The following is a 144179-nucleotide window of genomic DNA, read 5'->3' as shown; positions in this document are numbered from 1 at the left end:
CCTTCTGCCTTATTAGGACTCGGACAGGAAGTCTTCTACCCCGGAATCCGGGCAAGGCCAGGGAGTATGTACTGTAGGCTGGTCCCAGATATGTGTGTGCCGCCTTGCCAACTGCTATGGTCTTTGAACTGACATTGATCATAGGAGTTGGCAGGACAGCACAAACAGACCGGGTACCAGGCTAGGGAGAGTGAGTGAGGTTCCTAGGAACGATCCTGATGTATAGACAGAGGGAGTTACCCATTGTTGCAAGGAATTTCCACAGAGGAAGACAATCAAAGGTATTGTATTCCGGAGCCATCGGTTTATTTTCTCTACTGAAGATATGGTTCATGAAAATATGGCAACAGAAAACCTCATGAAGAACGTTGTACTACACATTTATGCAACAAACGTATTTATTTGGCCTGGTAACACTTTACAATGATGAAGTTGCTCTCTTAGGCTACCTGTCTAAGAACACTGCATTTACACACTACACTTCAGTATTACAACCATCCTAAAACCACTCTGGCCATAGCGCTGAGCTGCTCACATGGACATTTGCATGGTAACTGCTTACAGAACAAAGCCAATCCATTGAATCGACTTGCAAATGAGCAGTAGTAAACCAGGCTGAACTCACTATACCAGATGTTCAGTGTCAACCATACCCCCCTGGACCTTCCATACCTCAACAGATTAAAGCTACATTTCATAGTCCATGTTTCTGCTTCTGGTCGCCCCAGACAACAGCTATCCCTAACCAGTTGATAGACAGTGATGATCTGCACCAAAACAGGGAAGTTAGAGGTTATTTGGTGGTAAAACAACAGCTATAACCAGTTCTCTGTGTGTGTCCATAGCCTGAGGTTATTCTGGTCAGTATGATCGCAGCAGGGTGAGAAGAGGTCAGAGTGTGATATGATTCCATATTCAGCATGTGACTAAGCAGGGAGCCTGACTGATATAGCACAATGCTCTCTCTCTCGCTCTCGCTCTCTCCTTCCCACCCACCCTCTCTCTCCTTCTTCCATGCTGTCAACACCTCAGTGTGTGAGTGTTCACACATTGCCTTGTCTCCTCCACTATAGCCTGTCACCTCACACTGGTCCTACTGTAGCATTCCAACAATGGAGACAGCTTTCCAGAGAACCTGTTACTCTCCTGTGAGTGTGAAGTCTGCATTCTGTCATTATTTTTTCTGTAGCCATTAATCTCATTTAGTATTTGTCTCCTTCTACCTTGCTGTATGTAGTTGTTTTGTTCAGAAAAACTTCAAACAAAACAGTCCTAAGGATTTTCTGAGAGAAAATGAAGATGTTCTGTTTCTGAGACTACTAAACCTTCCTCAATGAGAATACAGAGTGAGTGTATCACTACAGTAGCCCACTGTGTCCTGCCAGCCACAATGACTATAAAGGCAGAGGGTTCCAGTGCCTCAGATCAGTGGGTTCAAGTTCACGTCCGGGCCACTGTAATAAACTTGTCAGGCTGCTGACATTTGAATAGAGGAGGCTTCCATAATTAACTGCCTCTCCTGTTCATCTGGATTGTGACAACAAACCACTGCCTTGGGGGCAGCTAAAAGAGACTTTAAATAACCAGACTCTCTCAGTGAGTTGCAATCCCTCATGCAGACTAACTTCCATGAGCAAAGAGTCAATAGGCTATGTATCAGACACAGACAGAGCAATAAGTATTCTGTATACATTATGCCTAGTACAGTAGAGCTCGAATGGAAGTAGCCTAGGTAAGAAATATCGAATGGGAGCTGAAAATTGTTGGCTTAGCCCACCTTCCCAAATCACATTCACAAGGCATATGCCTATAATTTGACCCTGTTATAGCTTTAAACAGGTGGATATGAACTCAATGAGATAGCCATGTGGAAATCATTAGTAAATGCTCTCTCTATGCCAATGAATATAGCTGTAGGCTATCAATAGCCTACGCGACACAGTAACAGAGGAGTATCCTCAAGAGTGGCGTAACGCCCGTGATGACGAGGCTACATCAACTATTGACACATTGTATCAATGACAGGCAACATCCATTTGACAGGAGAGAGGATGGAACAGCGGCCCGGTCCTTCTTCCCCTGCCTCTTCGACATTGCCATCGGTTTGGCCGGGCAGGGATTTGATCTGTAGTTAAGCCTACCTTCACGAATAAATATTTTAGTTTAGCTGGCTGGCCTATGTCCTCAAATTGCTCCCCATCACATTCAGCGCACATCCCGACCAACCCCGCATAGTTCGGCAAAGGAATAGCCTAGCCTAGGAAATACCGGGGTCTTGTAGGATAGAAACCCCATAACCTTATCCATAATAAATGAGGTCATTTGATTCATTTTCGGTCATCGGTGAACACCTATGCGAGCAGGGGAATTAATTAATAAATGCACACTCAAAAACACAGGCGATGCAGTCTTGCTTTCTCACCCTCTGTCCCACCCGAGACTACTGTCTTTGCCGCTTATCCATTCCGAAGCGAAGCGGTGTTTATGGTGGTTGTATCCGAGTAGTTTGAGGTCACGTCTTCGGTATTTTGTTACGCGGTGTGCGTGTTTGTATCCGTGCGGTCTTTCTCTACCGCACGCCGAGCTGCTATCTTTCTCTAACCCAACCCCCAAATTCCTCTGCTTCCGGGATGGCAGACTGGATAAAGGCTGCTTCTGTGAAAGCACGGGCCAGTCAACTATTAGGATCACATTACATTTGGAAGTATTTTTGTTTTATTAGCAAAAGCAAATTATCCTCATCAACACATCAAAATGAGACATCTATGTAAGGCTAACCTTTTATCATAGTATGACGTTTTAGAGGTCAATGCCGAAAGCTTCACTGCAGTTGGCTGATCCCGAACTCACATGAGCATCATCAGGACCAGTGGAGCTGGAGTCGGAGCATCATGACGCGGATATGATATGTCCCGCTGGAACTCTTATTTATGGCAGGTTAAACCACTAGCAGCAAGGATAATGAGCAATCATTTAAACAATAAATAGCACATCTCAAAATGACTATTTCAAGACAAAGTATTTCGAGACCAATATTTTAAACAATAATTGATAACATAAGCTAGCATAACCCTACTACAGGTATGATATTTTGTGCAATTCATAATTGTTTACGATATGCAATTGTACACTTGTATTGAGCTTAACTGCACTGAGTTATAAGGCAGATGTTCACCAGATGGGAAGACTATGAAGTATATGAAGAAAGAGATAATTGACTGCACATTCAAACAGTGGTGACAGCTCACTAATAAGAGAACATGAGAAACAATGCTTAGCTTAGGAGAAACAAACCCAGAGCTATCTATTGCCTTTAATGGTAACAATATGGCAATATCACTAGAAGTAATTTGATAAGACTTAACACAGATCCTACCATCATACTGGAAGAGTACAGAATCGGCATATTCTGATCAATTTTAGATGTTAATTAATAAAAACATTTGTGTAGAGCCACTGCTAACTGTTATCATCAGGACAATCAATCAAACGCTATTTATAGAGAACATTTCTTACAGGGGATGCATTTCAAAAGTGCTTAACAAATAAAATAATAAAGGTTAGAAAGATTTACAATAAAACTTTTCTCAGAGAGACAAATTAAAATAGTAAAACAATAATACATTTCGGCCCAGTGTTCTAGAATGACCCCAATTCTCAATCTCTCACGACTGTCTCAGCATCTCACCTGAGACAATGTCATGTAATCACTCATCTGCAACAACAAAGAAATTGAGAAATATCTGATTGAGCTTTTGAAAAATGTATCATCGCCAATAACCCACACAGTTCACTCTGGTACTATTCACAGATTTTATTAAAAATACAGTTGAATATAAAAGCAATAAAAACCATGATTTCCAAAAATACTTCAGTGTAGTCCGTCCATTCATAAAACCCAGAAGTCTATTAGCGCAATTGCTTACACAGGGTAGCAGTGATGAAGGGGCAACTTTGGGTGGAGGTTCTTGTCAGAGATTTGCTAGGTCAGGAGTGCCAGAAGAACCTGAGAGGCTGTCTACTGGGTCACAGAGTCCATTGAGTCATTATGAGGTTCACTGAGTCACACGGTTCATAAGGCTCACTGGGTCATGAGGTCCACTGGACTTCAAACACCTCTGACATGGGCAGGGCCAGGCTGGTCACTGTCAGAACCTACAGACAGACAGACAGGATTATAAACAATATATATTATACTGTAGATTTCAATAGAATAAACAGGTAGGCAAGCAGAATTAGAATGTCTGTTCTACTATTTCTTAATTCTAAACTCTATAGAGGTAACTCAGCCAGCTACAGCTCACCTTGGTGTCAGTCCGATAAGAGAAATCCCTCACTTTCTTTCCGTTGGCCCATACATAGCGGGGTGGGGAGGGCACCCCGAACACCCGAACCCCTCCCAGCACCAGCCCGTCCAGGGCCCCGTTCTGATGCAGGGGGTCACTCACCACCTGGGACTGGATCAAATGAAAAACCGTATTGATCCCTACTGGCAAACACACACATGTACAGTGCATTCGGAAAGTATACAGACCCCTTGACTTTTTCCACATTTTGTTACGATACAGCCTTATTCAAAAATTGATTAAATTGTTTTTTTTTCCCTCCTCATCAATCTACACACAATACCCCTTAATGACAAAGCAAAAACAGTTTTCTTGAAACTTTTGCAAATTTATAAAAAAATCAAAAACAGAAATATCACATTTACATACGTTTTCAGACCCTTTACTCAGTACTTTGTTGAAGCACCTTTGGCCGCGATTACAGCCTCGAGTCTTCTTGGGTATGACGCTACAAGGTTGGTACACCTGTATTTGGGGAGTTTCTCCCATTCTTCTCTGCAGATCCTCTCAAGCTCTGTCAGGTTGGATGGGGAGCGTTGCTGCACAGCTATTTTCAGGTCTCTCCAGAGATGTTTGATCCGGTTCAAGCCCAGGCTCTGGCTGGGCCACTCAAGGACATTCAGAGACTTGTCCAGAAGCAACTCCAGCGTTGTCTTGGCTGTGTGCTTAGGGTCGTTGTCCTGTTGGAAGGTGAACCTTCGCCCCAGTCTGAGGTCCTGAGTGCTCTGGAGCAGGTTTTCAAATCAAATCACATTTTATTGGCCACATGCGCCGAATACAACAGGTGCAGACATTACAGTGAAATGCTTACTTACAGCCCTTAACCAACAGTGCATTTTTTTTTTTTAAGTTAAATAAAACAACAACAAAAAAGTGTTGAGAAAAAAAGAGCAGAAGTAAAATAAAATAACAGTAGGGAGGCTATATATACAGGGGGGTACCGGTGCAGAGTCAATGTGCGGGGGCACCGGCTAGTTGAGGTAGTTGAAGTAATATGTACATGTGGGTAGAGTTAAAGTGACTATGCATAAATAATTAACAGAGTAGCAGCAGCGTAAAAAGATGGGGTGTTAAATGACGTTAATGTGCCCTTGAGCAAGGCACTTAACCCTAATTGCTCCTGTAAGTCGCTCTGGATAAGAGCGTCTGCTAAATGACTAAAATGTAATGTAAAAATGGGTGGGGGGTGGGGGTGGGGGGGCAGTGCAAATAGTCCGGGTAGCCATGATTAGCTGTTCAGGAGTCTTATGGCTTGGGGGTAGAAGCTGTTGAGAAGTCTTTTGGACCTAGACTTGGCACTCCGGTACCACTTGCCGTGCGGTAGCAGAGAGAACAGTCTATGACTAGGGTGGCTGGAGTCTTTGACAATTTTGAGGGCCTTCCTCTGACACCGCCTGGTATAGAGGTCCTGGATGGCAGGAAGCTTGGCCCCAGTGATGTACTGGGCCATGCGCACTACCCTCTGTAGTGCCTTGCGGTCGGAGGCCAAGCAGTTGCCATACCAGGCGGTGATGCAACCAGTCAGAATGCTCTCGATGGTGCAGCTGTATAATTTTTTGAGGATCTGAGGACCCATGCCAAATATTTTCAGTCTCCTGAGGGGGAATAGGCTTTGTCGTGCCCTCTTCACGACTGTCTTGGTGTGTTTGGACCATGATAGTTCGTTGGTGATGTGGACACCAAGGAACTTGAAGCTCTCAACCTGTTCCACTACAGCCCCGTCGATGAGAATGGGGGCGTGCTCAGTCCTCTTTTTTTTCCTGTAGTCCACCATCATCTCCTTTGTCTTGGTCACGTTGAGGGAGAGGTTGTTATCCTGGCATCACACGGCCAGGTCTCTGACCTCCTCCCTATAGGCTGTCTCATCGTTGTCGGTGATCAGGCCTACCACTGTTGTGTCGTCGGCAAACTTAATGATGGTGTTGGGAGTCGTGCCTGGCCATGCAGTCATGGGTGAACAGGGAGTACAGGAGGGGAATGAGCACGCACCCCTGAGGGGCCCCTGTGTTGAGGATCAGTGTGGCAGATGTGTTGTTACCTACCCTTACCACCTGGGGGCGGCCCGTCAGGAAGTCCAGGATCCAGTTGCAGAGGGAGGTGCGCCCTGCGGCCTTGTGAATGTTGACCTGCTTAAAAGTCTTACTCACATCGGCTACGGAGAGCGTGATCACATAGTCATCCGGAACAACTGGTGCTCTCATGCATGCTTCAGTGTTGCTTGCCTCGAAGTGAGCATAGAAGTGGTTTAGCTCGTCTGGAAGTCTTGTGTCACTGGGCAGCTCGCGGCTGTGCTTCCCTTTGTAGTCTGTAATAGTTTTCAAGCCCTGCCACATCCGACGAGCGTCAGAGCCGGTGTAGTACGATTCAATCTTAGTCCTGTATTGACTCTTTGCCTGTTTGATGGTTCGTCGGAGGGCATAGCAAGATTTCTTATAAGCTTCCGGGTTAGAGTCCCGCTCCTTGAAAGCGGCAGCTCTACCCTTTAGCTCAGTGCGGATGTTTCCTGTAATCCATGGCTTCTGGTTGGGGTATGTACGTACGGTCACTGTGGGGACGACATCATCAATGCACTTATTGATGAAGCCAGTGACTGATGTGGTGTACTCCTCAATGCTATCTGAAGAATCCCGGAACATGTTCCAGTCTGTGCTAGCAAAACAGTCCTGTAGCTTAGCATCTGCGTCATCTGACCACTTCTTTTATTAACCGAGTCACTGGTGCTTCCCGCTTTAGTTTTTGCTTATAAGCAGGAATCAGGATGATAGAGTTATGGTCAGATTTGCCAAATGGAGGGCGAGGGAGAGCTTTGTATGCGTCTCTGTGTGTGGAGTAAAAGCGTTTTCCTGTTGACTTATGGCCTTATACAGCTCATTCAGTGCAATTTTAATGGCAGCATTGGTATGTGGTGGTAAATAGACAGCTATGAAAAATATAGATGAAAACTCTCTTGGTAAATAGTGTGGTCTACAGCTTATCATAAGATACTCTACCTCAGGCGAGCAAAACCTCGAGACTTCCTTAGTATTTGATTTTGTGCACCAGCTGTTGTTTACAAATATACACAGACCGCCACCCCTTGTTTTACCGGAGTCAGCCGTTCTATCCTGCCGAAGTAGCGTATAGCCCGCTAGCTGTATGTTGTCCATGTCGTCGTTCAGCCACAACTAGGTGAAACATAAGATATTACAGTTTTTAATGTCCCGTTGGTAGGATAACCATAATCTTAGGTCATCTCAAATGATTGAAGATTGGCTAATAGGATTGATGGGAGAGGCAGTTTACTCGCTCGCCGTCGGATCCTTACAAGGCACCCCGACCTACGTCCACGATATCTCCGTCTCTTCCTCATGCGAATGACGGGGATTTGGGCCTTGTCGGGTGTCTGTAGGATATCCTTCGCGGCTGCCTCGTTGTAGAAAAAATCTTTGTCCAATACGAGGTGAGTAATCGCTGTCCTGATATCCAGAAGCTCTTTTTGGTTATAAGAGACGATGGCAGAAACATTATGTACAAAATAAATTACAATTAACGCGGAAAAACACACATAATAGTACAATTGGTTAGAGGGCTGTAAAACGGCAGACATCTTCTCCGGCGCCATTTCATCAAGGATCTCTCTGTACTTTGCTCCGTTCATCTTTCCCTCGATCCCGACTAGTCTCCCAGTCCCTGCCGCTGAAAAACATCCCCACTGCATGATGCTGCCACCACCATGCTTCACCATAGGGATGGTGCCAGGTTTCCTCCAGACATGACACTTGGCATTCAGACCAAATAATTCAATCTTGGTTTCATCAGACCAGAGAATCTTGTTTCTCATGGTCTGAGAGTCGTTAGGTGCCTTTTGGCAAACTCCAACCGGGCTGTCATGTGCCTTTTACTGAGGAGTGGCTTCCGTCTGGCCACTCTACTATAAAGGCCTGATTTGTGGAGTGCTGCAGAGATGGTTGTCCTTCTGGAAGTTTCTCCCATCTCCACAGAGGAACTCTAGAGCTCTGGCAGAGTGACCATCGGGTTCTTGGTCACCTCCCTGACCAAGGCCCTTCTCCCCCGATTGCTCAGTTTGGCCGGGTGGCCAGCTCTAGGAAGAGTCTTGGTGGTTCCAAACTTCTTCTATTTAAGAATGATGGAGGCCACTGTATTCTTGGGGACCTTCAATGCTGCAGACATTTTTTGGTACCCTTCCCCAGATCTGTGCCTCGACACAATCCTGTCTTGGAGCTCTACGGACAATTCCTTCGACCTCATGGCTTGGTTTTTGCTCTGACATTCACTGTCAACTCTGGGACCTTATATAGACAGGTGTGTGCCTTTCCAAATCATGTCCAATCAATTGAATTTACCACAGGTGGACTCTAATTAAGTTGTAGAAACATCTCAAGGATGATCAATGGAAACAGGACGCACCTGAGCTCAACTTCGAGTCTCATAGCAAAGGGTCTGAATACTTATGTAAATAAGGTATTTCTGTTTTTTATTTTTAATAAATTAGCAGAAATATCTAAAAACCTGTTTTCGCTTCGTCATTATGGGGTATTGTGTGTAGATTGCTGCAGATGTTTTTTTATTTCATCCATTTTAGAATAAGGCTGTAATGTAACAAAATGTGGAAAAGGTCAAAGGGTTTGAATACTTTCCGAAGGCACTGTATAGTACCAGTATACATCAGACATTAACAGTTAGGCCTACTGTTCACAGGATGACAGGGGAAGAGTACATCTTCAATTTTGATTGGATTGGATCTGGATGTAAATCTTGCGAGCATTGCTAGAAACATACTGTACTGCAGAAACCAGAAGCCAAATCACCCTAGATAATTCCCTGATCTCCATTTAGGGCCCTACATTTTTCCTACCCAGATGGACCGAGAGAATGAAAAACAGCTTCTATCTCAAGGCCATCAGACTGTTAAATAGCCATCACTAGCACATTAGAGGCTGCTGCTGCCTATTGAAATCACTGGCCACTTTAAGAAGTGGAACACTAGTCACTTTAATAATGTTTACATATCTTGCACTACTCATCTCATATGTATATACTGCATTCTATTCTATAATATACTACTGTATCTTAGTCCATGCCGCTCTGTCATTGCTTGCCCATATATGTATATTTTCTTAAATTCCATTCCTTACTAGTTTTGTGTGTATTAGGTATATGTTGGGAAATTGTTAACATTTACATTTTAGTCATTTAGCAGACGCTCTTATTCAGAGCGACTTACAGTTCGATATTACTTGTTAGATATTACTGCACTGTCAGAGCTAGAAGCACAAGCATTTCGCTACACCCGCTATAACATCTGCTAAACACGTGTATGTGACAAATACAATTTGATTTGATGTCATGAAGTACCTTGAAGTAGGACACACAAAAGGTGTGATGGGTCCGCACTCAAAAAGATGTCGCATAAAGCTTACTTCATTTTTCTTATTTTCACTACATCAGGGTTGTGTGATCAGGAAAAACTCAGGACCCTATGCGACCTCTACATCTCCTACCTGTCCTGCGATGAAGATAACATAGGAGTAGTCTCCTCTCTGGAAGGTGTCCAGACTGTCCCCGTCGTCCCAGAACAGGTCACCCCAGGCCCAGCCCCCAGCAGACAGCGCCACCGTCAGGAGGAAAGGGTTACTGCGAGAAGCTGAGGTGGTCAGGGCTGGCTCCTGTATCTCAGTTAGAAGGTATTTTGAGGGTATTTTTCATTGAAATATATAATATAATTACTGATTAAGACAGGCAACAGGCTTTACACAGAAACCTGACACAAGCTCCAAAAGATCATAGTCAGATTAGTACGCAGAGAGTATTTCATTTTAGGTTTTATCACACAGTTTCACAAAGGAATTCTGTGTCTCTTGTTCTATGACAAATAACTTTAATTGATTTCATGATATGAGAGTTTGGCAGCTCATTCATCTCCTCCACCATCAGTGTGTAACAACAACAGTATGGGCCTAAGATGAAGCTTTGTCACACAATGAAACAACAGCCAACCAAACTCTATTGTGTACAGAGGACACACACACCTGCTGTGGGATGATGTGTCCCTCTCTCACATGGACGTTGATGGTGTCCAGAGGGGCTGGGAGGAGCAGGTACTGACCCTTACTGTAGAACGGCTGGCCCTAGGGAGGGAGGGATGAAAAGAGAGAGAGAGAGCGAGAGAGAGAGATGCCCATTGGAATATGGTTATAGTAGACACAGTACTACAGTATTACACATCTTTGCCTGGTCCTAACGTAAGCCTACAAGACTCTAAGAAAGGCTCACATATTTTTTTATCGGTTTATGTCTGTTAGCGACAGAAAATATGGGCTAGGTCTCCTAGGAATCCCTTTAAGCAGTTGTGAACGAATAGCAGTGACAGTATGAAAGGCCTATACAAATACACTGAGTGTACAAAACATTAGGAACACCTGCTCTTTCCATGCCATAGACTTAAATATTTAAGTGCCTTTGAACGGGGTATGGTAGTAGGTTCCAGGCGCACCAGGTTGTGTCAAGAACTGCAACGCTGCTGGGCTTTCAACAGTTTCCTGTGTGTATCAAGAATGGTCCACCACCCAAAGGACATCCAGCCAACTTGACATAACTGTGGGAAGCATTGGAGTCAACATGGGCAAGCATCCCTGTGGAACACTTTTGACACCTTGTAGGAGACGAATTGAGGCTGTTCTGAGGGCAAAAGGGTGAAGTGCAACTCAATATTAGGAAGTTGTTCGTAATGTTTTGTACACTTAGTGTATAACTGTATTGAATGGAGGAGCTGTTTACATTGTGCAGACTGTACCAAGTCCCCGGGGGTTGGTAGGCAGCCAGCTCCACTGCCCCCTGCTCTAACACCGGGCTGACGAGCAGAGAACTTACCCACAGGAACTGTCTGTCAATGGTGTGGCAGTTAGGGTCCGAGGGGAACCTGGGAGAGATGGACAGAGAGGGAGGGAGGGGCAGAAAACAGTTTCAACATAGTAAATAAGAGTGTAAATAAGAGTGTTACAATAGTGTCCAAATATTGGAGAGAGAGAGAGAGAGAGAGAGAGAGAGGAGAAGGGAAGATTGGAGTGGACAATGGCAATTGAGAGGAGAAGAGAGGAGGAGTAGAGGGACGTACTGGAGGAAGAGAGGCGTGGCCACAGTGTCTGCGGAGGTGTGTGCGTGGTAGAAGAGTGTGTAGAGGAACGGCAGGAGAGAGTAACGCAACGTCACCGCGCTACGCATAGCCGCCTGGGCCTCCTGCCCAAACACATAGGGCTCCTGGGGCTACACACACACAGAGCTAGAGATACCTCCATTCATAATACATGAGACCCATGGACTGTTACATAGAGACAGTGAAAAGACATTAGCAGTTCAGGAAAACATTGTGGTATATTCCTATCCAACTAAGTTAACTGTAAAGACCATACAACCTGGCTTGCGTGCCACCACCCACCCACACAATGATAGCACAACTCACAGCATTGGGCTTGTCGTTGTGGTTCCTCATGAAGGGGTAGAAGGCTCCAAGCTGGGTCCAGCGTACACACACCTCCTCTGTGGTGTCCCCCCCCGAACCCACACACATCCGCCCCCGCCAGGGGCACCCTGAACAGGCCAAACAGCAGCACCGCTGGGGGGGTGGAGGGACGGACGGATATTGGCCATATACATTCACTTTATTCATTATTTAACTTTGATGTCAGGCAGTCAGAGGCATCTCTCTGTACTTGCTAGCTACATCCAGTCAAATAAAAAGTAGGCGGTTCCATTACAAGTCTGAGAGAGAGAGAGTCTATTCAAACCCCTCATTCAAGTCCATAGTTAACTACCACTGAAAAGGCTCCAACTTTCAACTGAGGACAATAGAGGAGACAACAAACTGCTGAGTAAGAGCACACTGCAACGTGTACTGTCTGGATGGTGCATCGGTACCATTAGTCCTCTGATGGCTAAAACACACATTCAGGGCTTGTGAATGGCTTTGGGAATCTGGTTGAGAATGGAAATGGCTTGTAATGGAGATGGAAATGTTGGGATGTCTTTCCCCTCACCAGGGATGGAGTATCTGAGCTGCTCCCAGTCGCTCCTCACATCTCCCGTCCAGACTCCGGAGAAACGGCCGATGCCAGGGAAGGAGGAGCGGGACAGCATGAAGGGTCGCGACCCCCGGTCCTTCACCAGGGCACTGAGAGGGTCAAAGGCCAAAGATGGGAGGTCATGTCATACAGTCTTAACCCAAGGTACAACATAGTTTCAACATTGATTCGACACTTCTGCTATAATTGATCTTCCAACTACAGTTACAAAGGTGGCAAATTTGTAATCTAGACAAGGTAAATTAAATTAAAACAACCTGAAGTAAATGTGACAACATAGTTTTAGGATAAGTTGTGACACTGATCCCAGTAGTGCTGTGTCTGACCTGTGGGTGGCGCTAGCCTCCGTCAGCCCATAGAGGTTATGCAGGTTGTAGTGAGTGGACAGGTTCTGTTGAGCTGACATGCAGAGAGTACCAGTGTTCAGCTGTCCTCCAACCAACCCTGTATGTGTGTGTATGGAGACAGAATTCATGAAAATGAATGATTGAATTCACTAAATTCCTCAATTTATTTTATATTGACAGGAAACTATTCAGCTGCAGTATACTCACGTGGCACGTAAAGGGGGCTCTCCAAATCACTGTCAGGACACCCCTCCATAGAGCCCTGCACAAAACTGTCTGGTTCATTTATATCCTGAGAACAGAGCGACGAGAGAAAGAGTGTGCTGGATGCTGAGTAGCATTGACACAGCCTGGATGATGCAAGCTTGTTAGTGCAAATATAGAATAGAATAGGGGATGATTTCAGCCCTCTACAAGACATTTCTATCTGCGACACTCACAATCCACAGGCCATCCAGGGGGACTCTGGAGTGGAACTCCCGAATGCAGTCCTCCACAGGCCATTCAGGGGGACTCTGGAGTGGAACTCCCGGATGCAGTCCTCCCACCAGCTCTGTGTCTCTGGGTTGGTGAAGTCAGGGAACGCTGTCGGACCAGGCCACACCTGGACACAGAGGAAGAAGATTGAGGAACCGAACATGCACATCTTTCCACACAACACACACGCCTGCATGCACACACACACACACACAGCTTCAAGAGGAAGTTTTGTTTAGAGTAACCTTGCTTTTCAGCGGACACATTACTTGAATACACAATGGACATACACAATGTTTTCAAGCCGATCAAAAATATGTTATTTCCCAACTATTCAGAGTATATGTAGCCCAGTTTACACTGGGTCTCGAAATAGAGGAGAAGTGAGAGTTTTAGGTCTGACCTTCCCTATGAGTGTCTGTCCTGTAGAGTTCCTGATGAAGACCCCTCTCCGCTGACCCTCATCAAAGGGTGGGTAAGTACCAGGGGGGCTGGTGCTGCTGATCCCAGGGTCCTGGGAAAATACAATTACAGTAATGCTTTTGCTGCCATCTTGTGGATTGAGAAGGAAGGTTCCTTAACTGGCTCCCTTCTATCAGGGTTAGACATTTTAGATGTACCTTCCAATATTGCACTCATTCAACAATTTAATCACAATGCAGATTGTTATTTAGAATAAAAAATTACATTGAAGTACTATTTCAATCTAATATTAGTGTGCCTATGTGTCCCAAATGTTGTGAGGGTTGAGGCCTCTCTCTTACCAGGATGAGAATGTACTTCATGCCCTTCTGATGGAACTCCTTCACCATGTCTGGCAGGTCCACGAAGCGCTGGGGGTCAAAGGTGAACACCCGACGCTTGTCTGCGTAATCCAGGTCATTCCACTGCACGTCCTGACCAAAAACAAAAGCAGTTGAACTAAAGAATGCAGTGAATGTTCTCCAAGAATTGTGAACCCTCAGTGGTATGATAATACTGTACTTGAGAACGCAAACATCCAATTAGCATTAGAATGGAGAAAACCCATTGTAGCATGATAATGCTAACAATTCAATGTTAGCATTATCCAATAGCTGTCAACCCAAGTGATAATACTGTACTGCAATATAAGTGTTTCCACCAGCATCTTTACCAAGGGAAAGTTGGCATTGTGCATGCGTCGCACCACCTCTCGGGTTGCGTTGGTGGACCGGTATCCCCAGCGACACAGGTGGAACCCCAGTGACCAATAAGGAGGCATCATAGGGTACCCTGGGGGAAGACGACGGGGTAGACATTAGCTACAGTGGGGGGAAAAAGTATTTAGTCAGGCACCAATTGTGCAAGTTCTCCCACTTAAAAAGATGAGAGAGGCCTGTAATTTTCATCATAGGTACACGTCAACTATGACAGACAAATTGAGAAAAAAAAATCCAGAAAATCACATTATAGGATTTTTTTTGAATATATTTGTAAATGATGGTGGAAAATAACTATTTGGTCACCTACAAACAAGCAAGATTTCTGGCTCTCACAGACCTGTAACTTCTTCTTTAAGAGGCTCCTCTGTCCTCCACTCGTTACCTGTATAAATGGCACCTGTTTGAACTTGTTATCAGTATAAAAGACACCTGTCCACAACCTCAAACAGTCACACTCCAAACTCCACTATGGCCAAGACCAAAGAGCTGTCAAAGGACACCAGAAACAAAATTGTAGACCTGCACCAGGCTGGGAAGACTGAATCTGCAATAGGTAAGCAGCTTGGTTTGAAGAAATCAACTGTGGGAGCAATTACTAGGAAATGGAAGACATACAAGACCACTGATAATCTCCCGCGATCTGGGGCTCCACGCAAGATCTCACCCCGTGCAGATCTCCTCTAGAGCAGTGATGTTTTGGGGCTGTCGCTGGGCAACACGGACTTTCAACTCCCTCCAAAGATTTTCTATGGGGTTGAGATCTGGAGACTGGCTAGGCCACTACAGGACCTTGAAATGCTTCTTACGAAGCCACTCCTTCGTTGCCCGGGCGGTGTGTTTGGGATCATTGTCATGCTGAAAGACCCAGCCACGTTTCATCTTCAATGCCCTTGCTGATGGAAGGAGGTTTTCACTCAAAATCTCACGATACATGGCCCCATTCATTCTTTCCTTTACACGGATCAGTCGTCCTGGTCCCTTTGCAGAAAAACAGCCCCAAAGCATGATGTTTCCACCCCCATGCTTCACAGTAGGTATGGTGTTCTTTGGATGCAACTCAGCATTCTTTGTCCTCCAAACACGACGAGTTGAGTTTTTACCAAAAGGTTCTATTTTGGTTTCATCTGACCATATGACATTCTCCCAATCCTCTTCTGGATCATCCAAATGCACTCTAGCAAACTTCAGACGGGCCTGGACATGTACTGGCTTAAGCAGGGGGACACGTCTGGCACTGCAGGATTTGAGTCCCTGGCGGCGTAGTGTGTTACTGATGGTAGGCTTTGTTACTTTGGTCCCAGCTCTCTGCAGGTCATTCACTAGGTCCCCCCATGTGGTTCTGGGATTTTTGCTCACCGTTCTTGTGATCATTTTGACCCCACAGGGTGAGATCTTGCGTGGAGCCCCAGATCGAGGGAGATTATCAGTGGTCTTGTATGTCTTCCATTTCCTAATAATTGCTCCCACAATTGATTTCTTCAAACCAAGCTGCTTACCTATTGCAGATTTAGTCTTCCCAGCCTGGTGCAGGTCTACAATTTTGTTTCTGGTGTCCTTTGACAGCTCTTTGGTCTTGGCCATAGTGGAGTTTGGAGTGTGACTGTTTGAGGTTGTGGACAGGTGTCTTTTATACTGATAACAAGTTCAAACAGGTGCCATTAATACAGGTAACGAGTGGAGGACAGAGGAGCCTCTTAAAAAAGAAGTTACAGGTCTGTGAGAGCCAGAAATCTTGCTTGTTTGTAGGTGACCAAATACTTATTTTCCACCATAATTTGCAAATAAATTCATAAAAAATCCTACAATGTGATTTTCTGGATTTTTTTTTCTCAATTTGTCTGTCATATTTGATGACAGACAAATGGAATTTTCCCCCACTGTAAGTGAAAGGAGATGAAGGAAAGGAGATGAGGGAGCATGTTCAGACTACTAGGACACTAAGACACAGACAGACACTATCCTTTCCTTAGCTATTACCCAAAAGGAATTAGTTGTGACCCACCAGTGGCCCTTCCCACCATAGAAACACTGGGATAGGAGACAAGAAAAGGATATTCAGTGACAGGAAGTTACACCTAAAGGTCAAAGGTCATATACAACCATACCTATAACCTGGAGGTACTGTCTGACAACACTCTGAGGGTCAGGGCCCAGGAAGATGTACAGGTCCAGGATTCCTCCCACAGCCACCCAGGTCAGAGCAGGGCTAGGCTGCAGGACCACCTCTAGAGAGAGAAGGAGAGGTCAAACTCGGCTCAATCATTTACACCTGTATCCTGATACAGTAGAAGTACTGTGCCATGTAAACACAAAAAAAGACTGACTGCCGACATTCTGGGCAGAGCTGCTAAGTAGCATGGCCGACAGCCATGGTGGTCTGCTCGAGGCTAAATACCCATTATATTGTCAGATCGTCAAAAGAGCGATTACAAAATCTACTAGCTCAAACCAAAGCTTTCCTATTAGAACAAAACATTTCAGCTTTTGGATATGGTACATGGAGCAACATGCTTTTTTACCCATGGCATTGCTGTTGAGCAGGAAGACCCCATGAGCCTTTCCATCCCCCTCCTGCACCATGTAGAACGGATGGGAGCCATACAGGTTGGCATCGCCCTGCATGGTGAATAAAGAAGACACTTCTGACTTACCACTCCTGATCATGATTTAAAAAGGAAGCAAATTAATGATGACGACGAAGATGAAGATGATGATAATGACGTCAGACTCACATGGGGCGCCATGTCCCTGTTCCAGAGGGTGAGGGAGGTCCAATTGAGGTCCAGGCTGAGGGGGGTGTATTGTTCCCCCAGCCCAGACATCAGTGAGGAGGCCAGGGAGGTAGACAGCTGCAGGTACTGGTCAGCATACAGCAGCGGGGCCACCGTGGTGTTCACACTGACAGACAGAGGACAGCGGTGTCATGCTTATGACAGTTGTAAGTAGGGACAGGGACATCTTACGTCATGCTTATGACAGTTGTAAGTAGGGACAGGGACATCTTACGTCATGCTTATGACAGTTGTAAGTAGGGACAGGGACATCTTACGTCATGCTTATGACAGTTGTAAGTAGGGACAGATGCGTCCTATGTCATGCTTATGGGTGTTATACTGCAGGCCAATTTACCCTTTGGGGTCGATAAAAACAATCCTTATCTTATGGGTTAGGCCTATGACATGGTTACAACAGTTTTATGTCAGGTTTATGAGATCTGATCAATGAACCAGTGCCAGACATACAGTCCCAGTCAAACGTTTGGACACACCTACTCATTCAAGGGTTTTTATTTATTTTTACTATTTTCTACATTGTAGAATAATAGTGAAGACATCAAAATTATGAAATAACACATACGGAATCATGTAATAACCAAAAAAGTGTTAAACAAATCAAAATATATTTTATATTTAAGATTCTTCAAAGTAGCCACCCTTTGCCTTGATGACAGCTTTGCACACTCTTGGCATTCTCTCAAACAGCTTCATGAGGTAGTCACCTGGAATGCATTTCAATTAACAGGTGTGCCTTCTTAAAAGTTAATTTGTGGAATTTCTTTCCTTCTTAATGTGATTGAGCCAATCAGTTGTGCTGTGACAAGGTAGGGGTGGTATACAGAATATAGCCCTATTTGGTAAAAGACCAAGTCCATATTATGGCAGGAACAGCTCAAATAAGCAAAGCGAAACGACAGTCCATCATTACTTTAAGACATGAAGGTCAGTCAATCCGGAACATTTCAAGAACTTTGAAAGTTTCTTCAAGTGCAGTCGCAAAAAACATCAAGCGCAATGATTAAACTGGCTCTCATGAGAACCGCCACAGGAAAGGAAGACCCAGAGTTGCCTCTGCTGCAGAGGATAAGTTCATTAGAGTTAACTGCACCTCAGATTGCAGCCCAAATAAATGCTTCACAGAGTTCAAGTAACAGACACATCTCAACATCAACTGTTCAGAGGAGACTGCGTGAATCAGTCCTTCATGGTCGAATTGCTGCAAAAAAAACACTACTAAAGGACACCAATAAGAAGAAGAGACTTGCTTTGGCCAAGAAACACGAGCAATGGACATTAGACCGGTAGAAATCTGTCCTTTGGTCTGATGAGTCCAAATTGTTTTATGTCAGGTTTAGGAGATCTGATCAAAGGAGATCTGATCAATGAACCATCCCATCTGGTTTGCGCTTAGTGGGACTATCATTTGTTTTTCAACAGGACGATGACCCAAAACACACCTCCAGGCTGTGTAAGGGCTATTTGACCAAGGAGAGTGATGGAGTGCTACATCATATGACCTGGCCTCCACAATCACCCGACCTCAACCCAATTGAGATGGTTTGGGTAGAGTTAGACCGCAGAGTGAAGGAAAAGCAGCCAACAAGTGCTCTGCATATGTGGGAACTCCTTCAAGACTGTTGGAAAGCATTCCTCATGAAGCTGGTTGCCAAGAGTGTGCAAAGCTGTCATCAAGGCAAAGGGTGGCTACTTTGAAGAATCTCAAATATAAAATATATTTTGATTTGTTTACCACTTTTTTGGTTACTACATGATTCCATATGTGTTATTTCATAGTTTTGAGGTCTTCACTATTATTCTACAATGTAGAAAATAGTAAAAATTAAGAAAAACCCTTGAATGAATAGGTGTGTAAAACCTTTCGACTGGTACTGTATAAGCAGACATAAAGACCAACTGACAATGAATACTCACAGGACACGGCTGTTGGATTTCCGGCACACTATGAACCCAAAAGGGTCAGGTTGAAACTCAATGACATAGAGGTGGTCCTGGGTTTGAGCGTTACCTCTGGACGGGGAAGTGGATAGGGGAACTTCATATCGCTGGGACGATAGATCCTTCAACTGTAGGGAGAAGAAACATGTTGTTATGACTCTTACACAATAATATGGTCTGAGGAGAATTACTTCTCGGTGATGAGTGATTGGTTATAGTAAAATTGATGAAAAAGTAATGAGATAAAACATTTAGTAAATACTGTATGCCCTTTTCAGAGGCAACACTTTTAAAAGCAATGTTATAGACAAAGACAATGGAAACCAAACCCTTTATCTCGGCAGGAAATATACAAGTGGTTATACATCCACAGAGACGAACCATGAGGTGCAGTCGGCCTGTCTCATCCAGGACCTCCAACTGGAGTGTAGAGATATCCCGGGGCAGGTAGGAGGGAGTGGGCCTCGTGAGGGTGGCAGCCTGGCCCCTGGAAGTGGGGGTGAGGGGCCCGATCCTGTACCCGCTGTATGACGGGGGGTAGAAGCACCACGGGGGTCCTCCAGAGTGGCCTTGTGGTAGGGGGGCATAGCAGCACCCTCTCCCCTGACACTCTGTCTGGCTCAGAACTCGGTCCCGGGCACAGTCAAAGCGGCTCTCATGGGCTACCGTCCTACACTCAGCCTCTCTGGGACCACTGGAGCTGGCTGGGTGGGGGACTTCCCACAGCAATCTGTGGCTGGGGGCAAGATGGGAGCTAACCCTCTGGAGGTTCACTATATCCTCCCTCTCAATGGCCTGTCTTGTTGCTGGATCCTGCTCTAAACCATGTCTTACTGATAGGTGTATTGGTGTCTCATCTGGTTGTTGTTTGCTAGTTAACTTTATCAGTGAGACCTTTTGGTCAGACAGGTAGCTAAGGTGTAAACATGTTATCAAGGCCATGGTGAGCAGGGCAGAGAGAGACAGGGCAGACAGACAACTAGACAAACCCATGTCCTGTGTCGAGTTGGGAAATCTGGGAGGTGGTGGGGCAAAACTGTCTCCAAATGCTGACGAGCAAATGAAAATGATATGAAACGGTAGCCTAAGATAATTGGCAACTATGGACGCACTACAACAAATTGTGGACCTACCACTTCCGATAGATGTTATATGTCAGCTGACAGATGTACAAAGTCTAACGTTACACATATAAACAAGACAAGGAGTGTGCCAGCTAACGTTAGCTAGAACAGACTGTAGCTAGAATTGTCTGCATAGTGCATACATAGCTAAATGTTAGCAAGAGATATTAGAAAGCCGGTGAAAATTAGGAGATTAAATGTACGCATTTTCCCCAGTACTTACTCCAGGGCAGGCCACATAAAATTAATTGAATGTCGCTTCGCTTGCGCACGCACGTGAAAAGTTGTTGTTGAACTGGACTGAGCGATTTCGACGGCATGTCGCTAGGGACAAACTGGGCGCAGTTTACAGTGGATGTAGCCTATACTTCGATTCCTTGAGTGCATTTATCTAAAGTAGGGTGTTGTATGTTAACTAGTGAGCGGTACCGGAGCACCAAGTCTAGTTCCAAAAGGCTTCTTAACAGCTTCTACCCCCAAGCCATAAGACTCCTGAACAGCTTCTACCTCCAAGCCATAAAACTCCTGAACAGCTAATCATGGCTACCCGGACTATTTGTGCATAGTCACTTTAACTCTACCCACATGTACATACTACCTCAATTACCTCGACTAACCGGTGCCCCCGCACATTTACTCTGTACCGGTACCCCCTGTATATAACCTCCATACTGTTATGTTATTTTACTGCTGCTCTTTAATTATTTGCTTTTTTTATTTTTTTCTTAAACTGCATTGTTGGTGTGGTATCGCGTCGAATGCTGGTGGGTATTGCTGTCAATCAAAGAATCCACTTAAGCTGCACCGTGTTTTAGAGGCTTTTATTAATATCACGAGGTTACAGCATAAGTTACAGACACGCGAAGTCTGGAGAAGCAGTCCCAAATGAATCTCAATGCTTTCTGACCCTCCTTCGTTTTTCCCCCTACTTATAAACAATGCAAAAAGATGCTCCCTCTTCTGGCCAATCACCAGTCTCCCCTGCCTACAACACACTTCCTGTCTGTTGTATGTGGCGTTACACTAAAACATTCCCTCTTGATACTAAAATCAACATTCTTTCAGTTCCACTTAAAAAACATTTAACAAAGACATAATCCCAATACATGACATATCCCCCCTTCGAGACGAACAGTCTCGAAAACAAACAGAATAGGATTATGACAAGTAACAATTTATCTTATTGAGTATCTTTAACATTAAACCAAAAACATTCTCCTCTAGAGTGTAAATACCTTTCTATGAAATATGAACAACTGTTTATGAAGTGTGAATACATTACTATGACATATGAACAAATCTTTATGGAGTGTAAGAGCGAAAAACTGTCCGGCAGCCATCTTTTCAGATATCCATCCATCAATCAAGACAGTAAAATTCTCTCACGGTCCCTCTGCCCCAGGCAACCACCTCGGTACTCCTGATAAACTCATAAACCATGTAAATGCATTTGAAACTATGATGCAATTAAATACACATGTAAGCCCCTGCAAACAAAATCCTATCCAAAAAATATCCACTCTAAGGCTGGTCAACCCATTGGACCCTAAAGTGGAACTCTCCCTGCCTAAATTCCCTGTCCCTAATCATTCACGAAATAAACAAAAACATCTAAGATCCTCACATGTATTCAATAACATCAAACATCATTCTACAAAAATTAATACCTAAGAATATGACACAATTATGTATTACACATCAACTATGTCTATATTTCATTGCAGACACTGGAATGTAGTCCACTACACTTCATCTCCCCGTAGTCTCGACTTCCAATGGCTTTGTTGATGATGGAATCGGCCACACCCTCCTTGTTTCATCTCCTCCAGTCATACTGTCCCTTAGTATTTCAATCTCCATATGTTCCCCAAATGCTTCTGGAAGAAAAGGAAAAACCCAACAGTATCTTTTGCAAAACAACACTTTCAAATTAAACATCAATATCAACTAAGAATATAAAAATGATATATAAATGATATCAACTAAGAATATAAAAATGATATATAAATGATGTATGAATCACATTATCCTCTTCCCCCCCTTGATTCATAAAATCATACTAAAAATCACACTACTATTGAAAAAATTGAAACATAATCAAATAATCAAAAAGGATATTTATCCATCAGTAGTCCATCCAGACCCCCTTGTCCATCTTCATCCAGATCAGGAACAATCAACAACGGCATCTGAGTGTTGTCTCCAGGCATCACAACACCAACCCATCTTAATATCATAGCTTTTGCAAAGGTCAGTAACAAAGTACAAAAGCAAAACATGACACACAACGCTATCAGAGCTGCGATTAAAATCTGAACCATCACTGCTCCTATTGGGCCTAACTGATCTTGCAACCAAGACTTCGCTGACCATCCAGCTTTCTCAGATCTCCCAAATGCATCCCTTATATTCTTCAACGCATCTATAACACTCGTGATATTATCGGAACTATCTGGGATCAAAGTATAACAATCATCCCCCGTCAGATTCATAGCCAAACATAAGCCACCTTGTTTTGCCAAAATATAATCAAGAGCCATGTCATGTTTCAACAGCGTCAGTCTGTGACTTCTTTGAGTATTTGACAGAAGGTGAAACCCTCTTATTGTTTCATTCGCAAACCCCTGCAACGTATATGTAATATTATCAATATGATCTGCTAAAAATGTTACACCATACCATGGAAAAAGACCAAGTCCCCACTTCTCTCCCAGACTTATTCTCCAATGGTAGGCTTCAAGATTATTAAATTTAGCCATGTCTCTTTTCACCCTATTTTCAACAGTAGTTTCAGATTGATCTGTGTTCGGTGCTACCCCTCTTCTAATGGTAAAAACCTCATATGGAAGCTTCAACGTTGACATATAACAACATCCTTTCCATCCATAGGGTAAGAATATATATGCTTTATCACCACACACCCACCAAATATCTCTAAAATTCCCAATAGTTACATTGACAGGCAAAAGGTGATCTCTCACCATCAAAGTCCTGCCCTTCTTACTACCTGGTACATAAAAAGTTACATTATATTTATCCTCTCTAACCTTTTGTCCGTGCTTATCCAAAGTCATCATATAATCATCACAATCTGATATTCCCATGAACATACCATTTACATCATCTGTTTTATTAGAACAAAAACAATTTTTAGCCCTCACTGCTTTCACCTCAAATGCTTCAGGGATCGCTGTTACCTGACTTTCTTTACCATCCAACATATTCACATAGGGTAATTCATTTAACCAAGAACACTTATACCTAGGCTTAAACAAATGTTGTGACAACGACATTTCTTTATCTGTCAATGCTCGTTGATGATACAACAGCCATCTCAACGCATAGGCCTGACACCCACTTGATAACGGTTGAGCGACCGTTTCTAAAATCGAACCCCACGTTTCTGGTGCTGGAATTCTCAACAGACATGGACCCTCAAGATTCCTCACTGATCTTACAGAATGAGTTAACTGCTGGAACCAAAGATTTCTCCCTGCCCATTGATCTTTAATTTTCAAAACAGACGAATCAAATCCATATGCTTTCCATTTAGCGTCTCTTTTCCCTAACGAGCGGTATTGATCAGATGTATCTTCTGATGTTAGGTTGAACCCAAAGAACTCATCCTGTACTTCCATTATATTATCCTGTACTATTTCAGATGAACCTATATTGTTCTCTACCACTATTTGCTGAGTCATTTCTGTTACATCGTTTACTTTTAGAAAAGTTGTTGTCGGTGTTGGTATCATACCTCCTACATTTGTTATTGCCGTCGTACCATTAAATCCTTCCAAAGTTACCATTAAAGTAGTTGATTTAGTTGATGTATTAACCTTAATAACAGTCTTTTGTTCTAAAATTGGTGCTGGCACTATTGGTTCCCTTGTAATCGAATGCGATATATTTATGGCTTTAATAACTATCAATGTTGAAAGAGTTAAATTGCTTCCCACTGTTGTTATAACAGACTGAAGTGTTGGTGTTATCGCTGTAACTTTATCCCTAGTTTTCGTAACGTTTTGGTCTGACTTTTCTCCTAACTGGTCTAGGCCTACTTTGTCCAACTGAATCACTAGCTTCTCCTGTAACAGAATTGCCCTTGGTGGTCTTTGCTGCTTCACATCCCACTGAAATATTCCTTGTTGCTTCTGGGACGAATTGAAAATCAATTTCCCCAAATCCCCTTTCCTTTCCATCCCCTGCATAGTCATCTCTGGCATCACCAGAAGTGTCACCATTATCAACGTTAACCCCAACATTGACAATCTCTCCCTCTTCCTGTTCTCCCCTATCTCCATTCTCTCTCTCTGCGCGTGGCACCTCTTCTGTAGGTGCTTTAACACAATGTGACAAATGATACCACGTAGGAGATCCCTTAACCTGGACAGCTGTTCCAGTACTACGAACCACTTCAAATGGTCCTTCACGACGTTCGTTATACCACTTCCTTCTGAATACCTTTACGAATACTTTGTCTCCCGGTTGTACTGTATTCCTCTTATCCTCCTCAAGCGCCTTCTGCACCTCTTCTTGTCTTTGCCTGTCAGAAACATATGTTGACAACTTTTTATGAAAATTGGCCATATATGTAACGTACGCTCTCATTTCATCTTCCAACAGGGCCAAGCTTGGACCCTTTCCGCTTGTTCGCAAACAAGGCGTAGGCATCCTTCTTCCTGTTACCAACTCATGGGGCGTCATACGTAGATCACGTAACTCACTTGAGCGACACACCATTAGTGCTAAAGGAAGCGCCGCTATCCAGTTCAGACCTGTATGTTGACAAATTTTCACAATGCGATTTTTCAAGACACCGTTCATTCTTTCACACATCCCTTGACTTTGTGGGTGATAAACTGCTCCAAGACGTTGCTTAATTCCCAATTTTTGCAACATCAATTTAACTGATTTATCCACAAATTCCCTTCCATTGTCTGAGGATATTCGATCGGGTAATCCCCACCTGCTTATGACTTCTTTACACAAGAACTTGGCAACCGACTGAGCATCCTTACGCTTGGTTGGACAAGCTTCCGTCCATCGTGAAAATCTATCTACAACCACCAACATGTATCTTTTCCCATCAACTGGTTGTATCATATCAACAAAGTCAATGACCAACTCACGCATAGGACCCCTTGGTGTAGGAATGTAACCTGGATGAACCGGTATCCCTCTTCGAACATTATTTTTAAGACAGATAGTGCACCTTCCTATCAAATAATCAATTTGTTCAAACAAATATGGAGCCCAAAAACCATATTCCTTTGTGATCTTTTTGTTAACCTCCCCCCTCGCAACATGAGCTAACCCATGTGCTTCTTGAATCATCAGACCTAAGAGGTCTAGAGGCGCTACTATCAACCCCTCATGGTTTCTCCACAGACCAGTAGCATCTTTGACCGCTCCTCGGTCTAGCCATAGCTGTTTGTCGATCATAGAAGCGGCTTCTTGCATCAAAATTACATCCCGAAGCGTAATTTTGTCTTCCAAGTCCACTACATGAGTGACCAGCAAAACTTTTCCCAATTTATCCGCTCCTGCGACGGCTTTTGCAGCTTCATCAGCAGCTTTGTTCCCTTGTGTCACTCTTGACATATCTGTCTTGTGAGCTGCACACTTAGCTATCGCTATCTCTGTAGGCTTCATCATAGCATGCAACAGTTTTATTATTTGTGCATGATGTTGTATCGGAGAACCATCCGTTTTCTTAAACCCTCGACCTTTCCATACTGCCCCAAACAAATGACATACACTATGTGCATATGCTGAATCAGTGTATATGGTTACTCGCTTTCCTTCTGCTAACAAACATGCTTCTGTTAGCCCCACAAGTTCAGCAAGTTGTGCAGATGCAGGCTGTGGTATTACTTCAGCCTTTTCCACAACAAATCCCGTCCCTCTGCCTCTAACTACTGCATAACCAGCACATAATTTATCTCCCACCCGATAGCAAGACCCATCAGTCCAATACTCCAGGTCTGCCTCACGTAATGGAAAGGCTTGTAAATCTGATCTAAGCCTCGAATATCTCTCTGCTTCTTGGACACAATCATGTGGCTCACCATCCTCTGAAGTTGGTAAACTCTTGGCTGGATTTACTGTATCCCATCTCACTAGGGTGACATCCTCCTGCTCTAAGAGCCTATGATAGTCTCTGAGCCTAGGCATAGTCAATGTATATTTCCCATAGTTCAGAAGATTTCTGAGACTATGATGGGTAAGAATTGTTACTGGGTAGCCCATCGTGACCGATGATGCTTTGTCATACATTGAGTATACTCCCACCATTGCTCTGTAGCATAGTGGTAACCCTAGTTCTACCTCTGAATAAGCAGTAGAGTAGTAGGAAATAGGCTGAGGATTCGTCCCCGTGCCTGTCGGTTGACAAAGAACCGCACACGCATATCTACCTCCAGTAAAAGTAGACACATATAGCAAAAAGTTCTTCGAGTAATCTGGTAGTGCAAGTGCAGGTGCCTCCTGCAACCTCTGTTTGATCGTTTCAAATGCCACATGGCCTTCCTGTGTCCAGGAAAGATTGCTATGGAGTTGACCACTCTCAGTACCCCTAACCATAGCTCTCAACGGTGCCATCAAACTAGTATAATCCTCTACCCAAGCTGAGGAATAACCAGCAATACCCAGAAATGTCATCATTTCTCTGACTGTTCTAGGTTTTGGAGCCTTACGAATAGTTTCCACCTGCCTGTCCGAAATGTTTCTGTGGCCATGAGTTATGTTTTGACCTAAATATACAACTTTCTCCTGACAATATTGCAGCTTTTTCTGTGACACCTTATGCCCCTTTTCTGCCAATACCTGTAGTAATTTAATTGAGTCCCTATGACATGTTTCCTTATTTTGTGAGCAAACCATTATATCATCCACGTACTGAATGACAGTGCTCTGCAATATCTCATCTATCCCTACCAAATCTTCCTTCAGTACTTTATTGAAGATATGCGGCGAATGCCGGTACCCCTGTGGCATTCTACTGTACTCATAGAACTGTCCCTTATATGTGAACCCAAATAAATTCTGACTCTCTATACTAAGTGGAACACTGAAAAATGCTCCACATAAGTCTAGTACTGTAAAATGTGTCGCATCCGGAGGAACTTGGGCTAACAAGGTATGAGGGTCTGGCACTTCTGCTGGAAAGTCAGTCACTACCTCATTTACTGCTCTCAAATCATGAACTACACGATAAGTTCCATCTGGTTTTTCTACAGGCCACAAAGGCGTGTTACTCCGAGGGTTTTTTGTTGTCCTTAAAACACCTGCTTTCGAAAGTCCTTCAATTTGTGGTTCAATCCCTTGGATTGCTTCATCTTTCAATGGATACTGATTTTTCCATGGAGGTCTGGCTCCTGGTCGAAGTTCAACTTTCACAGGTTGGGCTGATTTCACAAGTCCAATATCAGTACTATGTTGAGACCACAACCCTTCTGGAACTTGTTGCAACATCTCCTCTTTCATAGGGTCTGAATCCATCTTCATATTGCAAATAGATTCATGTGTCATTCCTACAGCCTGTGGCTCTCCTTGTCCTTGAGCCGAAATCATTATTTTAAGAAATCGTTGATCTTCACTTTTCCAGATCGCCAAATTCTCTTTCATTGGTCTGAAACTAAGTTTCTCTGCTTCTGTCATCATTTCTCCTATTTGCTTTTGCTCATAGCCTTCCGAAACCAACAAGGTAACATGTGGCACACTCTTCTCAATATCAAATTCTCTATTCAGATAATCGTCTGTGTTTATCTTCATAGCTGCTCCTTGTGGTCCTAAAATAATGCAACTTGAGCTAAGTTGAACATTCTTCGGTTGATGACTCAACCATTCCTCTGAGTGTGGTTGGGCAGCCTTCTTGAAATACTTAAGCGTACAATGGAATGGATATTCCGGAAGCTTCGCATCCGGCATATTTGCAACAATAAATCTTTCCCATATCTTAGCCTGCTTCATAAAATCTTCACTGAGATTTCCAATCCAGAATACTGAAGACGAATCCATCTCCGTCATCATCGACAATTGGTAAACCTTTTCCTTTGGCATTTCTATCAGACAGCCGTCTGGTGTACATCTTATTGTACAGTTCAACTTACACAATGCATCTCTTCCCAATAATGCAACAGGTGTATGTTCTGATACCAGTATGGGTATTGTAATTTTCTGATCTTTATAGCAGAGCTCAATTGGTTCCGTAAGAGGAATCAGCTGTTTTACTCCCTCAAATCCGATTGTCCTAACGAGTTGATTGGACATAGGGAGATGTGTAGCATCTTCAGGTCGAACACAGGTGAACGCAGCTCCGCTATCCGCCATCACTTCCAATGGTCGGTTGTTTATTTTCACCTCAATTGTTGGATCTTTTTCCGGTCCTGATGCTACCAGCTGACACCCCCCTTTCGGATCATCTAGGCACCTCTAGAATCCTTGCTCCGGACCCCTGTAGGGGTTCACCGGTCCTCCAGATGATCTTGACTGGCCCCTGTATCTTCCTCTGAAATTCCCTCTGATGTTTCCTCCTGACCAATTGCAGTCCCTGACATAGTGACCACCCTGTCCACAATTATAACACACATCTTGCGATTGCTGGAGGTGTGGCTGAAACCTTCCTCTTCCTTCGAAGCCTTCTCGTCCTCTTCCTCTCCAATTCTGTGTCTGTCCAGGAATTGGCTGTGGATATGAACCAACTGGTGCCGCCATTGGTGGCTGGTACACTTGCGGTTGGAACTGTTCTGGTTGAAGCTGTGGCAGTGATTGTTGGTTTGGTGCACACCGACTCTGCATAACCAAAGCTGGTTTCTTATCCTTTTTATTCTCCCCCAGTTGTATTTGATTGAGTTTTCTGAGAGTTTCTTCGTCCTGCTCTTTCTGGTTGAGTTCCTTCTTCCTGTACAGATCCACTTGGTGAGCTATGTGATCTGTATAGACACCTTTTGTCATGCTTCCAAGTCCAACCACTTCTGCCAGTTTGCTCCTTACTGGTGAGGGCAGTCCCATTTGCAGTTTAGCTCTCAAAATTGACTGCTCAATTTGACTCACATCTGGATCATTTCCAGTAATATTTCTCCACACTTGATGAACTCTTGACACATAGGCTCTCGGATTTTCTTGTTGTCCTAGCGGGTCAATCAAAATATTATCAGGATGCACATTTGTTGGAAATGTATCTTTCAATGCTCTCCACAGACGATTCCTACTTGCAGCCAACAATTCAGGATCGTTCACTGCAGTCCCTACATATCTAATGAGTCCAGCTCTCTGAAAGACTTCTTCCATATCTGGAATCCCAATGAGATTAGCCAACAGTCTCTTGACGTCTCCTATGGCGGACTGTGTTCCCACCGTAATTTCTTCCAATTTCGAAATCCAAGGATAGGCCCCATTTTGAAGAATAGGCAACTTCTCAAGTATATTTGACATATCGGTATTTTGCAACGGCTTATATTCAAAGTTTTGACCTCGAATGATAACTGGTACCATTTTGCTCGTGGTATCTTTCCTTGACCTTAATGCATATTTTGTCTCACCTTTTTTGGATTCTTTTTTCAGCTGTTTCTCCTTCTGTATGGTCAGCGTCTGGAGTTCTTCCTCTAGCTCTCTTACCTCTCCTGCAGTCCTTGCATTCTCCAGTTCTGATAAGCATCGTTCTATATCTCCTTCTACTTCTTCTGTGTCAGTCTTTGCAGGATAAACTCCTTTCGAATACACAGCACCTTTAGTCTCGTCTTTATCGCTGTCTTCATCTTTGCTTTCCTCAGAACTCGAATATATTGTATCCTTCTTCTTCAAACCTTCCTCAGCCCTGGAATATCTTGTATCCTTCTTCTTCCAACCTTCCTCACCCCTTCTCTCCGTTCTGGCCAACCTCCGTTTGATGACAGGATCATATCCACCCATGATCCCCTCTAAATCACTCTGATCATCATCGTCCTCATCCAGTTCCATCCTACTTAACCTCATTCCACCCTTAGTTTTCAGACTTCTTGTTTTCTTTTTACCTTTGGAGCTTGGATGCATTTTTATGGTCGTTTCTGCTTGTCCTCTCTCTATTATTTGTTCATCTTCATCTCTGATGTAATAATCACCCTGCTGGAGGATCACTGGAAGCTGAGGATAAGCATCCCTAAGCTCTACTTCCTTCTCATAAGGTGGGGGTCTTTTCGCCGAATCCGTATGTGAGAAAGGTATACCGACTTCTACTCCTAGTTTCTCTGTCGACTTCTCTTCTTTTAGCCTTTTCTCCATACCTTTGCTTCCCTTGTCGTTGGTATCTTTCATCAGTTTTTGTCCTTCATCTTCAAACAGTTTAAGAACACCCAGCTCCCTTTGTCTCTTCTCTTTACGTCGTTCCTTTTGTTTTCCCTTCTTCTGATCTGCCTTGTAAATTGACAGAAGCACTTTCATGATGTTGATGACGTCAGGGTTAAGAGTCCCTTCCACAGGCCATGGTTGTTCAATGTCAGGCCAACGTTTGTTCCATTTGCCGGATAATCTCGCAATACCCTTAACTAAAGGATTACTATGTTCCACTATATCAACCGGTGTAATAACTTTCATAGCCTTGCTATCCTTTCTCCCCATTGTAACTACTCTTTTATATTCCTTTATTGTGACCTATTTTATTTTAGCCTATATAGCCTATGGCTTCCCCCCCTTTAATTATTAATATAACTTAAACAACCCGAATTTTTTTTTTTTTTGTTTAAATCAATAAAAATAGGAATATTAAAAATTTAATCAAAAAAAATGTATTCTAAAAATTTTTTTTTTTATTAAAAATCCATTCAAATTTTTTTTTTAATTAAAAACCAAATTAAATTTTAATTAAAAATAAAAACCCAACAAACAAAAAAAATTCTATTAAAAATTTTATTCAAAAATTATTTTTAATTAAAAAATTTAAAATATCAATTAAAAAATAAATTAAAAATAAATTAAAAATTATGAATACTTAAAACCAATCTTTTATTTCTACACCTACTTTACCAATTTATCAATTAGTGGCCCACTTACCTTAACCCCTCCGGAAAGTGAATACCAGTAGTCAACTTCACAGCAATCAAAACACAAGGACTTCCAATCTACAACACTACCACACCAATAAATTCCATTGTTTAATATGCACCCAAGTATTTTAATATCACAGAATAATGTCAGTACCTGCTTTCCAACCGAACCCCCAATCAAGCCCAGTAATGCACAGAGACACCAAAATGCAAATTTTATTCAAATGATCAGTCCGTTGCCAAGCGTCTGAGAGAGTGTCATTGCATCCAACATCCTATAGGGAAGATTTGTAGACAAAAAAGCACTAGCCTGATTTTGAATGATCCTCTGCCTGCGTCACACCTTGTCACGTCACGCACACGTTAGCCCCTCCTCTCTCTCCTTTGCTCTCGTTCTATAGCCTCATATGACAAGGGAACAAAACGGTACAGACAAGCATTTAAAGTTTATACACTTAACCAAGTTATCCACATTCAATATTCCCCCACTCATATTTGCTATAAGACTGAACCCAGGACTAAATAGATCGCTCAAAACATTTTTATTTTATTTTAATCCGTCATTTAATTCAATTCATTATACTCCGTCAACATATATTTAATTTATTAATTTACTACATCTCAACAAATAGTTTCATGTTCGAATAACAGTCACTTTAACGATTTAGAAGATTCGTGTCCAATTTCCCCTTATCTGTGGCTATTTCTCCCCTGCAGGGTAACCCCAGAGACCTATGACCCTTACCCACAATGCCGTTTTTGTAGTCTTAGCACATAACCGCATGTCGTAGTTTTAGCCCCGTAAAATCAAGCGCATGCGCACATCCACTTAACCCCATGCTTACCACACCATAGAACGCCAGCGTTCTACCTCAGTTCTTTATTTTACACTTATAGCCAGACAATTACACATAACAGACCTCACATTTGCGTAGAACTCTGAATTCCACCCAAATGCAAACAAGTTTAAGAGGCTTTAACCCATCGCAATGGACCTCTAAGGACACGTTAGCATGTAGCACGCAACACAATTAGCATTTAGCATTAGCATTTAGCATTAGCCGCTATGTACAATGTAGCATGACCCACACTCCAGCATTTAGCATTAACATTAGCCTTAGCCTTTAGCTAACTGCGGCCTACCACACAAATAAATATCCTGCACTGTCCTTATTCCTTTTAAGATATTTCTCTACCATTTTGTGCTACCGTGGATTAATGACCATTTCACCGAGAAATCAGACCCAATCAACCACCCCGTCGGACGAAAGTCGAACCATAATCACAATCAGATAAACCCCATCAAACCGAGTTTTCTTTAAATACCCACCGACTGCACATTCTATCGTGTAAGCGGATTTGCCGGCCCATTATCTAAAATGGCCCCCATTGGGGTCTTTAAGCGGTACAGTGCCCTAATAAATGCGCATATCTGTTTTAATTGTACACCTTCAATACTTAATTCCTACCGTTTTATGCTCTAAACTTCCAATTACCTGCCGTTACCAATGGAATATATTTTAGAATATTTTTAAAGACTCGTAATCGACCGCAACACCCCACATCAACAACAACGACCCAAATACTTTTAACTGTACACCTTCAATGCTCTCTCCCCAACCAGCGGAATAATTAATGCCCAAATTTTGTGAGTAATCTCACCTTTAAAGCCGGCTTGGGCAGTAGTCACCTCGCGCCTCAGGAAGGGAACAAAGAACGATGCAATCAGAATCTCGGTAGGACCTCCATTTGTGGTATCGCGTCGAATGCTGGTGGGTATTGCTGTCAATCAAAGAATCCACTTAAGCTGCACCGTGTTTTAGAGGCTTTTATTAATATCACGAGGTTACAGCATAAGTTACAGACACGCGAAGTCTGGAGAAGCAGTCCCAAATGAATCTCAATGCTTTCTGACCCTCCTTCGTTTTTCCCCCTACTTATAAACAATGCAAAAAGATGCTCCCTCTTCTGGCCAATCACCAGTCTCCCCTGCCTACAACACACTTCCTGTCTGTTGTATGTGGCGTTACACTAAAACATTCCCTCTTGATACTAAAATCAACATTCTTTCAGTTCCACTTAATTTTTTTTTAACAAAGACATAATCCCAATACACGACATTGGTTATGGGCTTGTAAGGAAGCATTTCACTGTAATGTCTACACCTGTTGTATTCGGCACATGTGGCAAATAAAATGTGATTTGATTTGATTTTGTCGTGTATCGCGTCGAATGCTGGTACTTATTGCTGTCAAACAAAGAGTCCGCTTAGGCTGCACTTTGATTATAAGTTTTATTTATATCACAAGATGTCAGCATAAGTTATAGACCTGCAGCGTCTGGAGAAACAGTGTCCCAAATTAATCTGTCTGTTCTAACCCCCTCTGCCTCCAGCATATACTTATAAACAATGCAAAAATATGGGTTGCTCCCTCTGCTGTCCAATCACCTGTCTCCCCTGGGGCGTCACCCTACAAATGGCTATTTTTGAACTAACATAAACATCTTTTCAGTTCCACATGAAAAACGTTAACAAAGACATAATCCTAATACACTACAATTTCAAGTGAACCCATTTCCAGTTACTGGGACTTACAGTATGTTGAGGATATTGAGGCACCATGTGAACCACTAGTTTTGAGTGATTCGATTTCGTGAAGCAGGCTCACATATTTCATATAGCTAGCACACAATAGGTAGCTACAGTACAAACATCTTGTTATCACATCAGTCTATATAGACTCTAATAGAATAGCAGTGATCAGAAGGACCAGGGTAGACTCTAATATACTAGCAGTGATCAGAAGGACCAGGGTAGACTCTAATAGACTAGCAGTGATCAGAAGGACCAGGGTAGACTCTAATATACTAGCAGTGATCAGAAGGACCAGGGTAGACTCTAATAGACTAGCAGTGATCAGAAGGACCAGGGTAGACTCTAATAGACTAGCAGTGATCAGAAGGACCAGGGTAGACTCTAATAGACTAGCAGTGATCAGAAGGACCAGGCAGCGTAACCTAGTTAGAAAAATGTATTTAAGTGTCAATCCACAATGATACAATAATAAAATAATACAGGGGGAAAAAAAGAACTAAAACACTGTGGACCACCCAAATTTAGTTGAGGCACTAAAAGCCATCATAGTCAAACATGGTACAGGCTTCATCTATAAAGCATTAAATCATCTATACACATACATAAACAAAACAAAGTACAGTGTCAGGGTCCACAGAGGATCAGGAATAAATAATAATATTTCATAAGCAATGTAATAGAAAAACAGATACACACAAAAAAAAACGAAGGTCACTTTTGTACACTGACAGTACAGTGAACTGACAGCCTCTATCTAGTTATGGAATTGTCATTGAAGGAATGTCTCTGGATTCAGTGCACTGCAGGTTCATGTTACGAAAACAACAATAAAAGCAAAGCCTAGAAAAATACACAATATTTGGCTGGTGGCTTGGTTGTCATCACTTCAAAGATTGGTGTAAAGGACCTTTTGGTCTTAGGCTGTCTGTGTGTCATAGACCATCCACGCCTCTCTCAACTTGGGGTAGTATTTCTTGAAGGCCACCTCCTCAGCCCAGGTGAGCATGGCCCGGTAGGTGTGCAGCAGCAGGTGGGGGAAGCGGGAGGTGAAGTAGGACACAAAGCCTTCTGGTAATGAGCCGAACGTCTTATGGAGATCAGGAATTTCATCGTAATGGTTACTCTATGGGAAACAGCATACAGTTTATAGAATGTCACTTGCACACATTTAATGAGGTTATCAATACTGAACAAAAATATAAATGCAACATGTAAAGTGTTGGTCTCATGTTTCATGAGCTGGAATAAAAGATCCCTGAAATGTTCCATATGCAAAAAAATGTCTCTTAACTTTTGTGCACAAATTTGTTTCCCTGTTAGTGAGCATTTCTCCTTTGCCAAGATAATCCTTCCACCTAACAGGTGTGGTATATCAAGAATTAAACAGCATGACCATTACGCAGGTGCACCTTGTGCTGGGGACAATAAAAGGCCACTCTAAAATGTGCAGTTTGTCACACAACACAAACCACAGATGTCTCAAGTTTTGAGGGAGCGTGCAATTGGCATGCTGACTGGAGGAATGTCCCCCTACTGAACAAAAATATAAATGCAACATGTAAAGTGTTGGTCTCATGTTTCATGAGCTGGAATAAAAGATCCCTGAAATGTTCCATATGCAAAAAAATGTCTCTTAACTTTTGTGCACAAATTTGTTTCCCTGTTAGTGAGCATTTCTCCTTTGCCAAGATAATCCTTCCACCTAACAGGTGTGGTATATCAAGAATTAAACAGCATGACCATTACGCAGGTGCACCTTGTGCTGGGGACAATAAAAGGCCACTCTAAAATGTGCAGTTTGTCACACAACACAAACCACAGATGTCTCAAGTTTTGAGGGAGCGTGCAATTGGCATGCTGACTGGAGGAATGTCCCCCAGAGCTGTTGCCATAGAATTCAATGTTCATTTCTCAACCATAAGCCGCCTCCAATGTCATTTTTAGAGAATTTGGTAATACGTCAACCGACCTCACAACCACAGACTACGTGTAACCACGCCAGTCCAGGACCTCCACACCCTGCTTTTTCACCTGCGGGATCATCTGAGACCAGCCACCCAGACAGCTAATGAAACTGAGGAGTATTTCTGTCTGTATTAAAGTCCTCTTGTGGGGAAAAACAAATTCTGATTGGCTGGGCCTGGCTCCTCAGTGGGTGGGCCTATGCCTTCCCAGGCCCACCCATGGCTGCGCTCCTGCCCAGTCATGTCAAATCCATAGATTAGGGCCAAATTAGTTTATTTAAATTGACTGATTTGCTTATATGACCTGTAACTCAGTAAAATCGTTGAAATTATTTCATGTTGCATTTATATTTTTGTTCAGTATATTAAAGGAGGTTGTAGTCACACAAAGAAATATGTCCATACCTTATGTATTTGATTAATTCTGATAACAATCTTTATTTTTTCAATAATGAAATAATTATTAATGTTACACAATGAACTACTTATACCAATATAGTGTTTAATTCGAGTAGCAGCACCTTAGAGACTGCTGCTGTCACGACTTCCTCCGAAGCTACCTCCTCTCCTCCTCTCCTTGTTCGGGCAGGCTTCGGCATTCGTCGTCACCGGCCTTCTAGCCACTGCCGCTCCTCATCTCATCATTCCATTTGTTTTGTCTTGTCTATTACACACACCTGGTTCATATCCCCTCATTAGTACTTGTATAAGTGTTCCCTCTGCCCCCTTGTCCTTGTGGGTGATTGTTTAATGTGAGGAGAGAGTAGCGCGGCTGAGCTACGTGTATTTTGTATTGCCAGGGTATACTTTCCCAGTGCGCCTGTTTTGCGCATTTGACTATTTGAGCTATATCTGCGTAACTCAGTATTCCGGAATAAACTCTGTATTCTGTGATTTACCCTCCTGCGCCTGAATCCTTCAAATCACCCATCACAGCTGCCCTATGTACATAGTCAATGAACACTGGTCACTTTAATGTTTGCATACTGTTTTACCAACTTCATATGTACAGTGCATTCAGACTTTTTCCACATTCTGTTACGTTACAGCCTTATTCTAAAATGGATTAAATTGTTTTCCCCCCCCCCCTCATCAATCTACACACAATACCCCATAATGACAAAGCAAAAACAGTTTTTTAGAAAGTTTAGAACGTTTATCAAAAATTAAAAAATTAAATATCACATTTACATAAGTATTCAGACCCTTTCAATTGATTCAATTGATTGGACATGATTTGGAAAGGCACACACCTGTCTATATAAGGTCCCAGAGTTGACAGTGCATGTCAGAGCAAAAACCAAGCCATGAGTTCGAAGGAATTGTCCGTAGAGCTCCGAGACAGGATTGTGTCAAGGCACAGATCTGGGGGAGGGTATAAGAAAAATTCTGCAGCATTGAAGGTCCCCAAGAACACAGTGGCCTCCATCATTCTTAAATGGAAGAAGTTTGGTACCACCAAGGCTCTTACTAGAGCTGGCCGCCTGGCCAAACTGGGCAATTGGGGTAGAATGGCCTTGGTCATGGAGGTGACCAAGAACCCGATGGCCAATCTGACAGAGCTTTAGAGTTCCTCTGTGGAGATAGGAGAAACTTCCAGAAGGACAACCATCTCTGCAGCACTCCACAAATCAGGCCTTTATAGTAGAGTGGCCAGACGGAAGCCACTCCTCAGTAAAAGGCACATGACAGCCCGCTTGGAGTTTGCCAAAAGGCACCTAACGACTCTCAGACCATGAGAAACAAGATTCTCTGGTCTGATGAAACCAAGATTGAATTCTTTGGTCTGAATGCCAAGTGTCATGTCTGGAGGAAACCTAGCACCTCCCTATGGTGAAGCATGGTGGTGGCAGCATCATGCTGTGGGGATGTTTTTCAGCGGCAGGGACTGGGAGACTAGTCAGGATCGAGGCAAAGATGAACGAAGCAAAGTACAGAGAGATCCTTGATGAAACCTGCTCCAGAGCGCTCAGAACCTCAGACTGGGGTGAAGGTTCACCTTCCAACAGGACAACGACCCTAAGCACACAGCCAAGACAATGCAGGAGTGGCTTCGGGACAATTCTCTGAATGTCCTTGAGTGGCCCAGCCAGAGCCCAGAAGAATGGGAGAAACTCCCCAAATACAGGTGTGCCAATCTTGTAGCGTCATTCCCAAGAAAACTCGATGATGTAATCGCTGCCAAAGGTGCTTCATCAAAGTACTGTACATAAAGTGTCTGATTACTTATGTAAATGTAATATTTCAGTTTTTATTTTTAATACATTTGCAAAGAATTCTTTAAAAGTTTTTGCTTTGTTGTTATGGGGTATTGTGTGTAGATTGATGAGGGGAAAAAAACCATTTAATCAATTTTAGAATAAGGCTGTAACGTAACAAAATTTGGAAAAAGTCAAGGGGTCTGAATACTTTTTGAATGCACTGTATATACTGTATTCTAGTCAAGGCTCATCCTATTTAACTACTGCTGTACACACCTTTTCTATCCATATACTGTCTATACCAGGGGTGTCAAACGTACGGCCCGCGGGCCGGATCAGGCCCGCAAACGGGTTTAATCCGGCCCGCGAGATGATTAAAAAAAAAAAAGTAAAATTTTTTTTTTGTTGCAATTTTTCTATAAAATAAACTGCTGTTCCAATTGCGTCCACTGGATGGCGCAATAGCAATTGTGTTAAGCAAGCAAACTGTATATACCGGGGCAGAGCAAGTAGGTCAAGCACGTGCAGCCAATGAGCTACTTTGTTTTGCCCGCGATATTTATTACGGCTTCTACTTTTAACATTATGTGCTTTGGCACCCTCATTGCCCCAATATGTCTCTGTCAAAAAAGAGAAAAGTGGACGCAGAGTGCAGAGTGTTCCAAGAAAAATGGTCATCCTATTTAATCACGGAATTGAATGGGAAAGCTGTATGTTTGGTGTGTTCAGAGCATGTTGCAGTGCTGAAAGAATATAACCTTCGTCGCCACTATGTGAGTCTTCATGCCGACAAATATGACAACTTTCAAGGACAGCGGAGATGAGAGAAGGTGAATGAACTGTTGGCGGGTCTGAAGAAACAGCAGTCTGTGTTTACTCACAGCCGAGACATCAGTGACGCTGCAGTGAAAGCTAGCTACCTCATTGCTAATGAAATCGCAGTGGCTTCAAAACCATTTAGTGAGGGTGAATTTGTAAAAACATGCATGATGAAGGCAGCGGAGATTGTGTGCCCTGAAAAGCGGCAGGCTTTTGCAAATATCAGCCTGACAAGAAACACAGTTGCAGACAGGATTTCCGATCTTTCAGTGGATTTGGACAGCCAGTTGAAGCAAAAAGTAAAGTCATTTATTGCGTTTTCGGTTGCAATTGATGAAAGCACGGACATTACAGATGTTGCACAACTGGCCATTTTTTCATCCGCGGAGTTGATGACACATTGACCGTCACCGAGGAGTTCGTGGAGTTGGTGCCGATGACAGATACAACGACAGCAGCTGATATTTTTACCGCACTCGTCGGCGCGCTGGACAGGGTCGGAGTGGACTGGTCCCGCGCTGTCAGCCTGGCTACAGATGGTGCGCCCTCAATGATCGGGAAAAAAGCAGGCGTTGTGACAAAGTTCAGAGAGAAAGTGCAATCTGCAAATGGAGGACGTGATTTTTTGACTTTTCACTGTATTTTGCACCAGGAGGCTTTGTGTTGCAAGTCATTAAAGATGGATAACGTCATGAAGGTGGTCATCCAAACTGTTAATTTCATCCGATCCAGAAGCCTGAATCACCGTCAGTTTGACAGCCTTCTCAGAGAGAAAGACCACATCTACGGCCTGCCATACCACACTGAGGTAAGATGGTTAAGCCGAGGTGCTGTGCTGAGGCGTTTCTTTGATTTACGAGAAGAAATTGAACAGTTCATGGAAGAAAAGGGCAAACCAGTGTTAGAATTTCATTCCGCAGAATGGATGCCGGACCTTGCATTTATGGTGGATGTTACAGAGCACCTGAATAACTCGAACAAACAGCTGCAAGGGCGCAACAAAGTTGTCACGCAGTATTATGACAGCATACGTTCTTTCAAGTTGAAGCTGTCATTGTGGGAGACGCAACTTGCCGGTGGTGATGCAGCTCACTTCCCCTGTCTGAAAAATGTGTGCGCGACCCAACATGTGGCAGACATGAAGCGGTTCAAAGATAAAATAACGGGACTGTTACGGGAGTTTGAGCAACGCTTTCAGATTTATGTTTATATGTTTTTATGTTGATGTGCTATTGTTTTTAATTGATTTTATTTTATTTGTATATTTAACCTATTCTTGACTCTGTGGTTCTTGCACTTGTTTGGGGAACAGGATTTCATTATTTTTATCTACATTTCTGCCTGAGAAATGACACCCTGATATAGTTCTGTGATCTGTGATATACTTCTGTGAATCACTGAGGCATTGTGTGTTTGTGTGTTCTTTGTCCTCAGAACTTTCAAATAACTTGAGGTGTTTTATGATTAATAGTGATGTTGTGCTTTTGGACACTGTCCTTAGGCTCCAGCTTTATGTTTATATGTTTTTATGTTGATGTGCTATTGTTTTTAATTGATTTTATTTTATTTAACCTATTCTTGACTCTGTGGTTCTTGCACTTGTTTGGGGAACAGGATTTCATTATTTTTATCTACATTTCTGCCTGAGAAATGACACCCTGATATAGTTCTGTGATCTGTGATATACTTCTGTGAATCACTGAGGCATTGTGTGTTTGTGTGTTCTTTGTCCTCAGAACTTTCAAATAACTTGAGGTGTTTTATGATTAATAGTGATGTTGTGCTTTTGGACACTGTCCTTAGGCTCCAGCTTTATGTTTATATGTTTTTATGTTGATGTGCTATTGTTTTTAATTGATTTTATTTTATTTGTATATTTAACCTATTCTTGACTCTGTGGTTCTTGCACTTGTTTGGGGAACAGGATTTCATTATTTTTATCTACATTTCTGCCTGAGAAATGACACCCTGATATAGTTCTGTGATCTATGATATACTTCTGTGAATCACTGAGGCATTGTGTGTTTGTGTGTTCTTTGTCCTCAGAACTTTCAAATAACTTGAGGTGTTTTATGATTAATAGTGATGTTGTGCTTTTGGACACTGTCCTCAGGCTCCAGCTTTATGTTTATATGTTTTTATGTTGATGTGCTATTGTTTTTAATTGTTTTTATTTTATTTGTATATTTAACCTATTCTTGACTCTGTGGTTCTTGCACTTGTTTGGGGAACAGGATTTCATTATTTTTATCTACATTTCTGCCTGAGAAATGACACCCTGATATAGTTCTGTGATCTGTGATATACTTCTGTGAATCACTGAGGCATTGTGTGTTTGTGTGTTCTTTGTCCTCAGAACTTTCAAATAACTTGAGGTGTTTTATGATTAATAGTGATGTTGTGCTTTTGGACACTGTCCTTAGGCTCCAGCTTTATGTTTATATGTTTTTATGTTGATGTGCTATTGTTTTTAATTGATTTTATTTTATTTGTATATTTAACCTATTCTTGACTCTGTGGTTCTTGCACTTGTTTGGGGAACAGGATTTCATTATTTTTATCTACATTTCTGCCTGAGAAATGACACCCTGATATAGTTCTGTGATCTGTGATATACTTCTGTGAATCACTGAGGCATTGTGTGTTTGTGTGTTCTTTGTCCTCAGAACTTTCAAATAACTTGAGGTGTTTTATGATTAATAGTGATGTTGTGCTTTTGGACACTGTCCTCAGGCTCCAGCTTTATGTTTATATGTTTTTATGTTGATGTGCTATTGTTTTTAATTGTTTTTATTTTATTTGTATATTTAACCTTTTCTTGACTCTGTGGTTCTTGCACTTGTTTGGGGAACAGGATTTCATTATTTGTATCTACATTTCTGCCTGAGAAATGACACCCTGATATAGTTCTGTGATCTGTGATATACTTCTGTGAATCACTGAGGCATTGTGTGTTTGTGTGTTCTTTGTCCTCAGAACTTTCAAATAACTTGAGGTGTTTTATGATTAATAGTGATGTTGTGCTTTTGGACACTGTCCTTAGGCTCCAGCTTTATGTTTATATGTTTTTATGTTGATGTGCTATTGTTTTTAATTGATTTTATTTTATTTGTATATTTAACCTATTCTTGACTCTGTGGTTCTTGCACTTGTTTGGGGAACAGGATTTCATTATTTTTATCTACATTTCTGCCTGAGAAATGACACCCTGATATAGTTCTGTGATCTGTGATATACTTCTGTGAATCACTGAGGCATTGTGTGTTTGTGTGTTCTTTGTCCTCAGAACTTTCAAATAACTTGAGGTGTTTTATGATTAATAGTGATGTTGTGCTTTTGGACACTGTCCTCAGGCTCCAGCTTTATGTTTATATGTTTTTATGTTGATGTGCTATTGTTTTTAATTGTTTTTATTTTATTTGTATATTTAACCTATTCTTGACTCTGTGGTTCTTGCACTTGTTTGGGGAACAGGATTTCATTATTTTTATCTACATTTCTGCCTGAGAAATGACACCCTGATATAGTTCTGTGATCTGTGATATACTTCTGTGAATCACTGAGGCATTGTGTGTTTGTGTGTTCTTTGTCCTCAGAACTTTCAAATAACTTGAGGTGTTTTATGATTAATAGTGATGTTGTGCTTTTGGACACTGTCCTTAGGCTCCAGCTTTATGTTTATATGTTTTTATGTTGATGTGCTATTGTTTTTAATTGATTTTATTTTATTTGTATATTTAACCTATTCTTGACTCTGTGGTTCTTGCACTTGTTTGGGGAACAGGATTTCATTATTTTTATCTACATTTCTGCCTGAGAAATGACACCCTGATATAGTTCTGTGATCTGTGAAACAGTTATGTTAATCACTGAGGCATTGTGTGTTTGTGTGTTCTTTGTCCTCAGAACTTTCAAATAACTTGAGGTGTTTTATGATTAATAGTGATGTTGTGCTTTTGGACACTGTCCTCAGGCTCCAGCTTTATGTTTATATGTTTTTATGTTGATGTGCTATTGTTTTTAATTGATTTTATTTTATTTGTATATTTAACCTATTCTTGACTCTGTGGTTCTTGCACTTGTTTGGGGAACAGGATTTCATTATTTTTATCTACATTTCTGCCTGAGAAATTACACCCTGATATAGTTCTGTGATCTGTGAAACAGTTCTGTTAATCACTGAGGCATTGTGTGTTTGTGTGTTCTTTTTCTTTAGAATTTTCAAATAAACTTGACGTGTTTTATGATTAATAGTGATGTTGTGCTTGTACTATTTTGGACACACTGTCCTCAGGCTCCAGCTTTATGTTGTATGTTGATCGTATTAAAACAAAGAAAACAATCTGAAGTTGTTGTTTTTAAGTTATATATATACCATGATTTTTCCGGTCCGGCCCACTTGGGAATAGATTTTCCTCCATGTGGCCCCTGAGCTAAAATGAGTTTGACACCCCTGGTCTATACACACCATTATATACACAGTGCACAAAACATTAAGAACACCTTCCTAATATTGAGTTTGTCTTGTTTGCAATGAAACTGTCTCTGTTTGTAAATAATTAAATCTGAGACGTCAGTAGGAATCTGAGCATGGTACTTTCAAAAGTTAGACCTACCATTCCACCCCAGGCCTACAGACGAAGAAAAATGTAAGCTTTAACTGCTGGCTACTCTTCTTCCTTGGCTTAACCCAACAAGAGAAGGTCACAAGTGCTTCCCTAAAAGCTGTCTGGGTTTTAAAATATTATATTGTACAGAAAGTGAATAGCTTAATCAATTGATAGTGACAGAATTAGATTACTTCCCAAGCAAAGTACATGTTTTGTCTCCTCGGCTATAGAAGGTTGTAGCTCAGCCTCTGAATGTCAAAGTGATATCCCCATATGCATCGGAGTCACGTCTTTCTCTGGTATTTTACAGCTTGTTTCTAGCATTTAAAAAATTGTGGACCAAAGCGCTGTTATAGATCACTTTATAAATCAGATCAGTTGTATTTTCTTCCAAATCTTAAACTAACAAGGGGTAGGCCTGTGCTTTTTGCCATTTTCTTTAATAAAAAGTAGGCCTATGGCATACCATCTCATACCCCCTCAATTTGAGTCTTGGTTTTAACTTAACAGCTCTTCACTGACACAGAAGTAGTCTATTTAAAGAGTGCATAGTGGATGGAGGAATTGACCGACAAATCTATGGATATAGCAGCCTATAGCCTAATTTTGTCTGTCAAACAGATAGACCTACCTCTTATTTCTTAAATAGGAAGACAAATAGGCTCCAACATAAAGCCCTCTTGTTGTTAGTAAAGTCGAATTAAAATGAAGACAGTTTAAATGAATGCCTACTCAGATTTGCCTATTTTCAGCACCATGAGCTGTCCATTTCCAATTGATTGTGCCCCTGCTTCAAGTTTCAGCACCACAATGTAAGTTACTCGAATCTGGCTTATTATGATGTCAATAAGTCTGATAAATTGGCCAACATCATGGGCAAGAAACATATTGTTTTGAATAAAATCAATTATAGTATTAGCAAGCTATCAAAGTTGACCTTCAGTCCTCCTTCTCATATTCGCTCTCTCCTTCTCAAACTGAACAGAACATAGGCTATAGGCTTGTCCACATACAATATTTTTTGGGACTAGGCCTAATCAACAGAAACTAATTCGGAAGAAGCCTTTGACTCCCCCTGAACTGCCACTGTAGGCCTACACAGCACAGCCATTGGTTAGGCAGCACATAAACACGTTTTTGATCAATAAGAGAAGAGCAGGCCGGGGCTCAGGGTTGGAATATCCATAGCAGTGTGTAATGCAGCCTAGTTTTATTTACACCATCCCAGCAGCTATCATAGAAATATAACTTTGCTCTGTGCTTCTCAGAGCATGCACTTTGTAGCCTATAGCCTGTGGATCATTTGATTGAGACCACACTAAATAGCCTATAGGCACACTTCATATTGCGCGTCCAGTGGAGAATCAGAGATGAGGGGCGCATCGGACACACAGCGATATATAGCCTAATAAGCAACTAATTCTAAAATTTCATCAATTACAAATTACATGACCCTCCCCTAGAGTTAAAACTAGACTAGAGTTAAAAAATACTAAACCCTCCCTTGAGGGTTTGAAATTGGAAAAGCATGACCCTCCTCCATTTTCCTTCAGGTACCCATTATGTAAATGTCGATCATTCCCTAAGCATTCCGATGCACCTGCGATAACATCTGCAAAATGTGTACGAGACCAGTAACATTTTATTTCATTTTGATAATATACAAATACTAGAATAATACAGTACATATCAATAGATATTATGTAATTCATTGCCAATGGACAGAACACACTTACCTTGTTTCTTATGGCCCGTAGAAGACATTTAACGGAGCCCTCTTCATATGCTCCTTTGCGTTTTTCTAGATCTGCAGAGGGAGGAGCGACAGCCAGTAAGCAAACAATGATAATTACATATACAGTATAGCAAGAATTGATCCAGAATTATGTAATCAAAAGAGGCCAAGAAAGGAGATGTTGCTGTAGCCTGGTCCAGATCTGTTTTAGCCAACACCTCTTTCAATCATTGTCATGCCAGTCATGACGCTCTTGATTTGGACCAGGCTAAAGTGGCTGTGATATACAATACGTAAATTATATTAAGGCCTCACAGTCTGTTGGTGTTCAAACACTGATCCTCAGACACTAACCTTTTCGCAAATCCTCAGTGATATGTTTCATCCAGTTCCCCTTGACCACTTTTTCTGCCTCTGACTCCAGCTGATCGATGATTGAATTTTTCAACTGCTTCAGCTGTGACTGTCCATCAATCCAGTCACTCACACCCTACAGGGGAAAACATGGCTTTAATTCCTCAAATATCTCCTTTATTACCTTCTAGCTTTGTAGCCAATAGAGTCCTCGATTACTAGCCTGAGTACCAGACTGTTTCTGCTCCACTGTATTCCAGTTTAATATGAAGAAACAATTTCAGCTTACCAGGAATAAACTGACTTAATGAACATCCTCTGATGAGCTGTGGGCTATTTTAACCAATGGTTTAAGATGATCCATTGTCTGACAAACTTGGTATCCATAATGTTCTCATTAATGACAAGGACAAACAGCTTCAATGGAGAATCCAGAAAGAAAGACAGCTAAAATGAGGGCTATAGTATTGCCACTTGTAGTTATATTTACTGTATCCCCATTGTAGTTATTCTGGTGAGCTTTCTTCAGGGAATAAAATTGCTTGATTTTATATTATATCTAAATGTGAACAATGAAACTTGATTCAGACCTGGAAAAACTGCAGTTGTTTCTCCAGGCTCCAGAAGAAGGGGTGTTCGAGCACGCTCTCAGCAGAAGGCCTCCACTTGGGCTCCTTAGTCACCATATATTTTATCAGGTGTTCGGCCATGATGTCCTCTGGGATAGACAAGACCAAACACACAGTCACCATGAGGGGGTTGAAAACCAAGATACTTTTTTCATTCAAAAGCATGGTGATAAAATGATTTCCTCTGAACCAATGTGATGATTTCAATGAAGAAAGACCCAGTAGTGTTGCTTACAACATCATTTCAGTTGACAAATATGATGAGAATATTTTTAAATGACAGAGCTTAATCAAACATTTTATCAGGCCTCTCTCAAAGACAACATTTGAGATCACTATTCAGTAGGATCAAATTCTGGCAATTTGTGCATGTAAAAACTGTCGCTCTGTCATTTTACATCGCTTGTGCCAGGTTCGGCAATTTACCGCTCTAACATCCGCTCGCTTGCACTGAGGTGGAAGGGGTGGCAATATTTGAGGTGTGTCTTTAAAAACAAGCGCAAAAGTGCCAATTTCATGAGGCGCTAATGGGAGATTTAAGACCTACCAGAAGCAGATTAGCAGTAACGCGGTTGATAACAGTCAGAACTTCTGATAACCCCAATAGTACGTGAACGCCACATTATGCTCATGAAACGAGAGATGCGGTTTATGATATCATGGTTCCGACCTCATCTTATTTATAAATATTGTTTTGTTTAAAAAACAACAGCAATACAAATAAAATAAAAACATGTACGTTTTTTGTTTAATTTAATTAAAAACCTAAATACGTTTGCATGATTGCCGTCCATGGCTTTATGGTGAGATCGTTCATGGCTCGCATGCAATGCAATTTGGAGCCGTCTACTATTTCTGGAGAAGTGCGAATATAATCTGTAAAATGGTTCCATTATGTTTATAAAATATTAAATTGTGGAGCAGTATAACGGTGAGTGGACAATCCCCCTTTCTGATTACATTGGAACCCTGCATGTCCAGCTCCTGTGAAAAGTTTGGATGTGCGTAAAACCCTCCATAATCTACGTTGCCTTAATATTAGATGCCCAGAGGGAGCAATTATGGTGCCTGTAACTGTAGACATTACCTATTTAAAACAAGTCCTTGTTAAGTTTTGATTCACATTTTCTTCAAGTTATTCACTGTCTTTTTAGGCCTTATCAATAGTGAATGTAATATTGCTTATTGACAATGTTTGGCATGTCCATGGCTCAGACATAATTTTATTTACAGTAGACCTAGCCCCTATATCAGTACATTGCTATGTTTAACAATGTACACTATATATACAAAAGTATGTGAACACCCCTTAAAATTAGTGGATTCTGCTATTTCAGCCACACCCATTGCTGACAGGTGTATAAAATCGAGCACACCGCCATGCAATCTCCATAGACAAACATTGGCAATAGAATGGCCTTACTCTGTGACTTTCAACGCGGCACCGTCATAGGATGCCACCTTTCCAAGAAGTCAGTTTGTCAAATTCCTGACCTGCTAGAGCTGCCCTGGTCAACTGTAAGTGCTGTTATTGTGAAGAGGAAATGTCTAGGAGCAACAACGGCCCAGCCGTGAAGTGGTAGGCCACACAAGCTCACAGAACGGGACTGCTGAGTGCTGAAGTGTGTTGCGCGTAAAAATCGTCTGGCCTCGGTTGCTACACTCATTGCCGAGTTCCAAACTGCCTCTGGAAGCAATGTCAGCACAAGAACTGTTCATCAGGAGCTTCATGAAATGGGTTTCCATGGCCGTGCAGCCGCACACAAGCCTAAGATCACCATGTGCAATGCCAAGCGTCTGCTGGAATGGTGTAAAGCTTGCCGCCATTGGATTCTGGAGCAGTGGAAACGCATTCTCTGGAGTGTTGAATCACGCTTCACCATCTGGCAGTCCAACGGACGAATCTGGGTTTGGCAGATGACAGGAGAATGCTTTGTGGCACAAGTTTGGGGAAGGCCCTTTCCTATTTCAGCATGACAATGCCCCCGTGCACAAAGCAGGGTCCTTACAGAAATGGTTTGTCGAGATCAGTGTGAAAGAACTTGACTGGCCTGCACAGAGCCCTGACCTCAACCCCATCGAACACCTTAGGGATGAATAGGAACGCCGACTGCAAGCCAGGCCTAATCACCCAACATCAGTGCCCGACCTCACTAATGCTCTTGTGGCTGAATGGAAGCAAGTCCCCGCAGCAAAGTTTCAACATCTAGTGGAAAGACTTCCCCGAAAGGTGGAGGCTGTTATAGCAGCAAAGGGGGGACCAACTCCATATTAATGCCCATGGTTTTGGAATGAGATGTTCGATGAGCAGGTGTCCACATCCTTTTGGTAATGTAGTGTATTTTCATATTGAAGCCATGCAATTACTTGGAACAATGTGGACTGCAAACATGTTCAACATAATGAGTAAAGATGGGATAAGTCTATATTTTGTTATTTTGTCTCTGTAGACTATTTAACAAATTAGGCTATAACGGAATAACAATTGAATTGGAGTTGATGACTACGCAATACATGAAAAACTGTAAATGCTCAACTTGAAGATACCACATATTTAGCCATGGAGCATGTTCTGATTGGCCAGTGAAGGGTCAAGCCTGGGAAACCTACAGTTGATGTATTCATCAAAAATCCCTTTTGCTACAGCACCCATAATTCCCCATGTGAAAATAGTACAAATATTTTAGACAACCCGGAACCTATAGCGCTGCACAATAGCGCTAAGATCTACCATTGTGTTAGGTTTGTTAAAATAGAGCCTCTAAACTCATATGAGACCAATAGCGTAATGGTTTTAGTTAATCATAAGCACAATGTTTCCAGTCATATATTTATCAATAATTACATTTCAAAAACCACAACCATCAAAAGTTACATGATGCCACTGCAAAAAAATGACTATTTGCCTTTAAATTAAGTAGTACTCTAATGATCATTTCAGAAACAACCTTTCAGTTGTACACTAGTTTTACCATGTTTGTCTTTCTGTAATCCGTCGAGGTTATATTTGCCATCCTCGATATTACCAGTCCTCCGATTGGGTTCCCCAAAGGGATGTTTGCCTCCTGTCAACACATAGTAAAACACACAGCCGGCAGAGAAGATGTCCACAGCACTGGTCTGTGGAGGAAGAGGAGTGTCTTTAATAATAGTTGTTTCAGTACAGTACCACCATCGTTACTAGTTCCAATCTACAGGCAACCTAACAGAATAGTTCACAAATTTGTAAGACATTTTTAGACCCCAAAACCAGAATAAGACCCTCAATGTTAATTGGAAAGGACCATCCAGCTCATCGCCATGCACTTTCACCACCCTGTGAAGTTCATTATAACTGATTTCATCTGTAGCCTAGTAAACGGCATGGTTTCCGAAGTCATAGTGGGTGGACCACACAACATATCATCGCCTCCAAGTTTAACTCCAAGTTTAATTCATTATGATGGTTATTATATCAATATTTGCGCATAAAGCCGCAATTTGTTTGTTCTGTCTGTAAAATTTATAATGTGAGAAATGGCATATATATTTTTTACTTTCCAAGGTTAGAATGCTTGTCACTGGTTTCAGTCCGCGAAGGTCAAAATGATTTTCTTTAGTAAAACACTGGAAGAGACACACAAGTATTAGTGAGCTGATGAACCCCAAGCATTCTAACCTTGGAAAGTAAAAAATATATATGCCATTTCTCACATTATTAATTTTACAGACAGAACAAACAAATTATCTATCGGCATTCATAAAATTGTACCGAAACTTCCTGATTCCATCACATTTTTAAAAATATGGTATGACTTTACTGGCATAAAAACTGTGGATGGAAAGTGGTAATTATTTTAGCCCTAAAAGTGGTCTAATGTCGAGCATAGTCCACATCCCACACCATGGTTGTGTAGATGGTGCCTATCTTTCTTATTTATGTATAATATACTGTAGCTTGATCTCCACAATAGATGATCAACTTTAATTTTAGGTTGAACTGTACCTTTGAGCAATGGGCCAAACCTTTAAATAAATTATTATTTACTTGAATAAGGAAATCCCAATTAGCCTATTGCACCGCATTTCTTTCTCAATTATCTCTGAATCTGTAATGACTTGAGCTGTTCTCTGGTCCAGTGTAAAGATCAGGGGTCACTCACAGGGTTTCCTTTCCTGCTCTCATCCAGGACCTCTGGGGCGTTCCAGCCGATGGTGCCAAGGGCTCCCGACCTCATGCTGTAGCTTTGTCTGTCGTCCGCCAACTGCTTACTCATCCCAAAGTCTGAGATCTTGACCATGAATGAGTCAGAGTCTTTTTTCAACAGGATGTTGTGGGGCTTCACATCACGGTGGACTGGGGAGAAAAGATCAGGATGGAGTTGAGGGAAGATCTGATCAATGATAATGTAAGGAAAAGTCATGAATACCGTAACTTCACTAGGATTATCTACAGTATACAGCATATCATTATAACCTATGTTGTGAGAGTGCAGGTGTTTCAGTCCTATCATGGTCTGTTCCAGCAGCGTCACTGGTTTCAGTCCGCGAAGGTCAAAAGGATTTTCTTTAGTAAAACACTGGAAGAGACACACAAGTATTAGTGAGCTGATGAACCCCAAGCATTCTAACCTTGGAAAGTAAAAAATATATATATATAAACGCAACATGTAAAGTGTTGGGCCCATGTTTCATGAGCTGAAATAAAAGATCCCAGACATTTTCCATATAAACAAAAAGCTTATTTCTCTAAAATGTTGTGCACAAATTTGTTTACATCCGTTAGTAAGCATTTCTCCTCTGCCAAGATAATCCATCCACCTGACAGGTGTGGCATATCAAGAAACTGATTAAACAGCATGATCATTACACAAGTGCACCTTGTGCTGGGGACAATAAAAGGCCAATCTAAAATGTGCAGTTTTGTTACACAACACAATGCCACAGATGTCTCAAGTTTTGAGGGAGCGTGCAATTGGCATGCTGACTGCAGGAATGTCCACCAGAGCTGTTGCCAGAGAATGTAATGTTCATTTCTCTGCCATAAACCACCTCCAACGTTGTTTCAGAGAATTTGGCAGTACGCCCAACTGGCCTGACAACCGAAGACCACGTGTATGGCGTCTTGTGGGCAAGCGGTTTGCTGATGTCAACGTTATGAGCAGAGTGCCCCATGGTGGCAGTCAGTTATGGTATGGGTAGGCATAAGCTACGGACAACGAACACAATTGCATTTCATCTATGGCAATTTGAATGCACAGAAATACTGTGACAAGATCCTGAGGCCCATTGTCGCGCCATTCATCCGCCGCCATCACCTCAAGTTTCAGCATGATAATGCATGGCCCCCAGTCTCAAGGATCTGTACACAATTCCTGGAAGCTGAAAATGTTACAGTTCTTCCATGACCTTTATACTCACCAGACATGCCACCCATTGAGCATGTTTAGTATGCTCTGGATCGGCGCGTACAACAGCGTGTTCCAGTTCCCGCCAATATCCAGAAACTTCGCACAGCCATTAAAGAGGAGTGGGACAACATTCCACAGGCCACAATCAACAGCCTGATCAATTCTATGCAAAGGAGATGTGTTGTGCTGAATGAGGCAAAGGGTGGTCACACCAGACACTGACTGGTTTTCTGATCCACGCACCTACCTTTTTTAAGGTATCTGTGACCAACAGATGCATATCTGTATTCCCAGTCATGTGAAATCCATAGATTAGAGCCTAATTAATGTATTGCAATTGACTGATTTTCTTATATGAACTGTAACTCAGTAAAATCTTCGAAATTGTTCATGTTGCGTTTATATTTTTGTTCAGTATATATTCTAACATAGATAATCATGATGTGAGACTTATATAATTAAGTTTGATCCCCTTGGATAAATCTGAGAATAAAATAGTGAGTCATTCAATTAGACCTTATCTAAAGAGGCGTCACACAGCTCGATGGCAATGTATAGGAATTGCCTGTCCTTCTCAGTGCAGAAGTAGCAGACGACATGGGGATTGGAGTCCAATTTAACAAGCAAAACGACCTCTCGATCAGCATAGCTTTGTTTTGCTTTTTCAATTCTCTTCACTGCAGCAGGACGCTTGTTGGCATCATCACAAAGGAAGAAACCCCTGGAGGACAGCGGTAGAGAAAGATAAACATCTAGTCAATGAAGCGATCATAAGGACATTTTTGCTACAAAGAGCAAAGAGGGGTTTAGGGTTACAAACACATTTACACAATAATGTTTAAGCTGGTTTACCTGAACACAATTCCATCGGCACCTTTTCCAAGTTCGTTATTGGGGTAGTATGTGATCTTTCCAACTGATTCCTCATCTGATGCTATATCAAAATTACAACACTGTGTTAAGACAGAAAATACCACCCTACAGAACCTTTATTGTCAAGACACAGAACCTGATCTGTTAAATCATAGACTTATGAGACTTATACAGATGTAGGATCTTAATTTGAGCAAGTTTGATACCACAGGAAAATAATCCTGAAGCAACAGGAAAGGTGAATTATTATGTGGATTATAATTAACGGACATTTGTGTAAGGGTATGGGAAAATCAAGTCTGACATGTTAAAGTGAAAATAACAAACTTCAGAAGCCTTTTCAAACCTCAAATACACTACAAGTTTTACATTTCCTGCATTTCAGGAAAGTTCTCCTTCAACAGGGTGATCAAATTAAGATCCTACATCTAAAGTAGGCCTAGCTACAGTTACACATTGTATTAGCATAGCACCTATGTCACACCCTGGCTCTGGGACTCATTATGTTGAGCCAGGGTGTGTTCATTCTATGTGTTTATTTCTATGTTGGGGGTTCTAGTTTGTTGATTTCTATGTTTTGCCTGAGTGACTCCCAATCAGAGGCAACGAGTGTCAGCTGTTGGCTGGTTGTCTCTGATTGGGAGCCATATTTAAACTGTCTGTTTTCCCTTTGTGTTTGTGGGTTTTTGTTCCGTGTTCGGTCATTGTCACCGTGGACTTCACGAGTCGTTTCTTGTTTTGTATTTTGTTTGACACTTTAACTAATTAAAGTATGTTCGTTCAACACGCTGCGCATTGGTCTACTTCTCTCCCTGACGATCGTGACAGAAAAACCCACCATGCAACGACCAAGCAGCGTGTCCAGGGGCAGCTCTTGGGCTGGACATGGGAGGAAGCGCCAGGAGAAGAGACGGTGGAGGCGCACCGTAGAGAGGAGCAACGGCGTGAACAGGGTCGTCGTCGGGCGGTCGAGAGGCAACCCCAGAAATGTTTTAGGGGGGGGCACACGGCATGGACGACGGGGCTGACGGAGGCAAAAGAGGGGCGGATTCTGGAGGCCACCAGGTTACGGATACACCGCCCTGTACGTCCTGTGCGGATGCCTCACACAGAGTGTGTGAGGGTAGGCATTCAGCCAGGACGGGTTGTGGCCGCTCTTCACTCCAGGGCTCCTATCCGTCTCCACAGCCCGGTTCGGCCTGTCCCTGCTCCACGCACCAAGCCTACGGTGTGCGTCCACAGCCCGGCTCGGCCTGTCCCTGCTCCACGCACCAAGCCTACGGTGTGCGTCGCCAGCCCAGTCCGGCCAGTCCCTGCTCCACGCACCAAGCCTACGGTGTGTGTCGCCAGCCCGGTCCGGCCAGTCCCTGCTCCACGCACCAAGCCTACGGTGTGCGTCGCCAGCCCAGTCCGGCCAGTCCCTGCTCCACGCACCAAGCCTACGGGGTGCGTCGCCAGCCCAGCCCGGCCTGTCCCTGCTCCACGCACCAAGCCTACGGGGTGCGTCGCCAGCCCGGCCCGGCCTGTTCCTGCCACTCGCACCAAGTCTACGGTGCGCGTCGCCAGCCCGGCCCGGCCTGTTCCTGCCACTCGCACCAAGTCTACGGTGCGCGTCGCCAGCCCGGCCCGGCCTGTTCCTGCCACTCGCACCAAGTATACGGTGCGCGTCGCCAGCCCGGCCCGGCCTGTTCCTGCCACTCGCACCAAGCCTACGGTGCGCGTCGCCAGCCCGGCCCGGCCTGTTCCTGCCACTCGCACCAAGCCAGGGGTGCGAGTCGCCAGCCCGGCCCGGCCTGTTCCTGCCACTCGCACCAAGCCAGGGGTGCGAGTCGTCAGCCTGGTCCAGAACGTTCCTGCTACTCGCACCAAGCCAGGGGTGCGAGTCGTCAGCCTGGTCCAGCCCGTTCCTACTACTCGCACCAAGCCAGGGGTGCGAGTCGTCAGCCTGGTCCAGCCCGTTCCTGCTACTCGCACCAAGCCAGGGGTGCGAGTCGTCAGTCCGGTGAGGCCCGTTCCTGCTACTCGCACCAAGCCAGGGGTGCGAGTCGTCAGTCCGGTGAGGCCCGTTCCTGCTACTCGCACCAAGCCAGGGGTGCGAGTCGTCAGTCCGGTGAGGCCCGTTCCGGCTCCACGCACCAAGCCGGGGGTGCGAGTCGTCAGTCCGGTGAGGCCCGTTCCGGCTCCACGCACCAAGCCAGGGGTGCGAGTCGTCAGTCCGGTGAGGCCCGTTCCGGCTCCACGCACCAAGCTAGGGGTGCGCATCGTCAGCCCGGTCCGGCCCGTTGCTGCTCCACGCACCAAGCCAGGGGTGCGCGTAGTCAGTCCGGCACAACCCGTGCTTGGGTCATCGGTGCCAAATCAGGTACCGCTCAACTGCTCCACAACGGAGCTGAAGCTAGCCGCTCCTGCTACGTCCAGGTCAGCTCCAGCCAGCGGGGCCAGACCGGACCAGGGGTGCTATGGGGGGATTATTGGAGGGTGGTGGGCAAGGCCGGAGCCAGAACCGCCGCCGAGGAGGTATGCCCACCCAGCCCTCCCCTGTTTTGCTCTTTTTGAGGCGCGGTCGCAGTCCGCGCCTTTAGGGGGGGGTACTGTCACACCCTGGCTCTGGGACTCATTATGTTGAGCCAGGGTGTGTTCATTCTATGTGTTTATTTCTATGTTGGGGGTTCTAGTTTGTTGATTTCTATGTTTTGCCTGAGTGACTCCCAATCAGAGGCAACGAGTGTCAGCTGTTGGCTGGTTGTCTCTGATTGGGAGCCATATTTAAACTGTCTGTTTTCCCTTTGTGTTTGTGGGTTTTTGTTCCGTGTTCGGTCATTGTCACCGTGGACTTCACGAGTCGTTTCTTGTTTTGTATTTTGTTTGACACTTTAACTAATTAAAGTATGTTCGTTCAACACGCTGCGCATTGGTCTACTTCTCTCCCTGACGATCGTGACAACCTATTGCTGTGTTGCATTTAACATAATCTGTAAGGAGTATTGAACTGCATACATGCAGTTGTAAATTCGGAACCAAAAAGGGGGAATACTCTTTGGTCAATTGGATCTTTAGGTGTGGTTCTTGGGTGGTTATAACAAGCATGTCAAAATGGTTGAAAGCTCACCACGTTCAACTGATTGTCTTCCAGTCCCAGGCAATATATTGGAGGCAGGAGGTAATGCAGGACCTAAGATTGGATAACATCATACATACAGTGAGGTCCATAATTATTGGATCCCATGATAGATATTAGCAAAAAATACAACAAAATAAATAATACAATACTGTAGCTTGCATAATATTGTATTAATTTTTACATTGTAGAATAATAGTAAAGACATCAAAACTATGAAATAACACATGGAATCATGTAGTGTTAAACAAATCGAAATGTATTTTATATTTGAGATTCTTCGAAGTAGCCACCCTTTGCCTTGATGACAGCTTTGCACACTCTTGGCATTCTCTCAACCAGCTTCATGAGGTAGTCACCTGGAATGCATTTCAATTAACAGGTGTGCCTTCTTAAAAGTTAATTTGTGGATTTTCTTTCCTTCTTAATGCGTTTGAGCCAATCAGTTGTGTTGTGAAAAGGTTGGGGGGTATACAGAAGATAGCCCTATTTGGTAAAAGACCAAGTCCATATTATGGCAAGAACAGCTCAAATAAGCAAAGAGAAACGACAGCCAATCATTACTTTAAGACATGAAGGTCAGTCAATACAGAACATTTCAAGAACTTTGGAAGTTTCTTCAAGTGCAGTCGCAAAAACCATCAAGCGCTATGATCAAACTGGATCTCATGAGGACCACCACAGGAATGGAAGACCCAGAGTTACCTCTGCTGCAGAGGATAAGTTCATTAGAGTTACCAGCCTCAGAAATTGCAGCCCAAATAAATGCTTCACAGAGTTCAAGTCACAGACACATCTCAACATCAACTGTTCAGAGGGGACTGTGTGAATCAGACCATCATGGTCGAATTGCTGCAAAGAACCCACTACTAAAGGACACCAATAAGAAGAAGAGACCAGCTTGGGCCAAGAAACACGAGCAATGGACATTAGACCGGTGGACATTTGTCCTTTGGTCTGGAGTCCAAATTGGAGATTTTTGGTTCCAACCGCAATGTCTTTTTGAGACACAGAGTGTGTGAACAGATGATCTCCGCATGTGTATTTCCCACCGTAAAGCATGGAGGAGGAGGTGTTATGGTGTGGGGGTGCTTTGCTGGTGACATTGTCTGTGATTTATTTAGAATTCAAGGCACACTTAACCAGCATGGCTACCATAGCATTCTGCAGCGATACGCCATCCCATCTGGTTTGGGCTTAGTGGGACTATCATTTGTTTTTTAACAGGACAATGACCCAAACCACCTCCAGGCTGTGTAAGGGCTATTTTACCAAGAAGGAGAGTGATGGAGTGCTGTATCAGATGACCTGGCCTCCACAATCCCCCGACCTCAACACAATTGAGATGGTTTTGGATGAGTCGGATGGCAGAGTTAAGGAAAAGCAGCCAACAAGTGCTCAGCATATGTGGGAACTCCTTCAAGACTGTTGGAAAAGCATTCCAGGTGAAGCTGCTTGAGAGAATGCCAAGAGTGTGCAAAGCTGTCATCAAGGCAAAGGGTGGCTATTTGAAGAATCTCAAATATAAAATATATTTTGATTTGTTTAACACTTTTTTGGTTACTACATGATTCCATATGTATTATTTCATAGTTTTGATGTCTTCACTATTATTCTAAAATGTAAAAACATTTTAAAATAAAGAAAAACCCTTGAATGAGTAGGTGTGTCCAAACTTTTGACTGGTACTGTATATACTAATACAATTGCTCAGATAAATATATTTGGATTAACATGTAATAAAAAAAATGTAAAAGAAATAGAGTTCAAACGACACGTAGCCTTTTTCTTTAATGTTTTATGAAATTGGAGAACACATTGGGAGGGATCTATCTTAGACCATTCCTCCATACAGAATCTTCTTTCCAGATCCTTGATATCCTTCTTTTTCTCTTACGGACGGCCCTCTTCAATTCAAACCACAGGTTTTCAATGGGGTTCAAGTCCGGAGACTGAGATGGCTATTTCAAAATGTGGATTTTGTAGTCAATTAACCATTTCTTTGTGGAGTTGGATTATTGCTTGGTTTAATTGTCTTGCTGGAAGATCCACTTGCGGCCAGGTGTCAGCCTCCTGGCAGAGGCAACCAAGTTTTTGGCCAAAATGGCCTGGTCCTTGGTAAAGTTCATTATGCCATTGACCTTAACCAGGGCCCCAGGACCAGTGGAAGCAAAATAGCCCCAGAACATCTAAGATCCCCACCATATTTTACCGTAGGTATAAGGTACTTTTCTGCATATGCTTCTATTTTTCAACGCCATACCCACACCAGTGTGTGTGGCCAAAGAGCTCTACTTTCACATGAATGGGAACTAGTTATATGGTTAGATAACATGAAAATAGAGCTCAACCACACCAGTGGGTGGTTTGGTGGTAAAATATGGTGGTGGATCTTTGATGTTATGGGGCTAATTTGCTTCCACTGGTCCTGGGGCCCTTAAGGTCAACGGCATCATGAACTTTACCAAGTACCAGGACATATTAGCCAAAAACCTGGTTGCCTCTGCCAGGAGGCTGACACTTCCAGTATGATAATAACCCCAAGCACTAATCAAAATCAATTGACCACAAAATCAACACTGTGCAATGGCCATCTCAGTCTCCTGTAGTTTGAATTGAAGAGGGTAGTCCATAAGAGCAGGCAAAGGATATCAAGGATCTGGAAAGATTCTGAATGGAGGAATGGTTTAAGATCTTTCACAACGTGTTCTCCAATCTCATAAAACATTTTAGTTAAAGGCTCAGTGTAATTATCTTCGCAAGGGGAGGGTGCTAGAGTATTGAAAACAGGGGTGCCAATCATTTTTACCCCTATCTTTTTTAGAAATGTTTTGTATTACTTGTTAAAAATATATGTAATACCTTGCTAAAACCAAGTATAGAGTTTATTTGTTATAATTCATTGGTATTAGATTTAAAAGGTGATCGAATAGCTTCTGATTTGTAATGTCATTAATGCATTTATTTTGAAGCAATGTTTTTAAAAAAATGTACAAGTGAATAGGTTGGTTTACTTTTAAGTTTAAGTTTCCCACGTATCTCGTTAAAGTTTTGACCAATGAGGTAACTTGTTAAGTTGTGGCCAATGGGAGAGTGGACTGGTTGCTGGGAAAGAAAAGAGAGGGAAAGGCTGAAAGAAGGGAGAGAAGTTAGTGGGGTTGGTGAAGGAAAAAACGACCAAAGGAAACGATAAAGAGAGAACAAAACCATACCTACAGAGTTTTTTTTAAAGAGAAATCCTGATTTTATTTCTATAAGAAAGTGTTTATTATTTCGTTAAGAAAGACCTAGTGGAGACTGAAGCTGCCGTCGCATTGTGGAGACATTCGACATTCTATCTAGAGGTTAGCCTAGCATCGTGCAAGACATGGAGAGAATTGCTTGTGACGATCAACGAGTTCGGGTTTCCAACGGATGTCTGTTGCTGCTACGGAGTACTGGCTGAATTGATAGCTGTGATCGCTGTGGATCTTGTGAGGACACCTGCACGGAACTACTATATTTTGCTGAGGCATTATCTACAAGTAGTGAGTAACTACAAATGTGGGGTGGACTTCGGGACTTTATGTATGTCGTCATTTTTTTATGAGCTCCAACGCGCGCCCAGGGTTTAAGCAAGCTTGCAAATAATTTGGACATGGGTTGTGGAAAAATCATTGGGGTTTATTATTTTTATTTCTTCTGATGTGATACATTGAAAATTTGATTAATATAGATCTTGAACCTTATGTCTGTTGTATTGGTGGAGTCATTTACTGTTTCAGTTTCATTTAATGCATGGGAAAGCATATCCTTATAATAATAACCAAGTCTATAATCATTCTATCTGAAGTTAATACCCTATTTGTCATTCACCCTAGCAAGTTTACAATAGGGATTCTTATTGGAGATGTCCTTCTCACCTAATATCCCATGCTGTTCAGATATTCTAAATAAGGTAATATTGTGAGAGTCAAATTCGAGCCTGGTGAGAGGGTTACACATATATATTTCTCTAAACAATTGTATTAGTATAAAATAATACAATTCCCTACTTTTTTTTTTTTTTTACTTACCATATAGCTCAGTATTTGTATTATTTATTTAATACAGTCTCAAGATTGCCAATAATGATGGATCTGACTGCATATAACGCACAAAATCATGTCATTGAGAACTACCATACCATATCCACAATGGTGGATATATACCATACATTTTATTATTGCCAATAAAGATAAGCCTAAAGAGGACCTGAGAGAGAAATTATAAGAGAGAAATTATAAAATACAACACCTGGCTGAAGATGTCCTCTAGATCTCTCTGAAGAAGAATATCCTTGAACTTCAAAAGGGCCCCATAGAGGGAGGGAGGGAGGGAAGGAAGGAGGGAAAGAGAAAAAGACAGATCTTTTGAGGAATTGTTATTTCATAAAGGGCAGGTGTCTGTATATTACAGACTGGGTGATGAAGTAATTAGAAATGAAAACAGACAAACATTGAGAGTATAATGGTCAGTTATGGTCTGCCTCTTTTGTCTGTCAAGACAACCACTTACAGAGACTGACAGATTTCACTTTAGTTGTGACTTGGTTAAATGTTTACTTTACCTTAATAAAACTAACATCAGAGAGTAGTTTATGTTCTTAAACACAGAATGGGGGAAAGTGTGACAAATGGTAAATGTGTAAAAAGTTAATATATTCTACATAACAGTAGTCTTGTAAATTGCACCACTATCAAGAGGAAGAGAGAGGAATGTACCCAGATCGTTGACTAGAAAACTGTTATGTTTCAGCAGACTCCTGTAGAAGGCTGATTTCACTTTTGGCCCTCCTGACTGTAAGAATGGGTACAACGTTCTCATCTTGTCCTGGCTGGTCTGGGAAGTGTGAATATTAGAGTACTCCTCATCACTGATCATGTCATTGCTGAGCAGATCATCTGCTATAGGCATCACCGTGTGGACCCTCTGGATGAGAATAGCCATGTGTCTATCCACAAAATCGGCACCTGATAGTCAGGTTAGAAAAGAGAGAGTTAAAATTATCAAGCCAATATTAGACAATCACACTTGATTCCCACAATCACGTAAATGTGGCCCTAAGTGGACAAGACTAAACAGGTACGAAGCTGGGAAGTTTTGTTTTCATTTATGTTCGAAACACACAACATAAAAACTACATTATAGTATGTGTCCATGTAATATCAATGGTGTAGTATTAATGCTCTCTAGCAGTATGATTCTTGCTACCTTTATGTCATTTATTATCATTACTCACAATGTGAATCTTTTCGGACCCTTTTGATTTCATAACTACAAAACATGGTAGACAAATTATATACAAATACAGCAATTTCACTACAGCAGTTGTAGAAAAAGTAAATGACAAACATTTTTTTGTTGATCCCAAAGCAAATATGTCACATTACCATCTGAAGACATGGCAGCAAACTAAGAATGGAGAGAAGCAGCTTGCCCTGAAGAGGGAGAGAGAGAAAGAGAAGGAGAGAGGGATAGAAAGAGAGAGGGAGACAAAGAGAGAAAGAGAGGGAGAGAAAGAGAGGGAGAGGGAGAGAGAGTGAAAGGGAGAGAGGGAGAGAAAGAGACGGAGAGAAAGAGGGAGAGAGGGAGAGAAAGAGAGCATTTCAAGTTACCTTTTGAAACTTTAGCAGCACAAAGAAAGAGGAAATGACTTGATGTTCCACTTTCATTCTTAACAGAGCTACATATATCCAAAATTAGTATACCATAAAAGTTATTTGTTGGCTCCCTATAAAGACACTGTTCATCTTCATTTCAATCATTTGTAAACAGTGTTTATTTTGAACATAAAACAATGCATTAAACATTTCTCAAGGGTAGAAAAAAGCTTATAGGCTATCCCCTACAACTGATAAGCTAGTTTTACACACTCTGGTACTGTATGTTCTTTACGTTCACTTCCTTTTTCATCTCACTAATCTTCCCTCAACAATGTTAACTTTTTGTCTCCAGATATCTGTCTCTGAGTCATGTTTTATGGTCTCATGAGGGTCTTCTACTCCAAGCTACTAACTTCCTGAGTACACCCAGAAATATCCAGTTTAATCCTGTCCTCATTTCACATATAACCATATCCTTGACCTTGACCCTTTTTAAAACTTTGATAAACCTTGTCAAAATCCAAATGCATACTGTATAAAGAGATCCTACTTACGGTGCCAGATAACTTCTTCTGCTCTCGCTAATGTTGCTAGCTTGTGACACGTACACCGAATGAGGATATATTTCCGCTGAAAATGGGATGGGTTAGAGGCATTTCCTAAAAGTTCAGGTCTACCAGTAACACTAACAATGCAGGAAGTTATTTAATGTACTAAGGGAATGGAGAATGTAGAGAAGTCATACGCCCTTAACCTAAACCAGGAAGTTAGAAACACAGTATGAGTGAGAAAACAGATGTACACTACAGATGTACAGCACGCTGTAGAGTAGCTACTATACATAAAACAGCAGGCCATAAGGCCGTATTCAGTGAAAAAACTATAACAAGAATAAGTCAACAAGTTTCTATGGACAATGAGAAAAGCATGTTTGAAATTATTATACATTCGAGTTTCTTTATTTCACTCAGTAGGCCTGATGTTTGTATTGTTGAGTGAATAACATAAGTCCAAATCTGCATTCCTGCAGGACCGGAAGATTGATGATGATTTTGACTTATCCCAGAAAACCGATATCTGGGTTTCATTGAGAAGAGGCCAACTGTCTCTAGTCCACTATTCTGCTGATGAATACTCATTTCAGCAACCCCTTCATGAAAGGTTATCTAAGGGTCCAGATAGTATTACAGTACTCACTCCAGTGCTACCCTGGATCATGCCTGTCCTGCATTGACATCTGCTGGCCTTAGGAGGACGATACTATACTACCAAGAGAAGAGTCCTACTTTGCTGTACATGGCCTTGAGGTCAGAGACGGAAGAGGAAGCGAGACATCACACTCCCTCCTTTGTTTCTGGTTCACATACAGTCAATGAACTAAGCAGACCAGACCCAGCTGCTAATACATTGTTGCCTGTGGGAGAGCCACCCCTTAAGTAGACTGGAACTGTAACAATTATTTTCAATGGTAAACGGCCTGAGTGGGAGATCTTCATTCATCCATCATCTTTGCTCGAGGCCTCTAGGGCTGCGCTCAGGAGAGTGGAATGATCTGAACGTTGTAGATATAAATTTTTTGTATAGAGCTGGCATCATTCCCCATTCTACACTGAACAGAAATATATAAACGCAACATGCAACAATTTCTAAGATTTTATTGAGTTACAGTTCATATAAGGAAATCAGTCAATAGAAATACATTAATTAGGCCCTAATCTATGGATTTCACATGACTGGGCAGGGGCGAACTCATGGGTGGGCCTGGGATGGCATAGGGCCTGGCTCACACTTGGGAGCCAGGCCCAGTCAAAATGAGTTTTTCCCCACAAAAGGGCTTTATTACAAATAGAAATACTCCTCAGTTTCAGCAGATGTCTGGGTGGCTGGTCTCAGACTATCCCGCAGGTGAAGAAGCCGGATGTGGAGGTCCTGGGCTGGCGTGGTTACACGTGGTCTGCGGTTGTGAGGCCAGTTGGACATTCTGCCAAATTCTCTTAAACAACGTTGGAGGCGGCTTATGGTAGAAAAATTTACATTCAATTCTCTGGCAACAGCTCTGGTGGGCATTCCTGCAGTCAGCATGCTCCCTCAAAACATGAGACATATGTGGCATTGTGTTGTGTGACAAAACTGCACATTTTACAGTGGCTTTTATTGCCCTCAGCACAAGGTGCACCTGTGTAATGATCATGCTGTTTAATCAGTTTCTTGATATGCCAGTCAGGTGGATGGATTATCTTGGCAAAGGAGAAATGCTCACTAACAGGGATGGAAACAAATTTGTGCACAACTTTTGAGAGAAATAAGCTATTAGTGCGTATGGAAAATGTATGTGATCTTTTATTTCAGCTCATGAAACATGGGACCAACACTTTACATGTTGCATTTATATTTTTGTTCAGTATACATCATTGGACAGGAAAAGTCGCAACGCTCGCTCACTATAAAAACATGGGTGTTTTATTAGACAAGTTTAAAAGATTGACGTTTCGGCCAAGGCATGGGGAAGACAATTAGGGAGAACTCTCTTCAGCTGGTGGTGCTAATGAGAGACAGTGTGGTAGACCATACAGGTTGTTACTCAGGGTGTGCTGTGGTCAATGTCTCCACCTAGTGATGAAAAACAGAAGTAAAACCAACAAACTGGAAAACTGGACAAGCTTTTTTCAACTACAGTAGGTGTAATTGATATGCAACCATTACTATATAATTTGTTGAATATGTTGGGCTTTGAAAAATAAACAACATGGCTAAGCAAAACTAGGGATGACAACAAAAAACATCAAAAGCTTAGGCAATGACAGAGAACCATGTCTTTTCTACATAATATACAATATTTCAGCACTGTATTTCCATCTGAACATTCTGTAAAGTCGAACTCGACCCAGATGGATTCCATAACAGCACAGTGCACACATTAATCATCTATGTAATTAGTTTGTATTCTGAACATAAATATATTAGATATTAATTATACCTTACGACAACAGATAGTCATAATTAATCATCCCTTAGTATTACAAGTTTGTGTCATAATAAAAACACATTTGATCCATAAACCTTACTGAGCCTTGTGATAAGACCTCTTACCAGGATGAGCAAGGTCTTCCACTTCCTCTGGTGGAATCATACACTTATAAGGGTTGGAAGCAGCTGTTAGAAGGCTTTCTCCATAACAAAGGTCCCCAAAATTCTGAAGGTCAAAGGTTAACACCGCTTCACTGTGTAGTGGTCTGTGACTGTGTTACTGCACATCCTGACAACAATGCAGTGGATTGTGAATGTTAGCGTTGGACTTATCAATTGTGAAATACAGTTCTCATGACAAAATGTAAATCGTTTGGAACTCGTGAGAGCATGTAAGCATGCCATTATCATGTGCAATTAGTCAAGTCATGTAGGACAAGAAAACGATCACACTTTTGAGCAGTGTGCATCTTATCTGAAGTGTGCTGAGGATGAAATTAACAAAGATACGCTGTTAATAATGTACCACAACAATGATTGGTCATAAGTCTACTATATTTTATCTGCATGCTTCATATTGAGGAATATACTTGAGTTTGCAACCACAGGGTAAAATATCCAGCTATGCCACTATGAGGAGATGCTCACTTATGTGTTGTTGAAATGTAGTGGACACACCTTGGCTTCATGCCATTTTGTTCTTCAGAGAAGGAATGGGACATCTAGCTGATGTTGACCACTGAAGTTATGTTGACAAATCAAGAGTTCAATTCAGTAGACTTTACACAATAGACACTGTCCATCGCAGTTCTAAGTATGTTAGAAGCATTGCACTTCAGCCTTTATACCTGCTTGTGGGTAGTTTGAACTCAACTGTTTTTATTATGTGGTCCTATGGATTCATGGTACTACCATTACATTTTCTATTTTGTAATTTTTCTATGCATGAATTTCATGTTACTATTTTAGCATTGTTCACACATTTGCTAAAAGAAAGTCACACAATAACCATTCAAAACAAACAAAGTTATAGCAACTTTAATAGAAATGAGTTTAAATTACTATAACTCAATTTTTGCATTAGTCATTCTTCATACAAAAAGACAATATTAAAAATGGTTACAAAAAAATACATATAATTAAAATCTGGAAATCCTATAGAGGGGGACATTTCCCTGGGGAATATATCAATAAATGAATGAGAAGTGCAAAGTTGTTTAGTCATCAAATGCCACATTTTGGGCACAATACATATAATATGACATAGGCTTGCTGCATAAGACAAGATATAATAAATATACAATATTCTTCAAGAATAAAACAAAAACAATAGATCTCATGACTGCATAACTTGACAACACATTCCTTCATATTTTCAGTCCACATAATGGTTGAAAATTTGGTCCAAATGGACCAACTACACTTGCAACAAAGTATTCAAACAGAAATAACTTTACACTTATGGTATGCAAAATATCCATACAATTGCCTTGTTAGCTACATTTTTTACAGGCAGCATTTAATTCTGTCTTTTGACAAACTGAAGGGGGAAAAAACAAACATACATATATATATACATACACACACACACACAAAATGTGACATCTTCCTCTGACAATGCGCTCTAAAACCTACTCATTCATTGGTATATTGGTCCAAAATGTTCAGGAGATATTCAATAACAGACTGCTTTGTCTGGCAGCATCTGTCTAATTGGCCTCTCAGCCTTCTATTACAACCCTACTTTTTCACAGTGATGTTGTACGCAACAGGTCCTCTAAATGTGAACACCAAGTAAAATGTGACGTTTTCATTGCCATAAAGCACCGAGGCTGCTTTCAGATGAGGAATAGTGAACTTCTTCTCTTTTGGGCCATCAAGGTAGACTATCCCAACTTCTGTCCACCCAGACACAGTCCTGAGCAGTTTTGCCATCTCTGGCATTTTCCACACCTCCCCACTGAACCACTTCATTCTCTTTTCTGAGATGGAGAGGACCTTTGTAATCGTTTCAACCTTGCTCTTGTGGACAATCTTGTCCCATCCAATCTTGTCCCATCCACTTCCATTACTCAGAAAAAAGTGGGTGTAAATCCTTGTCTTCCTTTGTGGTATATCCTTCATTTTGGTCCAGTAGCTTCTTTTGAGGTACTCAACAGGTGATAGAACAATGTTGTATTTGGTCTCCTTTTCAGGGTCAGTGTCATGATCTTCTGGCCAGAAGAGTAAGATGAGCAGGAACAGAGCACTGGACAGGCACTTCCGTTTCTCTGTTGGGAACTGCTGACTGAGTTTCTGAAGGTCTTTCAGAGCAGCCAATTTTGGAGATTGGGTTGTAAGGCAACTCAGAGCAATTTGAGCTGCTATGTAATTGACAAGATCCATTTGATCCAACCTGGCCACCAGAGGGTTGCTGGGGTAGAGAGATATGATATTCTCTAGGACTTTGACTTGGTCTCTTTCTTTCTGGTCAGTCAGAAGGGAGAAGATCGAAGTTATATTCCCCCCCACCAAGCCGGTAAATGATCATGCGTTTCATGAAAGGAGATAAACTGCCAGGGTTCGACTGGCACAGCTTTGGGGCAATACTGAGAGAGGCATCACTGAAATATTTACCATACTCAGAATATTTTCTTACCAACCATGTCATTGGATGGCTTATTTTCATCTCAGAGCTTTCAATCGTCTCCTCCTCATCTGCACTGATGTCTGTCTGGAAATAACTCAGGTCTTCCGAGATCCACTCCAGGGCTTAATGTAGTGTCATTTGAAGGCCTTTCAAATTGCTGTGAAAATTCTCCCAGGGCTTCTTCACTTCCTCAGGAATGTAATCGGTGAGCAGGTACTTCATACATTCTGAGTGGCCATACGTTTTTCTTGAGAAAACACGCAATGAGAATACGAGCTTCAACAGACTGCAGCCAACTTCACCTGCAGCAAAAAAGCCACTGTTGTTCATGTTCTCAAGTTTCAACAGCATCTGCTGTATTTTCTGCCGTTTTTGGTACTTTCTCAATTGCTTTACACTTGGCGTTGAACCATCTTCTGTACACCTGGCCTTTTGTGGCATTTGTTTTGCTGCAATCTCTACCCAATCTTTTGCCTCTTCAAACTTCTCATGGGAGTAATTCAGGCGAGCAAGTTGCTGAGCAAAGAATGCATCTTTGTTGAAGCGTTTGTATGCCTCCTTGAGGAGCTCGATTGCCTTGTCAGGGGTTTCCTTTTCACTCACATGTTCAATGAGAGGAGAGAAAAAGCTGTTTGATTCATCACCTTTACTTACTCTGCAACGTCTCATGAACAGGGTTCGCAAAAACTTTGCATAATCTTCTTTTCCAAATCTGTGCTCAAAAAGCACATCCTCGTGGAGAAGATCCATGGCCAACCCACTTTGCTGCTTTTGGTCACCGAGGAGCTGCTGAAGGATTTCCTTTGCAACAAGTGGATGAATGATTCGAATTGATTCAATGTGTGTCTTGTCATCTCTAAGATGTATAAAGACAAGTTTGGCCTGCTCACTCAGTGATCTCTCAAAAGCATGCTGGCGGAATCGATCCATATGAATGGTGAATACTAGCAGAGCTTCGCAATGGGACTGGGAAATTAATTAGTTCTGAACATAAGTGTTGAGCAATGCCACATACCGAATGAGCCGAGTGACGACTGCTTCATGATCGATGCCTTGGAGCAAATGTTTCACAAATTGCGCAACATACTCAACAATCTTCTGGTGTTCAAATTCTTCACTCATCAAGATGAATGTCAAAATGAATTCTGGCTGGTACTGTCCTTCAAGCTGCTGCCGTTTCCCAGCAAACTGTCTCTTCTCTTCTTTTGATAGTTTGTGAGTGACAGCTACATTCTGCAATGGCGAGACCTTGCACATCTTCTCTGGGTTATGTGATCGTCTGCAGCTCAACAGAATGAAACACGGTGTTCCTTGTTTGATTTTCTTAGTGTTGATGGAAAACTCCAATTAATTCCTCATCTCATCAAGGTATTCTTTGTCACAGTCCTCTATCAACAGGAGCACTGGGAGACATTTCTCAGGATCTGTTTCCTCATACTCTCGGAGTTGAACAGCATGTTCAGATACAATGGCTGCTGAGTATGACGGCTTCACAACAGCACATCTTAGGTCTTTCCTGTTGTTCCACAGCACCTGCCTTCCCACTGTGCTTCCACCGCTTCCTGGGTGATGGTAGATGTTGATACTGTTCACAGGTCTGTCTACACCCCATTTCATAGTGTCAGTGAGAAGTTCGGAGACCTACCTGTATGCATCCCTTTGAATCACTTCTCCAACAAACTTATTCTCTGCAAGCCAGAAATGCAACCAGGTCACTCTTTCCCTGTGGTAAAACTGTCTTTCAATGTTTTCTTTTTCTACTTTGATGTAATCGTCGCTTGTTTCATCACAATGATTGACACTCAGGATTTCCAAGGAATACATCCTTTTCTCCTCACGAGTTTCAAGAAGGCGCTGTCCTTTCAGGTAGATAGGCAAGTGTTTGGTGTCGCATCAACATGGCTCATTTCCATCCTCGACAACACTGGAACGGTTCACAGTTTCTGTTCCACATAAACCCTCTGCAAAACATTGCCATTTCTGATAGTTGTCCTCAGATTCTGAGATGCAAATGATGTCTTCATGACCTTCCATATCTGTGAAGAACTCATAGAAGGTGTGCAAAAGTGGTTTCTCAACTGGGGAGGTGAGAAGGAAGACCACAGTGAATGTTCCTTTTGGCAAGATCTGTTTGCAGATCAGTGACACGGATTCCCCGAGGAGTGTCATCTTCGTTTTAATCCATGTCATTTCATCAGAGGGGTTTTCATTCCCTTTGTAATCGCTTCGTCCATTGCAAAAGATCCAGCTAGTTTGCTCAAACAAATGCAAATGGCTCACAAAATCGGCAATGCTTATACCACTTGGTATTTTGTAGTTCTGCATGAAATGTATATTTGCAGCATGGTGCTGGATGTTTTTACTGCACAGTCCTGACAGCTTGGAATCTGGGTAGAAGTCGAACACACAGAAAATGTTCATGTTGAGCAAGAAGTCAATGTTGCTCAAGTCATCTGGTTTGAACTTGTTAGTGACAAGAATGTACCATTTCTCCTTTTCAATGAATTTCTTGCCACTGGTTATCAGCATGGTGAGTTTCCTTCCAAGGTCTTGGCAGATGTCTGGGGTGTTAACATATCGACAATGCTCAGCCTCTTCTCTTCGGCCATCTCTGTCACTGACTCGCTGGTAGAAGTAATTTTGATCACTCACTGGCTCGGTTTTAGATCCTACCCTGCGATAGATTGTTTCCTTTTCATGCTCAATCTTGTTAGAGGACTCTTTGAAGTTCGGCAGACGAACAGAGTACACTCGGTTCTTAACAATGCTTATGGAGGGAACAATATCAACCTCCACCACATATCTTTGTTCTGTGCTATACATGTCCATGACCTCTATAAACCGAGGTGGGCGAATGCACTGTCGCACATGCTCGCTGTCAGAGAGAGAGAAACTCCTCTCAATGTGATCCAATGCATCAACATATATATCTTTCTCAGAAACCGGAACACCGATTATCTCGCCATGCACATAGCCTGCATCATCCCTACTGTCCATCACACCAAAGTGTATTGTAACATTTTATCTGATATTCATGCAGCCAGCACCGAATTTGAGAACCTCTTTGGAAAATTTTGCCTGTAGTCTTGTGCGGTTCAATTTGGCAGCATTGTCAAGTGACTTGTACTCATGACAGGGATAGATCAGATCAAATACACCAGATTCAGGTTGCAGAACACTATGTTTGACATGTGAAATCAATGCCTTCTTTGTCAAATGGCCATGGCTTGCAGTCTCTCTTTGTGGTTAACACATTGTCCTCAGATTGTCCTTAATGAGTTTGTTTCTCTTCCTCTGAAATACCTTGATCTGTCTCTGGAATCTGGTGAGCTGATCCCTGCTTCTTCTTTTAACTTCCCTTTTCACTATTGTTGCTACTTTGAGGCTTTTCCTTGCCCTGAGTTCTCTGTTTTGTGTCTACAGGCTCATTTCTCTTTCTGATGATCAACAGAGCTGGTCCTGATTTCATTCCCATCTCTTTTCTCAGATAGTCCTCAGTCAGTACAAGGAGGATTCTCCCATCTACCTCTTCCTCATAAAGTTTTTTGATGTATTGCTCCTTCACTCCAATAGTTCTTAACCAGGAGCTCACGTGGGAGTCAGTCCATTTTTCAACAGGCAGTTCATCAAGTTCCTCTGCTGGGGGGGTATACAGAAGATAGCCCTATTTGGTAAAACAGCTCAAATAAGCAAAGAGAAACGACAGTCCATCAATACTTTAAGACATGAAGGTCAGTCAATACGGAAAATTAAGAACTTTGAAAGTTTCTTCAAGTGCAGTCGCAATATTTTGATTTGTTTAACACCTTTTCGGTTACTACATGATTCCATATGTGTTATTTCATAGTTTTGATGTCTTCACTATTATTCTACAATGTAAAATAAATAGTAAAAAATTAAGAAAAACCCTTGAATGAGCAGGTGTGTCCAAACTTTTGACTGGTACTCTATATTAATGATGATTTTATATTCTACTAATACTTATCATTACACCAATATCTCCAACAGTTTCTTACCCATTATTCCACTTCAGTCTACGAGCTCACTGCTGAGTAGGGTCTTGTATAATCAGTCTGAGGAAAATAGTAACTATTAATCATTTGTCATCTTTTATTTTGCAAATCAACCACATGATCTTAAAATAGCACTGCTTGTTTTTCTACTGTGTGTTGCTCAGTTAAACATATTTGACATTTAACATAAACTACAAAAGTAGTACAGCATTTAGTAGGCTGTGAATAGAAAACAAACCGTTCTTGTGCTGAGTGTTGCAACAGAGGACAGACGATTTTTATGCGCTACGTGCTTCAGCACTCTGCTGTCCCGTTTAGGGCTCTGGCAGTCATGACATTTCGTCAGCCGGTAATTGTCAATGCAACTAACTGCCGGTCTCACGGTAATTAACATAAACACATTTAGCATCTCCTGGCTTCCATGCGTCGCCTACAAGCCACTGACGCAGACCTTTGGAACATCTACATTTAAAAAAGTCTAATAAAACCATAGCCTACACCATCACAATAAATCCCTTATGTATTTTCGACAGGTCTAAAGAAACATGATATGAAGAAAATGTAGTCTATTTCAGATAAACATTATAGCATACCGAGTTGTGTTAGGCCCTGATCTGGCTATGTCGTATGGCTGTGGGCTACACTAGTTAATTTGGCAAACAAGATTTGCTTCGAATTCTGTGGCATTATTTTATATTATGACGAATACAATTGAACATATAAAATAATAAAATAGAAAGGATGTTTTGTGCGCACATGCGGCTATTCTGTTGAGCGCTTAACAAAGAAACAGGTCTTCCTATATGCTTAATTTAGAGTTATTTATGCAGCTTTAGTTGTGATCAAAACATATAGCCAAACGTTTATATTTGTCATATATTCTAAGGCTGCCTGATGCGACTAATTAATTAGAATTGTTTTGCATGAAAGGCATGAGCTCTGCTTTGTTATTTGCGCAGGCTGCACACATTTCATCAGTCTCTCATTCACAATTTGACAAGCACTTGATTATACCTCGAATTTCCCGGCGGCATCAACTTTGTGCGGCCTTAATGCCCCCTAAAAGAATCCATGCCTTTTGTGGCCATTGTGCCCTTGGGCTGAATATAATAATTATAATTCCCTTCTCCCGGCTGCATGCTCCGAAGCACCTCTCTCTCACATGGCTCTCTCAGATAGCTCAATTATTATTAGCCAATGCCTGTTATGTGATTGGGTCTTTCTCACAGGCTACAAGTGAAGACAGACACATCGGGGACACAACTGCGAGCGTCCTTATCCAATTCTGAGGCGCACATTGAAGATATTGGAAGAACTGTCCACATTTACTTTTCGTCAGCCAACAAGATGAATAGGCCTAATGAACAGCAAAAGCACTAGCCTATGTCAATCTACAATCCCACATAATAGAATAGGTCAACTTTTGTACTCTGTGCAATAAATAAATATTCCAGACATAGTCTGTGACAGTTGTGGGATGCGATAGATCCCAAATTAATACAACCACTGGCATAAAAAAATTTTTTTAAGCAATGAGGCTGACACAACAGATCAGAATGTTTAGCTTAAAATGCTAAATAAACCATTAGGCTATTTCTTCACATTATAAGCGCAGCATTGCGCACACGGCAGTAGGCTATAAGCGCAAATGTTCCAAAATGCAATCAATTAGCAGGAAAACATCACTCTCAGAAGTGACCGCAAATGCAATTATGCATGTTATGCTGTTATTATAAAGGTGTATCTTTATGGTGAAAATAATCTTCCCCAAACTTGAAACTCACACATTGCATATGTATGCCAGTTAGGCTCTACACCCGTTGTAAAGTGGATGAATGTGCTTAATTGTAAGAAGTTATTTGGCCACTTTAGTTGTGAAAACCTTATCAAAACATTTAGACCTATGGGCTAGGCTACATGAGGTGCGTGACTACGATTTGAAAAAGTTGCAAAAAGAAAAGTGCATGCGCTGTTTCTTGCCTTATTGCACACAAGCTAGGCATCATTCACAAGTGATAATATATACTACATGGCCAAAGGTATGTGGCCACCCCTTCAAATTAGTGGATTCAGCTATTTCAGCCACACCCGTTGCTGACAGGTGTATAAAATCGAGCACACAGCCATGCAATCTCCATAGACAAACATTGGCAGTAGAGTGGCCCGTACTGAAGAGCACAGTGACTTTCAACGTCATTGGATGCCACCGTTCCAACAAATCAGTTCGTCAAATGTCTGCCTTGCTAGAGCTGCCCCTGTCAACTGTAAGTGCTGTTATTGTGAAGTGGAAACATCTAGGAGCAACAACGGCTCAACCGCGAAGTGGTAAGCCACACAAGCTCACAGAACAGGACCGGCAAGTGCTGAAGCGCATAAAAATAGTCTGTCCTCGGTTGCAACACTCACTATCGAGTTCCAAACTGCTTCTGGAAGCAACGTCAGCACAACTACTGTTCATCGGGAGCTTCATGAAATGGGCCGAGCAGCTGCACATAACATCTAGTGGAAAGCTTTCCCAGAAGAGTGGAGGCTGTTATAGCAGCAAAGGGGGGACCAACTCCATATTAATGCCCATGATTTTGGAATGAGCTGTTCGACAAGCAGGTTTCCACATACTTTTGGCCATGTAGTGTATCCTTCACAATTGATAGGCTAATATTGTCACCCATCCGACTGTTCTTGATTTGATCTTGTCTTTACATATACTAAATAATATATGTGTGAAATTTGTTTTGATTTAGAATGGACCATTATCATGCACCTGTATTAAAACAGGGGCAGGGGATTTTTTTTTTGTCATCTATGCACTTAAATAGCGAATGGAGGATGGTTTTTGCCATGGTTAACTTTCATGCCAGCCTGGTAGGCTATACTCCTGTTGTAAATATAAGCAATGTGCTTAATATTAGGAAAGTTGAGAAATAAATATAGTAGGCCTAACCTATAGAAAGCTGATGGGATCCTACTCTTTTTAATAGAGGCCATCACTCTGTTTTCTTACGCAATTGCATAGCCTATAGAAATGTTGCGCAACATGAGCTCATGGGCTCTCATTGAGTGTTTGATTACATTTTCGATTACATTTGCATTGATGTCAGAGTAATTAAAGCGAAAATAGAGTGCTGAGTACCAGGCAGTCAGCAAGTTTGGTAGGCTACTAATGATCAAAAGCAGTATCAGAACTTGGAGAAGCCTAATTACAGTGACTAAACGGTCAAGTGGAATTTGACTGCTGTCATGACTCGTGACCGCCGGTGTGTCAGTAATACGGTCACCGTAACAGCCCAAGTCCCGTTCTGTGAGCTTGAGTGGCCTACCACTTCACGGCTGAGCCGTTGTTGCTCCTAGATGTTTCCACTTTACAATAACAGCACTTACAGTTGACCAGGGCAGCTCTAGCAGGGTAGAAATTTGACAAACTGACTTGTTGGAAAGGTGGCATCCTATGAATGTGCCACGTTGAAAGACACTGAACGCTTCAGTAAGGCCATTCTACAGCCAATGTTTGTCTATGGAGATTGTATGGCTGTGTGCTCGATTGTATACACCTATCAGCAACGGGTGTGGCTGAAATAGCCAAAACCACTGATTTTAAGGGGTGTCCACATACTTTTGTATATATAGTGTAACTAATGCCATTACCGCGATTCATTATTTTAATCGTTTGACAGCCATGAACCAACAAAAAAAAAATATCATTTTCAACATCCGTAAAAATACGTATTTTCAATGTCCAGCAGTTTTCTTTTTAACGTCCGTAAATTATGTCTTTTAAACTTGAACTGAAAATGAACGTGACTGCTATGTCAGACAGAGAATCCTTTTCAACATAATTTCTCTCATTGGGGTCGGTCAAAAAATTATAGTAAAAGACAAAAAGTATTCAGTAGGTCTATGCCTATGTTGGTGTGAATGGTGCAGATCTCTTGTAAAGGGACACCTTTGCACAGTGCCCAAGACGTCAGCCAAACCTCTGGTGGAATGAGCCCCTCAGACCGTCCGGGGGCTGTAAACCCTTGCTATTATAAGCATATAATAGCCTCCACTATACAATGGGATAGCCGTTGATGAGAGGGGCCCACCTTTGCAAGGGGGCGCCCAGGAAATTGTGGGGATTCATTATTCTCATAATTGATGGGATGACTAGCTTGGAAGGAATGCATTAATGATTAAGGCAAGGAGGGTCTGGACTGTGCTGATGTGGGTTGTTTCACCTGGCAAGCTGTGATTGATGTGAAGAGCTGTTTTAGGGGGTAAGATAAGATAAGAATTTGTGTCTCCAAATACTAGACTATACTGCTTCTTTGTGATCTGTGAACCGTCCTTGGACGTAGGAATGGTGTCTAGGGGAGCTGGCTCTTCTCACCATGATAGGTTGTTATGATAAAAACTTATGCCTGGCAACAGGGATGCGCCAAGGGTCTGGGACTAGCTTGTGCGCCAACGGATTGGCTGAGTAAGTCTAAACCACGCTCAGTCTCTACCCTGATAGGCCCAGCAGAGAGTGGGAACTATCTCTGTCAGAGTATTTGAAGAAGAACTCATAACAATGGATTAGTTCTCTGTCTGCCCTGCGTGGTATTTCAGGGAGCCCGTATATACGAACATCATATTTACCATTGAAGGTTTTGCATTAATTAAAATACTAGTATATCTTAGAAGTCGTGTTGACCTCTTTTGTTCCTAATACCAGATTTGAATTGACGCAACTTTGACAATTGGTGACTTCCGACGTGATCTGGTAAAGGGACTTCGCTGGGTATTGTCCGGCCCATTTGGTCATCTCTGTCATTGGACGGTGTGTTTCACAAAGAGTCCGGACTACTACAAAAAAAGGTAAGCAGACACCTATTGTTATATAACTAAAGTTCTGCACATTGGCTTTATCCAAATAAATTTTGTGAAACACCTGTTTGATGTAAGTTAACTAAATTATGAAACTATTATGAGTAGATAAGCACAATATTGTGACATGCAAACCTTTGGTGAATGTGATGTTAAACCATGGTACCAGAGAGTATTTGTGCTACCGGCAAGGTCCGTAACTGTGGGGTACGGCTAGGTTCAGGAGACAATACTGACATCTATCGGCAAGGTCCGTAACTGCGAGAATACGGCTAGGTTCGGAGATACAGGGAATAATTGACTTAAGTAATTGCTATCGGCAAGTTTCGTAACTACGTGGATACGGCTAGGTTCAAAGAATTACACCGGCAAGGTCCGTAACTACGAGGATACGGCTAGGTTCTGGAAATTTTAGATAAATACTAGCGACTTGCAAGGTCCGTAACTTCGAGGGTACGGCTAGGTTCAGCTGAGTATTTTGAAGATAGTAGAGGAGGCTGTGTGCCCAAATAGAAGAGGCTGTGTGCCCAAATAGATTGTGTGTGGAGTGTAAGTGTGTCATTTATGACTGTGTGACATATTTGACTGTGTGATAGGATTATGACTGTATATTGTGAGTGAGTGCGATAACTGTGTACTATTTTTGCTGTGTGATAACTGTATACTACGTTTAACTGTGTACCATTTTTGGCTGTGAATACAAATAATATTTTAAAACAGTAAATAATGAGAATTACAATTAGGAAATACAGTTTTAATTGTGCAAACGTTAACAAAAGACACCCATAGGAGGTACTATAAAAAGTTAGACAGTGCGAGTGTTGTCGTATGCATGAGAGTGTGAATGATAAACCTGTATACCTTGATAGAAAACTAATTGGGAATCAAAAGACGTCTGTGGCTGTCCAAATTGGATAATTTGTGAATAACTGTTGGATTTGTGGTTACTCAAACCGTATAACCCGTCAGTGACAATCGAAAACATAAAATGTAAAGTGATGAATGGCTAGTGTGACTGAACTGAAACGTTTGAGCTGATATGATTGAACTGTGATGTTTGACATAGTATATTACTGGTTTTGAATAGTTGTGTCGAAGCAATTCGGTTTATTATTTGATTTGATGTTTGATGTTTGACATAGCATAATGCTGGTTTTAGGTGCTTGGTTTGGGCTATTTGGTTTATTATTTGATTTGGCGTATGGTGTTTGACCCTGTAAAGTGCTGGTTGAATGATTGGACCGAGATGATTCGGTTTATCGTTGAGATATCGATATGCACCGACTTTGACTAATTAGGTGGGAATAATTTGATTTGGATGAATGGACTGGAGTACTTTGAATAACGGCAGAATATTGGAAACGCGCTAAAACGAGAAACAGCTCCTCACAAAGCCTGTTCCCCCTGGACAAGGAAGGTAGAGTTGCGAGGGGAGGGGCTGGAGACGTCGAAAGTGTGGCTTTTGGAGCCATGATAGACTGGGAGTTGGCTGGGAACACCACGGGGCGATTGTTTGAGAGGTACCTATAAATTTATAACGATATATACGTATGGGCTTGCTCACCCGAACGTAGACATACATCATGGGTGAGAAAGTAGAGAATATTCACATTTGCATTTTTGGTAATTTGGCAGACGCTCTTGTCCAGAGCGACTTGCAGGAGCGATTGGGGTTGAGTGACTTGCTCGAGGGCACATCGGCAGATTTTTCGCCTGGTCGGCTCGGGGATTGGAACCGGCGACCTCTCGGTTGTTGGCGCGGCGCTATTGGTCACTAAGCTGCCTGCTGCCCCATATGAGTTTAAGGTTGTGGCGTTGTTTGATCATGTGATAAGGTTTAATGGGTAATCGGACCATAACTAATGTGGTTATGGAAGTAATGTATCAAAAGTGGAGAGCCAATAGGAGGCTCCACTGAACTATTATGGTTTATTTGGCATTTCGGTGGCATGAGGCGAAGTCTTTGTGTATGAGTGTGGGTGGACCGGATGCTACTGAGTATTTAGTTTGGTAATGTTGAATGGACTATTTGTAGCGTGTTTTGGGGTTAAATAGAAAGACTCACTTATTCAATAGAGAATGGGTGAAGGGAGAGATAGCATTACTTTGTGTTGCTGAATGAGGTGAAAGCTAGTGCAACTTTCATTTGGTGACGTCACTTGCTCTATGAACTGGAAGTAGTTACTTTGAGAGCATTGCAGATGGTGTGGAGTGCCTGGCGATGTATGTAGAGGGTTCCTGGTTCGAAAACAGGTAGGGACAGTGAGTAAAGCTTTCGCAGTGGGGCTATATACCTAGATTACTATGTGGAATGAGAAATGTGAAAGGTTGAATTAGATAGTTTAAGTAGAAGTATTCTAGAAAGGTCTATGAAAATATGTTACAAGGTCCCCATGCGCTTTCCCCGAAGGAGCAAGGGGAGGGTGAGAGAGAGTTCAAATGTTAGGAACATTATTAAATGTATGCTTATCAACGATAGTAAGTATTTGTTTTATTAATTAGGGCCTAATCAGAGAGAACAGTTAAAGAAATTGAATAGCGAACTGAAATGGGTTAGCGGGAAAATATAAATTGTTGGTACATTTTAGAACGATAATTTATTTTGGTTACGGGGATGCAAGGGACATTGGCTGTTGTGCTGGGGGAATAGTGCCAGCCTGTGGTGGGTTCTGGATTGGTGAAGCAGGGGGGACAGGAACAATAGAAGGGGAGACAGATTTTCATAGGGGGTTGAACAAATAATTGATAATGGATCATTTGAGATGAGATCACATGTAGCAGAGTTAGGGTAATCAATTAAATAATCATTGTATACTCTAGGAATTTTGAGTGGTTTTATGGATTAGTTATGAGGAATTAGATTGATACAAACAATTATTGATGGGTTAAGACTGGGGATATCTGTATCATGTTTTGTGTGTACTACCATCTTTAGATTATAACCAGGAGAAAGATATTAGCTCATCTCATTGGAATGTTTCCTAGGGGGGAGCAGTAGTGAAGTTAGGCAGTATTTAGGTCATAAAAGTGAGCTACCAAATTAAGTGAGGCCTGGCTATTTGTGGTTGTTATTTTTCAAATTGGGTTTTTCAAACAAAAAACAACACACCTAGTATGATGTTTATAAAGCCTTGTTGTTTCAATTTTGGGGGGTTTTCAGCAGGTCAAGGGTGATATGTCTTAGAGGAGCACACAGTGAATTTTATGGAGTTTTTTAGGTTTGGGCTGAGTTTGGGGTATATATGATTTCTTATGAGAATGAATGTCATGAGGACTTAATGAACACTTGGGATTACTAACATTTATGAAATATTTAGAATAATGGTAATGTTTGGTATACTATGGGATGGAACAGTTCGTTGAATAATTTCAATTGCCTCTGAACTCTGTTTTAACCTTCTGGTGTTAATTAATCATCCACACTAGTAAATTCTAAAGGCATGAGAGGAGGACTTTAAGATAGTTTATTTTACTAAGTTGAGGGTAATTTATAGTACTGTGAAAAGTGTGAAGAAGATTATAATTTGGTAATAATATATATGATTTAAACCATAAAATAACAGAAGAGAGAGTGGAGGGATGGCAATTGGATAATGAATTACCTAAGTGATTGTTTAGGTAGGTGGTAATATTGACACATGGGCAAATCATGTGTCAAAAGGGGAGAGATAGGATTAAATAATAAATATATACGAAGGAGAGGACAAAATACTTTAAAAAAAAACAACAATAGAAATTGAGAGCTGAACATGTATGTGTGAAGATAGTTTATTAACCACACCCGTATGTCAGAGGTTTTGTGCCCCACAGGTGAACTAAAGGAGAAGGTGACCCACTCTATCTCACCAGGAGACTGGGTGAGCATCCAGTCCCTAAAAGAAGAAAAACTGGAAGCAGGCCTGTTGGGAAGGGCCCTACCAAGTCCTATTAGATCCACCTGGGTGCATGTCACACACTGCAAAAAGGTAAACCCAGTTACACCTGATGAACAAACACAGAGTTAGGAGAAAGAACCGATCACCACTAGGGCTCGGGGGTTGGCTCCTTAACAAAGATTCCCTTACCCTGTCTGATCATCCCTGTGTGAGTTCGATAGAAGGTAAAGCAATGGGTTGGCCTCTGGCGTCTGACATGTTCTCAGGGCGAGGGTGGGGATTCACAGGTCTCCCGACGGTAGGTAGCTGTCTGATTGTGGGGGCCATATTCCTAGCACACTCAAACCCTCCTGATCAGCCAGAAGTAGTAGTTAACCTAACACAAGTTGATAAAATAATACCTGAGCACAGTCTACGAAGGCATAGGAGACAGCTAGACGTAGGGAAAGGGGAAGTACTAGGGACTTTAGGGAAGGACATCACCATATGTATGTCACCATGTACATCCTGGGACTATGTAGTTGCTCATACCAAGCGGGGGGGATATGTCAATCTCCATACACAGTTTAGGGACAGGTGTAGTATTGTGAAAGTAGGGAATTACCAGAAATGGCAGTGCGACCCATATAAGGGTAGGTGCTGTCTGAAAGACTGAAATACGCTAAAACAGGTTACAGACCTGAACAAGTGAGATATCCTCTTCAACTGGGGCACCCTATAGAGTAAACCTCTCTGAGGGAGGTAGTGAGACCGGGGCTGTGGTAAAGATAGTGCAAACTATAGACCTGAAGAAAGTAGGACAGGTGGAGACGGGGTGTAGAAATCTTGACCTGTGGTTGGAATGGATTTAGTATACGGCAAGAACTATGTCTAAAGAGGACTGTTATGCCTGTGGGACAGCCAAACCTAGGTTAACAACTACTCCGTTCCCCTTGACAGGCTTTAACTCTCTGTCAGGTTTATCCTCCATGCAAGCCACCTGGGAATGTGGTGAAAGAGTCTTGTAGTAACTTGCACTATCTGTATCCCCCGATAACAAAGTCATCCCGACCTAGGTTGCCTCCGTTTGAAGTCTCAGGGGATTCTAATTGTTTTTCTAGGACTAGTAAGAAAGGATACAGGGTAGGGCATCTTAGCTCCTGCTCCCACACAGAGAATATCACAACTAAAGAGACCATGACTAATCTCTCCTCTTTGTTGCAGCCAGAGGATTTTAGGAACCAAAACCAGGCCCGTGCTGACATCTGATGGTTGTGTGGTGATAACTGATTGTGAACTCACCTACATACGCAAACAATCAAACGTGTCAGAGACTGGTGAGTTGTCACGTAGAAAGTGGGACCTCCTCCCGGGATCCTTTGATGAAAGGATATATATATTGATGGGATAGGAGTACCTCGAGGGGATCCAGAACAATTCAAAGCTAGGAATCAGATCGCAGCTGGGTTTGAATCAAGTCTTTTTTGGTGGTCAACAATTAATAAAAACGTAGATTGGATAAATTATATTTACTATAACCAGCAAAGATTTATAAACCACACTCGTGATGCAATAAAGGGATTAGCTGAGCAGACAGCGGCAACTAGCTTAATGACATGGCAGAATAGAATAGCTTTAGATATGCTTTTGGCTGAGCGGGGCGGAGTTTGTGTTCTGTTTGGATCTATGTGCTGTACTTTCATCTCCAACAACATAGCACCGGACGGGTCCGTGACCAAAGCGCTTCAGGGACTCACCACGCTGACGAACGAACTGGCTGAGAAATCTGGTATTGATAGCTCCTAAACGGTTGGTTTGATAACATATTTGGTAAATGGAAAACTATTGTTGTGACTATTCTGGGTGAAGTTATAGCTTCTATGGGTATACTTGTTCTTTGTGGATGTTGGCTTATTCTCTGTGTCTGAGGTATGGTGAGAAAGGAGATGGAGAAGGTGGTTTCCCAACAGATGGTGAGATACGGCCCAATCCCGGACTCCGACCTAAGGAATGAAGGATATGACCTACCAGGCTTGGTGGAGTGACACTCTAGAGGGTGTCTAAAGGGGGCCAAAATGTACTTCCCTGTTTGTTTTATTAATCAAGTTAACCATTGTGAATATTTGTCTTTCCTTATGTGATGGTTTGAAGTTCCTTGGTGACTGGTAACCAACAATTTGCAAGTTGGGTGTAGATGGACTGAGGGTTTTTATTTTTTAGTATCATTATGGCTTATTAATAAAAGTGTGATTCTTTTTGTTTGTAATGTATTTTAATGAATTACACCCTGTGTTTTCTTATTTTGGGTTCACACCCAGTGGGTGTGAAAAGGGGGATTGTGGGGATTTATTATTCTCATAATTGATGGGATGACTAGCTTGGAAGGAATGCATGAATGGTCTGGACTGTGCTGATGTGGGTTGTTTCACCTGGCAAGCTGTGATTGATGTGAAGAGCTGTTTTAGGGGGTAAGATAAGATAAGAATTTGTGTCTCCAAATACTAGACTATACTGCTTCTTTGTGATCTGTGAACCGTCCTTGGACGTAGGAATGGTGTCTAGGGGAGCTGGCTCTTCTCACCATGACAGGTTGTTATGATAAAAACTTATGCCTGGCAACAGGGATGCGCCAAGGGTCTGGGACTAGCCTGTTCGCCAACGGATTGGCTGAGTAAGTCTAAACCACGCTCAGTCTCTACCCTGATAGGCCCAGCAGAGAGTGGGAACTATCTCTGTCAGAGTATTTGAAGAAGAACTCATAACAATGGATTAGTTCTCTGTCTGCCCTGCGTGGTATTTCAGGGAGCCCGTTTATACGAACATCATATTTACCATTGAAGGTTTTGCATTAATTAAAATACTAGTATATCTTAGAAGTCGTGTTGACCTCTTTTGTTCCTAATACCAGATTTGAATTGACGCAACTTTGACAAAATGAAGAGTACGTCACTCTTTCGCCATGCACTCGTTCTATCCACGTAGTAGCGCAACACGTGTACTGGACACGTGTACCGCCCTTCTTCTGTAGAGTAGAAGGGCGGCGGGTGGAAATCAATAAGCTCTAAGGCGATACAATTGTAATTGCCGCTGACCTTGGGCATAAAGGCGTGCTTGGGTAAAAACGTTACTTGGCGGAACCCCGGGGTAACTGTAGGCATGAATGGTGGACTGGAGTACATGCAGCTCTCTCACTCGCTATGCGGAGGTAAGGGCAATCAGCAAAGCCATCTTGAAGGAGAGGCTTTGGGTAGTCTTGAAGACTCCGAGAGCCAAGTCGCATTCAGATTTTCCTCCTCACAGGCCATGCCCGACGGGCCACGGTTTCCTAGAGAGGGTGGAAAATCACTCTGCACGCCTGGGTCAAAAGATCCCTGCATAATGGTAGTTACCAGGGATCGTCTTGAAGTGGGAGAATGATCTCCACCAACCAGAGCATGCTTGATCATCAAGAGGCTCCAAGATTAAGGATGATCCTTGTTCTCCTACTCTGTTAAGAGTGGGGGGAAATCAAGTATAGGAGGAAAATACATCTCCAATCCCCGTACGGGGGATTCCCTCTGGACAACAGTCCGCTCCCACATTCAATGCGCATTGAAAATAGGTGTTTTCCTTGCGCCACAGAATAAACTTGATAGTTGGTCTGTGTGTCTTATTATTATTAGCGTCGTGTCTATTTTAATATCAAGGAATATTTCACTTCCTCTGGTCTTAGGAACAACATGAATTTGTGCATGAAGAAGATGCAATACTTATCGACTTTCTCTGGTCAGTCTCACCCGAGGAAAGGAAGGGAACAGGGACCGTGGGAGATCTGACTGGGAAAAATTGTTTTGAACAGTCATCCAACTCGGAATTCCAAGTCTAAATACCCACATGTAGGAATGCACCGAAATGCGGGCACACTATGCAGGAGAGGGGCTCGCCTCATTCGCCACTTGACCTGTGTCCAACAGACGCTGTGTGATTGGTTACTTTTAAAGACTTTTGCCATGCCCAGGCGTATCCCAATAGTGAGACATTGAAACTTCATAAATTCCATCTGTAGTCTCCAAGAAAAGTAAATATTGGTCTTACCAATGGGCGGGTGAAGATGAACCAAACGTTGGTGGGGATATTTTTCCTCTCTGGAAAAAAAATAGAGGTTTGAAACAAGGGTAGGTTTTCATGGATCGTTTTTTCCGACAGCAGATAAACTCCAACAAAAGTGTTTCACCTGACAGAAATAAAGGGATAGGAATATGTTTTGCACTGTTACAACACTTTCGACAAGCGTAGACTACGGTTGGTATAGTTCTCCTCACCTCGTGAGATTGTACCATTGCGTACAGAAATTATGTTTAGTTCTTAATACGCCTCACATCGTTTGTTTTAGAAGACTCGGTATGATAGAAAGGTAGCCTAGCGGCTAAGAGCGTTGTGCCAGTAACAAATCCACGAGCAAGGTTCTTAATTTAACCCTAATTGCTCCTGTAAATCGCACTAAAATCTATAGAAGCCTTCTCTTTCCAACTGGTAGATTTCTGCTGCTGTACTAGAGATGGGTGGTGTCGAATGCTAGAACGTTCCGTCCTTCCCGGTGGGTGCACCCGATAGCGGAACTGTCTCACATCATAGGAACGACGTCATGAAGGGGCGGCTTTTTATGGGTACGTTTTGTTTAGGAGAAAAGGAGAGTTATCGGTGCCAGCAAGGCAGCCACTGGCAAGGTGGCATGGACCCCCCTCTGGCTTGCAGTGGAAGTCAGTTACATAACAGGCAACACTTGAATTTATTATGTTTGCTTAGTCCCAAGAAGAACTGAAAAATGTAGAGTTCAAAGTCATTTTCACTCAAACAGGAATATTTTGTTGGCAATGCAAAAGGAGATAATTGTGAAACAGTGGCTCTCTATTCTTGCAAAATAAGGATGTTATGTTTAGTTTTTTAGACATTGAACAATGCAAATTAACCCATTAACCAAATAATAAATGTTTAGTTTAGCTTAAAACCCTAATTTCACAAAATGCACAAGTTAAGATTTTGGGAACGTATACTGAACAAAAATATAAAAGCAACATGCAACAATTTCAACGATTTTACTGAGTTACAGTTCATATATTACAGTTCATATAAGGAAATCAGTCAATTGAAATAAATTCAATCTGTGGTCCTCTGTAGCTCAATTGGTAGAGCATGGCGCTTGTAACGCCAGGGTAGTGGGTTTGATCCCTGGGACCACCCATACGTAAAAATGTATGCACACATGACTGTAAGTTGCTTTGGATAAAAGCGTCTGCTAAATGGTATATTATTATAAAATTCATTAGGCCCTAATCTATGGATTTCACATGACTGGGAATACAAATATGCATCTGTTGGTCACAGATACCTTCAAAAAAAGGTAGCGGTGTGGATCAGAAAACCAGTCAGTATCTGGTGTGACCACCATTTGCCTCATGCAGCACGACATCTCCTTCGCATAGAGTTGATCAGGCTGTTGATTGTGGCCTGTGGAATGTTGTCCCACTCCTCTTCAATGGCTGTGCGAAGTTGCTGGATATAGGCGGGAATTGGAACACATCGATCCAGAGCATCCCAAACATGCTCAATGGGTGACATGTCTGGTGAGTCTGCAGGCCATGGAAGACCTGGGACATTTTCAGCTTCCGGGAATTGTATACAGATCCTTGCGACATGGGGCCATGCATTATCATCCTGAAACATGAGGTGATGGCGGCGGATGAATGGCAAGACAATGGGCCTCAGGATCTCATCTCTGTGCATTCAAATTGCCATCGATAAAATGCAATTGTGTTCGTTGTCCGTAGGTTATGCCTGCCCATACCATAACCCCACCGCCACCAAGGGGCACCCTGTTCACAACGTTGACATCAGCAAACCGCTCGCCCACACAATACCATACAGGTGGTCTACGGTTGGACGTACTGCCAAATTCTCTAAAACAACATTGGAGGCGGCTTATGGTAGAGAAATTAACATTCAATTCTCTGGCAACAGCTCTGGTGGACATTCCTGCAGTCAGCATGCCAATTGCACGCTCCCTCAAAACTTGAGACATCTGTGGCATTGTGGTGTGTGACAACTGCACATTTTAGTGGCCTTTTATTATCCCCAGCACAAGGTATTTGATATGCCACACCTGTCAGGTGGATGGATTATCTTGGCAAAGGAGAAATGCTCACTAACAGGGGTGTAAACAAATTTGTGCACAAAATGTGAGAGAAATAATACTTTTGTGCATATGGAACATTTCTGGGACCTTTTATTTCAGCTCATGAAACATGGGACCAACACTTTACATGTTGTGTTTATATTTCTGATCAGTGTAGTATGGACAGTACAAAATATCCACCTTACAAAATAAATCAAATATTAACAAACTATTACAGTTAATAAATGTAATAAATGTAATACATTAAATACCTATTCATCTGTCATTCAACTGACAATGGATATGATTGAATAAAACATGTTGCGTTGGATCATCATTAAGGAATATGGGATGACAGAAAAATATATAATTCCTCCATCAAAGAATGGTCAAAAAAACTCAAGCCCATAACCCAGAATGTAAGGTGAATACTTTCTGTAATCATCCTATCATGACTTGAGGCAGAACAAGTTTTAAATGCCTAGTGTGTCAGAGATCAAGCAAACAAGACTTTGGGTGACGCCCTGCAATAAAAAAAATATATATATTTATTTGTGTCCGATGTACAGCACAACGCTAACAGAGACTAGATCAAAGTAGAAAAGATACACACATTATGCTTTTACCAGTGTTCAGTTCAAACACCTTTTAGACTATCTGCCCTCGCCTGCACAGGAAGACAGGCACTGAAATAGTATTGATTCAAGAGAGAAAGCAGCAGCAAGCAAAACTATTTCAGAGACATCTACCCTCAGAGCTCACATACATAGCACAGTGTTATTTAAAAAGGCACAATGGCCACATCACAATTATCAATGATCAAGTCATTATCAAGTCGTCACATATACAAAAATATACACCTCTTTACAGTGAAAAGGCTCACTGAGGGAACGTTGTACAGTGAAACTACCATTGTCGACTTAAATCTTCCAACAACGTCAACAGAAGAATTCCTCCCTTGCTTTGCCAAGTATTTTGTGCCCAACAATACTTAAATACCTCACAATACTTGACATTAGGAGGGACTCCATTGCAAATAAAACAGATTCTCTCTGCCCACACTAGTTCATTTCCACCCTGGCTTCTTGATGCATCGGGGGACCTTGGGACGGTTCCATTCGGAGCCATTTTGTCTCAGTCGAGTAGGAAAGGCACTTGGTTTGGGCTGCTGCTCCCCCAGTATGCATCCACTCGTAAGGCAATCAATCAAATGTATTTATAAAGCCCTTTTTACATCAGCACGTGTCACAAAGTGCTATACAGAAACCCAGCCTAAAACCCCAAGGCAACGCTCCTCTGTGCCGTACCCATCCACCACCCCTCACCTGGCTCTCAGGCAGGCTCTGTGTCCAGTGTGGCACTGGTGGTTCAGGTGGGACGGGATTTGTAGGGGGGATTTCTGAGGGCTGGGTGGGCAACACTGTCGGTGAGGGCAGGTCTGGCAGTGTGGACGAGGGTGGGGGTGATGTAGGTTGGACTGATAATGATGTGGATGATACTGGCTCTACTGGTAATGTGGTTGTGGGGGTGTTGTTATGATTGACACTGACTGTATGGGTGTAGAGTCTGATACGGTCACTGACTGTAGGGGTGCTGTGGATGGGATTGTTTGAGACACCATCACATGCTGTGAGGGTACTGTGTTTGACGTTGTGGGTTCCTCTGGCTGTGACATGTGTCTGCAGCAGCTCTATGGCCTTGGGCCCGGGGTGTGGGTAGGGAGTCCGTATCCAGGCGAGCTGCTCTGAGCTGGGGTAGTAGGGAAGGAAGGACCTGTCGTGGGCACAGGTGTGCATGGCCAGGTAGGTGTGGCGCAGCAGGTGGGGGAAGCGGGAGGTGAAGTAGGACACAAAGTCATCAGGGATGGAGCCCAGAGTCTCCTGGACCTCTGCTGGTAACTCCCTGTAATGGTGCTTCTATAGGAGGGACAAAAGAGAACGGATTCATATAAACGGATATCTAATCAGGTAAACACGCATAAGAGGGTGTTGCACAGAAAAGGGTCTGCATACACTGTTACACCAAATCATAATTATGTCAAACTAAAAGTACAGCTAATCATGCTTGTTAACAAATTAGTGTTAAAAGAACATTAAGATTGCTTTTTATAAATGTTTTGTCACATTTAACTGCTGAAAATGCTGTTATTGAGGTCACTTCCTTAGTAGATGATGTCAAAGGTCAGCATGTGGGAGAAGTCGGAGATCAGGCATGATAGACGAGTTTCCCACTAGTAATCACAAGTTCGAGGGGCGTTCAAGTGGATTTTTCCCAGTCATGTGGTAAATACCACCTTACCACATGCTTATGAACGCAGCATTAGTTCCACGAGCTCAAAATATTTGCAAACTTTTAACACGATAACAGATATTAATGCTGATTTATTTGGCATTTTCACTCCAACAACGGCAGACGTTGGCAGAAGGAGTCAATTGCAAAACTGAAAATGTAATATCATAAAACAAACTATTCTTGCATTCAGGATGGTATGTTAGAAATTAAATCTTAACAGTAAAAGGCATCTTCAGACGGGACTGCAAAATATTTACTGTTGACTTTTGCACAAAACACTCTTCACTTTATACAGCTTGCATTAGAGCAAATACAGTAAATTATTGGTATTTTTGATGTACCATGAACAGTACAAAATCAACCTGAAGTAAATGTATTCCACTTACAAAATAAAATATGAACACAAACTATAACAGTTAATTCATGTAATAAATGAAGACTTATTTAACTGCCATTCATTATAAAGACAATATGATTGAATAAAACATGTTGCATTGGATCATCATTCATCAAAGATGGGATGACTGAAAACACATGATTCCTCTGACAGCAAAAAACAGAATGTTAAGTGAATACTTTCTGTAATCATCCTATCATGACTTGTAGCCGAACTAGTTTTAGTAAAGGCCTAGTGTGTCAGAGATCAAGCAAACAAGACTTTGGGTGACGCCCTGCAATAAAAACACAATCAGATCACATATTGCCTTGTTTCCGATGTACAGCACAACGCTAACAGAGATAAAAGTAGAAAAGATACACACATTATGCTTTTACCAGTGTTCAGTTCAAACACCTTTTGGACTATCTGCCCTCGCCTGCACAGGAAGACAGGCACTGAAATGGTCTTGATTCAAGAGAGAAAAGCCGTCACTAGCAGCAGCAAGCAAAACTATTTCGGGGGCGTCTACCTTCAAAGCTCACATACATAGCACAGTGTTATTTAAAAAGGCACAATGGCCACATCACATGATTATCAATGATCAAGTCATTATCAAGTCATCTCCTATACAAAAATATACACCTCTTTACAGTGAAAAGGCTCATTAAGAGAAATAAGATTCCACAGTAAAACTACCATTGTCGACTTGTCTTCCAACAACATCAACAGAATAATTCCTCCCTTCCTTTGCCAAGTATTTTGTGCCCAACTATATTTAAATACCTCACAATACTTGACATTAGGAGGGACTCCATTGCAAATAAAACTGATTCTATCTGTACTACACAGTACGGCCCCTCAATAGTGCATTTCCACGCTGGCTTCTTGATGCTTGGAGGGACCTTGGGACTTGGGACGGTTCCATTCGGAGCCATTTTGTCTCAGTCGAGCAGGAAAGGCACTTGGTTTGGGCTGCTTCTCCCCCTGTCGGCAGCTCCCAGGCACTGCAGGCCTGGTCCTCACCAGCACAGGAAAGAGCAACAGAGCCCCAGTATATGTCCACTCATAAGGCAACGCTCCTCTTTGCCGCACCCATCCATCACCCCTCGTTGGCTCTCAGGCAGGCTCCGTGTCCTGTGTGGCTGGATGTGGCACTGGCAGTATGTGTGGTCCAGGTGGGACAGGATCTGTAAGGGGGGGTTTCTGACGGTGTGGGGGGTTCTGAGGTCTGGGTGGGCAATACTGTCTGTGGAGGCAGGTCTGGCAGTGTGGACGAGGGTGGGGGTGATATAGGCAGTACTGGTTGGACTGATAATGATGTGGGTGATACTGGCTCTACTGGTAATGTGATTGACACTGACTGTGTGGGTGTTGTTGTGATTGACACTGACTGTGGGGGTATTTTTATGATTGACACTGACTGTGGGGGTGTTGTTGTTGTTGTGATTGACACTGACTGTATGGGTGTAGAGTCTGATACGGTCACTGACTGTATGGGTTCTGTGGATGGGATTGTGTTTGACTGTGTGGGTTCCTCCAGCTGCAACGTGTGTGTCTGCAGCGGGGGTGTGGCCTTGGGCACGGGGTGTGTGTAGGGAGTCCGTATCCAGGCGAGCTGCTCTGAGCTGGGGTAGTAGGGAAGGAAGGACCTGTCGTGGGCACAGGTGTGCATGGCCAGGTAGGTGTGGCGCAGCAGGTGGGGGAAGCGGGAGGTGAAGTAGGACACAAAGTCATCAGGGATGGAGCCCAGAGTCTCCTGGACCTCTGCTGGTAACTCCCTGTAATGGTGCTTCTATAGGAGGGACAAAAGAGGACGGATTCATATAAACGTCCATCTAATCAGTTACACACGCATCATTTAGCTGGAAAGACACCCATACCTTGTTTCTCATGGCACGGAGAAGATCTCTGACGGACCCTCCTTTATACGACCGGAATTTGCGTAGATCTGCCAAAAGAGACAATACATGCAATGAGTAATCCACACAGTACATTCTAATCATTTATCCTAAAACCTGCAAGACACACCAATCCCCTATTCAAGTCTCATAATGCAACAAGATTGAAATACCTCACAATGTCATGGTTTAAAGTTAGATATCCTATAAATATAGGCTACCTGTCAGGAAATCTTCGGCCTACTAGTTCTCCACAAGGCATAAAAACTAAAACATACCACCAAGCTAAATAGTGAAATGACTGTATTATGCAAATTAAAAAAGTCATGAATGCAACAGTCACAGTGAATCTTCTCTCACCATTTATTTCACATACAGTAGCATATGAAGTTAGCAAATACATTTGGAGACACTCATTTGAACCCTATGAAACAGACCTATAAAGATTAACACTGTCAACAGGAAGCAAAGCAGCATTTCAGGTTGAGATGAGCTGATCTAAATGCTGCAGTCTGGATTGACAGGAAATGCTAACCACATCCACAGTCACTGCATTTTATATCAGTGACTAGACTCATATCTCTTCTGCACTCTAGAACATTAACCTTAACTGGGCAACTATTAATCAGGCTTCAGTACGAAACTGTAGTAGGTCATCATTTCCTAACTCATTAAATATATACCCTTTCATTTATTAAAAGGCACTAGCATAGTAGCAGTGTTAAAACTGAACTCAGACCAGTCTCTTTACCAGTCTACAATGGCACAGTGCACACTCATGACATGGACAAAGTCTTGTAAGAGCAGGTATGTGTCTGTAGCTATAACGGATCTCAGGCCAGTCTCTTACCGGTCTGTAGAGGCACTGTGATGTGTTCCCTCCAGTCCAGCTTCACCACGGCCCGCCCCCCTCGCTCCAGCTGCCTTACGATTGGTCCGTCCAGCGGCTCCTTCTCTATCCTGTCACTCACGTCCTACAAGGAAACACGATTCAATTTGGGTTTTTATTTTTAAAATAAAATGCCATTATTGGAACATGTTGCACATCTTCATCGATGTGAGTTCACAGTTGCATCTCTAGTGCTATATTGATTTATGTAGAACAGCTTTAATAGAAAAGTATTGGATTTGATTGTGACCTGGAAGAACTGTAGCTGTTTCTCCAGGCTCCAGAAGAAGGGGTGTTTGAGCACGCTCTCAGCAGAAGGCCTCCTCTGGGGCTCCATACTCAGCATCTGTTCTATCAGGTCTGTGGCCACGATGTCCTCTGGGAAAGACGAGACCAAACACTCAGTCACTATGGCGCGGTGCTGTGGCAGAATTGGGGTGAGCTGTTGTCACTTCTCAAGGGTTATGTTATTGTTCTGTGTTGGACTGTGATGTTCTGCATTTCATTGACTCCTGTTATGTCTGCACCCTAAAACAAGGCCATTGTGTTCCGGAACTGTTGCTTGTATAAATAACTGTTGTGTAACAATATGATTGTATTATTACCTTCCACTATATAAAGGGACATACTCTTGGAGCTCCTTCCCTGACTGCGATCAGAGGGATCTACCTTGCAGCTACTCGTCTATTTTAAAGATTCACTATTATAATTATAAATTAGTCTCTACCTAATCTTTGGATCGAGTTTTCCACAACAGCGGTCTCTGATGTGAAACAACTGATTGGCAATGTTTGGGTTTGCATTTACACCAAATTGCAATAGCATCAGGACCCTACCTATCTATCTATAATAACTCTAATACAGCCTTTACCAAAACTACCAAATGTAAACTTATCGCTCTCTTCTTTGTACTTTCAAAGGCTGAACTGATGCTCACTAGCAAGAAACCACTGTTTCTTAGGCAGTCAACATCCTGGTTTAAATCAAATCACTTCCAAACCAATCCTACACCAACTTCCCCTCACCGCCTTCCTGTGGGTCTGAGAACAGGAAGTGATGTCCTCACCATGTTTGTCAGGCTGTAGCTGGTCCAGGCTGTAGGCTCCCAGCAGGATGTTGGCTTGCCTCTGCAGAGACTTGCCAAAGGGATGACATCCCCGGGACACCACATAGTAGAACACACAGCCTGCAGAGAAGATGTCCACCGTGCACGTCTACAGAAGAAGAGAGAGAGGTTAGGTGTTCATATTTCAATGATGGCGTTCTGTTGATGGCTAGGAATTAATGTATTTGATAAAGGCAATATAAGTATGTAACAGTGAATTGCATTCACACCAATTGAAATTAGTATCAAGACAGTGTCAGTCACACAGGCCTGTCTTTCATGGCAGCTGCTATCTGTAAAATCAGGACCAGTCATGTCTCCAGTAGAGAGAGGGACCACTCACAGGGTTGTCCTTGCAGTCCTCACTGAGGACCTCTGGGGCGATCCACCCCTCGGTCCCGGGCACCCCGGACCTCCTGCTGAAGCTGTGTCGGCCCACCGCCAGCTTCTTACACAGGCCAAAGTCGGATATCATGGCCCGCACCCGGCTGTGGGCGTTGGGCATGGACACCAGGATGTTGTGGGGCTTCAGGTCTCTGTGCACTGGGGACGGGAAGAGTGGAGAAGATCAGATCAGGCTGGAAGAAGAATCTGTAACCTAAGGATCTTAGATGTTTACTGTACCTAGTCCAGGTGCAGTAGTCTTGTGATTCTTATTGAAAATATGACTGTATGGGTTTGACTGTAACTGATATTGAAAAATGGGAGGTTAACCTTTGTTTTCTTCATGAAAACCTATATTAAAACCTAGTGGAGGTGCACATCTTGTGATTATTACCTATATTAAGGGAGTGCAGGTGTGCCAGTCCTGACATGGTCTGCTGCAGCAACATCACAGGCTCCAGTCCATGGCGGTCAAAATCCTGTCTCTCCACATACTGAAAAGGGAAACACAGAGTCCGCAACCAGTGAGTGAGTAAAAGTAACAAAAAAAGTTTAAGAGGATGAATGAATGAATTAATTAATTAATAGAGAGCGTAAGCTGATAGGTCAGGAAGAGAGAGGCTGTTGTAGGACATAAGACAACTTTGGAGGGCAAGATACATTTGGCTTGTGGGCCGCATTTGGCTCATGGGCCGGGTGTTGCAGACCCCTGTGTTTGGTGGTCAGTGAGGCTGCAGTACCTCTTGCAGTGAGGCGGCACACAGCTCTATGGCGATGTACTGGAACTGCCGGTCCCTCTCGGTGCAGAAGTAGCGGATGACGTTGGGGTGCTCGTCTGACTCGCGTAGCAGATCCACCTCACGGTCAGCAAAGCTGAAGCATTCTGGGAGGATCCTCTTGACCGCCACGGCACGGTTGTCAAACTGACCCCTGGGGGACAGAGCAGGGGAAGGTTAGTAGAACACTCCTAAACAGACACTTTACAAAGAAAGGTTGACTTATTGTCTGTATGTTTGTAAAACATAACTTTTTTTAAAGGGTCCCAGTTCTCTAGCCCTCTGCTGAAGTGTGCACTTACACAGAAATAAATGGGGATGCGGCCAAAGAGTCTCTAGAGAGTCTTTATGACCAGTAGAGGTGATTGAACGACTGACTGAGCAGACCTAAAAAAGACACTTCATTTTGTTACAAATGTAGAAACATTAGATTGGGTTGAGACTTACTTATACACGATGGTTCCCTCTGCACCGTGGCCCAAAACATTTTTGGGCCGGAACGTTATCTTTCAAAATGTTTTGGCACGGTGCAGAGGGAACCATCGTGTATAAGTAAGTCTCAACCAATCTACCATGTCTTCATTCTGATTAACCAAAATGAAGTGTCTTTTTTGTCGTCATATAGAGCGTTGCTAGACCTGATGTAAGTTGAGTGTCAGTGTATGAATCAATTGTGATCAATGCGTGTGTCCTTTATCATGTGTGTGTATCCACTTGTGTCCTCCATACCTCCGTCCTCATGCTCATTGGCGGAGCTGCCCAGCTCGGACACAGACAGGTTGGAGTGGTTGGATGCGCGGGGGGTGATGTTGGGGGTGCCGTTGGGGCTGCTGTGGTCTGAGTCAGCGTCCGGGGCCAGCAGTGGAAGGTCGGTCCCTGGGGGAGGGAACGGCTGTCTCCTCAGGAGATCCAGCCTCTCATCCAACTGCCTCTGGAACTGTTCATGCTGCAGCTGCTGCTGCTTGTGAACACTCTGGGAGAGGAGAGATGGAGAGGAGAGGGTATGAGTGTGTGTGTGTTTGTGTTAATATAAACCAGAAAACAGGGTACATGTATAAGTGAGTTATAGAGTGTTCATGTCATATCAGGTATGTGTTATATCTATAACTCAACATTTCAACTAAACTGTGGCCTTACTTCCTACATTGAACACAGAGCCTACCATCATACTGGAACTAAACTGTGGCCTTACTTCCTACATTGAACACAGAGCCTACTATCATACTGGAACTAAACTGTGGCCTTACTTCCTACATTGAACACAGAGCCTACCATCATACTGGAACTAAACTGTGGCCTTACTTCCTACATTGAACACAGAGCCTACCATCATACTGGAACTAAACTGTGGCCTTACTTCCTACATTGAACACAGAGCCTACCATCATACTGGAACTAAACTGTGGCCTTACTTCCTACATTTAACACAGAGCCTACCATCATACTGGAACTAAACTGTGGCCTTACTTCCTACATTGAACACAGAGCCTACCATCATACTGGAACTAAACTGTGGCCTTACTTCCTACATTTAACACAGAGCCTACCATCATACTGGAACTAAACTGTGGCCTTACTTCCTACATTTAACACAGAGCCTACCATCATACTGGAACTAAACTGTGGCCTTACTTCCTACATTGAACACAGAGCCTACCATCATACTGGAACTAAACTGTGGCCTTACTTCCTACATTGAACACAGAGCCTACCATCATACTGGAACTAAACTGTGGCCTTACTTCCTACATTGAACACAGAGCCTACCATCATACTGGAACTAAACTGTGGACTACATTTTCCTCACTCTCATTTTCAGCTTGTTGACTGACAAGTCTGTCCAGCCAGGTAGTAACAGCCACAACCATACACCAGATCACTCACCTTGGGGTAGATGATGATGAAGGCTACCCAGCCGGCCAGGAGGAAGGTGCTGAAGATGATGGTTGCCATGTCTTTAAGCATGGAGTCCACAGGAGCCTCTACTCTCACCGGTGTGGTCAGCCCCGGCTGCTCCTGGATGGAGGTGACCACCGGGGGGCTGGGGCCCACAGTGGGGCCGTCTCCCATGTCACTCTCATTCACCTTCTAGGGGAGGAAGAGGGAGAATATATTTTTTGTACCCCAACAAAATCAAATCAAAGAGGAGAGGTTAGTTGGCATGCTGAAGGACTGACACACACCTCCTCTATGGTCTTCTCTGTGGTGGGGGGGATGACATTGCCCTGCTGGCGTGGGATACTGTCAGGGAACTTCTCCAGGATCTTGTTATGGGCATCAGGAGGCATCTCATGATGACCTGGGAGAGAAACGCATCCAACCATCATCACTATGATGATATTCCACATTGTGTGTAATAACATCTATATAACATCTATGTATCTATATAACATCAATAACATATTCTGAATCCTTTAATCATCATCATACTGACATCACTCTCAAAACCACCTTCCATCCTTATTCTCCTGCCACAACTGCATTGAAGTGTATGGACAGTGTTTGTGTTCCACATTTGACAACTGACTTTGAGCATCTAGCAGAGGGCTCTATAATTACACAATGTAGACACCGGAGGGCGCTAGACACCGGAGGGCGCTAGACACTGGGCAATGCATGAGAGGAGTGTTTTCTACCTATGAGGAGCAGGTGGTTCCTCATGAAGTTGATGCGGTTGCGTTCCCTCAGGGCAGCGTTTAATTTGACGCTGGTCCTGTGAGTGATCACACACTCCTCCTCCACGGTCACCTCCTGGCTGTTAGGGCCCTCCAGCATGGGGAAGGTGCTGCCGCGGGGCTACAGGAGACACACAAACCACTAGATTATTATGGATCCTTTATTTAACCGGGGAAGTCACCTTGTGATTGACAATGCTAATATAGTTTAATGTTGTTAAATGTTGACAGACATGACTACCTCCTTTACTACTTAGAAGGAAACTGAAATAAGTGGGATGTCAAGATCAAATTAATCTCAACATTTTATTGTAAATAGATACAAAATTCCTAGGTCCATTTATAAGGGGTCTTGCTGATACTATCCCATGTTCCTCTGTGCTGCAGTGAGCCAGGCCTGAGAGGGGCATTGTGACCTGGGTTGTGGCCAGGTAAACACCCAAACCAACACTAGTGCAGGGTCCCTGGGACTCTTAACACACATCTTTGATTTTGGGCTGTGATCACCTCCCAGAAGCTTCCAGTTGTTTGGTGATGTTCTAGATTCTAGATGGAATGTCACGTTTTGTTCTAACACAGAAGTGCCTAGTGTCACTCACCACGACCGTGACCCCATCATGCACCAGGGAGGGCGATGCGTACAGGCTGGTGGAGTGCTTTCCTACGTAGAGTGTGGCCCTGTGAAGACAACAGAACAGGATAGTCTTAATCTTAGCCTTAAACATAGTCGGGTTAAGAGAAGCCTAATCGTCTACCTTAACCAGGACTTTTATAATAGGGAGATTCTATATTATACTGTAGACAGCTTTGATTTGAGTCAGAAAACTACACTCTTGGTTACAAACAGACAATTTCACACACACACTACAAGATCACCCACTGAAACTGTTATTTCTCGTTTCTTCTGAAAGCTGGTTTAAATAGAAGTACAGAACTGTATTGTGAAACCACGACTGAAAGAGGCCATCTGTGTTGGTTGGATGTGCATCATTTGTTCATAAAGGGATAAATCTCTGCAAGTCCTGACTACACCACCACTGGCTCGTGCAATCATCAAACCTAGATATAAAACGGATCTTCAATACCCCATCAATGATTCAGAGCCCTGGAATGCATATCAAAGCTCTAACACGACTGGTAGAGTTGGGGCCAACCCCTGTTCTCAGGATGGGGAGATCAAATACCATAACATGTGCTGCTTGCAACATCAACATCAACTTACTCAACCCATCTTACATTACTTGTCAGACTTCAAGAGTTTAGCAGAAGCATTTTCAAAGGGGCCGTTTACAAAAGAAATGCCTTGAAGGAAAACAATCAAACAGATTCAGAGTAAATTATTTAATTAATCATCAAAGAGAATGGAAGTGGCTAAATAAGCGTGACAAACTACTTCAATAGGAGTCAAAGGAGAATGGTCTTGGCTGAAATGCTGTGGCAAATGCTCAAGGGGAGAGGCTCTGCTTGGAGTCTTGCTGAGCATAGACTGGAGCTGATAGAAACCAATCAACATTGTATAGAAAAGGGCGGGGTTTCTGTTCCTAACCAATCAGGACGGAATCCTCAGCCAGATATGCAAATGTCATACAAATATACACATAAATAATGGGATGAAACTTTTTCATTGTCACTTTTTGACAGGGAAGATTCTCTATTTTATCCTCATGTCATTGTTTTTCTAGAGTAAATACCCCAGGGGATGGGTATTTTAAAGTGTAGAGCTGACTACTGTTTTAGTTTGAACTTTCATGCAAATCTTCCCATAGCCATGGGCATTGAATGTGCATACACACACACACACAGTGGGGAGAACAAGTATTTGATACACTGGCGATTTTGCAGGTTTTCCTACTTACAAAGCATGTAGAGGTCTGTAATTTTTATCATAGGTACACTTCAACTGTGAGAGACGGAATCTAAAACAAAAATCCAGAAAATCACATTGTATCATTTTTAAGTAATTAATTTGCATTTTATTGCATGACATAAGTATTTGATCACCTACCAACCAGTAAGAATTCCAGCTCTCACAGACCTGTTAGTTTTCCTTTAAGAAGCCCTCCTGTTCTCCACTCATTACCTGTATTAACTGCACCTGTTTGAACTCGTTACCTGTATAAAAGACACCTGTCCACACACTCAATCAAACAGACTCCAACCTCTCCACAATGGTCCTCTGTAGCTCAGCTGGTAGAGCACGGCGCTTGTAACGCCAAGGTAGTGGGTTCGATCCCCGGGACCACCCATACACAAAAATGTATGCACGCATGACTGTAAGTCGCTTTGGATAAAAGCGTCTGCTAAATGGCATATTATTATTATATTAATGGCCAAGACCAGAGAGCTGTGTAAGGACATCAGGGATATAATTGTAGACCTGCAAAAGGCTGGGATGGGCTACAGGACAATAGGCAAGCAGCTTGGTGAGAAGGCAACAACTGTTGGCACAATTATTAGAAAATGGAAGAAGTTCAAGATGACGGTCAATCACCCTTGGTCTGGGGCTAAAATAGAGACTCTTCCCTGTCAAAAAGTGACAATGAAAAAGTTTCATCCCATTGTCTGTGTTTTTCTATGAAAGCATAAGCCACATACAAAGTAATATCTTAAGTCAGGATTTTGCAGCCTCCATAGCTGAGTAACTAAAGGGGAGCCACTGTCGTTCACACGGTCTACTTACATGAGCTTGTTCTTGGGCTTCTTCTCCTTGGGGAAGGGATACTTCCACTGCGTGATGCGGCCCACCTCGCCTGACATGAAGGTGAGGTAGCGCAACGTTTCCACAGCGACGTTGGTGAGCGGCACCTTGCGCAGGCCCTCGCGCTGCCAGATGTACATGGCCACCACGGGGGAGTTGTAATTCTGGATCCACTGGACGTCACCCGACTCACTGTCCACTGTCACCACCAGCCCGTCACCGTTGGAGACAAAGTGGGCCATCTCTATAAGGAGAGGGGGAGAGGAGGAGGGGGGGGGGGGGTTATGTAAACTGGGTGTACGTATTGCATCAGTACAACTATGTGAAAGATGACGTGAGGTGGATAATATATACACATATATAGAAAGAGGGAGAGAGGGAAAGAGAGATGGAGATGTGAGGAGAGAGAGAGAGACGTGAGGAGAATCATATTTAATATTGGTTTCCTTAATATTGGATGATGTTCTATAGTAATATGTTGAGGATTATGACAGTATAAAATCATCTCCCTGGATCTATGTAGTATGAGAAATGCCTTCAACCAGAGAACAGGGCCGGGACGATATCAGTACCACAATTGTCATTAGTATCATGGCAAGAAAACGTATTTAGGAAAACAGCCCGATTGTTGGAAACCACCATCATTATGTTGTCATCCAGAGTCACATTAATTTATTTTCCAAGCTATTATAGCACACAATATTTTACATACAGCAGGTTTTTAAAAGGACCAAAGAGTGATCTGCTTTGTGTTTTCATTTTTGCCATAGAAAATATATTGTGATACTGGTATCATCACAGCCCTACCAGACAGCATATCTCAAACAACGCAGTCTCTCTCACACACACTGCCTGCATTCACTGTCGCTATAGAGAAGTAGTATAAAAGCATGTCTTACTGTATTTGGTGTCATCGTCAGGCAGCGTGGAGGCGTAGTCGAAGTAGGTGGCATTCCAGCGGAGCTCTCTACTCTTGGTGTCGTACATGGTGATGGTGTACTCTGGGGAAGACAAAGGGACAACGTGATATACTGTAGCCTATAACATGTAGGATATGCCAGAGTAGTGAACCTAAACTCCACAGGACTCAACCCACGGTGATGTTGGGCTTTGGGAAGAAATGGTGAGACCGCTTATTACAACTATACAGCCATGCTAGCTATGGTGACAACACTGGCCAACTTAGAAAAACACAGGATAACGTGACAGAAGTCCAAATTCATGTTCCCCCGACAGAGTCTCCATGCCTCAAAGCATTTACAGGCTACTTCTTGGACTGCTGCCCTGGCAGCCTGACCCTTACAACTGCCATAAATATCTACAACAAGCCACAGACAAGTCATCTAAAGTGACACATAAAAATAAAGCGGATGCCATAGGACACAGGGTATGACAGATCACCACAGTAATAAGTGGGAGTACAAACGGGCATGGGAATGGAAGTAGCGTAGCTCTTCCGAGGCAGTAAAGTTGCCCCCAATCGCTGATCTTGGGTCAGATTCACATTTCATTGTTAAGGTTAGGATTGGGGGAGCTGATCCGAGATCTGTAAAGGGGATGTGAATGAGGATGTGGAAAATGAAACCCAGTACAACAGGATCCTGGTTAACATGTCAGAGGGAGAGAGAAGAGAGGCTTTGCATCGACGCTTGACTTTTACATAAGTGCCATTAGCAGGGAGATCTCTCACACTGAGGGCAGGGTCCCCCTCACGTGTCTGATTACCATCTCACACACCCCCAGGTGTCGGGACGGGGGAGGAGGAGTGGGGAAAGAGGGCCCATGGGAACGAATAGACAGAACACATCTCTATGAGCCTGGGCCTAACTGAACCTCATAGGTATTACACAGTGGCTAAAGGGAGAGAAGTGAATAATATGGCATGGAGATGTTTAGACCCCCATGCCAGCCAGCCAGCCAGCCAGCCAGGTGGGTGTGGTGTGGTGTGAGCTACAGGGGCCTACCGGTGCGTCCCAGGTAGAGCAGGGAGGAGGAGGGACACAGCATCTCAGCAAAGGAGGACGTGAGGGTCTGCTGCTTCTCCCCTGTCAACAGGTCCACCACGTACCACAGGTCCTGCTTCTTACCTACACACGCACGCACACAAAGTGATAAAAAACAGACATAAGGACATCATGAGGACACAAACACATGGACACAATAGGGCTGGGTGTTTTGATGGGCGTTGATGTCCGCTTCTCATGTTGTCTTTTTGGTCTGGTCTCCTTCTCTCCTGCTGTGACCGTGCACCTTCCCACTGACACACACACCAAGCCCCTCCCCCTTCCACTCACAACTACAAAGATGAGAGATCACTTCTTCCTCTAAGACAAGCGTTTTCAACTCGCTATTTGTATTTTGAGGTCTGGTCCAACAGATTCGATCATATGGACACCGAAAGACATTGATACAGTAAAATGATGTGATAGATGAGTTAACCTTTCTAACAATGCCCTTTTTATGTCTCACCTCCCCAAATTGCACACAGAGCAGACACTACTAAAACAGGAGTATCAACGAACATTGATTCTGGAAAATTCATGCTCCGTTTCTGTCGCGCGCAGCATTGCGTACCGCTAGGAGCATTTTAGCCAAAGACTATTATACAAGGTCTAGTCTGTGTTTTTATAAATATGCAATAAGCATAAAACACAAATATATCCGGAATTGGCAACTCATTCTCATTCTGAGAAATTTGGTAGGCCACTTTATTTCAACATCTGAACAAATTGGACAGGTTAACATGCTGTTCAAACTGTTATGGGATGGACAGAAGGGTGTATTCATAACAATTCAACTGTTCTACCTTGTTAACTAGCAAATAGATCCAAGTTGGCTACTCACTAGCACGTGGGCTTGGGCTTCAGAGATTTTGTATGAGACCGGTGTTCATTTTCTATAATGCCTGCTACAAGAAGTTACTTATTATTAATAAATGTGTATTATGCATGGCTCTTTTTAGGCCACATCGCCCAGCCCTAGGAAACACAGAGCAGTCAGCCTAATAACATTGGAAAAACCTACTGGTCTCTGGTCTGAAAGCAGAGCCAAACATGCAGTTGAACCGCATTCAATCAGAGTTGTTTATTATCCTTATTATACTTTGAGTGAATGGGTGGGACAGTTAAGTAAAAACACAAGTGGGCTAGACATGCACCCAGCATTCTCCCAGATGGTATTGGGTGTTTACCTACCTATAGTATGTTATTAAAAACACCCCCATGCCCTAGTAGTGCACTGTCTCCCTATTGCGTTGTTGAAGGGAGTGACACTAATAGTTATTCTGGCAGGACTATAATAACTACGCCTGATGGATTACGAAACAGTGGCCTATCTGCAGTGCTGGTGGCCCCACCCCGTGAGTAGGATGTTGTTGGCTGAGCTGTTCCTCAAACTGACTCTGCAGGGCGACTTTAGACTGAAGATTACAGTTGTTTGTCTAGCACAGTGTGAGGTGAAAATTGCCATTGGCCAACAGGTTTGACAATTAACACAGAACATTCTCCCTTTGTGCTCGCAGTGGCTTCAGTGAATGGGTGTGAACACTTCTACAGGACTGAGAAGAAACGTGACATCCATTTTCTCCGCTGAACAATGGCACGGCAGATAGGTTAGATTACGTTAACGCCTTCGGACCGCAGTATATTCAAAGGAGCAGGGGTTATGATGACCGTGAGGTGAAATGAATGCTAATGTAGTGTAACGTCTTGTAGTTCTAACAAGATTAGATTCATTCATTAGAGGTCAGCCTGATCGGGACTTGAACGGTTGCCACGCTTGGTAGAGCAGGTATCCATGACAACGTAGTCCAACCTGTTCCTGGTCTGTTCTAAATGTCTACATGTTATGTCAGTGTGTGTCATATACTCTAGGTCTGAGAGCTGGAAGACTTACCCATGTAGAGGATCCCGTCAGAGCTGCGGCAGGGCGACGCCTGGACCAGCTCAGGTATGGTGAAAGGCAGTTTCTGTGGAAAACAGGGAAACGTTAGTTGGCCCACTCATAAGCATGTTTACTGTGAATGTATCAATATCAAGGGGTCAATGTTGAGCAATGCTATTTCATAATAAACCACATACACCATGCCCACACTCACAATCTCACACAGACTCTGCTACTACGCCAAAAACAGAAACATGATGCGCGCACACACACACACACTGATGTGCACTACATGTTTTGCGTGACTTGCTTATCACCTGTGGTGGGCAGATATGCAGTGGCCTTCTAGAGAAAAAGGAAACTGTCAGTTCCTCTCTAGTGATGGGTGACCCTACTAGTCTAATAAAGGGGTTCAGTGGTTCCTCTCTAGTGATGGGTGACCCTGCTTGTCTAATAAGGGGGTTCAGTGGTTCCTCTCTAAGTGATGGGTGACCCTGCTAGTCTAATAAGGGGGTTCAGTGGTTCCTCTCTAGTGAGGGGTGACCCTGCTAGTCTAATAAGGGGGTTCAGTGGTTCCTCTCTAGTGAGGGGTGACCCTGCTAGTCTAATAAAGGGGTTCAGTGGTTCCTCTCTAGTGATGGGTGACCCTGCTAGTCTAATAAAGGGGTTCAGTGGTTCCTCTCTAGTGATGGGTGACCCTGCTAGTCTAATAAAGGGGTTCAGTGGTTCCTCTCTAGTGATGGGTGACCCTGCTAGTCTAATAAAGGGGTTCAGTGGTTCCTCTCTAGTGATGGGTGACCCTGCTAGTCTAATAAAGGGGTTCAGTGGTTCCTCTCTAGTGATGGGTGACCCTGCTTGTCTAATAAGGGGGTTCAGTGGTTCCTCTAGTGATGGGTGACCCTGCTAGTCTAATAAGGGGGTTCAGTGGTTCCTCTCTAGTGATGGGTGACCCTGCTAGTCTAATAAGGGGGTTTAGTGGTTCCTCTCTAGTGAGGGGTGACCCTGCTAGTCTAATAAGGGGGTTCAGTGGTCCTCTCTCTTACCGTCAGTCCCTCGTTGTTCTTCCCTCCTAGAGAGTACAGGCTGCCATCGTTAGGGTCAGGCAGAAAAGCTGGTCTACGGCGAGAGAGGGGGATGGGGGAGATGAAGAGAGAGAGATGAGATGAGGGAGAGAATGTTAACACTCCGACAGATCATACATAATTCAAGGTGAAGTGTGTTGTGACACCTGTACGCTATAGGCCTAAATAAAGTTGGATTTTATTGTTGGATAGGGCTTACACATTGTCAGATAAGTCATCAATGAACCCTGTTGTATTTTGAATAGAGTACAGTCTTATTGCTCAAGCAGAACAGGACAAACACAGCTACAGTGGGGGGAAAAAGTATTTAGTCAGCCACCAATTGTGCAAGTTCTCCCACTTAAAAAGATGAGAGAGGCCTGTAATTTTCATCATAGGTACACGTCAACTATGACAGACAAATTGAGAAAAATAAATCCAGAAAATCACATTGTAGGATTTTTAATGAATTTATTTGCAAATTATGGTGGAAAATAAGTATTTGGTCACCTACAAACAAGCAAGATTTCTGGCTCTCACAGACCTGTAACTTCTTTAAGAGGCTCCACTGTCCTCCACTCGTTACCTGTATTAATGGCACCTGTTTGAACTTGTTATCAGTATAAAAGACACCTGTCCACAACCTCAAACAGTCACACTCCAAACTCCACTATGGCCAAGACCAAAGAGCTGTCAAAGGACACCAGAAACAAAATTGTAGACCTGCACCAGGCTGGGAAGACTGAATCTGCAATAGGTAAGCCGCTTGGTTTGAAGAAATCAACTGTGGGAGCAATTATTAGGAAATGGAAGACATACAAGACCACTGATAATCTCCCTCGATCTGGGGCTCCACGCAAGATCTCACCCCGTGGGGTCAAAATGATCACAAGAACGGTGAGCAAAAATCCCAGAACCACATGTGAATGACCTGCAGAGAGCTGGGACCAAAGTAACAAAGCCTACCATCAGTAGCACACTACGCCGCCAGGGACTCAAATCCTGCAGTGCCAGACTTGTCCCCCTGCTTAAGCCAGTACATGTCCAGGCCCGTCTGAAGTTTGCTAGAGTGCATTTGGATGATCCAGAAGAGGATTGGGAGAATGTCATATGGTCAGATGAAACCAAAATATAACTTTTTGGTAACAACTCAACTCGTCGTGTTCGGAGGACAAAGAATGCTGAGTTGCATCCAAAGAACACCATACCTACTGTGAAGCATGGGGGTGGAAACATCATGCTTTGGGGCTGTTTTTCTGCAAAGGGACCAGGACGACTGATCCGTGTAAAGGAAAGAATGAATGGGGCCATGTATCGTGAGATTTTGAGTGAAAACCTCCTTCCATCAGCAAGGGCATTGAAGATGAAACGTGGCTGGGTCTTTCAGCATGACAATGATCCCAAACACACCGCCCGGGCAACGAAGGAGTGGCTTCGTAAGAAGCATTTCAAGGTCCTGGAGTGGCCTAGCCAGTCTCCAGATCTCAACCCCATAGAAAATCTTTGGAGGGAGTTGAAAGTCCGTGTTGCCCAGCGACAGCCCCAAAACATCACTGCTCTAGAGGAGATCTGCATGGAGGAATGGGCCAAAATACCAGCAACAGTGTGTGAAAACCTTACAGAAAACGTTTGACCTGTGTCATTGCCAACAAAGGGTATATAACAAAGTATTGAGAAACTTTTGTTATTGACCAAATACTTATTTTCCACCATAATTTGCAAATAAAGTCATTAAAAATCCTACAATGTGATTTTCTGGATTTTTTTTCTCTTTTTGTCTGTCATAGTTGACGTGTACCTATGATGAAAATTACAGGCCTCTCTCATCTTTTTAAGTGTGAGAACTTGCACAATTGGTGGCTGAATAAATACTTTTTTTCCCCACTGTATGCATGCTCAGCAGATAGTGTATTGAGAGCAACAGGAAACTGACACACGTACACAAACTGATACACACACAAACTGACACACACGCACACACAAACTGACACACACGCACACACACAAACTGATACACACACAAACTGATACACACATGCACAAACTGATACACACACAAACTGTCACACACACAAACTGTCACACACACAAACTGACACACAAACTGACACACACACAAACTGACACACACACAAACTGACACACACGCACACACATGCTTGATGATACTTACTCTGCCACATGCGTTGGGACCTGAAGAACAGGATCTGTCCACAGAAGAAAAAGGAAGAAAATGTGCCTTTCAGTCATCAGTGACATGAACAGTACACTACAATACAAATGATGCACAGTACCGGTTGATCAAGAGTCAGCAACATGTTTACAGTACACAATATGAACCACTACACTGCTGTCTCTCCTGTCTGAATATAAACCCCATAGTTATTCAGTTCATAAAAGATTACTCCCACACACAGAATTAACTCAGAAGGTTTACTGAAAACTTTTCAGTCAGGGACCTTTCACTCTCTGGTCTTGAGAAAGGGTGGTCTTGAGAAAGGGCACCAACCGAGACATTGACAGTAATCATGCAGATGTTGTGAATGGAGAGTAATATAATAATATTTTACAACGAAGGCTACAGTACACAATCTTTCTCAAAAAAGGGATCCATTGAGACAAAAATGCTATCACAGAGGCACTTTACAGTCTCCTTGTCTCTTGACCAACAATACACCTATTCCTGGGAAAGCCATTGCAGGGATCTACAGTGAGACCATTTTACTTGCATATGCGACTAAATATTTTGTTGTGCGACCTGGAATTTAAATTTAGGAGCACCCGTGTGCCTAGAAAAATTAAGAAATCTAAGGATTCATTGTGCTCCTCAATTTCTTTGCGTGCACCTACATTTTTCAACTTACGCGCACACGTGCTCCTTGTAAAAATGGTCAGCATAGACCACTGCAGTATTGGTCTCAGGTTAAAAAGCTCCTTAAACCACACTTGCCCTAACTCCTAACTGATAAGACGCCAACGCCCCTTATTTGCCTAATGATGTCAGTATAGCCTAAATAAACAGTGGCCAGTAGCCCACAGGGGACATATTAATACTCACTGTAAAGACCCAGGTTGTATTCTGAACTTCGCAGATAGAAATGCATTGTATAGAGCGGACATGATTCCCTATCCTACATGATAGACAGAAGCAGGTCTGATCTACATCATATATTTCTATCTGAATGTCCTGTAATGTTGCAACACGTTGAATGCGACCCAGCACCCAGGCCACCCTGCCAAACAGGCACACACACAGGGCCAGTGCGTGATGACACATTACTACTACTACTACTACTACTACTACTACTAGACAAACGCACACAGCGGCAGTGCGAGTACACAAGGTCAGCCAGATGGAACCTCTGCTCTGACTGGAAGGGGTCTGGCTGGGTGGATTACCTGGAACTGCGTTTACACAGGTAGCCCAATTGTGATATTTTTTCTACTAATTGGTATTTTGACCAGTCAGATCAGCTTTGAAAAATATCTGATGTGAGTAGATCTGAATGGTCAAAACAAAAATTTGTGGGGGAAAATAAATCTGAATTGGGCTGCCTGTGTAAACGCAGCCTGTGTCACAGATTGCTGTATTACCAAGGAACATTCAGTAGGGCACAACACTCAGAACATAGTAGGTGGAACAACAAAGCCCACCCATGAAAATACTAGCGTATACAATGATTACAATCCTGACTGGTGGTGATGACATATTTTACGGACGACCATGCTGGAGATTTATATATTTTTTAGTAGAACGTTTTCTCCATTTGTCATGATAGAGAGCCGTGTTCTGTGATCTGACCTCAATGTTCTTTCCCTTCACTGAATATGCGCCTCACCTGATAGTATAACTGTTTGGGAGGACACACTGAATATTAATGTGTGTGTGTTGTCGTATGAAAGAGTATATTTGGGCCGGTGTGTCCATAAATGTCACTGGTAGGTGCATTAGGGTCAGGACAGTGACATAGTCCGCGTCGTTTTTATCCACGCCAAACTTGGTGCAAAACCACACCGACAAGAAACCTAGCAACATTCAAAGCCGCGCTGATTGGTTCGGTTGTTCCTGCGTTTTAAAAGAACGAACGCTACAGACGGAATCCCCACCAAAACATTGCCATCCATACCCTGCATTTCCCCTAATTTGGATATGAAGTTGCATTAAACAATGTAGCTTTTTAGTGAGTGATTGCAGCCAGCCTGATTGACCAGATGGATAGCATCGACATCATGGATAGTTGCATTGTTTTTGGCGGTAAGTAAACTGTGAATTATATCAAGTGTTATCGCTAGTTTACAACGCCGATTGGGCTGAAGCTGTCTAGTAGTGTGTTAACCACACTAAGCTATCTAAGTGTTTACGAAAGGCCTATTAAGATACTTCGCTACATGACATTTGTGCTAGTTGGCAACTAAAATAGATGCTGCATAGTTAGCTCTAGCTGAATGGGCAAAGCTAGCTCCAATAGTTCACCATTACTGACAATCATGTAATGTTAGCTATCTTCAGTCACTTGTTGCTTGCCTTTCCTTTAGCTCATTTCAAAACGAGGCCGCAAAACTGCGCATCTCCGGCGGTTCGTGGCATGGCAGGCACGCGCAAACTCCGAACTCTTCCTCTCTCGCGCGCATTTACGTCGTCACAGAGTACGTCCGAACTCTGACCAATCAGCGCGGATTTGAATGTTGCTAGGTTACTCGTGTGCGTGGTTTTGCACCAAGTTTGGCGTGGATAAAAAGGACGGGACAGGACCAGGGATGGGACTCACTCCATCATGCCAACCCTGGGTTGGGCCCGACTGACAGGTTCCTACCTCCCTCCTGGCTCCTTCTGTGGGAGTTAGTCAGTTAGGCCTCAGGGAAGACCTGCCTACCTCCTGGCTGTGGGCTTTAGTTAGTTAGGCCTCAGGGAAGACAGCAGGTGTGTGTGAAAGGTGACCTGGTGCTGTCCCTGTCCATGTTCATATTAAAAGGGCATTTCGAGAACATCGGGCACACAGGGCTCAGACGTGACTGATTCCATATTCTGATGTTTATTAATGATGTTGTATGGTATCAGGTGTGACTCACTGGTTTCACTTTTGACATGAAAGGTCATCCATTTGTGATCCACCATTTCCCTGTTATTCAGCTCATCTGATACGGTTTGCATTCTTTGTTCAGCTTGAATCTGAAATGGTGTTTCAGTAACGTTACTAGTCTAGCTTCATGATTTCTAGTAAAGGGACCCTGCATTAGTATGCTAATCATACCAATGGTCATTCTAATCATGTAACCTCAGACAGGATGTTTAGATATTTAAGTGTGTTTTTCTTGTCACGTGCGCAAAATAAGTACACCGAAATACCTTTCTTGCAAGCGCTTTTCCAACAATGCAGTAATCAATATCAGCAGTACTATAAAATAAATTATAAACTGGGTGGTTCGAGCTCTGAATGTCTTGTCTCCCGAGTGGCACAGTGGTCTAAGGCACTGCATCACAGTGCTAGCTGTGCCACTAGAGATCCTGGTTCGAATCCAGGCTCTGTTGTAGCCGGCCGTGACCGGGAGACCCATGGGGCGGCGCACAATTGGCCCAGGGTAGGGGAGGGAATGGCCGGCAGGGATGTAGCTCAGTTGGTAGAGCATGGCGTTTGCAATGCCAGGGTTGTGGGTTTGATTCCCACGGGGGGCCAGTAAAAAAAAAATAATGTATGGACTCACTAACTGTAAGTCGCTCTGGATAAGAGCGTCTGCTAAATGACTAAAATGTAAAAAAAATGTAAAAAATGAATGCTGATTGGCTGAAAGCCGTTGTACAGTGGGGAAAAAAGTATTTATTCAGCCACCAATTGTGCAAGTTCTCCCACTTAAAAAGATGAGAGGCCTGTAATTTTCATCATAGGTACACGTCAACTATGACAGACAAAATGAGAAAAAAAATCCAGAAAATCACATTGTAGGATTTTTAATGAATTTATTTGCAAATTATGGTGGAAAATAAGTATTTGGTCAATAACAAAAGTTTCTCAATACTTTGTTATATACCATTTGTTGGCAATGACACAGGTCAAACGTTTTCTGTAAGTCTTCACAAGGTTTTCACACACTGTTGCTGGTATTTTGGCCCATTCCTCCATGCAGATCTCCTCTAGAGCAGTGATGTTTTGGGGCTGTCGCTGGGCAACACGGACTTTCAACTCCCTCCAAAGATTTTCTATGGGGTTGAGATCTGGAGACTGGCTAGGCCACTCCAGGACCTTAATGCTTCTTACGAAGCCACTCCTTCGTTGCCCGGGCGGTGTGTTTGGGATCATTGTCATGCTGAAAGACCCAGCCACGTTCCATCTTCAATGCCCTTGCTGATGGAAGGAGGTTTTCACTCAAAATCTCACGATACATGGCCCCATTCATTCTTTCCTTTACATGGATCAGTCGTCCTGGTCCCTTTGCAGAAAAACAGCCCCAAAGCATGATGTTTCCACCCCCATGCTTCACAGTAGGTATGGTGTTCTTTGGATGCAACTCAGCATTCTTTGTCCTCCAAACACGACGAGTTGAGTTGTTACCAAAAAGTTATATTTTGGTTTCATCTGACCATATGACATTCTCCCAATCCTCTTCTGGATCATCCAAATGCACTCTAGCAAACTTCAGACGGGCCTGGACATGTACTGGCTTAAGCAGGGGGACATGTCTGGCACTGCAGGATTTGAGTCCCTGGCGGCGTAGTGTGTTACTGATGGTAGGCTTTGTTACTTTGGTCCCAGCTCTCTGCAGGTCATTCACTAGGTCCCCCCGTGTGGTTCTGGGATTTTTGCTCACCGTTCTTGTGATCATTTTGACCCCACGGGGTGAGATCTTGCGTGGAGCCCCAGATCGAGGGAGATTATCAGTGGTCTTGTATGTCTTCCATTTCCTAATAATTGCTCCCACAGTTGATTTCTTCAAACCAAGCTGCTTACCTATTGCAGATTCAGTCTTCCCAGCCTGGTGCAGGTCTACAATTTTGTTTCTGGTGTCCTTTGACAGCTCTTTGGTCTTGGCCATAGTGGAGTTTGGAGTGTGACTGTTTGAGGTTGTGGACAGGTGTCTTTTATACTGATAACAAGTTCAAACAGGTGCCATTAATACAGGTAACGAGTGGAGGACAGAGGAGCCTCTTAAAGAAGAAGTTACAGGTCTGTGAGAGCCAGAAATCTTGCTTGTTTGTAGGTGACCAAATACTTATTTTCCACCATAATTTGCAAATAAATTCATTAAAAATCCTACAATGTGATTTTCTGGATTTGTTTTCTCTCAATTTGTCTGTCATAGTTGACGTGTACCTATGATAAATTACAGGCCTCTCTCATCTTTTTAAGTGGGAGAACTTGCACAATTGGTGTCTGACTAAATACTTTTTTCCCCCACTGTATATCAGACCGTATACCACGTATGATAAAACATGTATTTTTATTGCTCTAATTACGTTGGTAACCAGTTTATAATAGCAGTAAGGCACATCGGGTGTTTGTGGTATATTACCAATATACCACGTATATTACTAATATACCACAGCTAAGGGCTGTATCCAGGCACTCCGCGGTGCATCGTGCATAAGAACAGCCCTTAGCCGTGGTATATTGGCCATATACCATACTCCCTCGGGCCTTATTACTTAAGTAAAGTTGAACAAAAACACACGAGAAATACAAATACAGCAGAGCAGTTCACCCCTGCCTACAATGGCTGACCATGATTAAAGACTATATCTGTCCCACTCTCTCCCGGTTAATGATTACCAGGTTAGCATGCGTGAGCAAAGCGTTCACTGCATTTACTCATGTGCCGGGAGAGCAGAAAATAGAGTGAAAACACCCACCATTATCTAAAAACCCAGAAATGCTTCAGAAATGCCATTAGTCAGTGAAAAATGATCTGTCAATACATCCCTTTATGAAAGGTAGCCCTGAGAATGATAACACACCTACCGTAGTTTATGACAGACAGTCTACTCCCACGGTTACCAGAACGGAACTAGAACAGTGTTGATTTCTCTAACCATTCAGTGCCTCAATAGCTGTATTACAGTATTAGTACATGCAATGATACGCAACTGAGGTAAAAAAGTAGGCTGACACGTGCACTCCTCCCCACTGCCTCGTACACTTTGTGTGATTAGTTACATCTCAAAATAATGTTTCTGCTCTGAATCTGGTTTTCACCATTCAACAAAATACAAAACACAGAACTGGTCTTCACTTTCACAAACTAAATGTATGATTCTTGTGGAACACCACAATGGCGCTTTGTTTCGCAGGTGTAACCCGAACACCTAACAGCGCCTCCAGATTGATAGAGACAAACAAACAAAGGTGCTAGTGAATTACTCAGGACTCTCCTCTTCTTCCTTACCTTCTTTCAGCGTCCATTTGATAGAGCCTGACTTCTTGCTGACGGCGTGTAGGTTTCCATCCAGGGTGGATACAAAGAGCAGGCTTTCAGGGAGGGAGACGGTGCTGGCTCGGCAGAAACTCTGCAAGACAGAACACAAAAGACTTAAAGCATATCTATAGGGGAACAGAAGAACGTCTTCTTTAGTGGTATTCCTCCCCACTGCCTCCTGTAGCTCAGTTGGTAGAGCATGGCGCTTGCAACGCCAGGGTTGTGGGTTCAATTCCCACGGGGGGCCAGTATGAAAAATGTATGCACTCACTAACTGTAAGTCGCTCTGGATAAGAGCGTCTGCTAAATGACTAAAATGTAAATGTATTCAACATGAGCCAAGGACCTACTCTTAGTATTCACCTCTTTCAAAAATAGTTTAATCTACAGCCAATGCAATAACATTCTGTCGACCAAAGAGTTCTGGCCATATCAGCCCTGATATGGCCTCTATTGCTAGACACAAAAAATTATGGAAACTATAGCCATATCAGAGACAAGGCCGCATGTGTGCTGTTGCATTGTAAATGTGAACGATGAACAGTTGCTACTAATTAAAATGTGGTATTATTGAACACAGATTCAAATCAGTTTGATCATACATAACTAACTTATGTATTCATAATCACAAAATAGTCTACTCTACATAGGAATACAGGCAAAGTGCTGCCATAACAGAGAACCATAGTACGGTAAGAGCATGTGATCCTCTCTCCTGCAGTTTATATGGCCCCAGAGGAATGCCTATCCTGAGAAAGAGGACTGTTTCCCTCATTAATTGAATGCATATCCTGAATACTACTACTAGACTGGGACACCGGGGTAGGGAGGATGAACTGAATGGACTGCCAGAGGGTTAACTGCTCCCCCATATCGCCAAACATTACCCCCTCTCCAAAATGGCTGTGTAAAACACTTAGAGGCAGATGAGGAGTTTGGTCTCGCTAGCTACCTGCCTGAGGGGGAGTTAAGGGGGACTTAAGGCTTCGGTTCATCTGCTCGCATAGTCCCTTAAAAGACATTCGCTTGAAAAAGAAGAAAAAAGCGTCAATAGTACTGTTTGTCCACCTTGAGACACCTCAAAAGTCCGAATTAATCTACGATAACTCCAGAAATCTGTCATTAATTTTGACATTTTTGCCAAGGTGATATTCTTTGCACCTAACTAAGATGTTAGGTGCAGTATTTCAAGGGGAAAAAATTGCATAAATGATTTGTCTCATTGAATGACAAACACCTCATTGAAGAATCCCTACTGTTGACCAATCACAGACGAAGGGGCGTAGACTTCGGCTACAGACTTCAGCTTGCCCCTGAGAATTTATTTTCTTCATGTGCACAGCTGACATACTGTTCCGAACTGTTTTGGATGGGAAGCACGCAGACACCTTTAGCCTAAAAGCCCATTTATGCTTGATCTGAAAATGTGCTCAGAGGCTTCGTATGGAGGGTGTGACACAATTGCGGATCCTCCGGAGGGATGCACAGGCCAAATCAAGCTCCGCATCGCTGTGCACCTCACAAATGCGGAGGGCTCCGTATAGCTCCGCTTTGACATGATTGGTTGATGGTAGGTGGGGGCGGCATGTCCTGTATAAACACAAACTCACTTCCTTCACAATAGCGCTTCTCTGCTCCACTAAGCACAAAAAGTATGAAAGCCCTGAAGTCTGTGGAGGCTGCATCGCAGTAAATGCTGTATGGCCACTTCAGACATCAGATTGACCATGCAGAGCCTTTAACTGAACACATTTGTTTAAAAAAAGGAGTCTGTGATAAGAGTGGGAAGGAAGGCTAGATAAGGGGTTGGGACTGGGAGACTTAAGAGTGCAGCTAGTGCACAAATGGTATGAGGAGGTTCTAAAGGAGGAGGCCAAGATTCTAGAAGTTCTGCAACAGAGCCACGCTGCCATCTGCCCAGCCACCATATCAGGCTGATAAAGCAAGCATGGTCGGCGTGCTTTAATGTGAAACTCAGGGACAGAGTGGACTGAGGTAGACATGTGAATGTGTTTCTCTCCAGTCCTTCTCATATCACTCTCTCTGGGAGAGGACGCAAGCCCACATGGGCAGACAGACTGGGTTCAGTAGCCCAACATGTGGTGGAATGGACAGCAATTTTGGAGAGAGAGAATGAAACAACCAGAGAAAGAGGGTGAGGAAATAAATATGTATGCATGCGTAAGTGGGCATATGCGGCGCTTGAATCACTGACCACACTTTTTTAAGCAGAAGCCGGGTCAAGCGAAGGGGGTGGTTCTTTCCTTGGAAGTCTCTTTGGTCAGGGAGTGCAAAGGAGAATTTAAAAAAACATCACACTGATAGGCGATCCGTAGTCTTCATTTTGTTTTTGGCACAAGAAGAGGCCGGGTGGGGGTGTCTGTACTGTAGAGTGCACTTGCTGCTCAAGGGTTTTGACAAGATGGGATTAAGCTTTTGTCAGATTTGACTTTTCCCTAGCAGGTTAAGAGAATTGGGTTAAGGTTAGGAAAAGGGTGAACTAAAATGCACCCATTTTTTAACCTTTTGACGTTAATTTCACCAAAGATATATCCCTTATAGACATGACTCAGCTAAAGGAGGCAGCTAGGGCCAGAGTTAATCTTTTATTATATATTTGTTGTATTTTACCCCCTTTTTCTCCCCAATTTCGTGGTATCCAATTGGTAGTTATAGTCTTGTCCCATCACCGTACGGACACGGGAGAGGCGAAGGTCGAGAGTCGTGTGTCCTCCGAAACACAACCCAACTGAGCCGCACTGCTTCTTGACACAGTGCCCGCTTAACCCGGAAGCCAGTCGCACCAATATGCCGTACACCTGGCGACCAAGTCATCGTGCACTGCGCCCGGCCCGCGATGGGACAAGAACATCCCTGCCGGCCAAACTCTCCCCTACCCTGGAGGGCGCTGGGCCAATTGTGTGCCGCCCCATAGGTGCCCGGTCGCGGCCTGCTGCGACAGAGCCTGGACTCGAACCAGGATCTCTAGTGGCACAGCTAGCACTGCCTTAGACCACTGCACCACTCTGGAGGCCCCGGGCCAGAGTAATTATAGTACCGTGGCTGACCTCTGTGTATCAACCTACCCCACTAACCCCATCCCCACTCCTCCAGCCGAACCCAAGTTAGGACAGTAGAACATAGAATTGAATGTCTTAAACTACTTGAGACACGGATTTCATTTCTAACTCTATGGGATGAAACATCCCCTCCAAGGGGCCATCAGGATAGTGTAACTAGCCCATGCTGTTTCTGTTAGAGGCAGATCACTGATCTATAATTACTAGAGGCCCTACCCAGCACTCAGCCACTTATGAGGGAGAACAGCCTTGTTATGTTGTCTTCCTCCCAGCTGTCTACAGTCTACCAAATGGACCAGACCAAACACACTCAGCCTCCTGGAGTAACGAAAGAAAACCAAGGTTACTGTATGAAGCTAGGCCTATCTGATGAGCTCAAAGCAATAATAACCTAACCACTTCACTTAGGTGCTGTTTGCTAGCTACAGCTCATTTATTTAGCAGTATATCTTAAAATGTCTTTGGTAAAAAAAGGAAACGTGTGTGTTCCTGGGTTTGTTTGCTCAGTTAACCCTGCTGTAATCTTAGTCTACACACCGGAGAGAGCTTGTGTCAATACTGGACACCTGTGGCTGTTCCCACTGGCTTGTCACCTCATAAGAACTGTACCAGGAACAGTAAAACAATAACCATCAATGTCAGTTTATTATTATTCATCCCCACAAACCTCCTGCCTGCTCTGTTTCAAAATCATCAACATCTCTGGAACATCTGCTGGACGGTTGGAGTTTGTGAGAATCAGCACTCTGTTCGAAACAACGTTTAACACCTTAAGGCCTAAAAGTACATCCTTGGGACATCTGTACGCGGTTGTTAGGTATGATTGATAGTATAGGGGAGGGGAGTTCAGTTCTATACTGGTCTGTATCTGGCAGAGGGAGTAGAGAGAGAGGGTCATTGGAGCGGGGCCCCGTTTGGTTTACATCTTCTAATGCTTTTTACAGGGGAAAGAAGTCAGACATTGCGTAACACTGCTAGGGTTACATAATGTACCAAAACTTGGCGAAACAAAATTATTGGCAGGTTCTGAGCTTTCACTCTGCCTCTCTCCCTCTGCAATGAGGCCATTTTCTGTTAAAGAGATAGGGAATGAATGTGCCTAAGAGTTCTCGTGCAGTGATATTTTCATTGTGCTCAACACCATGTCATACACCCCATGACTCGAGTTGTCCTCAGGTACATGTTATTGGCAGGTTTCCCACCATTAGTCAATGGGAATCAAAGCCTTCCAGGGAAGAGGGAACACAAAGGAGGGGAAAACAAGTACTTTTTCAGTGTAATGTGATGCTACTGATGCTTAGAGCTAAAGTTCTCACTGGTAGAGACTGGTGAGAAGTTTATTTTTTACATAGCATCTAGGCTTAGACCTAAATGTGTTCAAATGTGATACAAAGTAGGGACCAGATGTATGCTAGTTCTCAACCACTGTAATCACTAAGTGAGACACTAGCCTACGAAATTCATAGGCCCAATCAAAAAGATAGTGGAAAAACATTGACGCTAGATGCACCCTCCAGAAGGGGACATAGGAGAACAGAAACCGGACACAGTACAAGCTGCTTCGGAAATCTTTAGTGGAACTGAATGTAGAAATGTGCTTCTGACCCTTCATCACCACATCTGCAGGTTCCCTGTTAATTTACCTACTATATACCATTGCCTAGAAGGGGTGTTATTGACAGCAACTTTTACAATGTGAGTTTTTTTTGTCATCGAGAATAAATCCTCAGTACAAGAAATGTACTGCTTCACTCTGTCAAGTGCTTTATCAACCTTGCCTCCATTAATTCACTTTCAATGGAAAGTTTCCAAAACGGTCTGAATGTTTCCTCCCTACTTGCTGTAGTGCTCACAGTTTGCGTGCAGGCATGAATTAACACAGGAACTGATGACGATCATTATCATCTCACTTCTGGTGACCACAGATCAAAATCAAAGAGGAAAATGTTTTGGGGAAGGTGAAGAAATTAAACTGACATGGTGTACAATTGGCCATGCATGACCAGGTTATGTATATTTTGTGTTGAACAACCTGTGTCCTATCTTGAGCATATTGCCCTCATCACCACCTTGCATTAAATTTCACGGTGGTTTTCTTTTAACTGTCTACTTATTTTGCCCACATGCAATGCACAAGTAGGCAGGTCGGATGGAGAGATATTAGTGTGTGCAGAGACCCCAGGGAGACTTAAAACATCAAGCATGTTTGTGTTGTGATTTTTCTGTGCACAGGTATTTGAGCTTCCTTCCATTCGTCAACATTCACAGTGGCACTGTCTCTGCCGCACATGTAGACCCTAATACAGCCGCACAAAGTGCCTGCAAAGCCATTGGCCTTGTGCTAAGATAGGGCGCACACACACAGTCAAACACAGAGTATACACAGACTGAACTCTGTCTATACGCACATGGTTAGCACTGCCTACAAGTATAATATAATAATATATAATAATATAATAATATAATATAATATAATATAATATAATTGGTCATTTAGCAGACGCTCTTATCCAGAGCGACTTACAAGAGCAATTAGGGTTAAGTGCCTTGCTCAAGGGCACATCGACAGATTTTTCACCTAGTCGGCTCGGGGAAATAGCTGGGCCGATAAACAGAAAATGATCAACACCGATCAAACCGACCACTTATCGTGGACATTTTGCTGATATCATATCATTACGATAAATAACATATAGGGCCCTACTAGAGAAATGCAAAGTTTTACATTTAAATAAGTTTGCTAATATGGGTGATTTTTGATGGGACAACTGATAGCTACATTAAAAGTAGTAGAAGTATTAAGGATAATATAAAAATATAACTGTGGTGCACATTAATGTTATAAACTTATCATTCAATTTATCGTTATGATAATTCAGTCAATTTATCGGTATATAGATTTGTGTTCATATCGCCCAGCTCTACCTACAAGACTGACAGTAAGAGTGTGAGCACAACCAGAACAAGCATGCTGAATTACTAGCGCGCCGAGTGTGTTAAACAAACATCTGTGCACTGCTATTCATAAAGCTGCATGTTGGATAGAATCCATCTTCCATGGTAAAAAGACACCATGTCCTTCTGTAATAAGTTGGATATTTTTGCATGGTCTGTATTAGCCATCCATTGGGTATAAAATCATAGGTGAAAGTTACATAGATAAGTATACAGGCTATGTATGCCTAGCCTATATACTGTGGTGTGGCTAATAACTATAAACCTATAATTGCAAATGCTGAACCAGCAAGCTATGGCTTTAATCTCCAGCAGCTCTTCCTCACACCTCTGTCTTGGGTGGGAGTCAACGACTGTAGCTAGGCAGATCGAGACAGTGCAGTATTTCACTGGATTGATAACTAGGGAAAAGGCAAGAGGCCAACATGGAATGGACACACCTTTTCTAGTTAATTTTGAAAGCACTATACACTATTTTCTTTGATGGTTTTTCCCAATTTAGAAAGATAAACATTTTACACAGAGCAATGGGCTTGCTCCAGCAACCAGTTAGCCGATGGAACTTCAACTGATTGGTCTTTACAGACAGACTCTTTACATGGGGGTCTAAAGTCTAATCTTATCAATTTTGCTAGGGTCCCTAGCCTGGCTCTAATGCCTTGGCTTCATCTATCTTATGGCATGATTTGATTAGCCAACTAGTGTGACTTAATGGCTAGCTAGCTTGTTGGATAAATGTTGTACAAGACATTATCTGTCAACCTTTTATAAAAAGTAACCAATGTGCCCTACTACAAAAACAGGAGACTAGCTAATACTACAGTATCTACTTCAAGCAATTTAGTAACAACATACAATATTGGCCTTAGCTTAGTTGGAGTTGACACTAGTTAGCTAGGCATAAAATACATTACTGGTTGTTAGCTAGCTAAGTTAGCTAGCTAACCAGCATTTAGCCCAACATATCAGCTAGCTAACTAGTTCTAAATATTAGCTAGGTGGTGTCATTCCCGTCTTTTCTCTTGTTAGTTAACCCCTAAACCCATTAGCTAACTAGCTAGCTAATAGGCCAATTACTCCCACTAAGGTTCAGTATCGTAAGTTAGGTTAGCTATCTACTTACCATTTGAAGTGGGTCAATACTACACAGTAACGTGAAAATGCACCATACTAGGGCCCGACTGCTAACCGTCCAGTCCATCATACAGTCCAACCGGGGTAGTACGAGTTACATAGAATACAATGCGTCGATACAACCAAGTTTTAAAGAGGCTTTCCCAAAGCGTTAAGGTATCAAAACATTTCAGTTTGTCTGTGGCGTTGCTATTCTTCTTGCTTCGGTTCTCAAGTGTGTCTGGCTCTGTGCCTAGCCAACTTGCATCTTCCTGAAATGAATATGTGGGGGTTGGACTTAGATTGCGATGTCCGAAACAGTGGAGGAGGGGGAAATTCTAGGATGTCTCTCAACCAATAAGTACACAGTTAGCTACCGGATATGCTTTGCAAGAAAGTATAAATTATTCGGGGGGTCTTCCGGTCACATTACATTTCATTAAGCAAGAGGGACATGAAGTATGCGGCTTATTGCAGATGCATGGATCAAACAGTGCAGACTAAACTCAAATTTTGTTTACCCGTATTGTTTGATGGACGCTAAAAGATTATGCGTTAAACTGTAGTGTAGTGTCAACTAATCTTTATATGCCATTTGGCAAGGAAGTTAGTAAAAAGGCCAGGAGCTAGTGGCTAACTAGCTACTTACGACTTAGTTCGAGGTAGGGTTCATTTATAGACATCTGGATTGACTTTAAACATATCCTTGATGCCAAATCATTTTTCGTTAACGTTTTGATTCTATTCCTCAGGAAATCGGAGGCCATTACAGCACAACAATCATGTGCGGAGACTGCGCACGTGGCCAGCAGCATGGCCCTCTTGAGTCCACGTTGTACCATGGAACCCCTGGTGTTCTCTTGAGGTAGTTGCATGCAATCCAATATCCTATGAAAATATCCATGGTTGTATGAATGATGTTTTAACGCGTTAGACTTCTGATTGACAGTGAAGTTAACTTTTGTTGTTCTGACTCATAACCCAGGCATTGAGATTAATGTGGTGGTCTCCTGCCTTGGTGAAATTAACTGACTTCTTGCCTATGTTTCTTTGCCACTTCAGGGAATCTTCAAGTTAATGTGGCGCAAGTCTTGGATCAGGTGACTGTAAGCCATTAATAGTGTGACTCCTTTCCACGAAGGAACCCTGCATCATTCGGTGTTCCCTCAAAGATTTGGAGGTGAATACTTTGAACTTGACTTCTGTAATGTGCAATGGGGGTTGTGAATGATGTTTTACGCGTTAGACTTCTGATTGACGGTGAAGTTACCTTTTTGTATTCTGACTTAACCTATTCTCAGATCAAACTGACTGTCTGCGTTTGAAATAGTAGGCTTATGTGTGCATCTATTCATTGCTCTAGATGCAGTGATGGAACAAGTCCAGTGTCCAACGTGGCATGTGATGGAAAACAAAATGGATACCATGGAGAGACTTCAACTACTACAACTCAATTTATTGAACATGATTAAATTGTCGAATAAAGTCACATTTGTAGTGGAATATTTTATTGTCTTAATTTCTATGGTAACTGTATGCACTGTCTTTGAACCTGCGGAGCCCTCTCCATGGCTCCATAGGCCAAGCTACAGCTGCAAGAGCAAATCAAAGGCTTGTTATAACTGGGGTTACTTGGCATTTCATCCCAAGTTTCTCTTTTAAATGCAACTCACATCTAATCATGGATATTTGTCACGGCGTGTGCTATTTCTGTTGCTGATTAATGTGAATATACTTCCTAAGGCTTTAGGTGACTTGAGGTATCCCTCCCCCTCCCGTTCTTGAGCTAGAAGGAATAAACCAGTATACATGTTGTTTATAGGCAGATTTGATCACCAATTTTTATTTAGTTCTACCTACTACTCACGGGTATGTTTTACCCTGTAGGGCGAATGTCACTAAGTCAAAAGCACAAAGTCCTTATGCCCTGAACTACTACACATGTAGTTTGAAAGAGCTTATCCTGGCCTAGGGTGCTCAACTACCATTGTCAAAGTATGATTAGTTACACAAAAGCAAGCAAAATGTTTTATTGATCAGAGCTGTCATAACATTATCACTGAAAACTGCAATGCCTGATTTTTCTTCACCACTGCAAATGTGACAACACAGTAGCGCGTGAGAAAAGATCAAGGACATGGCCTCGCGCACACATGGTATAACAGCTTCAAACATATTTGATAACCAACAACTTGAGGGGAATGTCTGGTTATTCAAACTGCACTTCTGCCTCATACACACAGCTTTCCAACATACACAAACATTTGAACAAAGTTGTGGCAAACAAAACCCAAATGTCACCTGTAAACAAAGTAGTTATTCTTGGCAAATTTCATGAATCTGAAATGTCAACATCTACGCCAGTCATTGCAACTTGATATTTGAATTTGTTTTATATTTTTCATATGTACATAGACATACAGTGAAGTATTTCAAGACAGGAAATTAATAAATAAGAAAAGCGGTCATTGTATTTACTGAATGGCTCACGTTTCCATTGGCTCAGCGGTATGGCTGACATTAGTTATGGCCATTTGAATCACCAGCTACAGGCATCTAAACAACATGTTCAGAATCTGAGTGTGTGAAATATGTAATGTGTCGTAGCTGGCAAACGTGGACCTCCGGTCCCTTGGATGTTGCTGATCAGTCCCTTGGATGGATGTCTGACAATTAAGTAATATAGCGCAGTGGTGCTCCAAGGAGGAAAAACATAGCTTTGCCAGTAACTAAGCAAGCCTTGTCCAAACTAGAATGGACCACAGGGCAGGAGCCTATCTCTTGTTTCTGTATCGTGAGACTTACTGTACAAGTTCACCCCCTGAATAGGACACCAGATTTGCCAGTTGCTGGTACAAAAAAGGTTGAGAAGCAGTTTTAAAAAGAGGTGTGTGAAAGTGCTTCTTGGCCTAGAAGACCACAAGAGACAAATGCATTTGACCTCTGCATTTTAAAACAGTTGATAGAAAATTAACTCAGGAAATATCTCCTACCACTGCCAAAGTAATGACTAGATTCAATCAGATCAAGCGTTAACCAGCGATGGACTACACCAGGAAAAGCTGATGTTTTGGCGGTGTCTGAGGTGTAACTGCGTTGGAGCTGTCAAATCGGTGAGCAGCTGCTCTTGTGATCATTGTCACAAAGCCATGTCGTCCCACCCATTAGAAGTTTAGAAAGAGTAAAGTCTATAGAGATAATGACGCTCAAATTCAACATCATTAAATGAAATTATGAAGATTTCTATCAGCCTAATCAAGGTGTAGAAAATATCTCCCATTCCAGTGTTCAAACTTGTAAACGAGGCTGCATGAGATTTCTCTTAATGCGACCAATGGCAATGTCTGCTTTAGGTATAATTCCAGAAGCCGCTTTTGGATTTGACATCTCTAACACAGTTCCACTTCCGACACCGCCAAAACAACCGTTATGCGGATGTCGGCTAAAGCGGACCTAATTGAATCAAGCCCTAAGTCAGCAGTCTATTAGGCTCCTTTATATTTTAACCAGTTAGGGAACTGCCTGCTTTACATGTACAGGTACATTCATTAGTCCTTGTGTCTCCAGTCTACACACATCTATTTTGACATCATAGCTCTAAGACCATTGTGAATATACATAGATTTATGGTTGGTATTTGCACACCTTGTCAACAATGTGGTTTGACTTTGAGTCAGAATGGCTGAGGCAATGGTGGACAGAAGACACTGAAGGCCTTATGCGTTTGATGAAAGCTCCCAAGCTATACAGTCAGTAACTACCATATTTAGCCTACATCTGTGACCTACCCGGGCTAGAACCCCGGTTTCATACCCATGCCACAAGAGTGCGTGAGCATGCTGAGCTAAAGCTTAGACATTATCTTCAGGATCCAACACACATTTTCAGGCAAGGGTATTCATCCCAGGCTATTTAGTAACTACCACATGAGCCTGCCTTCTGCGGTATGAGTTCTTTTGGGGGTAGGATGGTGAGGGGTTTCAGCTGGTATTGTTGATCGATGCACAGTGGCATTGACCTGTTTGCATAAGGAATGCCACGCGATGGATGACACAGGCAGCAAAATGGAGGGAGAGGGGGCGGAGAGAGGGATATACTGTGTCTCACAATGCCCATACAGTGGGGGAAAAAAGTATTTAGTCAGGCCACCAATTGTGCAAGTTCTCCCACTTAAAAAGATGAGAGAGGCCTGTAATTTTCATCATAGGTACACGTCAACTATGACAGACAAATTGAGAATTTCTTTCTCCAGAAAATCACATTGTAGGATTTTTAATGAATTTATTTGCAAAATATGGTGGAAAATAAGTATTTGGTCACCTACAAACAAGCAAGATTTCTGGCTCTCACAGACCTGTAACTTCTTCTTTAAGAGGCTCCTCTGGCCTCCACTCGTTACCTGTATTAATGGCACCTGTTTGAACTTGTTATCAGTATAAAAGACACCTGTCCACAACCTCAAACAGTCACACTCCAAACTCCACTATGGCCAAGACCAAAGAGCTGTCAAAGGACACCAGAAACAAAATTGTAGACCTGCACCAGGCTGGGAAGACTGAATCTGCAATAGGTAAGCAGCTTGGTTTGAAGAAATCAACTGTGGGAGCAATTATTAGGAAATGGAAGACATACAAGACCACTGATAATCTCCCTCGATCTGGGGCTCCACGCAAGATCTCACCCCGTGGGGTCAAAATGATCACAAGAACGGTGAGCAAAAATCCCAGAACCACACGGGGGGACCTAGTGAATGACCTGCAGAGAGCTGGGACCAAAGTAACAAAGCCTACCATCAGTAACACACTATGCCGCCAGGGACTCAAATCCTGCAGTGCAAGACGTGTCCCCCTGCTTAAGCCAGTACAGACGTGTCCCCCTGCTTAAGCCAGTACATGTTCAGGCCCGTCTGAAGTTTGCTAGAGTGCATTTGGATGATCCAGAAGAGGATTGGGAGAATGTCATATGGTCAGATGAAACCAAAATAGAACTTTTTGGTAACAACTCAACTCGTCGTGTTTGGAGGACAAAGAATGCTGAGTTGCATCCAAAGAACACCATACCTACTGTGAAGCATGGGGGTGGAAACATCATGCTTTGGGGCTGTTTTTCTGCAAAGGGACCAGGACGACTGATCCGTGTAAAGGAAAGAATGAATGGGGCCATGTATCGTGAGATTTTGAGTGAAAACCTCCTTCCATCAGCAAGGGCATTGAAGATGAAACGTGGCTGGGTCTTTCAGCATGACAATGATCCCAAACACACCGCACGGGCAACGAAGGAGTGGCTTCGTAAGAAGCATTTCAAGGTCCTGGAGTGGCCTAGCCAGTCTCCAGATCTCAACCCCATAGAAAGTCTTTGGAGGGAGTTGAAAGTCTGTGTTGCCCAGCGACAGCCCCAAAACATCACTGCTCTAGAGGAGATCTGCATGGAGGAATGGGCCAAAATACCAGCAACAGTGTGTGAAAACCTTGTGAAGACTTACAGAAAACGTTTGAACTTTGACCTGTGTCATTGCCAACAAAGGGTATATAACAAAGTATTGAGAAACTTTTGTTATTGACCAAATACTTATTTTCCACCATAATTTGCAAATAAATTCAATGTGATTTTCTGGAATTTTTTTTCTCATTTTGTCTGTCATAGTTGATGTGTACCTATGATGAAAATTACAGGCCTCTCTCATCTTTTTAAGTGGGAGAACTTGCACAATTGGTGGCTGACTAAATACTTTTTTTCCCCCACTGTAAGTGTATTAGATGATGAAGCATATGACAAATCACACACACACAGCATTCTCTCTATGAGCATCTACACCCATCCTTTTTTCATGGGTTTTGGGTCCGAAACTCAATTGAAAAAGAAATGCAGGGCATATCAATGACTCAGATTACTACACACACATTTCATGTTCGTCTATGATGTTTGGTGCAGCTGCTGTACATCACAGGTAGTGTGGTTCTTCAGTTTACACTGCACTGCAATTTGTCTGACCACACACACTTATAATCCAAATGGTCTGTCTGTCTCCAGGTGAATCCATGTCCATGACCTGTCTGATTGACACCATCTTCGGATTAATATTCCCTCAAACCAATGATGCAGTATGTCCCAACCAAGTGAGAAGTAAGCAGGTTGTCTCTCTCTCCATCTCGCTCTGTCTCTTTTCACTTCCTGGTAGAGTAGCCACAGTCTGGAGTGGCTGTGGCATTGGCCCACTGTCCTGAGGGGAGGACAGTAAACCCCGCCCACCGCGGCGTTGGCACCAGTGGTTACAGGGATGGCCAATGACTTATCCTTAGCAACACCCTGGAAACGGAGAGTCTTGTTGTCTTCACATGTCGAAGAGCTCAGGCTCCGAGAGGTCTGGGTCCCTCAAGGCATCGGTTGTAGTTGTCACAGTAACCAGGTTGGTGTTGGAACGGGTGTCCATGGCAGAGTGCATGATGGGTAGCCAGAGGTCGTCCATGTTTGGCATCACAAATATTTTCTGTGAGAACAAAAACGAGAACTTGAGTAACTAAGGTGTAAAACGGAAAACACTTAAAGCTAAAGGGGTGCTAAGAATATTTTATTGCATTTATGATAAGCCTTTTGTCTGTGCACGTTTGAGTTGTAGGAGCAGCCTGATCATTAGATTAAGACAGAGAGCCACATCACACTGTCTTTGAAGTACAGCTTGGTGGGCTGCTGTAAATACATAACGCACCACTTTTCTGTTGTCCCATTCCCATCATTGTCTAACACTGGGAAGACATTCACTTTGTTGACAAGGGAAGAGATGCAAAGCTAAGAGAAATGCAAAGCTTTCGACACATACTGAACTAAAAAGTTACATTAATGTGATGATATGATTAATCAAATTGTATTAACAAATAGTTAGGGGGGGCTTAGATCTTTCTGACCAGGAAAGACTATAGAGCCCAGAGATGTTCCCAGGCAGATCCCGTGTTCAGGAAAAACTCAGTGAAATCTCCTGGATTTCAGATCACACACTACAATTATTACATAATCCAAGTAGAGAGACGTTATTGCTCTACTCTCCCTGGTCTCAGTTTACCTGAAACTCCTGATCCAGTTTCTTCTCGATCCAGTCGGTGACGTGGGCCAGCGTGACCTCCCTCTCACCCAGCTTGGGCCGGGCTTTCAGCTCCAAGTGGGGGGGACTCCTGAAGCCATACCTGGAGGGGGAAGGTTTACTCTGTTACACCCATTGGCTTACTGTATACTAATATCCTGGGGAAGGTTTCTCTTACACCCATTGAACTAGTAAGCTACTAGTCTAGTCTTCCTGAAAGTAAGTCAAAGTAAGTAAAAACAGCTCACTTAAAATAAAATGTTTGAAATCTTGAATATATTTTTCATAATTAAAAGTTAAATAAATATAAAATACATTTTGGTGGCAAATAATGCTTTGACTCCTCTACTTCATTCATATGACCAGCAGAGGACATGTGGGCTACTGTGTCAACAAGCCAGGCTAAGGCCTGCTGTATCTCTATAGCTGAATAACCTGAATATTCATACTGGATATTCAATATTCAGACCTTACCCCTGGAGTGGAACGTACCAAATTCTGTCTGCGGGGGGAGGTGATATGTATACTGTATGAGGGTGATGGGGTGCACCATGTCCTGTGGGTGGGGGGAGGTGCTATGTATACTTTGTGAAGGTGCCGGGGCGTTCCATATCCTAATAGTGGGGGGAGGTGGTATGTAACTGTATGAAGGTATTGGGACGTACCATTATCCTGTCAGTGGGGGGAGGTGGGCATGGACGGAACGTACCATATCCTGTCGGTGGGTGGGGGTGGTATGTTGACGGCCAGCGTCCCGCGGCACTCCAGCACCTCCACGGTGAGCAGCAGGGGCGTGTTGGACACCTCCTCGATCTTCTTCTTGATGAACTCTGTCTCCGTGGCCTTCTGGAAGTACTTGGACTTGGCGATCTTGTCCACAAACCGCATGATCTTACTGGGCCGGTGGCCTCCGACGAAACTGTGAGGGAGGAGGAAGAGGAGGAAATGGAGGAATAGGAGGAGGGGGAAATGAGGAGGGAGAAGGAGAGAGGACAAAGAGCAGGAGAAGGAGATGAGAATGAGGGAGAGGAGGAGAAGGAAGGATAAAGGGAAGTGAAGGAGGTGAATGAGGTGTCGGAAAAGGAAGAGGAGGGAGTGAGTCAACATCATCAGTTATTCATTAGTCTCTCTCTCCTCCCACGATTCAAGGCAGTGAGTGGGTACATTCTGTCACTCTGGGCCGGAAAGCAGCTCCTGCCTGTATCTGTTTGTGGTACTTAGGACAATACCTTAAAACGGGCTGTAAAATAAAGTGTAACCGACAATTGCTGCACAATTATTAGCCTACATAATTGACTGCGTTCTCTGTAGCTTCTTCATTGTAATATTCTAACAGAGATGCAATTCACCAATTAGTTCTATAAAGAGTCTCTAAAGTCGATAAAAACACACTAATGGAAACAGAGAGACAGACACAGTCTGATGCTAATGATGTTCTCTCACCCCTCCGCCCCCAGCATGTCCATGGGGATTTCTGGGGGATCCTCTTCATCAGACGATCCAGCACTGGAGGACTCTTCATCACTGTCCGCCAGGCAGTAGGCCCGAGGTCTGGGCCTGCACAGACACATAAAACATGAGAACAAAGGTAATGAGTATTAGTCAGCTTTAAGAAATGGAAGTGGAAAACAGATGAAAATGAGGAGGAACATTTGTCTATTGTTATTGGGGAGCGGTGTTGGCAGCATTCGTGCCTAGGAAGCCCTCAGCAAATCCAGTTTGGACACAGCAGCTCGTTCAAATTGGTCAAAGTTGAGGTATTGACAGTCATTCAGTCCTGAACGGGGACTAACATTTAACATTTACCCAAGACTAAAGCCTAAACGACTCCCATGTGGTACAGCATGAGCAGTCATGTTTCTGCTCACAAGGCCATCCCCACTGTTTGCAGAGGGATTTTCTTTGCTTTTCATCAAACCAAGTACACTCAGAAGAGCATTTGCTAAGCAGCTCAAAGACGATCAACAAATCCCCTAATAAGAACGATCCCTCAGAGGCCTCGGCTGGGAAATAGCCTGGTCCCACATCTGTAGTGCTGTCTTGCCAATTCCTATGGTCATTTGCAAGCCATAGGACAGTGGTCACCACCTATAGGCCTACCACTGGCCAATCAGATAGCTCAGATCACTGTGTCTGCACAGTTTCCTCGAGCCATAGACTGTAAAAATAAGCCTTGAACACACAGCAAAGTTGATACTGTGAGATTTCAAAAGGTTTAAAACCATGACTAGAGAGAGTGTCAACAAATACAGCAAAGAGCTGCTGTTTTTATGAGTAAGTTCATGTTTAAGTTGTTATTCAGCATTGTCAACACTTTAACCAATAAAATCTTTGTCCTCCCTACTTCAACTTATGCTACAACTAGCATTGCAGCTGCATTGAAGCCTATAGCAAAGTGTTCCGATAAGCTTGCATTGTTATTATTAGCGGCTTGTGTCTTTTATATCTAGGAATATTTCACTTTCTCTGGTCATAGGAGTAACAACAAATTGGTGCATGAGGCAGAAATAATGCAATGTGACTTGAGTTTCGCCATCAGCTGGAAGACTGTGTCCCCTTTTCTCAGCGGCAGGAGGGAGAGCGGAGAGACGGTGAATCAGGTAAGAGGCAGCTTCACCGCTGCTCCCTTCCTCCCCTCAGTCTGACCATCAGATGCAGGCCATCAGTCCAGTAAAACATTATGCTCACTCAGCTGTGCCTTACAAGTAATACAACAAATGATCTATTACCAGTGTGATCATATACCAGAGAAAGTGATCTTTACTCAGAAAAGGTTGGTGACCACTGCCATAGAAGATGGCAAGACAGCCCAAACAAATCTGGGACCAGGTGACTTCCCTGCCGAGGCATCTAAAGGATCGATTGGCTTGCAGGGAAGCTGATTCCATGAGACAAAAGAGGGTGAAATATGAAAAGGAAAAAAAGAGGGATGATTTCAGTACACCAGGCAGAAAGAAAGCTTTCCCAAACTCACCAGCAATAAGACACATCCACAGAGGTCAGAGGTAGAGTCCAGAGAGAGAGGGAATAAAGGAAAGCAAGAAGGAAGGAGAGAAAAAGAGACAAATGTGACAGTTAACAATGTCTCTCATTCAAACCCAGTGTTTTCAATCCTGCTCATGTGGTGCAGGTTTTTGGTGCAGCCCAGCACTAACACACCTGTTGTTGAATCATGTGTGTTAGTGTTGGGCTGGAACAAAATCCTGCAAATCCTATGAGTCCCCATGACCAGCATAAAACAACACTGAACAAACCCTATCAATAGTAATTCAGCTATCAGCACATGCTCAGTGCTCTGTGCTGACAAAGCCATGCTGTTGATCCTACATTTACAACTAAAAATGTTACTTCTCATTATCCCCTCCCAGCCTCCACTAATTGACTAATTGCATTATTGTTGGAAGTCAAACAAAACACTTTGACAGTTCCAGATAAACTCAGGCAGTGAATGGAGCCATTAAGTATTTAGAAAAGGTGTTGCTAAACCACTCTGTTCAGTATCATACATCCTTAATGGCACTAATTTGTCATATGTGATTGCCTACATAACCAAAGACAATGCACATACTTTAATGTACTATATAAGTAGGTACTTGATTTTAAGATTTGATAATATCTCCTTGAGTGCTCTTTTTTAACCACATACAGTATGTAAATATAACATATTATATTCAGTCTATCTCTATGTCCTTAACCCTCTCTCCTCTGCTCCCCAAGCCCCTCTCCCTCCTCCATACTCACCCCTCTCTCCCCTGCTCCCCCAGCCCCTCTCCCTCCTCCATACTCACCCCTCTTTCTCTGCTCCCCCAGCCCCTCTCCCTCCTCCATACTCACCCCTCTTTCTCTTGCTCCCCCAGCCCCTCTCCCTCCTCCATACTCACCCCTCTTTCCCCTGCTCCCCCAGCCCCTCTCCCTCCTCCATACTCACCCCTCTTTCCCCTGCTCCCCCAGCCCCTCTCCCTCCTCCATACTCACCCCTCTTTCCCCTGCTCCCCCAGCCCCTCTCCCTCCTCCATACTCACCCCTCTTTCCCCTGCTCCCCCAGCCCCTCTCCCTCCTCCATACTCACCCCTCTTTTATCTGCTCCCCCAGCCCCTCTCCCTCCTCCATACTCACCCCTCTTTCCCCTGCTCCCCAGCCCCTCTCCCTCCTCCATACTCACCCCTCTTTCCCCTGCTCCCCCAGCCCCTCTCCCTCCTCCATACTCACCCCTCTTTCCCCTGCTCCCCAGCCCCTCTCCCTCCTCCATACTCACCCCTCTTTCCCCTGCTCCCCCAGCCCCTCTCCCTCCTCCATACTCACCCCTCTTTCCCCTGCTCCCCCAGCCCCTCTCCCTCCTCCATACTCACCCCTCTTTCCCCTGCTCCCCCAGCCCCTCTCCCTCCTCCATACTCACCCCTCTTTCCCCTGCTCCCCCAGCCCCTCTCCCTCCTCCATACTCACCCCTCTTTCCCCTGCTCCCCCAGCCCCTCTCCCTCCTCCATACTCACCCCTCTTTCCCCTGCTCCCCCAGCCCCTCTCCCTCCTTCCCCAGACGGGCCAAGTTCATCTTGGTCTCCAGGGTCATGATGAAGGAACCAGCATAGGACACCTCCAGATCAAACCACAGACCTAGAAAGAGGAGGGAGAGAGAGAGAGGGGGATAAAAGAGGGATGGTAAATCATTACTAACATACCATCGTTGGCACGACAATAGTAGAATAATGATGCACAACTGTTTTCACACTTCCTTGCAATGAAAACGTTCTCCACCGTTGAGGACAAACTACACACCCATATCGGATTAGTTACTACAAAAGCACAAAACTGTATAGCTAATGCTGACGGTATATAAAAGCTCTTGGTCCTATGTGTAAGTGGATGAGTCACTCACCCACTGTGAGCCTGAGGCAAAGAGCAGTAAGAGCTCCCTTAGCTTTATCCCACCTAGACTACTGCCCAGTTATATGGTCAAGTACTGCAAAGAAGAACAAAGGCAAATGACAGTTGGCCCAGAACAGAGCAGCACGGCTGGCCCTTAAATGCACACGGAGGGACAGTATCAATAACCTGCATGTCAATCTCTCCTGGCTCAAAGTAGAGGAGAGATTGACTGCATCACTACTTGTCTTTGTGAGAGGTATTGACATGTTGAAAGCACCAAACTGTCTGTTCAAACGGCTAACACACAGCTCAGACACCCATACATACCCCACAAGACATGCCACCAGGGGTCTTTTCACAGTCCCCAAGTCCAGAACAGACTCTGGGAAATGCACAGTACTACATAGAGCCATGACAACATGAAACTCTTCCACATCAAGTAACTCAAGCAAGCAGTAAAATCAGATTGAAAAAAACAGATAAAACAACAACTCATGGCACAATGCGGACTGTGAAGAGACACACATATACACACAAACATGCATACGCACACACACTCTACACACACACAAACACAATGCAATGTTGTGGTATTGTGGATTTTATATTGTAAATTTTGTATAATAGAGTAATAATGTCTTGTATGATGTAATGTGTTATTGATGAAGTAGGCTGTTGTTGTGTTTTGCTGTGATGTAATTGTTTTAACACTGTTTGGACCCCAGGAAGAGTAGCTGCTAATGGTGATCCTAATAAATACTCTCAATATCTCTCTCTCACACTGGTTACAATTTTGTAATGGACCGTATACGACGCTCCGTCGCTCTGTTTCGTGAAGTGTGTAGCGGCCTTAAGCAGCATCACCTCTGCCTTTGGGGCACTCTGCTCACTAGCAGCCCCTGGTGGGAGCACACATGAACAACAACTTGAATACTAAGCTCTTATGTTATTCACTGTTTGATGTAATTTCATGATAAATAATTCAGCGTTGTTTGCTTTGGCCCTGTATTAGTACTATTGTAAAACTCTGTTAAACATTGCATGTCTCTAAAGAACAACCACCTCTGTAGCTCAGCTGGTAGAGCACGGCGCTTGTAACGCCAAGGTAGTGGGTTCAATCCCCGGGACCACCCATACACGAAAAATGTATGCACGCATGACTGTAAGTCGCTTTGGATAAAAGCGTCTGCTAAATGGCATATTATTATTATTATTAACAAATGTGAACAAATGCTAATGTTGTTTTTGTGGACTAACCAGGGGTTCCCCACCTGACTCCTAATTGCAGTGAAGCCACATGCTGTGTCCGACTGGCAGGAAGTGGAATGATCCTCTAGTAAACACACCAAAAGGTCAACTCTAGGGCAGCCTCTCCTCTGATTGGCTCAGAAGCTGGCAAACTCACCAGGCTTCTTCCTGGTTTCGGGTGGGAAAGCTCAGAACCCTGTGTTTTTTTTTGGTGTATATGTGTGTGTGTATATGTGTGTGTGTGTGTGTGTGTGTGTGTGTGAATGTATGTATGTGTGCACACAAGTGAAAACCAGCTCTTCAGTCATATCACGTCTCTCTATATGGGGAGGAAATATCAACCTGTTCCTTAGTAAGAGACTTTTACTCTTCATCTCTTGCTCTCCAAATCCTCTCTATCCCACACAATGAAAGTGGAGAGGGATTACTGTGACTAACTCTCTGGAAACTCTTCAAATGATAACAGTTATAAAGCCCTTAACTTATATTGGCTTCATCATCCAGACTCCTGGAATAGAGGAGCACAGAGCTGCTGAGCAGTAATCCCCATTGGGCTCATTATGTGCAAGCATCAGCTGGTAATGCCTGAGGGGAAAGCCCATGGGAGCTGTGTTGTGTAGGACAATGTGCAATAAATCACTCTCTGGACTGAGGAGCTCAAGGGAAAGGGGGATACCTAGTCAGTTGCACAACTGAATGCATTCAACCAAAATGTGTCTTCCGCATTTAACCCAACCCCTCTGAATCAGAGAGGTGCGGGGGTCTACCTTATCGACATCATCGGCGCCCGGGGAGCAGTTGTTGTTGGGGGTTAACTGCCTTGCCCAAGGGCATTCAAACCAGCGACCTTTCAGTTACTGACCCAACGCTCTTAACCACTAGGCTACCTGCCGCTTCTACTGTAGCAAGACAGCAGAGCAGTATTTCCCAAACTCGGTCATGGGGCCCCCCCTGATTATTTGAATCAGCTGTGTAGTGCTAGGGCACCCCTTGGGGTCCCCAGGAACGAGGTTGGGAAACGCTGCAGTACAGGCTTAGGAGTTTAACCATTCACCTTGAATTGAATATGGAAAGCTTCCCAAATTCCAGACTGTAGCTTTCAATGCAACCATTTTTATCTCAATATCAAATCATTTCTGGGTAACAATTAAGTACCTTACTGTGATTGTTTTCAATTAAAATTGTCCCCCCAAAAAAAGCTTTTTAGCAAAAAACTATTTCTCAAGCAATGATTTTGCTAGGACTGTCTGGGAGTGGTCTGAGTGGGGAGGGGGAAACTGAAAACTAGCTGGTATTGGCAGAGAGGTTTAGAACTATCTTTGTTATTGGTCTATTAAAACATATACCACCTGTTGATGTCACCAGGTAAGCCAAAACTCCACCCATTACAGTGTTAGTTTCATCATCTATATGATACAAAACAGAGGAAAAAACTGCATTTTGACTGCACTGAGCCTTTAAAGAGAAGTGAACCGTTAAAGTGAGACAGTGAGACATTCAAGCTTAGCACTGAAAGGTTTTTCAGGTAAAACATGAAAAACTGAGCTAAAATTTCAGTTGGCGTGGTAACCCCACACCCACACACTCCCAACTGTATCCCCTACATCAGAATATAGTTAAATGGCTGGATCAATATGACCTCCCACTCTCCTCACTAGCCTCCCACTTCTCCCCCTCATCCCCTCCCAAAGTCAGACATATCAATGCAGGAATTAATGTGCCTTGCTCTCAGAGTCGTGGGCTGTATTCACATTCTCAGTTGGAGTGCTGATCTAGGATCAGTTTTGCCTTTAGGATCCTAATGAAAAACATATACAGTGCCGTGAAAAAGTATTTTCCCCCTGTGCATATTTTTTTATACTAAATGTTATCAGATCTTCAACCAAAACAACAATGACTTATTTCATTCATTTCATAACCAAAGTTATGCAACACCCAATGCCAAGACATAATGGGACCCATCTCGTCCAAAAAGTTGACGCAAGTTTGCCAAAAAGCACCAGGAAGCACCTGGATGATCATCAAGACTCTTGGAAGAATGTTCTATGGACAGATTAGTCAAAAGTATAACTTTTTGGACGACATGGGTCTCATTATGCCTTGCGAAAACCAAACACTGCATTCCACAGTAAGAACCTTATACCAACGGTCAAGCATGGTGGCGGTACTGTGGTGGTTTAGAGATGCTTTGCTGCCTCAGGACCTGGATGACTTACCTTAATCGAAGGAACCATGAATTCTGCTGTGTATCAGAGAATTCTACTGGAGAATGTCAGACCATCCGTCTGTGAGCTGAAGCTGAAGCGCATCTGGGTCATGCAGCAAGACAATGATCCACAACACACAATAAAGTCTACTGGAAAATAGCTAAAAAGCAACACATTTTAAGTTAATGGCCTCGTCAAAGTCCAGACCTAATCCCAATTGAGATGTGGCAGGACTTGAAATGAGCAGTGCATGCTTGAAAACCCACAAATGTCGCTGAGTTAAAGCAGTTCTGCATGGAAGAGTGGGCCAAAATTCCTCCACAGTGACGTGAGAGACTGATCAACAACTACAGGAAGCATTTGGTTGGAGTCATTGCAGCTAAAGGTGGCACAACCAGTTATTGAGTGTAAGGGGGCAATTACTTTTTCCACATATGGGGCATTGAGTGTTGCATAACTTTGTTTATTAAATAAATGAAATAAGTATGTAATTGTTGTGTTATTTGTTCACTCAGGTTCCCTTTATCTAATATTAGGTTTTGGTTGAAGATCTGGTAACATTTTGTATAAAACATATGCAAAAGTAGAGAAAATTAGAAAGGGGGAAAATACTTTTTCACAGCACTGTATGGACAGGGAAGACCTGATCCTAGACGTTTTATGAAAACAGCCACAGGGGTAGAGAGTCCTTGTGCTGGGCAGACAGAGTGAGTCACAGTGTAATAGACAGAGAGGATGTGGATGTGAAGTTTAATTACTCTGGTCAATAGAGGCAGGAGTATGTGGAGACTGAGACGAAAGGGAGAAGAGAGGGGGAGAGAGAGGAGATGAAAGGAGGAGGGAGAGGAGAAAAGATAGAGAGGGAGAAAAGAAAGCAGAGAGAGAGAGAGAGAGTCCTACCTTGGTGGTCCACGGAGGGCTTGGAGGCATGGAGGATCTTGGGAATGGAGAAGCCCATGTCCAGCGCTGTCAGAACCAGCTCATTCATAAAGTACGGCAGCTGTAACACACATGACATTTACACTTGAGGACAGTGTCCCTTTTTACAAGTGTGTTTTCTCTGAGTTACATGTCATTTCCCTCTCATGTGTTGAGAAGTAAGCGAGGGGAAGACGGGAGGAGAGGACGCATGGAATTTAAAAAGGACTATCGACAAAGAGCTCTCTGGGACAAAGACAGATAAGAGGAATTTACACGCTGACTGTATGTGGAGGCAGAGGAGATAGGATGCCAGTACTCACCCTGATCTTACTGAGCTTCATCTGGATCTTCTTGGAGACCATGTCAGCCCAGTACTTCTCCCCCAGGAAGTCCCAGAACACCCGGCCTATCAGGGCGTTCACCCACGCCTCTGGCACCGTCCCTTGCCCCGGCCGCTCGCACGGGCTGCTGGGTAACTGAGAAGAACAAGGTGGGAGTAACAGGTAGTGAGACAAATGTAGTAAACATACATACGTACAACAAACACAATTTCATTGAATGCACAGAGATGAGATCCTGAGGCCCATTGTCTTGCCATTCATCCGCCGCCATCACCTCATGTTTCAGCATGATAATGCACAGCCCCATGTCGCAAGGATCTGTACACAATTCCTGGAAGCTGAAAATGTTCCAGTTCTTCCATGGTCTGTATACTCACCAGACATTTCACCCATTGAGCATGTTTGGGATGCTCTGGATCGACATGTACAACAGCGTGTTCGAGTTCCAGCCAATATCCAGCAACTTCGCACAGCCATTGAAGAGGAATAGGACAACATTCCACAGGCCACAATCAACAACCTGATCAACTCTATGCAAAGGAGATGCGTCGCGCTGCATGATCCATGCCCCTACTTTTTATTTTAAAGGTATCTGTGACCAACAGATGCATATCTGTATTCCCAGTTATGTGAAATCCATAGATTAGGACCTAATTTATTTATTTAAACTGACTGATTTCCTTATTTGAACTGTAACTCTTTCAAATTGTTGCATGTTGCTTAGTATAGTTGTATATTGTTACATGCTATTACATGGCCACACTAGCTACACGTCTACATGGCTATCTGATCAGCCTGTGTCAACATGGTCACCCCCATAGAATTACATAAAAAAGATCTCTGTGGTCTCCCTCATCAGCCCTACCTTCTTGGTGGCTCCAGGGCTGCCCTCTTGGCTGTGGGCGGGGCTGCTGGCAGGGGGGCTGTCCAGCGGGGGCAGGGGGGTGACGTACTTGGCCATGTAGACGTTGTAGTCCAGCAGCATCTTCTGCCTGACCCCTCCAGCCAGGGAAGGGTCCTTCTGACTGGGCTCGTCCATGAGGCTGCTGCTCCTGCTCTCTGCCTCCAGTCTGTGAGACCAGTCTGTCAGGCAACGACAACCAGACCTGGGTTCAAATTCTATTGGAAATCATTTCACATATGTTAACGTCTAGCTAACGTCTCCCTGTCTGTAATCCTCTTAGAATTAGGGTTAGGGTTAGAATTAGGGTTAAGGTTAGGGGTTAATACTTAGGGTTAGGTGTTAGGGAAAATAGGATTTAGAATGGGAATCAATTGTTGGTCCCCAAAAAGTCTTCACAAGTATAGCTGTGTGTGTGTGTGTGTTGATTTGAATGTTCCCTCACCGCCCACTGGACGCTCACTGGACATTTTATTAGCCTCGGACTTCAGTCTGGATGCCACCAGAATCCTCCTGAACCATTCTTCCTTCTCCCGACCCGTCCTTCCGAACAGGAACAGGGTCAGATCTCGCTCCCCTGGGGGTTTCCTGGGCTCCTCTCCACCCCCAGCTCCTCCTGGACCCTCCAGCTTCTCCCCCTTCTCCCCCACCTCGGCCGGCTTCTCCTCCCCAGGCTCGGTCCTCTCTACCTGGGCCTGGGCCTTGGACATGAAGTCCTCCTGCTTGGCCAGCTCGATACAGATTGGGTACTTCTTGTTCCACACACGCTTCCTGGCCAGGCTCTGGGGCACAAGGTGGATCTGGGGACACATTTGGATGTTACACGCTACATGAACCGCTTGGTCTAAAAATACTAGGCTGACTGGACAGATACAGGTATTTCTATCACTTGTGAGGAAGGCCCACTTTAATGTCTGTGTGCCCAAACACACACAGACATACACAAATGTGCACCACATACGGTATGAAAGTGATGCGTCTGTTTCTAGGAAGTAGCCTTTTAGTTTAGCTTTTTGAATGGAAAAAACATATCACAATGGTCTTCAGCACACAAACTTCAGAAGTAAATTCATCCACAAACACAAAATTAATTTTCTATATATCTTAAATGACCGCATTTTCACTGAGTTTATGATATAATTGTCAAGCCCATTCAAAAGATTAGGGGACAGGACCCAGAAGTATGACGTAGGACGATGTCACTTGTACATCGTATTCCCTTTCCCTCCCTCTCTCGGTCTTAGACACACACACAAAATCACGCATCCCTCCTTAAACGACCATACAACACGTTCCACACACAGACAGACACACACACCTTGCTGTCGGTGAGGTCATAGATCTTCTGGCTGATGTAGGTGACGTCAGGTTTGGGCTCGTTGTGCGTGGCCCGCCGGGCGATGTTGCGGTTGGGTTTGGACAGGCGCAGGGTGGAGCCCTCCAGACGTACATACACAGAGTGGGTCAGAGTGGCATGGTACATCTCTAGGTCATAGCTGTACATCTGGTTCATCCAGCCCTGTTAATGGGGACAATACACATTGTTAACTCTCAGACTGACGCATGGAACAACATGGAGACTAATAAATATGTATGCATGACACGCACAAACACACACACACACACACACACACACACACACTAATTGGGGAGTGTGATGGGCTGCAATACAACCACATAATCACACGGTCTCCAACATTTAGCTGATACCCCTGGTCCATACTAACTTCCTAGTGAGAGAATCATCCAGACCATGTTGATATGTGGAGCTAGTATCAAAACATGGCTTCATCTAAACAACAACAACGGTCTGTTCAGTTCTCTTCAAAGACTGGGAGACGTTACATCATGAATTACATCATACTGAGCAGAAGGGCATGATGACATCATAGTGTGACTGTGGGTGAGAGCTGCACCATATGACCCTTCCTTTAGCCGGCTATATTGTGTTGTTCCACAGGCGCTTTGTTGTGCTATGTTCCGCGTGACCAGAGAGCCTCTCTCTAGTACAGCTGTTGCCAGAGGCTATTGAGCTCATGTGCCCACACAGATTCAAACACACACAGGTTCAAACACACACAAGTACACACACACACTCAAATAAGAACACACACACACACACGCACAAGCTTACATAACCGCTGGCCAACCGCTAAGCGTGTCTCCTCTGTTTCAGTTTCCAGCACATTGACTGGGTTAAAAGGAGAACGTTTGACAAATCAACAGACCATTTAATCTGTGAGGTTGTTTCAGGGCAAACCCCAGAGTAGCTGGAGAGAATGCTATTCAGCCTCAGTATGTTGTTAGACAGCCCAATGAGGACGTTAGATTAGAGGAGTCATTTAGCAGACACTCTTATCCAGAGTCTTATTACAGTAGTGAGTGCATACATTTTCATACTGGTCCCCTGTGGGAATCAAACCCACAACCCTGGTGTTGCAAGCACCATGCTGAGCCACACCGGACTTTGATGTATTTCTCATCCAGCCAATGTTTTTCTATCCCACTGGGAAGCCACCATGGTGAATGCTGCATGAGCATTCAGTAGAGGTTGTACATCCCAATATTTAAGCCAGTGTAATGTTTAATGGTGTAATAACTCAAGCCCACTGAAAAGTACTCGTGTGGATATTAGGATTCATGGAAGGAAGATAATTGTTACCTTGGCAACCATGCTTTTTAGCCATTGAAGAGAGGGAAGAAGAAGGATATCTACAGACAGATACTGAGTTGCTTCCTGTCCTATCTGATAAACTGAGCAGCCATCAGGTTTTAGTCCTGAGCTTTAATGACAAACAGAGAGGCGATATGGAGAATTGGTTAGCGTCCCAAATGGCAACCTAATCCCTATATAGTGCACTACTTTTAACCAGAGCCCTATTGGCCCTGGTCAAAAGTAGTGCACTAAATAGGGAACAGGGTGCCATTTGGGACGTAACCTTGAAGATCCTCCCTACTCTCTCTGAGTCCCACTGGGGAAAAGCCAGCCATGTATCAGCTGTTTATCTTGTAGACGCTATCAGCAACATGTGCTCAGCTTGCTAACTCAATAGAAGCTACAGGCTATCTGTCCACAGTGATGACAGGTACTACTAGGGGAAAGACATGGCCCATCTAAGATGTCAGGCTATCTGTCCACAGTGATGACAGGTACTACTAGGGGAAGGACATGGCCCATCTAAGATGTCAGGCTATCTGTCCACAGTGATGACAGGTATTACTAGGGGAAGGACATGGCCCATCTAAGATGTCAGGCTATCTGTCCACAGTGATGACAGGTATTACTAGGGGAAGGACATGGCCCATCTAAGATGTCAGGCTCTCTGTCCACAGTGATGACAGGTATTACTAGGGGAAGGACATAGCCTGACATCTTAGATGGGCCATGTCCTTCCCCTAGTAATACCTGTCATCACTGTGGACAGAGAGCCTGACATCTTAGATGGGCCATGTCCTTCCCCTAGTAATACCTGTCATCACTGTGGACAGATAGCCTGACATCTTAGATGGGCCATCTGTCCACAGTGATGACAGGTACTACTAGGGGAAGGACATGGCCTATCTAAGATGTCAGGATCCTCTTTATGTGATCTGCCTTATACCTTGGTTGTTGCACAACAGAAAAGTATGCCTACGCATGACAATATCTTTATTGTTGCATTTATAAATATATTAGCTATCATCTTGGGTAGAAAGCTTTCTATGTCATAACCTTACACAAAAAAATACAGGGATAGGATGTTAAACGTAAGACAGTGTTCAGTCACCAACTCTGGTTCTGGAGAGTTGCAGGTTGAGCCGGATTTTGTTCCAGTCTAATACTAATGCACCCTTTACAGTTTTTTGCTTTACAATTGCTTTGGCACTAATTTCAGATGTAAGTAGTCCAATTTCTAAATACTTAGCACTAAACTGCTAACACAGTGACCTACCTTAAAGATTCCAGGTTCTTTGATATCCAGCTGGGCCACGTTCCACTGCTCCCCCCTTCGTCTGCCCTGCCTGGTCCCACTGCAGCTGGAGACCTTCGGAGCCGACAGCCACAGCACCAGTACAGCCAGCATGAACCCTGCCGCCACCCCCTGCACCACCGCACACAAATAGGGCGGCAGGGGGAGGACCAGGTAACTGTAGACTAGACACATGAGGAAGAGGAGGCCAGTGATGGGAACGTTTGTTAAGTCTTCCTCCTCTTCGTCGGACTCGGCTTCACTGCAGACACCCGTGCTGCCTGTTTGGATCTGCAGGGACCCGGGCCGCTCCCCGTCCGGTGTCTCAGTGTCAGTACAGAGCTCAAAGTCTTCACTGTAGAGCTCAAAGAACTCCTCGTCCTCCAGGCGGACCAGGGCCGACATTGAGCAGTGACCCAGGGCGAGGGAGGAGGACCTGGGGAGAGGAGGAGGGGAGGAGACCCTGGAGGTCCTGGAGGTCTTGGCTGGAGGAGAGGAGAAGACAGAGTCTGCTGGGGCTTCACCAGTAGGGGTCTCCTCTTCCCCCTCCTCCTCTCCGTCAGAGTCGCCTCCCTCCTCCTCTTTGATGCTGTAGTTGTCGTTGCTCTCTGCGTGCCCATTGAGGCCTGCCAGGTTGGTGAGCTCCGTGGCGCTGAGGGAGAGGGATTTGGAGCAGTGGGTAGCGGAGGTACCCCCTCCTGTACCCACTCCCTCGGCCCCGCCTCCAGCCTCGTCGCCCATGAACTTACTGAACAACTGCATTGGCTCGCACATGACCTCTGACAAACGCCTCCTAGTATCCTCGATCCTGGCCTCCATCTCTTGCACCTTGAAGAAACACCTCCCGTCGGCCGGGCTGGTGAGGGGGGAGGAGGGGGCCGTCTTGGAGTCACCACCCCCAGACGCGGTGGAGCCCCTCGGCTGGCCCAACTGCTTGAAGAGCAGCAGGTTGTTGACGCGGGAGTCTGGAGGTGGGCGCTGCTGGGGGAGAGATGGTTGTGAGGGCGCCTCCTGGTGGTCGGGCCTGGTATTGTCTGTGGAGAGAGACTTGACGAACGTCTTCATCAGGTGGTGGCGGTGCCGCCCGGCAGAAGAAGGAGAGGCAACCATCATTTCATTGGACAGGGACCTGAGGCTGAGGAAAGGCTTGGAGGGCAGGGCTGCGGAGCGAGAGGGGGAGGAGGTGGTGGAGGAGGAGGTGGTGGCAGTGGGAGGGATCGTGGGTCTTGTGTGATTGGAGGGCCAGGAGGAGCAAGCAGGGGGGGACTCGAGGGTGGGGTGGGTGGAGGAGGGGAGGATGGGCAGGGCTGGGCTGTGGGGTAGAGTGGTAGAGGACACATTAATGGTAGTGGTGGTCTCAATCCCTCCAGCCTCAAACAGTAGCTCCTCGCTGGCTTCCAAGGCCGTCACGATGCCCTGGTCCTCAGTCCTCCCCTCCATCCCACCCAGCCCTTCTGACCCCTCTCCTGGGGAGGATGATGACACAGACGCCCCAAACCCATACAGCTCCTCGTCCTCATCCTCCTCTTTTCCCAGGGCGGAGAAGTGGATGGTGATGGTGTCTCGGGAGAGGGAGCGCTGCACCTGCAGCTTGGGGCCGGGGGGCAGGCGTGAGGGCGTGGAGGAGGAGGGGGTACTGTCAGCAGCATGGCTGTCCTTCCTGCTGCTGTTGCTGCCCTGGCTGGTCATGACCACACTCCACAGGGCTCACAGCCTGGAGAGGGGGAGAGAGAGGGGGAGAGAGAGGGAGAGAGAGAGGGAAAGAGAGAGAGGGATGAGGGAGAGAGAATGAGGGGTGAGGGAGAGACAGGGACAGAGAGAGAGAGCGAGAAAGAAAGAGAGATCAAGAGAGAGAAAGAGAGATAGAGAGAGAAAGAAAGAAAAATATGGGTTCAAAGCTAGAATCCTTAGTTGCTACATCCATTTTGGACCATTGATTCTTGAAGAATATAACTTATAAATGCCCCATGAGCTCAACTGTCGTACCCCATCAGAACCAAAAATATAAGCATTTTTTACTCTGAAGTTTGTAAACAATATAAATGTTTATAAAACTGTATAGCCTCAAAACATGGTTAAAACTATCATTTTTATATTATGGATGGTCATTCCTTGCATCCACAACCCAGTCTATGAATTTGAGAGTGCTTACATTTCTCCAGGCTCATCCCTCAGCGTTTTACCAAAACACTATGTTATTGTTTCAATTAAGGATTCTAGCTTTAATTGAGGCACCATGTTCACGCTGCTCGTTCATGCTGCTCGTTCTATGGGTAAGCGAATGCTCCTACCACTGTCTCTCCCAAGCACCACATACTGCTTGTATCCACAGCACTAACTTACTCGATTAGTAAAGTGCAGCCAGGATCCATATAGTGACCAAGTTCTCTGCTTTTTCTATGTTTATCATCCTGATGCATGTGTGATCAAGCTTGTTTTGGGGCTTTGGTGTGGGTTGTGTTTGCAAACTCATTTTAGCTCACAACAAGCTTGTAGCATGGCTAATACTATACAGAAAAACGCAGCAAAGCTCAATGCGGAAGACGAGTACGTATCAAGCACTACACTCCATGAACTACTCGATCAACAAAAATAGTTCTATAAAGATTTAATAGATCTGCAGGAAAATAACGTTCAATCCTTCCTGCAACTCTTTATGGATTCTACCAACAAAAGGGTTGATGATCTGTTTAAGGCTGTAATGGAATTTAAACAGTTTGGAATTTACGCAGTCGGAGGTGGAGGACCTAAAGGGTGCGGATGTCACCAGCCAGACCGCATTCAAAACCATGTCTGAGGATTTTGCAATTTTCCAAATAACACTTGACAAGCACTCTTCCAAAACGATACTACCTCGAAAACCAATCGAGGCACAATAACATTTGAATCGATGGAATTGAAGACATAAAGACTGAAAGTTGGCATGACACAGAAGTCAAGGCCAAGACACTCCTGGCAGATCAACTCAAACTGGACCCTAAACTCATGGAGATGGAGAGGGCGCATTGGAATGCCCTTTCTTCCCCGATGGATTCTGCAAATTACAAAAACTTTAAGAAAACATTACTCACCTACTTTGGATATGCCAAAAAATATATTTTACTAATAAATTCCAAGAATCCTTAAATAATATAAAGTAAACTTGGAAAATCCTCAATCAACTGTTGAATAAGAAAAAGGCATCTACAACCATCCCATCTCAATTTATTGTTGGAAATAAGACCTCATGTGAATTTAATAACTATTTTGTGAATGTGGGTTCTCTCTATCAAAGAAAATTGAGAAAACTGATGCAATCCCTTGGATTACATTAAGGGACATTTCCCTTCTCTGTTTCAGTTTGATCCTCCTGATGTGATGGAGGTGATGGAGGTAATTCGTAACTTAAAGATATCAGC

The 144179-nt window shown here is 43.3% G+C and overlaps 4 protein-coding genes, 1 long non-coding RNA gene and 2 pseudogenes across 7 annotated transcripts; 1 reads left to right on the top strand and 6 right to left on the bottom strand.

Moving 5' to 3' along the window:
- Positions 1-3455: 3455 nt before the first annotated feature.
- Positions 3456-20570, bottom strand: LOC311146266 (lysosomal alpha-glucosidase-like). The gene is given in 20 exon segments (XM_084182762.1): positions 3456-4155; positions 4305-4457; positions 9848-10012; positions 10376-10474; positions 11124-11265; positions 11461-11609; positions 11806-11898; positions 11900-11958; positions 12380-12513; positions 12751-12868; positions 12979-13063; positions 13262-13375; positions 13652-13762; positions 14013-14144; positions 14384-14502; positions 16538-16657; positions 16952-17048; positions 17165-17330; positions 19142-19293; positions 19547-20570. Coding segments are annotated over 20 exon segments (2886 nt in total). The 5' UTR covers positions 20159-20570; the 3' UTR covers positions 3456-4089.
- Positions 20571-33123: 12553 nt separating this feature from the next.
- LOC311102664 (serine/threonine-protein kinase/endoribonuclease IRE1-like) lies at positions 33124-61853 on the bottom strand. The gene is made up of 14 exons (XM_084144028.1): positions 61778-61853; positions 61011-61058; positions 60342-60590; positions 59875-59922; positions 55591-55653; positions 52461-52542; positions 52125-52329; positions 50675-50777; positions 50361-50554; positions 49191-49338; positions 46180-46307; positions 45590-45725; positions 45237-45307; positions 33124-35029 (listed from the first exon to the last, which is right to left on the bottom strand). The coding sequence occupies exons 2-14, from the start codon at positions 61021-61023 to the stop codon at positions 34823-34825; spliced, it is 1647 nt and encodes a 548-aa protein (XP_084000154.1). The 5' UTR covers positions 61024-61058; positions 61778-61853; the 3' UTR covers positions 33124-34822.
- Positions 61854-65764: 3911 nt separating this feature from the next.
- LOC311137485 (sterile alpha motif domain-containing protein 9-like) lies at positions 65765-68494 on the bottom strand (annotated as a pseudogene). Its single transcript has one exon. The product of its transcript is annotated as a sterile alpha motif domain-containing protein 9-like (transcript).
- A 17825-nt stretch (positions 68495-86319) lies between these two features.
- LOC311139718 lies at positions 86320-89288 on the bottom strand (annotated as a pseudogene). The gene is made up of 3 exons: positions 89196-89288; positions 87008-87598; positions 86320-86349 (listed from the first exon to the last, which is right to left on the bottom strand). The product of its transcript is annotated as an uncharacterized misc_RNA (transcript).
- LOC311106095 (serine/threonine-protein kinase/endoribonuclease IRE1-like) lies at positions 88046-119531 on the bottom strand. Its single transcript, XM_084148403.1, is given in 23 exon segments — positions 88046-89550; positions 89552-90145; positions 90234-90301; positions 91102-91225; positions 91391-91518; positions 92207-92354; positions 92589-92788; positions 93024-93123; positions 93370-93559; positions 93853-93911; positions 94088-94378; positions 95290-95493; positions 95589-95704; positions 96042-96201; positions 96680-96758; positions 98761-99022; positions 99678-99779; positions 100743-100865; positions 102673-102745; positions 103704-103776; positions 105895-105928; positions 112098-112218; positions 119286-119531. Coding segments are annotated over 23 exon segments (3411 nt in total). The 5' UTR covers positions 119367-119531; the 3' UTR covers positions 88046-89469.
- A 175-nt stretch (positions 119532-119706) lies between these two features.
- On the top strand, positions 119707-120778 carry LOC311148308. The gene is made up of 4 exons (XR_014614881.1): positions 119707-119937; positions 120028-120140; positions 120338-120455; positions 120639-120778. It is a non-coding gene; the product is annotated as an uncharacterized lncRNA (long non-coding RNA).
- Positions 120779-125606: 4828 nt separating this feature from the next.
- LOC311139708 (testis-expressed protein 2-like) lies at positions 125607-142470 on the bottom strand (the record flags this gene model as incomplete). The annotated part of the gene is made up of 11 exons (XM_084174630.1): positions 125607-125762; positions 126333-126453; positions 127060-127269; positions 127794-127901; positions 130841-130961; positions 135569-135668; positions 135910-136065; positions 136796-137013; positions 137277-137631; positions 138150-138350; positions 140764-142470. The coding sequence occupies 11 exons, from the start codon at positions 142468-142470 to the stop codon at positions 125607-125609; spliced, it is 3453 nt and encodes a 1150-aa protein (XP_084030756.1).
- Between the last annotated feature and the right edge of the window lie 1709 nt (positions 142471-144179).

The sequence above is a fragment of the Coregonus lavaretus genome (assembly GCF_964263955.1).
Source record: "Coregonus lavaretus genome assembly, chromosome: 2".
Classification (NCBI taxonomy): Eukaryota; Metazoa; Chordata; class Actinopteri; order Salmoniformes; family Salmonidae; genus Coregonus; species Coregonus lavaretus.
The sequence above is the reverse complement of the archived record's forward strand: the minus strand, read 5'-3'. Positions and strand labels throughout refer to the sequence as shown.

What these genes read in the sequence shown, in the direction of transcription:
- LOC311102664 (XM_084144028.1), bottom strand. An exon ending in ATTACAGAAAGACAAACATG is followed by an intron (nt 46,308 to 49,190) that starts GTAAAACTAGTG and finishes TGTCTATCCCAG; the next exon opens with AGGACATCATGGCCGAACAC. An exon ending in AACAACTGCAGTTTTTCCAG is followed by an intron (nt 45,726 to 46,179) that starts GTCTGAATCAAG and finishes TTTCCCCTGTAG; the next exon opens with GGTGTGAGTGACTGGATTGA.